Here is a 144,179-nt window from a genome sequence, read left to right as displayed (position 1 = left end):
GGCCTCTTAAATCACTGCCCATTCCCTTATTTCCACCCTAAGCTGTTTCAAATACTCTAATTACATTTCTCCTCTTACAACATAGGACACTCAGTGACACACAGCCGTCACCATTTTGGTCATATTCTCCCTGTACCGAATACCACTAATCCATTTTCTATACTCCCGCAACCTCAGGAAATCTCTTGCAGTCGCCTTTCTTTCGGCACTCGCGGAGTCACAAACAGGGCGCGCAAAATCTCGGACACCCCTGTATTATGTCACTTGCGGAAACACCGGCCAGTGCCCCTCACGGCAGGTAGTGCCTAACAAAGGGACAAACCAATCTGCCACCCTACTCCAGACTGCTCAGCGGAACGCGTCCGAGCATTTAGCAGCTCACTGCAACATTCAGTCTTTACCTGCGCATTACGAAGAACTTAGCCTCCTCTTCAACCAACTTATCTACCACGTAATCCTCTTATCCGAAACGTGGTTGAAACCACATATATCCTCTGCATCTATTCATCTCCCAGGGTACACATTTCTTAGGGCAGACAGATCAAAAAAGCGAGGTGGCGGGGTCGGCGCATATATACGAACAGATCTCAAAGCGAAAGTCTTATGTACGTCAAATCCTGCTGAAGAAAAAGAGGCTGAATTCATGTTCATTGAAATAAATATACAAAGTCGGAAATTCTTGACTGGCGTCGTGTACAAGCCGCCAAAAATAAGCTCAATGAGTTCCTTCCAGTCGGAATTACATTCACTTCAGTGTCAATACGAACATGTCATCGTAATGGGTGACTTGAACATAGACCTGCTAAGAGACACTCCCTCCGCAATAAACCTAAGAAGATTGTTTAGTTGCAATAGCATGAACATTCTTCCATTACAACCTACACACCATACAGCGCACAGTCATACTCTCATAGACGTGATCGCAACGAAACAGACTGACAAAGTAAGAGATGTTGGTCAATCATCATCCCCTGGCGTCTCAGCACATGATGTAATATTCCTGGCCTACTCTGTGCAGTCCCCAAGGATCAAATCGCGTTACATAACTTGTAGGAACATGAAACGTATTGACCTTGACGCCGATTGCTCAGAAATCTCATGGCATCAAATAATCAGAGAACCTACAATCGACGGCAAAATTAATGAACTTGGTGATAAACTCACTGCCCTCTATGACAAACATGCACCTGTGCGCACAGTCCGTGTAAGAAAATCTCCTGCTCCATGGCTGACAGCTGAATCACGTCAAATGATGACTAATAGGGATGCTGCCCACAGGTGTTTCAAGGTAGATCCGAAACCCGAGCGTTTCGAAGAATATAGAAAGCTACGGAACAGAGTGAAACAATGCATTCGCAATGCCCAAATCAGGCACGCTCGCTCCCTTGTATGCAGCGATCTGACACCCACGACTCTATGGAAGATTCTCCGTAGCTTGGGGGTCGGAAAGGCAAAATCGGAAACTACTTTTCATGTGTCGTCTAACGAATTAAATGAATTCTTCTCTGCACCTCTGAATACCAGCACGGCTGATAATTACCGTCCACAAGAATCCCCAAACAGGATAACTAACAACGATACCTTCCATCTGAAACATGTAACAACAAATACGGCAAGAAAAGCAATAATGAGAATCTCTTCTGATGCAATAGGCAACGACAGTATCGGTATAACGATGATTAAGAATGCTGCCGATATCTTAGTACCTGTCTTAACTGATATATTTAATTTTTCCCTCGTGAACGGAATATACCCCACTGCATGGAAAAGAAGCATAATTCGACCCATCCCTAAGATCGAAAACCCGCAACTGCCTAGTGATTACCGACCAATTAGCATACTGCCTGCTGTTTCCAAAGCACTGGAATATATTGTTCATGACCAAATCACTGAACACTTGCATGAATTCAGTCTATATGACAAATTTCAATCCGGTTTCCGTAAACATCACAGCACAAACACTGCTCTAATTAAAGTAACTGATGACCTGAAATATGCCATCGAAAATCGAAAGGCAACAATATTGACGCTACTGGACTTCAGCAAAGCTTTTGACACTGTTAACTTTGACATATTACTCAGAAAAATGCAACACCTTAATTTCTCTGATAGTGCAATGAGATGGCTTGAAAGCTACTTAAAAGGCAGACAGCAATGTGTTGTCTGCGCAAATGAAAAATCTTCCTGGAAACATGTTTCTTCGGGAGTGCCACAAGGATCAGTCTTAGGACCACTTTTGTTTTCTTTATATGTCAACGATATTTCGTCGGTTTTGTCCTCCTGTAAATATCATTTCTATGCCGACGACCTCCAGCCCTACCTAAGCGTTGGACCTGAAGACGTAAACACTGCAATCGCTCTGATGAATGATGATCTGTCTTCAGTAGTGACATGGGCGAAAAACCTGGGGCTTAAATTAAATGCAAAAAAGACGCAAGTAATCTTAATAGCCCATCAGAAATTAATAAGTTCAGATTTCCGCGAACGGCTACCTCCTATTCTGCTCGAAGGTACTCCAATACCATATCGGAAAACAGTGAAGAAGTTGGGTGTAACTTTGGACGAGCATCTCAACTGGGCAGAGAATACAGTCGCAGTGTGCCGAAAGACGTCTGCGTGTCTCTATGCTCTCAAAAAGTTTCGGAACATATTCCCACAGGACTTGAAACGCCAGCTCGTGCATGCACTCGTCCTACCGAACCTCCACTATTGGGATGTGATTCAACAAGGCATGAGTAGTGAAAACAAAAGACGGCTAGAGCTAACCATGAATGCCTGTGTGCGTTACACCTGCAACATTCGCCGATATGATCATGTTAGTGCTTCATACTCCGAGCTAGGGTGGCTGCGGCCGAACAAACTGCGTGACTACCACACCCTATGTCTACTTCACCGACTCCTCGTCGCGCAAGCACCCCAGTACCTAGCTTCAGAGATTAAAAACCTGTCATGCCATCATAATCGAAACACGAGGTCACTCTTATTTGGTATCCTAACTGTGCCCACTCACAAAACAAAAACTTTTGCAAACTCCTTCTCAGTTGCCGCTGTCCGCCTCTGGAACAAACTGCCCCTTACCTTGAGGAAAATTCAATCTCCTGTTGCTTTTAAGAAGAAGTTGAAGCATTTCCTACTATCATCCGCATAAAATTCTCCACAAAATTAATGTGCAAGGCCAATCCTCTGATCTGTCAAATAGCAAAGCTCGCGTCTCTTATCTTGCTCCTGAGATGCCTTCCTCTTCATCTATCTCTATTAGCCATGCCGTCTTCTTTTCCTTTATATTTTCCTTAATTATGTTTCATCATGTCTCTCTATTCTTCTTCTCCCTTCACCATGAGTCTCCCTCATACTCCCTGCTGCCAGCACTCCTATCTAAAATCTTTCTCTTCAATAATGTATTTTTCGAGGTGTACCTTTCTAATTGTTTATCTCACTTTTTGTATTAGATGTAGTTCAACATGCCTACTAAAACATATGACTGTAAAATAAGTAGAATGCCTGGTTAGATGTAAGAGAGGGTCTGATGGCCCTAATCTTGCCAGGTTAAATAAATAAATAAATAAATCATATTTTCAGCCTTACGTTTTCTTCCCTTTCTCATCTATTTCCAATCAAATCTAAACACAAGGTAAACTTGGGCAAACGATGTTTCTGGTGAAATTAAAGGTACAGATTATAGTGAATATAAATTTGCAGTAGTTACCATTCTTTTTTTACCGAATATTTTCTGTCTAAGTCGATGAGAAATCCAAATTTGCAATAACAGTTTATTAAAACCATATAGTTTTACACCAGTTGTTAGTTGTGTACAAGCTTTTAAGAAGAGATATATTCGAAAATCAGCTAAAGCAAGTAACTTACCTGCAGATAGAAAAATTGACAGCCATAAAAGTAGGATAGCATTTTTTATGACTGCCAGACAAGGTACACGAGCACAGTTTCTTCGGGTTAGAATACGAGACCCCAGCAGATTCTGCCCACCTCCAGCACTTCTGTGAACATGCCGAATCGCCAGATCGCACCATCCGGCTTTTTTGGACGCCGGCACGGGAGGTGATGTGTGGATGGTGGTCTATCAGGCCGCGGCCCAAGATGGCCGCCGCTGGCAGCGACAGCTGACAAATGAGGATCGGGCCCCGCGGCCATCTCGCACGCCAGACCACGGCTCGGTGCGTGTGGTGGACGGTCGCTCAGACACGTAAGACGCCTCCGGGCCCTGCCACCTGCATACGCCCACGCTAGAGAGTGCCCAGAATCTGTGCTGGGAGGGTACTACATGAGCAACCGGAGCAACAGTTTTGAGATTTCACGATAACTGATTCAGGGTAGACTTCTAAGAATTAGTATCCATTACATGTTATGCCTTCCTTCCAGTTGATACGGATTTGATATGTTTTTCTGTGTGGCGGGTCAGGATGCGAGACGCGGGTACCATTCGTGAAGATCTTTTTTCTCTGTGGGCGAGGAGGAGCACAGATGGTAGAGACAGAATAGGTAATTCTTTCTCTTTCTTACATCATTGTTTTCTGTTTCTTAGACTGGGCATACACATCTTTGATGATGTAGCGTAGCTGCGTGTGGTAAAAATGTTAAGACGAAACTGCAATTTAATCTTTTTCACTGTTAGATAAATCCGTTCCCTTATTATTACTTGAATGTGGAAACCTTAATTTGTTTATTTGTAATATCAACTGTGATGTGAAGAAGTGCTATTTAAATCACAGACATGTGAGCATAGAAATCGAAATCGAACGTACCATTTAAGAGTGATGTACACACTACGTTACACGCGACATATCTTCCGAAAGGCGAAAACCGAATTTCGGAAACCCTATTTCGCTGTCGTGTTTACATGCTAAGATCTGTAGCGGATTTGCTAGCCCCCTTAAATACGGCTCCTGGAAAGCAGGTGGCCGCCTGGTGTGGTCGAGCGGTTCTAGGTATTTCAGTGTGGAACCGCGCGACCGTTACGGTAGCAGGTTCGAATCCTTCCTCGGGCATGGATGTGTGTTATGTCCTTAGGTTAGATAGGTTTAAGTAGTTCTAAGTTCTAAGTGACTGATGACCTCATATGCTTAGTCCCATAGTGCTCAGAGCCACTTGAACCATTTGAAAGCAGCTGATATAGTTTATGATTTCGTCAGCACAATGGCTACTTATCGCCAATTAGACGAGATGTAAACAGCTTCAATACAATATTTATACTTTTACTTCACTGCACAAAAGCCACTGTATCCATATTACCTGAATTTTTTTTTTTTAGAAAAAAGACGAAACCTGATAGCCCAAGCACGTTTCAAAACCGGTTGCGTAGACATGGGGGCAAAAACTGATGGCCGAATCGGAAAACCAGCAATCAGAAACGGATTTTCAGAATCGATTTTGAAGTGTTTACATGACCGCCTAGAAGCCATATTGGAAAATCGGTTTCCGAAATGGGATTCAGGAGCCCCATGTAAACTGGGTGCATATGAGGGAGTTATCAGTGTGTGTGCGATAATATGGCGAGACGCGCGTTATTGATTTACGATCCACAAACTTGCCGAAACAGTGAATCAAGGAACTTAATGACTGGCGTCTGCAATTACCGTCGCCGTGTGTAACTAAAATTAAAGTTATGATTATGAGCAGAAATATCATACAGTTTGAGTATTGTTAAATGGACAGCGTTGCAATTGGTACTAACAGTGCTTACGCGAGTAGTCATTATAATTATTGTTGCCGTGAGAGTGAAACTGTTTGTACGTGAGACTGCTTCGCGAGAGAGAAGGCTTCATAAAACTGTTTTTGTCTTCTTAACGAACAGCCGAGAATTTGAGGCCGTAACTGTCGCGGTGAGCCGGCCACTGTGGCCGAACGGTTCTAGTCGCTTCAGTACGGACCCGCGCTGCTGCTACGGTCGCACGTTCGAATCCTGCCTCGGGCATGGATGTGTGTGATGCCCTTAGGCTAGTTAGGTTTAAGTATTTTCAAGTCTAGCGTACTGGTGACCTCAGATGTTAAGTCAAAAAATGGTTCAAATGGCTCTGAGCACTATGGGACTTAACATCTGAGGTCATCAGTCCCCTAGAACTTAGAACTACTTAAACCTAAGTATCCTAAGGACATCACACACATCCATGCCCGAGGCAGGATTCGAACCTGCGACCGTAGCAGTCGCGCGGTTCCGGACTGAGCGCCTAGAACCGCTCGGCCACCGCGGCAGGCGATGTTAAGTCAAATAGTACTTAGAGCCGTTTCACCATTTGTCGCGGTGAACATACTTACAGCTGTGAATCAGTAGCATGAACGATTTACTGACTTTGTATTCGCGATCATGATAGTCATATGCACCCGTGACGATCAGTGCAGCCGGCCGTGGTGGCCGTGCGGTTCTAGGCGCTTCAATCTGGCACTGCGAGACGGCTACGGTCGCAGGTTCGTATCCTGCGTCGGGCATGGATGTGTGTGATGTCCTTAGGTTAGTTAGGTTTAAGTAGTTCTAAGTTCTAGGGGATTGATGACCTCAGATGTTAAGTCCCATAGTGCTCAGAGCCATTTCAACCTGATCAGTGCATAAGGTATTTAAACGAGAACTAGGTGTGTATAACGAGTAATGAAGGTACACATGCTAAACCTGTGGATTATCGCTAACAGTTAGGTTTATTTATCCAGTGGACTGTTAAACGATACTGCAGAAGACTTTGCTGCCTAATCACTTCACCGCGGAAATTAGGCAAACGGAGTTGCTGTAATAACTTCATCTGCAATATCACAAGTTGTCGCCGTCCTCTCACAGGCGGGCACGCCTCTCCAACAACGAACGGATAACGTGTATGAGTGCATGGTTTCGAGGCGATTTGAATTAATAAAATTTTCTCGGGCTTCCAGTCACGTCAAGTGGTTAAAATCCCACGAGCTTTCGACAGAGCTCATCTCCTTCATTGTCAAGTGATAAGACTGTCTGCTGTGTCGCCGTGGCCGCGTCGGTATATAGCCACACTGCTGGCTGTGACGTCACTAATGCTCTCTTCCTCACCATGTATGATGATGTTTTCACCACGCGTCCGTAGCACCCGTTTTAACATAGCGGTGGCTGGGTCCCAGGCTGTGCTGAGCGGCAAGCCGCCGTCCTTGTTGATGGTGTTTTCAGAGGATTTTATTTCAATAGCTTCTCTTATGACGTTATCCAAAAACCCCGTCGTCCTCGTAACGTCAGATGTTTCGTCGAATAGAATTCGGTGTCCATTTTCTAAGGCGTGTTCTGCCACGGCTGATTTTTCTGGGTAGCGTAGGCGTCAGCACCTCTCGTGTTCCGTCCGGAGTTGCTCCACAGTACGTACTGTTTGGCCCACGTAGCAACAGCCACACTGAAATGGTATCTTGTACACTCCAGGCGTTCTAAGCCCTAGATCGTCCTACACAGGCCTCATGAGCTGTCGAATTGTTACTGGGGGCCTGAACAGGTGCACTACTGTGCGCTCTCCCAAGTTAAATACGAACAGAATTCCGCAGTTCAGACTGTAGATCGTTTGTTTCCTTACAAAACTATTTTTTATTCTTCACCTTTCCGTGTCTTTTGCTACTTGAATAAAATTGCGTGAAATAAGCTATTAAATATCAATGTAGCTATGTTGACCCACCATTATTTATAGTCAGTCCTAAGCGTTTTTCTTGTTTTTTAAAATACCTCTTCCTCTTAAACTAACACTGCTTGTTGCAGTTGCACGTATTTTGTGTGGCTTTTGGAGGGAAGTGTTACATACTTGTGTGCAGAGTTATTATCGAAGTGAGTTGGCATCCCTTAATGTTTGATATGGTTGCGCGTGTAAATCGCGGCGTCCGCCATTTGTTTCTGGGCATCGAATAGTAGAGTAAAAGCTGCTTGTTCGCTATTGTTCTTAGCTTCGCGGCGACGGAAAAACTGAATGCGGCAGCTGTCAAACCACGCTGACTATGTTAATATCGTACTTGGTGTCATGTTATCACACTTTTCACAAGTTATTACTTGGTTTTTGATGATTACAGGATACGTGAACAGATGAATATCTAATCTTACAGAGCCACGAGGAGTGGCGGCATGGATTGCGCGGCCCCTCCCGTCGGAAGTTCGAGTCCTCCCTCGTGCATGGATGTGTTTGTTGTTCGTAGCATAAGTTAGTTTAAGTAGTGTGAAAGTCTAGGGACCGATGACCTCAGCAGTTTCGTCCCTTAGGGAATCACACACATTTGAACAATTTAAATCTTACAGTGTTTACGGAATCAGTAATAGAACTGTGTCTGATTTACAAAAGTTACTGACCAAGATAAATCACGTTCTCTATAGTGTGGAAGCAAAACATTTTCTTCTGGGAAGGAAATAACCGGACAATAAATCAATTTGGATATTTGTAACAAAGCCTTGTAGAAATACACGATCTATATGCACGCGAAGTATACCGCTGAGAATCGCTATCTCCATTGCTCCCACCCCTCCCCACATCCTCTTTGTAGTACGTCCATGTTTCTAGGTATATTGCAATGGCATCGCTTCCACAACTCACATCATCTCTGTGACATCACCACCTACTTGTTGCCATATAATTGGCTTGATCCGCTAGTTAATGCCACGCAGTTAAACAGTTTACTTTCTTCCTAACAACTGATGATGCTGGCCAGGCAATGTATTATATTAATGTTTTATATCACTTCACGGTGGGAACAGGCTGAATAAGGTTATTCTGATGAGAGTGTTTGTACTGAGAGCTCAAATTAGATTTTACTTGATTGTTATGCATGTTCGGAACCGTGTGTGTTCTTGCTTTTAGTTTTCTCTGTTACTTCCCTGTGTTAGGAGGCGAGCACCGGAGGGGACGCGACACACTGCGTTTTCGTGGTGGGTCTGCACTTCCGCAAATACGGAGAGGGTCGTACATCAATGGGCGGTGCGACTGACCTCTGTCGAGTTTCGCCTATTGTATGGAGGACGAAACGACCTGCGAGCAGTCTTAGTGTCGCCACACCTTATGTGTTTACCATTCAAATTTGTCTGGAATGAAGACTGCTGGCACCAACTGACTGTATTCTCTTCATGACTCTGGGAATACTTGTGAACCGTGCCCCGCTGGGTGCGACTGTCTAGCGCCGGATGGTCGGTCGTCTTGGCATGCTGTTTACATAGACAGTCAAACGACAAGTTCAATCAGCACTGAAAGCTGATTCGTGGCTTTCCGAGGGTAGTGGGGAGCTGGACAACGTTGGCTTCGCTCTTGAATTGCGTTGCTGCAGGTATTAAGGACCTGATATTGGTCGGAATGGGAAGGTCTTGCGACTTTGTTGCACTTTTTCGGAACAGTTGTGGAGCGTGATTTCGGTCATACTCCAGATTCATTCAGCGACCTATGACCCATATTCTTACTCTGCGTTTCCGCACCACCGACAGGGCTACTTTAGGTGGTTTTGCTGTGTCTCTTCCTGGAGATACATTCTAGTGCATCCAGGAGTTTCCCTGCTTCGGCCACGGGAGCAGAACTTAAAGTCCTCAGATAACATTTGAGGCGACAGGTTGAGACAGAGTTGCTGCATAGCAGGTGTTGGCGCTTACATCATCAGAACCCTGCCTACCGACGAAGTGCTGCAGGTTTCAGGACTGGTAAAGTATTTTGCGGCTCCAGCGTTGTAGGACCTATCATTTTTATACTGAAGTCTTTAGCAGCTCGCTTTGCTACAAGTCCACCTTGTTTGTTTCCCAATGTGTTCCCATTTGAGCTGTAACTGCAAATCGTGATACTACGTTATAGTCGGGAGAATAAAATTTGATTCATTAGAACCTTCAGTCATTATCGTCAATCTATCACATCACAGAAAGTAGGGGCCCTTGTTTACGAGCGAATTCTATTTCTCATCATAGTTCAGTATACCCTATCCTTCAGCCTACTGTTTGTATTGACAATCAGGTACCTCTGTGTTCTGATTTATAATAAATCTCATTGCAATATTTAATCCGCATTCATTTTGTAGACAGATGCAGAAACCCATTTCCTGTGTTTTATTATGATAAAATTCCCCTTTTTTGAAATTATTGTGAGTGTGCACTCCTTATTTTACAGACCAGCAGGGCTCACCATCAGTTTCTTTCGTTACCATTGTGCACATAAATAATTAGGTAGTAGGTAAGGAGGGGGTCAACTGCATGTCTAATTCTCAAGCAGAATTCGCCAGAATTAAAGAGCTGCGAACTCTTCTCCACCCCGGCATCTCGGAATGTCACCACTTACGTAGCTACATAACCAACTCACCCACATCTCTCTCCAATGTCACCTACCGGTTTGGTCGAGTACTAAAATACCTTGTCAGTCAGAAAAGTTTCGAGACTGGATTAATAAAAATTGAGAAAAGTTAAGACCGTGCTGTTAATTCTTTGAGTTTTAACTGAGTACAATGGCGTAATGTATCCCGCAAAAACATTAAAATGAATGAAGTAAAATATATGGAAAGGGTAGATTGCTACTCAAGAAGTCGAGTCGCAGACAAGCAGAACAAAAAGACTTATAGGCAAGTACGCTTTCGGCCAAAAAGCTGGACACATGACCAGTCTCTGGCTGTCTTGGCAGTCTGGTGATAGCCAATCTATCGTTTTCTTAATGCTTTCATTATTTAATCCTGCATTTTCCATTGAATGGTAAAGTAAAATTTTTGAATATTTATTGTTTGAGAGGTGGGACACATCACATTCAAGAGAGTGGGAATATGTCAAGTTTAATACGAAGCTGCAGACTTTTGAGATTAATGATTAAATTAAACTTCCTGTTGCGTCAACAAAAAAACCAGTAATTTCATAGTTTACTGAAAGTCAGCCTTCCAAGTCGTCGCTGGAAAGCTGAGAAGTTTCGTCAGGCAGCACCGTAAAACTATTATATTTCAATGCAGTAAATGAGTTGTAAAAGACCTAAGTGTACCGTCAACAGCGTGCTGATGGCTCACGATTATCACGTCACCAAATCCTTCTCTTCCAATGGCTTAATCAGCTGAGACATGTATGCAAGAATTTTAAATAGTGTCAATAGAAGAAATTGACTATTTTGTGAGTAAAAAAATTTTAGCTCATTATGCTTATTAACTAAACCAAATCACATATTAATACATTATACAGAACTTTTCAGTCTGGCGCTCGGAAGACAAAAGGTAAACAATAGGAAGACTTACCTCATTTCGTTGGATTTGCAAAAGAAAAGATGAACGAAAATAGAACATAGATCTGTTTAATTTAACAGATAAAAGATTTAAAATAAACTTGAAGTGATCCGATCGCTGGCATTACAAGCATAGTAATTCCGTCTTGAATTACGAAGACCAAGTTGACAATAATCTGTTTTCGCCACTCAACTGCAGTTCATATAGAACTAAATTTTAGAATGAAACACGACACAGCATTTACACATGTATTAGTATAACATACAACAGACACATAGTTAGGGTTTCTGATAAAATAGGTTTTTTATATTACATTTGCTACAAAAGTGTCGTTTTCTTATCATGGAATTACAATAGATGCCTTGTACCATTGCTGCACGGTTCAGTTTTTATGTTGCTATGCCCGCTACAATTAGGTCATCTTATTTTGTTTGTGTTATAAATATGCTTTGGCCGCTATGCAGGCCTTTAAACCTTCTTCACGAAAACGACGTTGCACTGTTGAGACAGAGACTGGAACTCCTCGCATACTATTTAGTTTTTCGCCCTTAGACTTTATCCCTGTATATATATGAACTGATCTATGATGTTACTCAGGGTCTTCCAGATTGCGCGACACTTGCACTGGCACCAGATGTTTGATTTGGCAACGTCAAATTTTGTTGCTGTTGTTCTACTAAAATAGCCTTCCTGAAGCAGCGCTACAGTTACAGCGTGTTTTTTAACTCCAGTTTCTTGCTTCCGTCCTATCAGGAGCTAATACGGTATGAACCTGATCAGGCACGAGTATGCAAACACTCTGCTAGATGCACACTATGTACTGTAAACTAATGTGAACTGATAACTACATAGGCAGCTGAAGGAATGAGGCGTATTCGAACAGAACTGTCTTCGGTAAAGCCGTGTCAATGTTGTTATGGATCATCATATGCGCCCCTCTATGTGAACAACTAGTCAAATATGTAACAGAGTTGCTTTATTTTTACATGTTTACGATTGTTTGGATGCAGCTTTACTGTATGGTCAAATGATGATGGCGTTCTCTTGGGTAAAATATTCTTGAGTTAAAACAATCCTCTATTCGGATCTCCGGGCGGAGACTACTCAGGAAGACGTCGTCATCAGGATAAACAAAACTGGCGTTCTACGCATCAAAGCGTGCAATGTCGAATCGCTTGATAGGGCAGTTAGGTTAGAAAATTTAAAAAGGGAAATGGATAGTTTAAATTTAGATATAGTGCAAATTAATTAAGTTCGTTGGCAGGAGGAACAAGACTTCCGGTCAGGTGAATACGGTCCTGTAAATACAAAATCAAATAAGGGTACTGCAACAGCAGGTTTAATAATGAATAAACAAATAAGAGCTCGGATAAACTACTATGAACAGCATAGTGAACGCATTATTGTAGCCAAGATAGACACGAAGTTTTGTATACCAACTAGCTCCGCAAATGATGAAGAGACTGAAGAAATGTATGATTCGATAGAAGAAATTATTCAGATAACCAAGACAGAGAAGGAAACGTATCAGGTGAGTATGGATTGGGGGGAAGAAATGAAAGAGGAAACCGTGTGGTAGAATTTTGCACAGAGTATAACTTAATCATAGCTAACACTTGTTTCAAGAATCATGAAAGAAGGTTGTATACATGGAAGAACCGAGGAGATACTAGAAGGTATCAGATAGATTATATAATGGTAAGACAGAGATTCGGGAACCAGGTTTTAAATTGTAAGACATTTCCAGGGGCAGAAGTAGACTCTGACCACAATCTATTAGTTATGAACTGTAGATTAAAACTGAAGAAACTGCAAAAAGGAGGGGAATTGAGTAGATGGGACCTGGATAAACTGAAAGAACCAGAGGTTGTAGAGAGCTTCAGGGAGATGATATGGGACCGACTGACAAGAATGGGGGAAAGAAATACACTAGAAGAAGAATGGGTAGCTTTGAGAGACGAAATACTGAAGGCAGCAGAGGATCAAGTAGGTAAAAAGATGAGGACTAATACAAATCCTTGGGTAACAGAAGAGATATTGAATTTAATTGATGAAAGGAGAAAATATAAAACTGCAGTAAATGAAGCACGCAAAAGAAATACAAACGTCTCAAAAATGAGATCGACAGGAAGTGAAAAATGACTAAGCAGGGATGGCTAGAGGACAAATTAAGGATGTAGAGGCTTATCTCACTAGGGGTAAGATAGATAGCCTACAGGAAAATTAAAGAGACTTTTGGAGAAAAGAGATCACCTTGTATGAATATCAAGAACTCAAATGGAAACTCAGTTCTAAGAAAAGAAGGGAAAGCAGAAAGGTGGAAGGAGTATATACAGGCTCTATACAAGAGCGATGTTCTTGAGTACAATGTTATAGAAACGGAAGAGTATGTAGATGAAGATGAAATAGGAGATATGATACCTCGTGAAGAGTTTGACAGAGGATTGAAAGACCTAAGTCGGAACATGGCCTTGGGCGTAGAGAACATTCCATTAGAACTACTGACAGCCTTGGGAGAGCCATGCCTAACAAAACTCTACAGGCGAAAGACCCTCAGACTTCAAGAAGAATATAATAAAAAACTGGTAGAAGCCGACCTCAGTCTGGATTTCGTAGGAATGTTGGAACACGTGAGACAATGCTGACCCTACGACTTAACTTAGAAGATAGACTAAGGACAGGAAAACCTACGTTTGTAGCAGTTGTAGACTTAGAGAAAGCTTTTGACAATGTTAACTGGACTACTCTCTTTCAAATTCTGAAGGTGGCAGGGGTAAAATCCAGGGAGCGAAAGGCTATTTACAATTTGTACAGAAACCAGATGGCAGTTATAAGAGTCGAGGGGCATGAAAGGGAAGCAGTGTGGGGATGGGAGTGAGACAGGGTTGCAGCCTGTCCCCGATGTTATTCAATTTGTATATTGAGCAAGCAGTAAAGCAAACAAAAGAAAAATTCGGAATTCGAATTAAAATCCATGGAGAAGAAGTAAGAACTTTGAGATTCGCCGATGACAATGTAATTCTGTCAGAGACAGCAAAGGATCTGGAAGAGCAGCTGAACGCAATAGACCGCGTCTTGAAAGGAGATGAACATCAACAAAAACAAAACGAGAATAATGGAATTTATTCGAATTAAATAGGGTGATGCTGCAGGAATTAGATCAGGAAATGAGACGCTTAAAGTAGTAGATGAGGTTTGCTATTTGGGAAGCAAAATAAGTGATGATGGTCGAAGTAGAGAGGATAAAAATTTAGACTGGCTATGGCAAGGAAAACGTTTCTGAAGAAGAAAAATTTGTTAACATCGAGTTTAGATATAAGTGTCAGGAAGTCGTTTCTGAAAGTATTTGTATGGAGTGTAGTCATGTATGGAAGTCAAACATATACGATAAATAGTTTAGACAAGAAGCGAATAGAAGTTTTCGAACTGTGGTGGTACAGAAGAATGCTGAATATTATATGGGTAGATCACATAACTAATGAGGAGGTATTGAATAGAATTGGGGAGAAGAGGAGTTTGTGGCACAGCCTGACTAGAAGGAGGGGTCGGTTGTTATGGCATATTCTGAGGCGGCAATAAGGGATCATCAATTTAGTATTGGAGGGCAGGGTGGAGGGTAAAAATCGTCGAGGTAGACTAAGAGAGGAATACACTAAACAGATTGAGAAGAATGTAGGTTATGGTAGGTATTGGGAGATGAAGAACCTTGCACAGGATTGAGTAGCATGGAGAGCTGCATCAAACCAGTCTCTGGATTGAAGACCACAACAACAACATCAGTATTCTAAATAACTGTTATTTTTAACTGTTTTTTCCAGAAACATGGGTCCAAAGAAGTATCAACAATACTCACAAGAGTCTTTGATAGAGACCACTGATGCAGTGAACCATGCAATGCGACATTCTTCTGCTTCAAAAGAATTTGGGATTCCAAGAGTAACTTTGATGGGGAAACCTTAGGGGCAGGTCCCATTGCAAATGAAAATGGGAGTTTCTACAGCATTTTCAGCAGATAAGGAAAATTTACTTTCTGAATGGGTAATAATGATGGGGAAAAGAGGGTTCCCAGTTTAGAAAGAGACATTATTGTATTCTGCTAGAAAGTTGGCTGACGAATTAAAGCTTAAAGTAAAATGGTCTTTTCCCAGTAAGAAATGGCACAATGTCTTTATGCAAAGAAATTACTATTTAAGCTCTAGAATTTGCCAAAATTTAACTACAAACCGAAGAAATTTTGGTTTAAGGAGGTTCACAGTTATTTTGAGGAGAGGAGCCTAATTTCAGTGTTTGAGGACCCAAGTAGAAATTTAAATGGAGACGAAACGTCCTTCTTCCTCAATCCAAAGGGGAGAAAGGATCTGGCTGAGCGAGGATCGAAGACAGTGTATCAACGGGCTGGAAATGATGGAAAGGAGAACATCACAACACTCATTATGGGAAATGCTGTTAGAGAACTTGTTCCACCAATGACTGTATTTATGTAAATAGTTTTACCTGTTTATTAATTTTTGTATCTGTGTTCTCTAGAAAGCCTAATTTAAATTCTAAACATTTTCTTTCAGGTACACCAAAATACCAGCAGCCTTAGCCATAGCAGCACCAATGGAATGGGCCATTGGGCATTCAGAAAGTGGGTGGATGAACCATGAAAACTTCTATGAGTGTATTGCCAACATTTTCTGCCTGTAGTTATTAAAGAAAGGATTTCAGTTCCAAATTGTTTTGTTTTTGGACAGTCATACATCACACGTGTCACTGCCCCTGAGTCAGTTTTGTGCAGAGAAGGTCATTGAAATAGTGGCCCTATATCGAAATGCAACAAACATTATGCAGCCTATGGATGTTACGGGGTCCGTACTCTAAAAAAGTATTTGAAGAAAAAAGTGCAATAATGGTGCATGGAGCACAGACACATAAATAAACAAAACTTTGCACACGTGCTCAGTTCAGTTCTAGATGGTATGACACTCGACATCCTTCAGATTGGGTTCTGTAAATGTGGATTATTTCCCTGGAATGTAGAAGCTGTTGTAGTTCCAGAATTAGATGTAACGGAGCCACAAATGGCAACAACAACAACAACAGCAATCCCAGAGTCCCAGTTGAAAAAGCACTAGCTTGGCTCGAAGATCAAATTGGACTACAGAGACTACGAACTTTTGTGGAAAATAAGGGAGACTGGGCAGATTTACAGAAGATTTTCCCTTTACAACCTTTTGAAAAAAGTAAATCAACAAGCTATACAGGGTCTGTCTCAGCAAACAACCTCTCCAGTATCATCAACTGCACCACACGATGCCTTGCTGAGCTTGCCTCACGTTTCATCACCAGAACAACCTTCTCAACTTCAAGAAGTGGGAAATACAACATAGTGAGTGACACGTCTAGAACTTAGCACTCCACTAAATCCATAATGACAACAAATGAGCCCAAACCATCCATTAGTGCAGGATTTGTACCATTACCATTTAAAAAGCTTTGTTTTTGCCTAGTCATACTGCTTCAAATAGAGTAAAGAGAAAGAGAGAAAAAATTCAAACTGTTGTCACATCTCCTCAAATGATAACTTAATAAAATGGAGTTAATGAGAAAGAAAGGAAGAAGGCTAGAGAGGACAAGAAAATTATCCAACAAAAGAAGAGGGAAGAAAGACTAGCCAAGAAAGGAAAAAAGAAAGTGGTGGTGTCTGAGTCAGATACTTCAAATGAGAGTGAAGTTCCATTAATGGACAGTGACTGTGAATTGTATGAACAAGATTCATTAGAAAGTACCAGTGAAAAGAATGTGAAAGAAGGGGATTTTATCATTACAAAATTTGTTGGAGGAAAACGAAACCTGTCAACCTTCAGTTACCTTTGCGTTGTTCACGAGGCGTCAAAACATTTGATAAAAGTTATGGGACTGAAAAGTATTGATATAAGTAAGACAAGAGTTTGTAGCAAATGAAACTGATATTTACATTATCTCCCAAAATCAAAAAATGATGTTGTAGAGATGCCTGAAATGTCAGTGACAGGGGAAAGGATCAAATGTTTTCAAAAAGTCACTTAATCGAAAATAAAAGTAGGTCATACATAGATTTCTGTCATTCTTTTGCAATCATTAATTTTCAGCATTAAACTCCTTTCTGACTTTGCTGAATTTCAGTTTCTTTTACTCGTCTGTTTAAAGATAATCAAGAATTTGGTAAGGACTGTTAATTTTCAAGAACTATATCTGTATGCACTTCAGGAGATTTACACCTACTGTAAATGTTTGCAGTTAAACTTACATAAATACAAAAAGGTATTTGGTGTGACTAGCATTGCAGTTTTCTTTCCATCCCTGTCTAATTTTGGGGATATGGGATTTATGTTGACTATAAGGTGCCACAATGGTCAACTTCAAGAGCACAGCCATTTTAGGGTGTCTATTTTAGGTGCAATTGACGGGTTAACATTCCACTATTTTAGAAAAGTGTACAATTTCATTTTTACAAGACATACTATTTTAGGTGAAAGCTAAGACTCTGCAGTTCCAAACAATAATTTTAGAAGCCATAATTATTTAATAGCATGGCCATAATATTAAAAAGTAGGAAAAAATTATCTTAACATGTCGACTGTAGGTGCTCTTACCCTAGATGAATATGCAATGTGGATAAGGAATGAAAGAGGAAGTCACCTTGTAGAATTTTGTACAAAGCATACCTTAATCATAGTGAACACTTGGTGTAAGAATCATAAAAGAAGTCTGTTTACGTGAAAGAGGCTTGGAAACACTGGAAGGTTTTCGATCGATTATGAAATGGTAAGACAAAGATTTAGGAACCAGGTTTTAAACTGCAAGACATTTACAGGGGCAGGTGTGGACTCTGACCACAATTTATTGATTATGAACTGTATATTAAAACTGAAGAAACTGCAAAAAGGTAGGAGTTTAAGGAGATGGGATCTGGATAAAGTGAAAGAACCAGAGGTTATAAAGTGTTTCCGAGAGAGCTTTAGGAAAGATTGACAAGAGCAGGTGAAACAAATACAGCAGAAGAAGAATGGTTAGCTTTGAGAGATGAAATAATGAAGGCAACAAGAGATTGAATTTAATCGATGAAAGGAGAAAATATAAGAATGCAATAATTGAAGTAGGTGAAAGAAAATACGAACGTCTAAAAAATTAGTGCGGGAGGAAGTGCAAAATGGCCAAGCAGGAGTGGCTAGAGGCAAAATGTAAGGATGTATAACACTAGCGATAAGATAGATGCATCCTACAAGAAAATATAAGAGACCTTTGAAGAAAAGGTAACCATCTTTTTGAATATTAAGAGCTCATATGGAAAACCAGTCCTAAGTAAAGAAGGGAAAGCAGAAAGGTAGGAGGAGTATACTGATGGTCTATACAAGGGAGATGCACTTGAGGGCTATATTATGGGAATGGAAGAGGACTTAGAGGAAGAAGAGAAGGGAGATATGATGTTGCGTGAAGAATTTGACAGAACACTGAAAGACCTGAGTCTTAACAAGGCCCCCGGTGTAGCCAACATTCCATTAGAACTACTGATAGCCTTGGGAGAGCCAGCCATGACAAAAGTCTTCCATTAGGCGAGCAAGATGTATGAGACAGGCGAAATACTTGCAGACCTTAAGAACGATATAATAAACCCCATTCCAAAGAAAGTAGATGTTGACAAGTGTGAAAATTGCCAAACTATCTGATTAATAAGTCACAGCTGCAAAATACTAATACGAATCCTTTACAGAAGAATGGAATGACTCGTAGAAGCCGACATCGGGGAAGATCAGTTTAGATCCCGTAGAAATGTTGGAACACGCGAGACAATACTGACCCTAGGACTTATCTTAGCAGATAGATTAAGGAAAGGCAAACCTACGTTTCTAGCATTTGTTGGCTTAGAGTAAGCTTTTGACAATGTTGACTGGAATACTCTCTTTCAAATTCAAAAGATGTCAGGGTAAAACACAGGGAGCGAAAGGATATTTTCAATTTGTACAGAAACCAGATGGCAGTTATGAGAGTCGAGGGGCATGAAAGGGGGGCAGTGGTTGAGAAGGGAGTGAGACAGTGTTGTAGCCTATCCCCGACTTTATTCAATATGTTTATTGAGTAAGCAGTAAAGGAAACAAAAAAAAATTGGAGTAGGAATTAAAATCTATGGAGAAGAAATGAAATCTTTTTAAGTTTGCCGATGACATTGTAATTCTGTCAGACAGGAAAATGAAGTTCTGTCAGACAGGAAAATATCTGGAAGTGCACTTGACCGGAATGGACAGTGTCTTGAAAGCAAAACGTGGATAATGGAATGTAGTTGAATTAAATCAGATGATGCAGAAGGAATTAGATTAAGTAACGAGACACTTAAAGTAGCATGTGACTTTTGCTGTTTGGGCGGCAATATAACTGATGATGGGGTCGAAGTAGAGAGAATATGAAATGTAGAATGGCTACGGCAAGGAAATCGTTTCTTAAGAACAGAAGTTTGTTAACATCGAGCAAAGATTTAACTGTCGGGAAGACTTTGAGAAAAGTATTTGTATGGAGTGTTGCTATGTATGGAAGTGAAACATGGACGATAAGTGGTTTAGACAGGAAGACAATAGAAGCTTTCGAAATGTGGTGCTACAGAAGAATGATGAAGATTAAATGGGTAGACCACGTAACTAATGAGGAGGTAATGAATAGAATTGGAAAGAAGAGGAATTTGTGGCACAGCTTGACTAGAAGGGATTGGTTGGTAGGACCCATTCTGAGGCATTAAGTGATCACCAATTTAGTATTCGAGGAAAGTTTGGAGGGTAAAAATTGTAGAGGGAGACCAAGGGATGAATACGCTAAGCAGATTCAGAAGAATGTAGATTTCAGTAGTTCTCGGAGATGAAGAACTTGCATAGGATAGAGTAGCATGGGGAGATGCATCAGACTCTGGACTGAAGACCACAACAACAGCAATTGGTTCTGAGCACTATGGCACTTAACATCTGAGGTCATCAGTCCCATAGACTTAGAACTACTTAAGCCTAACTAACCTAAGGACATCATACACACACTTGCCGGAGGCAGGATTCGAACCTGCGACCGTATCAGCAGCGCCTTTCCGGACTGAAGAGCCTAGACCACAACGGCTGGCCACACAACAACAAGTTTTATTACTAGAATAGTGATATGACAGAATATTTAAAACTAAATCCCTGTTTTAACCAAAAATCTATAGTCATCGTAGGTGATGGAAAACTTTTGACCGATATGTACATTTTCAGTTGTTGTGTTAGAGAACTTAGCAGTTCATGCGTTTTCAGTTATTGTTTGGAGTTAGCGCATCATTATTGAAAGAGACAAAATGCATATAGAAGAACGTTGGTCTAAAATGAAAGTATGTGGAGGTTGAAACGTCCCCTTAGAACAATTTATACACGACTGTGCTTAATCTGACACACAATATTTTTTGCGCAACGCAATCTGACTTTCAATAATCCCTACAAATGAATGTCCCTGACTAACATTAACCTATACCTTTCACAAATCACTTACCTCACAAAAAATCTTCGTTACTCGAACTACTGCAATACAGCGAGCACCACTACTGCCAGCTAAATAAAAGATTCTAACTACGGAAGGCACTAACTACTGATAGGTATAGTTAGCAAATGAAAGGTTTTAATAGAGAATAAACAGTGTATTTACCTTAATAGTCAAAATATATATGATAGTTCATGACATCCAGTCTTACAAATTACAAAACTCCGCCATCTCTTTCCCCACGTCCACCACTGCTGGCGGCTCACCTATAACTGCGCAACGCTACGCGCTGTTAGCATCCAGCTGCCGCTGCTCAACGCTACAATGGCGAGTATTACAACAATGCCAACCATCCACAGACTGCACACGGCACAGCCAGTGATTTTCATACAGAGTGCTACGTGGCGGCGGCGTTACCAATAAAAAAACTTAAACAGCCTACTTACATAGCCCCCATGCTCCCCACAAAAAATTTTTACAAATTGTTGTTGGCAGTGGCCAATGCAGATTTGAAAAATTTTTTCATAATTACAATAACAAAGAAATGAAATGCACACACTTATCGATACAATGTTGGTCAAAAGCTAAAATTTTCTCACAGTCCATATAGACAGTCCTGATCATTCATCACAGTAAAAATGCAGTGTTTTTTTTTTTTTTCAAAGTCTGAGCAATAAAAGAAATTGCACTTGGATGTAGTGGATTTCTAAGCAGTTTTGAAGAAGTAGTGTTGTCCTTCCAACGAAAGGCAGTGCTGAGTCTTGACATGCAGACAGGTAATAGCCCACAGCAGAGTCAGTCGACATTGAAGACTATCGGTAGGTAGGTCATCACAGAGTAGACCCACTGTAGTCCTGGTAGAGATTACGGTATTGGTGGGCCACCAGAGGTGCAGACCCATTGCAGTCCTTATAGAAATAATGGTATCGGTGGGTCGTCAAAGGTGTAGACTCACTGTAGTCCTTGCAGAGATGGCCAGCAGCCATCTGTTTGACTGTGCAGGTGCACAATCACCATTGAAGAGTCTTGCGGATAATATAGCAAGTCCATAACCACCACTTGTGCACTCACAAAAATTGTTTTTGAAATGTTCTTACAACCAGCAATGCTGTTATCCAGTCCCTTACTGAATTATTAACACATGTGCAAACACTATCAGTCCCTACTTCTCACATATTGTCCATATACTATGACCAACAGAAACGTGTGCAGTGAAATGTAATTTACAAGTTACTTAATTTGATGAACTGATGTCAATTACAATTTTATAACATAAAAATGCAATAACAAAGATACAAAATACATCTTTAAAGAACATAACAATACAGATAACATTTGCAGTAGTATAGGCTTTACAAAAGAATCGAAATAGCAAATACATCAGTGTTACAAAAATTACGACATAATTACACACATAAAAGATCAGAATAAGTTTTGAAACATCAACTTCACACATGAGCATTAAAACAAAACACTATAAATAATGTCTGAACATATTTACAAAGAAAATGACATAGTATTTGAAAAATTCTACAACATAAATCTTATTAGCTAAACACATAAAGACAGGAAAAAGACAAATACACAAGGGTACATAAACACATAGAGGGATAATACGAAAGGAAAGGACAGGGTTTGTTTTACTGCAGTATTTTGCATAGAGATCTCCCTTAGTTCATCATTATTTCCGAAAAGTTCTATCTAAACCTGCTTTCTGTATTCTGTTCACATCCTCTTTCAAAAATAGTTTTTCTTCACTGTACACTACTTTTTTGGCCAAACCATTTTCTTAAAGCTTCTCAATGCTTTTCTTCCAATTCATCATAGTTAGTTTCTTATATAGTCTACCCCCTCTTAAGCTAACTTAAATCTACTGAGCTCAGATACTAAACTAAGGGACGACGCAATGCAGCAGCACAAAACGATTAACACAAACAGCAATGAATAAAAAATGCAAGTAAGCATAGCAAGCAGCAATAAATGTAATAACTTATACCTAAACATGACAAACCCACAAGCAGAAAAAATAGTACACTAAAGACAACAATGCAGATAGGGGAAAGTTATAATCACATCTTAATGACTATGTAATTAAAGTGGTGCACCACAACTTATTCTATTAAATAAATTACCAAGTACTTGAAAAGAAAATTATATATGCAGTTCCTGTTACTAGTCCCTTCTTATTGTTCTTTCCTTTCCAAGTGCTCCTTTTTTTTTTAAGAATGTGGATCATAAAATTATTATTTAACAGATCTGTTGACAGAAAGTTTTCATATTAGCAAATGCATTTACTTTTATTTTATAAAATCAATGATGCAACACAGCTGGAAAACAGATATCAAATGAAATAAGCAACTATGGACAAAGCATAAAAATATCATTCAATAGTCATGTGACATTTCATAAGTTAGTAGAATTCTCTCATCTCTCGTAGAAAGACGTTTGTTATAATCAGGTGTCAGATGTAAGTATCTTTCTCAGTAATGAGCGTGTCGTATTTGCGGTGCTTTCTACAAAGGAATGTCAATAGAGAGGATAATGGCCTTTTTCTTTTTACCTGTGCCTCTGAAAGGCACACACTAATTGCTTTCTTTTGTCAGGTGGTTGTCGCGCAGCTGGGTAACCACGACGCATTACGTGCAGGTGGTCACTTAACTGTCTTAACGAAATATTTACGACACCAGTTTCCGCTACAGTGGCAGTCTCATGTAAAAAATAACACAGGTCAAGAATTTACGTTACACATCTGTAGAAACAAAATTCTATTAATATAACAGTGTCCAAAAATTTTTGGCGGCCTCGTGATACATTCACGCGTATACACACATTTCATAACTCTTAAAGTACGATTCTTGGTTTCCAACATCCTTTTTCACAAACCAGAGTCCCTAACCACTACTCATTATTCCTTACCTTATTACACATATGTATATTCGTCGACACTTCTTCAATATGTCATCATAACAGAGACGTAGCATAACCAAATAACTCATATAGCATCAGCTTAAGCATACTTCAGCAGCATAATTCACATCGTCGACGTCATAATAACATCATAACACCATAGTCAAATTCTCAAAATCCCCGTAGCTTCCTCCAATAATTTCAAAACCTACAAAAAATTCTCTGCTCATGTCAAAAGTGTCATCTGCCTCAAACGTACTTTAAAAATCGTGATCCCATACCAACTATGTCATTCAAAGCTCTCATAGTATCACAATGGTTCCGAAAAAATATGAACAGTTCACAAAATACAACTTCGTAAGTGTGAAGTTATCCAATGGTGTAATTACGTAATTAACTGATGTAGTAAAGTAAATGTTTGTCTCTCTCAGTTAAATGATCAGATAGCTGTGTAATTTATGTGTTAGAGAAATATGGTACCGATGTGTAAAGTTGTATAAACAAATACCATATTAGCTAGGGCTCCTTGTGCTTGCCAAACACATGGTACACAATGTAAGCGTGTACCCCCCTGAGGATTAATGTAATTATATCCTCAGGTGTTACAGATTACAGCAATGGAATGAAATGTATCACGGAAAACTTTCTTTGTAATTCAAATATGTTGAAAAATAAATAGTTTAATGCGTGTCCTGTAGCGCTAAATGTGCGTCTTGCTGTAAGACAATCTCTGTGGAAGTGTCGTAGTTATTGTCCTCCGAAAGCTACGCTCTGCAGAAGTCAATGTACTTACCTCATGATAAATAAAAGTGAAATGCTTTGCGTATAGATATCGTATTACTACGCTTATTGCTGTGATGAAGTAAGTACTGTACTGTAACGTATTGTTGTGCTACAGAAAAGGCTGTCTCATTGTAGCTATACCACAAACGTTACTACTAAAACATGTTTTACTTTCCAGAATAATACAGAAAAACTGTGCAGATATAAAACAGATACACCGCAAAAGCAACAATGAAAATCATGTCACATATTAGTAGCGTCGTGATATAATCGTGTAGCTATCAAAGAAACCAAATGCTAAGTCATCTTTAATCTCACAGAAAGAACTTTAAATCCAGAATTTATTTTCAAGTAAACCAAAATGTTGCAATATAATCTCATTAGCATCACTGGTAACTGTTCTAAGTATGTCAGCCTTATAGTCGTTACGTAATCGTGCAACTAACAAGCAAGAATGTACACGCACAATAACACTGTGATGTTTGTTCACTATAACAATGCATTCGTAATTTCTGTTTAAAAATGTTCCCCAGGTTCTAGACTGGATAGTGAACTTCAAAACATTGTTGCATGTTAACAGTTTCTAAGTCAGACAAAGCATACTAATAACGTGAAGTGAAAAATTTTATGGCAAAGACAAAGCTAAAAAGCAGATTATCTTTCAATAAACGGTTTTACATGTGAAATGTGGTGTAAACCTTTACTCTTCCTAGTACTCAGTGTTTGAACTTGAAAGCAATTAGCAAGCGGTATACGTCGGTAAAGAATACTGGAATTTTTCTCAAGGTTAGCGTCTATGTTATTTTTCTCTGAGCCAGCCGGCGCACGCGGCTGCCTGCGGTACGGGTCATTGTCTGTCTCTTTGTTGGCGCGCGCCGTTATTGGGATTAGGAGACCTAACTTCTACCAATTCACCTTGCCGAGAGGGCCCTGCTCTGTTTGAATCCCGCCAGTTCAGATGCAATTCAGGACTGTCGTTACGATCATATCGTCTGTCGTCATGTCGGTAATTTCTGGAATTAATTTCTTGTCGGTCACGTGGTGGAGAATTTCTCCCTGAATCGTAACTGCGCGCTGAACTGTTGCGTCTGAAATTATTCTGTCTCCCTTAATAATAATAGTTCTGGTTACCATATTGTCTGCTTCTATGGTTGTCTCTGTGATAGTCATTACTATGGAAATGCGGTCTTTCTCTGTAACTATTACTCTGCCAGTGGTTGTCATACGGTGGTGTCTGTTTTGGTCACGATTTGCGTTGTACGAATAGCCTTGTCGTGTATTATTTCTGTCATCTCGGAATTGTGACAGGTGTGACCTGTAATTGTTGTGTTCCTGTTTTCGCGTTCGATTGTCAGTGTCAATTTCCAGTTCTTGTAACAGTCCGTGAAAAGCTTCAATGTCGTCTTTGCATCGTCCTGCTAACATAATCTGTCGTAAATGTTCAGGTAATTTGATTAAGCAAATGCGGATGAGTTCTGAGAGGCTGTATGGGTTTGAAAGATACTAATTCTTATGTAACATGTCTTCAAAATATTTGACAAGACTGGAAAATTCAGATTGTTCGAAATGCTTCATCATTATGATGCTATGTTTTACTCGGTCTTGTGTGGCTTGGAACCAATATGCTGAGAGGAAGGCATGGTAAAATTCTCCTTCACTGTGGCAATCGTGAATGACCGATCGCATTCTTACAGAAGGTTCATTCTCTAAATAGCCACACATAAATTTTAATCTGTGCTCTAGTGACCAGTTGGGAGGAAAACAATGAGAGAAATGATGGAGCCACGCTTGTGGAGGAATGTCGTTGCCAGAATTCTTAAATGTTTTGAATTTACGTGTACTAATGAACAGCTTATAGTCAAAATCATCGTGTCGGCGGGTCGCATATCGGTCATTGTTACGTCGTTTCGGCGGTTCCATCTCAAAATTCGGTGTACTTTGCCAATTACTTTCATGATTTCCGAAATGCCCTGTGTTATTATTTTGTGGTTGTTCTGTATTGCTATGTCCCTCTTCCCATACTGGGGCGCGAGTGTCCTCTGAAATATGTAATTCTTGTATTACTTGAGCCAACTGATCTTGTACTTCCCGCATTTCTCTTTTGTACTGTGTGTTGATTTGATTTTGATTCTGTTTGAATTTCCTAATTTGTTCATTCTCTTCAGTGTCAGTGAAGGCTACAGGTTTTGTGTCATTCAGATCATCATCTACCTTCGTAGATAAGTTAGTGAACTGATCTGAAAGTTCGGCTACTTTATCCGACAGTGAAATTATTTCCTCTGTATGTCTTTCTGAACCAATTTTCAGAGTATCTACTGTGTCCTTTAAGTTCGCTTGAGTTTTTGCAAGTTGCGTAACCGAATCGGTAGATGCAACTGAGTCAATTTTAGCTTGCAAGGTCTCATGATTTTCATGAACAATAGTTTGCAGTTCTTTTATGGCTGCTTCGTGATTCTGTAATGCATTTTCATGCCGCGAAAAAATAGGTTGGAAATGCTGACAAATTTGTGTTTTTACGTCATTACAGACTTTTTGACATTTCGATTCAATGTTATGTAACTCATTAGTTAAATCTTCACGTGTTTGTTCAAGCGTGGTGTCTAACTTTTGAAGCTTTTGTTCCATTGTGTCTAACTTTTGAAGCTTTTGCTGCGTTTGTCTCTGATTTTGTTCCATTGTGTCTAACTTTTGAAGATTTTGTTCCATTGTGTCTAACTTTTGAAGCTTTTGTCCCATTTGTTGCATTAATTGTAATAACAATGCACTGGTGTCTGAAACATGTTCCTTAGTCCTATTCGGCAATGCATTTGCACCGGCAATATTCGCAGTTTGAAAAACAGAAAATGTGTCTTGACTTATTTGAGAAAGCGGTGAGGACGCAAAACCTGAATCTACAGTATTTGCAATATTGTGTTCTGTCATTTCGGAATCCTGAGGCGAGCTGTTGCCGACTGATCGATCGATAATTGTTCCCTGTTCACTACTTGTTTCACTGTCTACACCATTGTTTGCAGCCCGCTCCATTTCCCTATGTACAATTACCAGATTACTACTTTGAACATTAGTTAATTCATTACATGGTGGCGCTAACACACTGCTTTCGTCTTCACTGTCATTTCTCAGTTTACTTTGGAGCCTAGTATTACGTTTTTCACACGGCATTATAGTCACAGTATTTCACACGACAACACAAAAAAGCACAATTTGAAGAGAAAAACAAGAAAACACATTAACATAACATTGAAAATAATATCTCGTTAATTGCAAGCGCAGCTGCGAAATACTTGGTGCAGATCTACATGCATGCACCAACTGTTTTACTGTACAACAATGAAAGACTGCAACTACGAAGGAAATTCTCTGTATGATTACGCCCTAGCAATAAACAAAAGCTACACTAATTACACAAACTACAAGAAAAAATCAGAAGATTCCAGTGAGGTATCCTTGGCTAAGGGTCGACATATGAAACGTCCCCTTAGAACAATTTATACACGACTGTGCTTAATCTGACACACAATATTTTTTGCGCAACGCAATCTGACTTTCAATAATCCCTACAAAAGAATGGCCCTGACTAACATTAACCTATACCTTTCACAAATCACTTACCTCACAAAAAATCTTCGTTACTCGAACTAATGCAATACAGCGAGCACCACTACTGCCAGCTAAATAAAAGATTCTAACTACGGAAGGCACTAACTACTGATAGGTATAGTTAGCAAATGAAAGATTTTAATAGAGAACAAACAGTGTATTTACCTTCATAGTCAAAATATATATGACAGTTCATGACATCCAGTCTTAGAAATTACAAAACTCCGCCATCTCTCTCCCCACGTCCACCACTGCTGGCGGCTCATCTCTAACTGCGCAACGCTACGCGGTATAAGCATCCAGCTGCCGCTGCCCAACACTACAATGGTGAGTATTACAACAATGCCAACCAGCCACAGACTGCACACGGCACAGCCAGTGATTTTCATACAGAGTGCTACGTGGCGGCGGCGTTACCAATAAAAAAACTTAAACAGCCTACTTACAAGGTGATCCATGCAAGATGTTTGCGGGAGGGAGGAAAGCTGTTCCCGCGTGAGTGCCATCCTGTTCTTAGCTGGGTACAATGTCTCCATACGATGTAACTCTTTGACTGTTTTCGGATTGCATCAGGTGCTCCGTACAGCATGGTATATAGTCCGAATATTGTATCAAAACAGACCGTAAGTGCATAGCCCAAAAAATGTTCTGGGCACTGTATCGTACTGTCCCATACATCATTCTACGCATTGGATCTGTTGTGTGGCGCTCTACTGTACCTCCAGGAATCTTGGCGTTGTACTATACAATCCAGGCATCCTGCAGTACCATCTCATCCGTGGGTGTGTCACTCACGCAGGGATGGAAGCCCTCCCGACGACTGGCATCGTAAATGGTTCACCTGTAGATACTTCAATTTCTGAGTAATCACATTCAGCACACATTTAGTCTCTTCTAATATTGATCGCTCCGTCCAACAACTTCGTTACTCGAACTACTGCAATACAGCGAGCGCCAATACTGCCAGCTAAATAAAAGATTCAAACTACGCAAGGCACTAACTACTGATAGGCATAGTTAGCAAATGAAAGATTTTAATACAGAACAAACAATGTATTTACCTAAACTGACACATAATATTTTTAGCGCAACGCAGTCTGACTTTTAATAATCCCTACAAAAAAATGGCCCTGACTAGCAATAACCTATACCTTTCATGAATCACTTACCTCACAAAAATCTTCGTTACTCGAACTACTGCAATACAGCGAGCGCCAATACTGTCAGCTAAATAAAAGATTCAAACTACGGAAGGCACTAACTACTGATAGGCATAGTTAGCAAATGAAAGATTTTAATACAGAACAAACAATGTATTTACCTTAAGAGTCATAATATATATATCAGTTCATGACATCCAGTCTTACAAATTTACTCTCTCTGATGGACACACGTCCAGATCATCCGCTCTCAAAACTCCGCCATCTCTCTCCCCACATCCACCACTGCTGGCGGCTCACCTCCGACTGCACAACGCTACACGTTGTTAATAGCCAGCTGCCCAACACTACAATAGCGATTATTGCAACATTGCCAACCAGCCACAGACTGCCCACAGCACAGCCAGCGATTTTCATACAGGACGCTGCATGGCGTTACCAATATAAAAATCTAAACAGCCTACTTACATTCTGCTGGCATAGCCCAGTAACGTCAAATTTTGTCGCACTGTGCTAAGGGATACATTCGTCCTATATCCAACATTGATTTCTGTGGTTATTTCACGCATTGTTGCTGGTCTGTTAGTAATGACAGCTCTACAAAAACGCAGCTGCTCTCTCGATCGCTAGGCGGAGGCCGCCGGCCACAGCGTAGTCAGTGGTAAGAGGTAATGCTTGAAATTTGGAAGTCTCGACACACTCTTGGCACTGCGGATCACGGAATCATTGAATACCCTAACGATTTCCGAAATGGTAATGTCCCATGTGTTTACATCCAACTAGCATTCCACGTTATAAGTCTATTAATTCTGGCCGTGTGGCCATAATGACATCGGAAACCATTCCACATGGATCACCTGAGTATAAATGATAGTTCCGCTAATGCACTGCTCTTTTGTACCTTCTAGGCGATACTACCGCCATCTGTACACGTGCTTATTGCTATCCTTTGATTTTGTTCCTCATTGCTAATAGAAGTAGCAGTGCATGCCAGTTGATTACATGCACGAATTGCGGCAAAATATCTGGAGCGCTATACTGCTGCAGCTCTATGAAACCCACTACACCTACAGGCTACTAAGTAGTCATTCTCATTATCAAAAACTGTCGGTAAATCTCTATGTTTTCGGGTTTCAGAAGAAACGATGAAATACTGTGGGTGATGGTCTCAAGTCCAAAATCATCTTCTAGTACCGTCGGTGTTTAACGACGTCGTGTCGCTATAATTCACGTTAAAAAAAATCGGGTACCGTTACTGTAACGAGGGCAAAACGAAAGTGAGCTTCTGTATGAGTACTTATTTCTCCTGTCTCCGAAGTCCTAATTTTAGATCCGAAACGTTCTACTGCCTGTCACAACTAAACGTCATAGGAATGTCATAGGAATGTTTTGTGGTGGGAATGGCGGTGAGTCACAGTAGGGCGACGTATCACTCACTGCTGCTGCTCGGCTGGCTTACGGAGACTGCCAATGTCGACAGTCGTCGGCTGCCAGCACTTTGGACCAGATTCATTCATAGATCCACTATGCGTAACAGTGGTATCTAAAGTTAGTTAGATGCTTGAGGCTTCTGTTTACCTGTAGTCTTTGGAGCACGTCGATAGGAAGTACTGTGGTCTAGTGTCTGACATTGGTGACAGTTTTTTTCATGTTTAAATGCATGGATGAGAAGCGTACGGACCATTACGCCCATAAGAACTCGTTGCTCCGTCACACGCAGTCACCGTGTTCCTGACGATTATGTTTTACCATCCCGATTTTTACAAAGGTGTTTTGTTCTCAATGGGTTTGATATATGACTGGAGAATATGACTTCTCACATTTGCACCATAACATTTTTCTCCTCTATGTAAAAAAAACCGTCATACTTTAATTTTTAAATGAATTTTAAACATAGTACCTCCTTTTTTTGCTTCTGATCCAATTGCAAAAGTTCTCCGAGAGGATAGGTGTGCTTGAATTCATGATGTTGCTTGCAGAACGTCTGTGTAGTCTAATGATTATTTTGAGTCTTCCGCCATATTTCAACAAGAGTAACACCATAAGTGTGCTTTTTGCATTCTTTTTAATTTTTCCACCATTTTAACTTGCGTCATATGGACTGTGACTATGGCGCAGTTGCAAACAACATACTAGTGGTGTAAATGGGATATGCTAATCTATAATTCAAGTTAGGCTATTAAATTAAAATATGCGTCTTGCTGCTCAACCCAGCGACAACAGGTGACAGGTCGCTGTGGTGGGGCCACTCTGGCGAGTCGGGTTCTGGTTGTGGGAATGGCATGGGTGGCTTGCCTGTACTTGACCAGATGTGAGACGCATGGGTGTGTGGAAGACTGAGGGACCGTTTCCTAGTGCAGTTTTTGTATGAATATATAAATAAAATCTCCTATCCTATTCCATCCCAGCTCAGGTGCCACTTGTTTAAGTGTAGCACAGGTAGACTTAAACTTGAATAAGTTAGACACAAACTTAGGGTGACAATTGTTTAAACTGTGATGTCAGACGGGATGGTGGGAGTTGTTGAAACTTAACACAGCTGAATTTTAGCTTGGGGCAAGCAGTACATGCCTTCATGGGAAAATCCAGTGCTGATCTTCAATTCTATACTCAGAACAAGTCATCTGAAAACCAACACTGGTTTAAACAGCCAGCCCTGCTGGTCCCTTTGCATCTGAGTGAATAATAATTTTCTATATTCATGGAGAATACACGATTGTATCTCTTATGTGGTTTGTGATGTTGCTGACAGAAGGTCACCTAGAAATAGCAGGCAGGTTCAGGCTGGTTACTTCTCAAAGTCATTATCCATTGTTCTCATATCTTCACGTCGCCAATATTTGTCCGTGAATGGAAAGGTAGCCATCTTGTATCACCATCCTGGATTCTCACGTCGTACAGACTGTCATACTATGCCTACGTCGTCATCTTGAATTCTGACATCATAAAGACTGACCTAGTGTGTCCAGATCGCCATCCTGGAATCTGATGTCAGCCTCCACAGTGACATAATATGAGTAACACAACTGGTCTATTTTCAGTTTCACACCGTTTTTCGAATTTCATAACATTTTGAATTTCCCACCAATTGGCCTTTGTCAGTGGTGTAGAAATCCGACAGCACATCATAGTGGAAGGGGGCAGGAGAAGAAAGAAAATACATCAACATTGCAAGACATCATCAATGATATCACAGGGGAAGGAATTGTTATACTTCTCTCAATAATCTAATTTAAATCTGTCCTTAAGTACACTACAGTAATAATGGAAAATTCCACCCATAATTTCAAAACGTTTTCTGGAGAAATAGCTTCAAAAATTATATCTAAAGGTCTCTCCATTCTGTTAGGCTCCTTAATTCGAAAGAAGAAATACTTGCGTAGATGCAAATCATATGCTAATATCCTGTCCTTATATTCGGTATAATTTTTCCTGATGCTTTTGATACCTCTCCGAAATTTATGGTTCCTTTCTGCGAGAACAAAGCTCTAACATTAACATACACTTCTGACCGTGGGAATATTATTCATATTGGCAGACAATTGTCCGCCCTGCCTTCTCTCTTTCCAGGCTTAACCAGTTTTCCCAATAAAAGCTTCCTAGGGTTTTGACGTCTATGTGTTGCACAATGTTATTCACAAACTGACGAAACGTTTCGAATTCTGATCAAAGACAAAAGGAAACAAAAGTAACCAATTCGAAAAATCGAAGTCTCAGTTTTGGAAGTAACGCGTTCGGCAGCGTCAAGTATAAAAACATGTTTGAACACAGTTAACCTCAAGTGCGAGATTTTGTTTGAGCAGTTACGGCTGCCAGACTAAACTTCACTGGCACTCACATTATTAAAGAAACTGTGGAAATCAGAATGCGAGTAAGCAAGTTTGTTAGAGGTACTGCCCACACAATTATCAATGCGTAGAATCGAGATTTAATAGTGAGAAATTACTACGAGTATGTATCATGTAATACGTCGTGATCGTCCCATGACAGTGTCAAAGATATCGTTGTTGGTGCCGATGTAGTCTCTTGGTCGGAGGCGCCAACCATTGTAACTATTATACCTGAGGAATTTCGTACCCTCTTCCACATATGACAACATCTCAACAGCATCGTTTTTAATAAACATCTGATGTAATACACTGAGGTGACGAAAGTCATGGGATACCTCCTAATATCGTGCCTGACCTTTCGTCCGGCTAGCACAGCAGCTCGACGTACCATGCACTCAACAAGTCGTTGGAAGCCCCTGCAGAAATATTGAGCCATTCTGTCTCTATGGCCGTCCGTAGCCGTGAAAGTATTGCCGGTGCAGGATTTTGTGCATGAAAGGAACTCTCGATTATGTCCCATAAATGTTCGACGGGATTCCCGTGGACCGATCTGGGTGGCCAGTCAATCGCAAGTACTGTACAGGATGTTCTTAAAGCCACACACGAACAGCTGTGGTCCGGTGATATGGCGCACAGGATGTTCTTAAAGCCACACACGAACAGCTGTGGTCCGGTGACATGGCGCACTATCATCGATAAAATTTCTATCTTTGTTTGGGGACATGAATCCCTTAAACAGTTGCAAATAGTCTCCATGTAATAAGGACCCAGTCCACTCCATATAAACACACACCGTCCGCAGCTCGTGGTCGTGCGGTAGCGTTCTCGCTTCTCGCGCCCAGGTTCCCGGGTTCGATTCCCGGCGGGGTCTGGGATTTTCTCTGCCTCGTGATGACTGGTTGTTGTGTGATGTCCTTAGGTTAGTTAGATTTAAGTAGTTCTAAGTTCTAGGGGACTGATGACCATAGATGTTAAGTCTCATAGTGCTCAGAGCCATAAACACACACCACTCCAATATGGAACATCACCGCTAGCACACTGCCTTGTTGACAACTTGGGTCCATGGCTTCACGAAGTATGGCTATACTCGAACCCTACTATCAGCTCTTACCAAATGATTCATCTACCCAGACCATAGTTTTCCAGTCGTCTAGTGTCCAACTAATATCTTCACAAGCCCAGGAAAGGCGCTGCAGGCGATGTAGTGCTGTTAGCAACTCTCTTCGGCTGCCAGCTGCCACAGCATACTAACACCATATTTCGCTCCATTATCCTAACGCATACGTTCGTCGTACGTCCCACATTGATTTCTGTGGTAATATCATAAAGTATTGCTTGTCTGTTAGCACCGACATGCCGCCGATCTCGATCGTTAAGACCGTTGGCCCGTGGTGAGAAGTAATGCCTGAAATTTGGTATTCTCGGCACACACTTGACACTGTGAATATCAGAATATGAAATTTCCGAGATGTAATGCCCCACACGTCTAGCTCCAACTATCATTCCGCGTTAAAAGTCTGTTAATTCCCGTCGTGCGGCCGTAATCACGCCAGAAACCGTTCCACATGATTCGCCTGAGTACCAGCGACTGTCCGACAATGTGCTGCTCTTTTAAACTTGGTATAAGCGATACTACAGCCATTTGTATATGCGCATATCGCTATCGTATGGCTTTTGTTACCTCAGTGTATATTGAACTGTATTAAAAATCATTAAGAAGTTTGCTGATTCTCTCTTCAACCTTTATTTCAAGAAACCAGTGCAATACAGTGCGATGGCTTAAGAAAAAACTACTGAGTTATAACTGCCACCTCTTAGGTTTTGTTTACAGGCGAGAATACGTAAACGGTACAAGACACGTAATATATAAATTTACTGAAAGTCGTGGATGACCAGAATGAGCAATTTCGTTAAATTGTATCAGGTACAGAATGAGGTCACAAGGGGGTGAGAATGGCCAGTGGCTTGGGCTCCCCAGCGCTTCCCGTTTCCGAGACGACCGTGGCAGACTTCTCCGTGAGAACCTCTTGGCCCTGCCTGCTCGCCGTCAGATCCACCTCTCTCGTGGTGGCATCTTTCACCTCTTGTTCGCGCTCCGCCGGAACTTCCGTTGGTTGCTCCTTCTCCTCACTTTCCTCTTCTCTCGCCACCCCCTTCGGGACCCACGTTGCATAGCGCATCGAAACTACGGTGTTCCGTGGGTGCATTAGCCGACCGCGCCGGTCGAGGCGAATTTTGCGGTACTTAATACCCACTGGTGTGGGCGTCCCTTGGTACAGCACCTGCGAAAAGAAGGAAGTCTCTGTATGAATGCTTCTTTCACGAAATTGGCGTTACAGCAATGAAATCTAAATCCTGTAAATGCGTTTCATTTTCCCCCACTTTTGCTGAACTGGCATTCAGTTTACAGTGTCATCATAGGACGTCAGGTTTTAAGACAAAACCTGCTAATAGATAAATGATGCTATAACATCAACGAATGCTTCAAAAATTTTCTGTCTCTTAGGTGCAGAACGAAAACGATACGAACATTTTAAGATTTCGTTGAAAGTCTTGTCGTTCCAAAGATGATGAGAAACACCGCTACTTAACAAGAATAAAATCACTTTCAGATGAAGACCATAAAGCCATGCGAGGTACAAAGTTGAGAAAAAGTTCTAGAAGTGATACTTTATTCAGGAAAGCTGCAAAAGATGGAGAAAAAATAATACCAATGGAACTTGCTAAATTACCGAGTTATAATGGTAGACATATGGATTCCAGAGTTACAGCAGTCGTCAGTGGGATGGGTTGTTTTGGGGGGAAGAGACCAAACTGCAAGGTCATAGGTCTCATCGGATTAGGGAAGGATGGGGAAGAAAGTCGGCCGTGCCCTTTCAAAGGAACCATCCCGGCATGTACCTGGGGCGATTTAGGGAAATCACGGGAAACCTAAATCAGGATGGCCGGACGCGAGATTGTACCGTCGTCCTCCCGAATGCGGTCCTCAGTGGGTTATAACTAGTTGATTACGTCAGTGATAGATGCGGTAATACATAAGTGATCATTACTAAATTCAATTTTATGTATACAGGATGTTACAAAAAGGTACGGCCAAACTTTCAGGAAACATTTCTCACACACAAATAAAGAAAAGATGCTATGTGGACATGTGTCAGGAAAGGCTTAATTTCCATGTTAGAGCTCATTTTAGTTTCGTCCACCTACGCTCAATGGAGCACTTTATCATGATTTCATACGGGATACTCAACCTGTGCTGCAAAAACATGTGCCTCTACAAGTACGGCACAACATGTGGTTCATGCACGATGGAGCTCCTGCACATTTCAGTCGAAGTGTTCGTACGCTTCTCAACAACAGATGCGGTGACCGATGGATTGGTAGAGGCGGACCAATTCCATGGCCTCCACGCTCTCCTGACCTCAACCCTCTTGATTTTCATTTGTGGGGGCATTTGAAAGCTCTTGTCTACTCAACCCCGGTACCAAATGTAGAGACTCTTCGTGCTCGTATTGCGGACGGCAGTGATACAATACGCCATTCACCAGGGCTGCATCAGCGCATCTGGGATTCCATGTGACGGAGGGTGGATGCATGTATCCTCGCTAACGGAGGACATTTTGAACATTTCCTGTAACAAAGTGTTTGAAGCCACGCTGGGACGTTCTGTTGCTGTGTGTTTCCATTCCATTATTAATGTGATTTGAGGAGAAGTAATAAAACGAGCTCTTACATGGAAAGTAAGCGTTTCCGGACACATGTCTACATAACATACTTTCTTTCTTTGTGTTCGAGGAATGTTTCCTGGAAGTTTGGCCGTACCTTATTGTAACACCCTTTTATAAGAACATAGGAATGTTTCCCTTGTACTAGAGAGCTGCAGAGGAAATAAACAGTACGGGAAGACAAAGAATGGAATATATCCAACAAATAACTGACGACGTTGGGTGCAAATGCTACTGTGAGGTGAAGAGGTTGACACAGGAGACAAATGTATGGCAGGCCACATCAAACCACCCAGAAGAACGGAGAATGCAAACAGTGCACACATGAGCTCATTCCGTATTTTTTCACTTCATCGTCTATAGAAACGAAAGCTGCATTTAACGGAGGAAACTTTTTGTGGCAGTGGCTGTATATAGAACTATTTTTATTTATGGAATGTCTGCTGAAGAAGACAATTCTCAAAACTTGAACAATGATTTAATCAATCTGTTTCACAAGAAAGGACGCAGATAAGACAAAGGAACTGCGAATGCGTTTCACATACAACTGGAAACTCTATATCTACATTCAGCAGTCGCTCCTGAATACCTGATGACGGACAGATTCCGAAACTCATTATATGATCAATAAAGTCATTTATGGTCTGATATTTGACTTTTATTATAACGGCCCAGTCGGTCTGAGCGCAGACCTACTGATTACTGTAATAATGGTAGGCTGCCTTCTGTATGACTTTATGTACGTTTATATTATAAAGAAACTGTTTATCTGTCAGCCTGCTCTCCATTAAAAGCCAAATATTCACTAAAGTTACTGTGAACCGAAAAGAAGACTTTCAAAGACGAGAGATTAACTAACTTTACTTTTTCATGTTCTAAGATCAGAGTTTCTCAGCCCAAAATTGTGCTACATCACATGCTTCAAGTCATTCCTGCCATAGTTCGTCGAGAATACATTTCCTGGCGCAACTAAGACCAGCCAGGAGTTGCTCAGTGTTCCAATATTCGCCACAACTCCGTTTGTTGTCATATTCATCAACAAGGCATTAGTTACTAAGGTCTGTCTTCACTAGTGCTACGCTCTTTCTGGCGCTATACGGGGCACTCCCAATTCTCGGTCTAAAATATCCACAGCTGTAGATCAGGGTAGACGTTTTGAGGCTACATGAGTTCTTTGTTCAAGAATCGCTTGCGGCATTTAAGTCTTCCAGGCCTCAGATAGTTCCAAATAAGTAATGGCGTTAATTAGAGATATACATATTTGAAAACCGGGGGCCACTAAATAAGACCGCTTTGTATAGTTTATGGAGAGATGAGGGCTTCAAATAGCCAGTAATTAATCAGCATTGTAACGTATCTGCAACCAATATGTACCGTACCTACAACCAATATTGCCTATGTTCGTCTGTGAAAATACACTTGATAAGCAACCTACCTATCAGTAAACGTAATGTAACCTGCATAACACTGTTTGCGTGTTGTATGAGTGTCAGTTTCACTGTCATTTAAGCCCTCAGCAGATCGTTACATGAAAAACGTAAAACTAACATTTGGATATGTTATGACTGTGTATTTGAATATGGAAAACTACAGGAACAATTGAACCTGAAGAATGAATACCTAACCTATCTGACTGCGTTTTTGAACAAGAAATTATATGTGATACAGAGCCTGACTTGTGCAATGAATTTACTGGATTTGAGTACATGACGTATTGTGGTGTGTCAGAGTCTCTGTTTCGACCATAAATTTTTGCCCTCACCTCTTTAGATGACTGCCTTTCTCCAAGTGGTTCACAGCAATTAGCAGCAGCATGCAACAACGGCAGCTAAAGCTTCTTGTTACTAAGAATAAATTTTATAAAAAGGAGGTTCTTTGGGTCCTGTTAATTACTAAATAACTTGTGAGGGTTTCAGAAACCACTGAAACACAATAACAATAATAACATAGGTATCACTAATGGATGAGTTATAGATTAACAAATTATTTGAATTTCAAAGTTACATTAACATTTAATAAGCTCAGAATATTTATTAATTAGATGTGGAGAACAATTATTTGAAGCATAAGGAGGCTTCTTTAACTGACAAGCAAAACAGGGGATTATTGCAAACTCGGACTAACAATCAGCAGCCTAAGCCTGCAATTGCACTTTACGCTATGCTTTGAATTCCGTCTACAAGCTTAGTTAAGCCTCGTACAGGGGGTTTCAAAAATGACCGGTAGATTTGAAACGGCAATAAAAACTAAACGAGCAGCGATAGAAATACACCGTTTGTTGCAATATGCTTGGGACAACAGTACATTTTCAGGCAGACAAACTTTCGAAATTACAGTAGTTACTATTTTCAACTACAGATGGCGCTACATGTGATGTGAAAGATATAGAAGACAACGCAGTCTGTATGTGCGCCATTCTGTACGTCGTCTTTCTGCTGTAAGCGTGTGCTGTTCACAACGTGCAAGTGTGCTGTGGACAACATGGTTTATTCCTTAGAACAGAGGATTTTTCTGGTGTTGGAATTCCTCCCCCTAGAACACAGTGTTGTTGCAACAAGACGAAGTTTTCAACGGAGGTTTAATGTAACCAAAGGACCGAAAAGCGATACAATAAAGGATCTGTTTGAAAAATTTCAACGGTCTGGGAACGTGACGGATGAACGTGCTGGAAAGGTAGGGCGACTGCATATGGCGACCACAGAGGGCAACGCGCAGCTAGTGCAGCAGGTGATCCAACAGCGGCCTCGGGTTTCCGTTCGCCATGTTGCAGCTGCAGTCCAAATGACACCAACGTCCATGTATCGTCTCATGCGACAGAGTTTACACCTCTGTCCATACAAAATTCAAATGCGGCAAACCCTCAGCGCCGCTACTATTGCAGCACGAGAGACATTCGCTAACGATATAGTGCACAGGATTGATGACGGCGATATGCATGTGGGCAGCATTTGGTTTACTGACGAAGCTTATTTTTACCTGGACGGCTTCGTCAATAAACAGAACTGGCGCATATGGGGAACCGAAAAGCCCCATGTTGCAGTCCCATCGTCCCTACATCCTCAAAAAGTACTGGTCTGGGCCGCCATTTCTTCCAAAGGAATCATTGGGCCATTTTTCAGATCCAAAACGATTACTGCATCACGCTATCTGGACATTCTTCGTGAATTTGTGGCGGTACCAACTGCCTTAGACGACACTGCGAACATCTCGTGGTTTATGCAAGATGGTGCCCGGCCACATCGCACGACATTACCTCGTCCACTCTCGCAGGCAGAGCTCGTCTCCCAACAATGCTTAGAATCGCGCTCCATTGTTTCGCCCTCAGATCGATAGTTGAGTGCTTACACAATACAAAGAATAGCATTAATGTAACTATATTGTTTTCAATGTAATGGAGAGTTCTAACACACTTCTTACAGCATGTTGAATTTAAGCTTAATTTGACCTTTTGATATATAGATCTGGACAACAGCGAAAAAGCATGTTCTGCCGTGGAAAAGGATGGTGAGTGGGGTATGGTTTTCAGAACCTTTCGTCGAGATGCTCAGCTGCTGCCGACTAATTTCACTAGCATGTTATTTCTTGCTGCGACTTTATGATGCGTTTTCTCATAGTGGTGCTTGTACAGCAGTGATCGGTTCAGTAAGACACGCACATATGTTGATTTATCTGAAATCCAAAGTGATACCATTTCAGGTTACATTCCGTATACGCCTTGCCAGTTTTGAGCGAAAATGGAAGGCGCTGTGTCCTTGGAGGATTTAGTTTGAGGGAATTTTGCTGGTAGTACTATGACAGGAGGGTTAGAGCATGTTCCAGTTTTTTTTTCTACCTCCTCAAAGGCTTTTCTTGTGCTATGATGGCCATATTCTAGTCGTACAGAAAGTGACTGGAGCAGTTTGTCGTTGATAAACAGGTCGGATAGGAGGGGAGCTGGAACACTACCCTGGATGACCCCATTTTTCTACAATAGCCGTCGGCTCTTTCTGCCCTCCAGCGTCACAGTTCATTGGCTTCTGTAGCAGGGATTCGGTGACTTTTACAAGTTGGTAACCTGGAAGTGTGTCAGACAATATTCTTTATTTGCGATTCATGGGTCACTGTGTCGTATGCAGAGCTTAACCAAGGCTAGTCCAGTTATTTGTTTATTTTGATATCCTTCCTGGCTTGGCTGGTGCAGGATTTTTCCTGGTCTGAAACCGGCATGTTACCGCAGGAGCTTTGAACTCGCGATGACTGCTAAGCTGTTCAGAGTCAATCGTTCTTAAAGATTGTGTCTGTAACACAAAGAGAATATCGGGCAATAGTTCTTCATCGGTCTGCGTCTGTCCCTGGCTTTAACAGTGCTACCGACTTGGTTTTTCTACAAAACTGTGAGACTTTCCAAATTTTGAGGCAGTGATTTGTAAGGTCCACGATACACCGTTTGGCTCCAACTCCAAACTATCTTACTGTCCCACACATACGTCATCTACCCCAGCAACTTTTTCCATTTTTTATTGAGTTCAGTCCAAGGTTGAGTTCTTTTAAGGCAAATGGCACAACAAAGATATTAGGTGCTTTCTGTTGACATGTATTGATTTTGAACTTTTATAGGATTTTTCATTTAGGAGAAGTGGGTAGACAACATAGGTGGGTGATACTTTTTACGGTTGTTTGACTCCCTCACTACTACAATTGAGTTTCTGACTAAGTTAGAGGCCGTTTTACTGCACCAGGTTGTCCTTCCAAGACTTCAATCCACTTCCACTGTCTTTCTTCCTCTGATTTACCTGTGAGGCCTGTGATAAAATATTGACTGTAGCCTCCCAGAATATGCATCTCTGAAATGTTTTGGAGAATTTCTACGGATATTTTGTAGTTGTCTCGTAACGGATTCAGTTTACTTAATTTTTCGTCAAAATTTTCAATAAACTCCAGCCTCCTGGCCTTTTTAAGTTCCAGTTGGCTGGTCGTTGTCGTACAGGTTGAATAGGAGGGGATCCGGGACACTGCCCTGGATAACCCCATTTTTTTTACAGCAGGCATCGGTAGAGCACGTTTGCACTGGACAAACAGTTGTCAGGGTTGTAAACGTGCTTCCACATTTTTCTACCAAAGGTGCATCGTAAATCTTCCCATTGTTCCTATTGTAGTCGTTGTCATCCGCTTCTTTGTAGCTCTATCTTGCTCTGTGATAATTAAAGTGAATTTCAGTCTGTTATAGAATTTTGCGTTACTGTCTGACTGATCTCCCCTCAGGCGATTAGTACATAAATGACATGGTGAAGGTGCTACATTCGATTGTCAGTAGCTCGGTATTGTTGCATTTGCACCTGCCTGTCGATACTTTGTGAAGATTGCGTTGCAATATACTATGGTGTGGAGTTCGCATGGCTAAACGCAGTCACTCAATTTCTGCTCTCGTTTCTCCTTTGTGGCGGAGCGTTTTTCCGAGCGAGGTGGCGCAGTGGTTAGCACACTGCATTCGCATTCGGAAGGGCGACGCTTCAAACCCGCGTGTGGCCATTCCGATTTAGGTTTTCGTGATTTCCCTAAATCACTTGAGGCAAATGCCGGGATGGTTCCTTTGACGAAGTGCATAGCCGATTTCCTTCCCCATTCTTGCCTAATAAGAGCTTCGGCTCCGTCTTTAATGACCTCGTTGTCGACGGGGCGTAACCTCCTCCTCACTCATCCTCGGTGCGTTTTATGGAGGCACAGTACGTCTCATTTGTGTCTGCAGCAGAGCTCTGACAGTACTTGTAGTTTATTCTCGGTAATTCTCTCATTTCTTTTTTTTTATTTATTTCTGGCTGTGGAGGGACAAGGAAGCAGTCTCCATACTGGAGGAAACAGGAATTTCGGCCTCTCCTGGAAACATTGCGATAAAAAGCAAGGGTCAATCCCGCTTTAGAAGAGGATATAGCTCAATGAACCGAATGCATGTCATGCAAAACAATACCGGTAAAAAGTGAGTTAATTTGCACCTCGAGATAACACTGGCCAAGTCTAAGCATTAGCAAGTACATTTTAGGATTTTACGCTCTATGTAGCCTCCCTTTTTTTAATGTTACTCTTTTTCATCGTTAACAACCTAGGACTTGGATGTCGTGAGTTAAGGTTTCAGATAAATTACGATCGATCATCTACGATTTTCTGTAGACGCTAACCTCTGAAAAATATCACTGCACTCTAGAGGAAAACTAATACCACGGTTCAGCCGTCATTTTGTGTTAAGACTTTGGCCAGACAGGCTTAACCTTGTAAGGGACTGTTGATTTTTCCAGTTGGGACTGGGGACTGATCTGTGTTGAAGATATGCTGAGACAATGACGAAAAGAAATACTGTTTTACACCCATAAATTTAATAAACGAAATTATTGGTTGACAACGCTGTTTGCCAATGACCACATTTTTACAGCTGACGTGAGGATACAACCGTTCTATACAAGAAATATAACAACCACGTTCTACAACTTAAAATTTCGATCGAAAAACTGAAATTCATGACGTTTAAAAGTGAAGATACGGTCACAAGAAAAACAGGAATAAATGAAAACAGAGAAAATCAATGAATTCGACTTCACAAACGAAAAATACTTCCAGAAAAGAATTAAAGTACATTTAATAAGCAATGAGAAAAAAAACCTAATAAGGTTATCAAAAAATGGCTTTACCATTGGCATTAGTGGCAGTAAGACCTGGACAATAAAATAACAACTGGAAATGAACAAGAATGTAAGACGAGGAAATGAGATTTTCAAAAATGACAGCTTATTTTAGACAATCTGATAAGGAATTTAACAATCAGACAAGAACTAAGACTCATAAGCATAAATGAATAGGTGGTGGTGTATAGAGATAAATGGAGAAATAATGTCACAGGAATCAATCGAAGAAGAATGCCGATAATGAATTATCGACCAATAGGGAAAATGACAATAAGTATACCCAGAAAAATGTGGAGAATCAAAATGAAATAGCTATAGGGGTTACGGCGAAGAGGCAGCGCATGAACGCCAGTCGGACACGGCAGAGAAGACATGGCTGTGAAGTCGCCAATTGCACAATGACAGCCCTCCACCCAAGACACCATGATAGCGGCAGCCGCTACGTGGAGAGGACATAAGCGCCGCGTTCTACTGGTCGCAACCCACTTCGATAACAACGTTAGCGACTTCGTTAGCCGATGCATCGTAGCCTCTATCATTAGCAATCTCTATGTAGCACAGACTTGTGTTTGTCTCTTCTGAAGAATACTGATTATTTTGCATGTAGCCCTTTGCTTGCGGCACATCATCAAAGTTAGGTACACTACTGGCCATTAAAATTGGTACACCAAGAAGAAATGCAGATGATGAACGGGTATTCATTGGACAAATATATTTATTATACTAGAACTGACATGTGATTACATTTTCCCTCAATTTGAGTGCATAGATCCTGAGAAATCAGTACCCAGAACAACCACCTCTGGCCGTAATAAGGGCCCTGATACGCCTGGGTACTGAGTCAAACAGAGCTTGGATGGCGTGTTCAGGTACAGCTGCCCTTGCAGGCTAGGACAGCACTCGAACATTTTCTCTATCCAGAAAGGCCCATACAGGACCTGCAACATGCGGTCATGCGTTATCCTGCTGAAATGTATAGTTTCGCAGGGATAGAATGAAGGATAGAGCAACGGGTCGTAACACACCTGAAAAGTAACGTGCACTGTTCAAAGTGCCGTCAGTGCGAACAAGAGGTGAACGAGACGTGTAACCAATGGCACCCAATACCATCATGCCAGATGATACGCCAGTATGGCGATGACCAATACACGCTTCCAATGTGCGTTCACCGCGATGTCGCCAAACATGGATGCGATCATCATGTTGTTGTAAAACAGAACCTCGATTCGTCGTTGAGTACACCATCGCAAGCGCTCCTGTCTGTGATGCAGCGTGAAGGGTATCCGCGGCCATGGTCTAAGAGCTGATAGTCCATGCTGCAGCAAACGTCGTCGGTCTTTTCGTGCAGATGGTTGTTGTCTTGCAAAAATCCTCATCTGTTGACTGAGCGATCGAGACATGGCTGCACGATCCGTTACAGCCATGCGGATAAGATGCCTGTCATGTCGACTGCTAGTGATACGTGGCCGTTGGGATGCAGCACGGCGTTCTGTCTTACCCTCCTCAACCCACCCATTCCATATTCTGATAAGTCATTGGATCAACGTGAGCAGCAATGTCGCAATACGACAAACCGCAATCGCGATAGGCCACAATCCGACCTGTATCAAAGTCGGAAAAGTGATGGTACGCATTTCTCCTCCTTACACGAGGCATCACAACAACGTTTCACCAGGCAGCGCCGGTCAACTGCTGTTTGTGTATGAGAAATCGCTTGGAAACTTTCCTCATCTCAGCACGTTGTAGGTGTCGCCATCGGCGCCAATCTTGTGTGAATGCTCTGAAAATCATTTGGATATCATAGCATCTTCTTCCTGTTGGTTAAATTTCGCGCCTGTAGTACGTCATTTTTGTGGTGTAGCAATTTTAATGGCCAGTAGTGTATTTGTTCTTGTTATAAAAATCTCATTAATACGTGTAGTTCTGGGCGCTTTAGTCCAGAACCGCGCTGCTGCTACGGTCGCGGGTTCGATTCCTGCCTCGGGCATGAATGTGTGTGATCTCCTTAGGATAGTTAGGTTTAAGAAGTTCTAAGTTCTAGGGGACTGATGACCTCAGAAGGTAAGTCCCATAGCGCTCAGAGCCATTTGAATACAAGTAGTTTGTTTGTCTACGGAACCAAGTATGCAGGATTCCTAGTCACAAAAATAGGTAATAGAGGTAACAAGAGACCGTAGCAGTAAAGGGCCTCTACTTGAGGAAAGAGGAAGGATAACTCATGACAAATGTTTATTTGACAAGTACGCATAACAGTTGTGTTTATGTATGACGTGTTTAAGTACGTATGCAAGCACGTATTTTAATGTCTTTACGTATAGCTGATTGCTATATATTTCACGTACTTGGTGCAGCTGAGAACAGTTATGTATTTGACATTGGGGAACCTTCTTTAAACTGTATATAATGTTACACAGTAATTATTTCGCCTCGTAACGTTTCGTATAATTTTTATCCATGTGTAGATGACTTGAATATGGACGCTTGACCGAAACTAGGTGTCTCAGAATACTTACTAATTACCGTAGCTGTTGATGATTTCACGATGCCGTTCTTTAAAGAATGGAGGGATGAACAGAGGCGTCTTGCGTTCATTGATGAGAGCTAATTCTTTTCCGAAATGGAAGTCTCTGGAAAGACAGGGACAACAGCACGACTAAAGCTAAATGAAGGTTATAGAAATAATTATAAACGCGTGAAATCTGTGATAACTTCAGATTTTAAAAGCGGCTACCCGTCTATCGGCAGAAATGCACTGCATCAGCATTATAAAGGAATTCGGACACGTTAATTAAACAGCCAAAGTAATTAAAGGAACTTAAATACAACATCGAAAGAAAATTTACGGAGAAACTGTCAAATCCATTTGAAACAGCGTCGGATGTGGCAAAAGATGATGGTTCCCCACCTCTGCTTCTCAACTTATCATCGGAGACGGTCGTCAGACAATTGAGGAAATCCCTCAATACTAAAGCAGTTCAACTAGGAAGAAATCAAAATTAAATCACCATAGGTCGTCGGGGTTTTTCAGACGACATAGCGTTTGTTATTAATCACTGGATAGTCCCACAGAACAAATTGGAGATGTGCAGAAACAAGCAGCCAAAATACGACTACAATAGAATTTAAAAAAAAAAAGAAAAACAGAGTTCATGAAAACTATTAAAAAGAACATCAAAATCTTAAAATTTATGACAGTGCAGTACCTAAAATAAATTATTTTTAAACACTTAGGTGGATGGATAGCCACCTGTATAAGAGAAAAGATGGCAATAGGAAACAAAATACATACGACAGAGTGATGAAAAATAATGCTTCCCATATTTTTATGTAAAAGCTCTTAAAGTTTTAGAACAAAGTTATTCTTCATGCCTACATGTTTTCAGCCCCTTGACGCTAGTCGGCTCCGAAGTATAGCGTGTAAAATTGTGTTGTGTAGCCTTGCGTTTATTGTCATCGATCATGCTCCATACAGTCCCGACATGGTCCCATCAGATTTTCATCTGTTTCCAAAATTTAAAGAACATGTTTGAGACCTTAACTTTCATCACGATGAAGCGGTGCAAGCGAAGTTGAGGTTGTGGCTCGCTCAGTCAATAAAGTCAAGCATTCTAAAGTAACTGTATCAAAAATTGGTCTCTCGTTGGGAGAAATGTGTTCGTCGCCAGAAATAAAGCATTAGACATGAAGAATACAGATGTAGAACGTTAATAACGTTTCTTTTTTTTTAAGGTTTAAGAGTATTATGAATATTTCACTCGTAAAATGGCAAGAGCATTCCATACGACAAAAAGCACATATAACAATTCCTTTTGTGTCGGTAAATAAAACTAACAACAATATTCTATCGTAAAGTGTTAAGGATGAGATACAGTATGCAAAAGAAACACTTAAAACGATCAAATTTGTGGAACTTGAAAAACTGGAACAAGTTGATAGAAGAACCTTAAGGAAATTACAGTGACCTAAAAGTATTAGCAATGCCAAGTACAAACTTAGATGAAACTAATAAGTCTATTTGAAAATGGACAAGATAACAGAAGTAATGAGAAAAAGAAAACTAAAGTTCTGAGCTCACATAACGAATGGATAATAACAGATTAGCCAAGCGACCTTTCAACTTCCACACGACTGAGTGAAAGTGACAAAGATAAGAAAGACATTGGAGTTAAAACAGGTCTGACTGATGACTTAAACAACTTTTTTAGGTTAGTACATAAGTCCGTAGCTTTTTTTGTTTTGTATATCGGTATTTCGGTAGCTATGGGTTTACTTATCGATTGTCATTTTTTGTTTGTAGTTCACTGTTGCGATCTGAGTTTACGTACTATCACTCTGTCATTGGGATATAGAGAGTGGAGCTGCGATTGCCGTGTGAAGAAATCGGAACATATGCGACATACTTCTGTTTAGACGTGTGAGGCAGCCAGAAACATTTCACCGTGTATGGAGATAATGTCATTCGACAGAGCACGGTAAGAAAATGATTTTCTCGTCTTTAAGGAGGGTCGTTTTGACATTAGTGACTCTCCACTTTCAGGACGACATTTGCAATTTTATGAAAGTCGTTTAGACGCATTAATCCACAATTACTCACGTCAGTGTACTCGAGAACTGGGAAATGTGATGAACCGTGATCAGTCCGCCATTGTGTGTTATTTGCATCCAAAAGGGAATGTCGTAAAATCTGTCGAATGAGTAGCGCATGCTTTAACCCAGAATGACAAACACTTCTACCGCATGCTTTAACCCAGAATGACAAACACTTCTCCACACGGAACTCCATTTTATAGCGTCCATAGCTCCATTCACTATGTACAAATGACAAAGTGACAGTATATAAAATCGGAAAGCAACAGGAAACTACAAACAGAAAATGACAATCGACAATTACACCCATACCTACCGTATTTGCATTTCTGATCATCAACTGGCTCGTGAACAACGCCGAACATTCCTGTCCTGTGTCATTACTGGTGACGAGAAATGATTACACACTACTGGCCATTAAAATTGCTACACCACGAAGATGACGTGATACAGACGCGAAATTCAAGCGACAGGAAGAAGATGCTGTGATATCCAAATGATTAGCTTTTCAGAGCATTCACACAAGGTTGGCACCGGTGGTGACACCTACAACGTGCTGACATGAGGAACGTTTACAACCGATTTCTCATACACAAACAGCAGTTGACCGGCTGGTGAAACGTTGTTGTGATGCCTCGTGTAAGGAATAGAAATGTGTACAATCACTTTTCCGACTTTGATAAAGGTCGGATTGTAGCCTATTTCGATTGCGGTTTATCGTATCGCGACATTGCTGCTCGCGTTGGTCCAGATCCAATGACTGTTAGCAGAATATGGAATCGGTGCGTTCAGGAGAGTAATACAGAACGCCGTGCTGGATCCCAACGGCCTCGTATCATTAGCAGACGAGATGACAGGCATCTTATCCGCATGGCTGTAACGGATCGTGCAGCCACGTCTCGATCCCTGAGTCAACAGATGGGAACGTTTGCAAGACAACAACCATTTGCACGAACAGTTCGATGACCTTTGCAGCAGCATAGACTATCAGCTTGGAGACCATGGCCGCGGTTACTCTTGACGCTGCATCACAGACATGAGCTCCTGCGACGGTGTACTCAACGACGAACCTGGGTGCACAAATGGCAAAACGTCTTTTTTTGGATGAATCCAGGTTCTGTTTACAGTATCATGATCGTCGCATCTGAGTTTGGCGACATCGTGGTGAACGCTCATTGGAAGCATGTATTCGTCATCGTCATACTGGCGTATCACCCGGAGTGAGGGTATGGGGTGCCATTGGTTACACGTCTCTGTCACCTCTTGTTCACAGTGACGCCACTTTGAACAGTGGACGTTACATTTCAGATGTGTTATGACCCGTGGCTCTACCCTTCATTCCATCCCGGCGATACCCTACATTTCAGCAGGATAATGCACGACCACAAGTTGCAGGTCCTGTACGGGCCTTTCTGGATACAGAAAACGTTCGACTGCTGACCTGGCCAGCACATTCTCCAGATCCCTCACCAACTGAAAGCGTATGGTCAATGGTGGCTCGTCACAATACGCCAGTCACTACTCTTGATGAACTGTGGTATCGTGTTGAAGCTGCATGGGCATCTGTACCTGTACATGCCATCCAAGGTCTGTTTGACTCAATGCCCTGGTGTATCAAGGCCGTTATTACTGCCAGAGGTGGTTGTTCCAGGTACTGATTTCTCACAATCTATGAACCCAAATCGCGGGAAAATATAATCACATGTCAGTTCTACTATAATATATTTATCCAATGAATACCCGTTTATCATCTGTATTTCTTCTTGGTTTAGCAATTTTAATGGCCAGTAATGTATTAAGTAGATCAGTAGCCCCTGGCGACACGTACCCTCTCGCGGTCCCTGATGCTGATGCGCATCTCGACCTCGGCGGCGGCCAGCGTCCTGGTGACGAGGTAGACGGTGGAGGCGCCCCTTAGCGCCGCCTTCTTGAAGGAGAGCAGCCCGCGGCCGGGCACAGTGAGACAGCGCAGCGACAGGTCCCGCAGCAGGAGGCATAGGCTGTCGCGGCCCGTGCCGGGGTCCCTCACCACCACCTCCACCGTCACCGGGCGTTCCACCGGCAGCGGCGCAGGCTTCTGCAACACGCCCACCATCTGCACTCACTCCGAGCGAGATGGTGCAGTGGTTAGCACACTGGACTCGCATTCTGGAGGACGACGGTCCATCCTGATTTAGGTTTTCTGCGATTTGCCTAAGTAACTTCAGTCAAATGCCGGGATGGTTCCTTTGAAAGGACACGACCGACTTCCTTCCCGCATCGATGGGACCGATGACCACGCTGTTTGGTCCTCTCCCCAAACCAACGAAGCAACCAACCATCCATCAGAACTCACATGACAGTATCTAGCTTCGACGGTTCCACCGCCCACGCAGGTTGTATGACTGGTCCAAAAGCTACTGTAGACAAGGACGTCCGCCAAAATTTATACTATAAGGAGCAAGATTCTAAAGCTGCCCTCTTCGATAGCAAAAAGCTGGAGAGAACTGTAACGTTACGCTTACGTAGGAGATCTAGTAAGCCAAACAGTAAGAAGTAATTGTTGTACGGCTAAACGCTAGTGGAACCAGGGCTTAGGACCTGCCGTAGCAGTTCCGGTTAGGTGAACAGTATGGTTGAGTCCAGGTACAAAGTCAAGCAACGTGGCAGAGATGGGTAAATTCCAAAGCTGGGAATCTGGATGGCTATTGCTCACATGGCCTTTGCGCAGAAGATGCAACAAAAATGGCAGGGCGCCCGACAAGCTGAAAGATGGCCTCTTACAGCTCTTTGAGAAACTATAATGATTTACAGTCAGGCGTTAAATCAAATCTGAATGCATCTGCGATCTCAGAAAAATAAGGCGCATTCAATGGTGCAACTGTGATATCACGTATTGATACAAGCGTACTGGCATTACACAATTGGACAGCCAGTTTCCATCTGGCGCCTACGTAGCCACGCCTCCAGCAGCTCTGTACCACCAGCACACACTGCCGTGAGCGAAATAGGACAGTTGGCGGCAGCCACCTGCCCGACTTGCACGTGGAAACTCATCACTACGACACCTTCACTTGTGCTTACTTTACGGAGCCTCATCCTATTTGGCGCTGTGGTAGCTGATCTCTGTCTCCTGCTGCTTTGTCTGTAATGAGTCTTTGTACATTTGGAGAAATACAAGTTAAGTAAATCTTCGGTTTCTTGTGTTAACTTGTTCACTAACCATTTCTCTTCTGTCCAGTTTCCCTACGGCGACAGTTGCTGCACAACTCTGTGGCTCACCACTCCTTACCATTGTGTACGAAGTCGTCCACAACAACAACATTTTCAATATTTTTAGAACTGCAGAAGTTTATATTTGACAGTGAATAAACTTTTTCTCAACGAACCTCTTAATTAACAACTTTTAACACTTCATGTGATTTGAAAATAAGATTTCTCAGATGGTAGCATTGCACACCGCTATCATCCTTGAAAGCTACACACCTGTATCTGTTTTATTTATTGATTTATAATGTCTCTTATATATTTTTCATTATGAAAACTTTGGCAGAACATCGCAACTACCACAATTACACAGCAAATGATTACAACATGAGTACCTCATATTTTGTCATAAGTGGGTTTTTATTAAATGAAATGTTTTCTATTCTGTCTGTAGCTTTATTTAAATGTTGATTGCAAGTAAGATTAAAAAGCTATGCTAATTTACAAATGGCCAGTTGCATGTGTTAGCAGGCACCCCAATTGAAAAAGAGAACCAAAAGACGCTCTGATCAAGAAGGCATAAATAATTATTTAAACAAAATTTAACGACAATTCTTTCCCATTTAAAATGTGCGCACTTGCACAAGAATGATGACTTATTCATTTATGAACAAACCTTTATTTGTAATTATTGTGAATAATCTGAGTGTGACTGAATATTATTAGCACTTCTTATTGTAGCATATTACTTTAGTCCAGCAAGTGGTCAGTAAAACTAAACTCAACTCTGCCCAAACAGTCTATGAAGGCCAAAAGGTGCCGTATCATCCTCAGCCCACAAGCGTCACTGTATGCAGATATGGAGAGGCACACTAGTCTGCCGGTCGTATGTCAAAATGGTTCAAATGGCTGAGCAAAATGGTTCAAATGGCTCTGAGCACTATGGGACTTAACTTCTGAGGTCATCACTCCCTAGAACGTGTTGTTGTTGTGGTCTTCAGTCCTGAGACTGGTTTGATGCAGCTCTCCATGCTACTCTATCATGTGCAAGGTTCTTCAACTCTCAGTACTTACTGCAGCCTACATCCTTCTGACTCTGCTTAGTGTATTCTTCTCTTGGTCTCCCTCTACTATTTTTACCCTCCACGCTGCACTTCAATTCTAAATTGGTGATCCCTCGATGTCTCAGAACATGTCCTACCAACCGATCCCTTCTTCTAGTCAAGTTGTGCCACAAGCTCCTCTTCTCCCCAATTCTATTCAGTACCTCCTCATTAGTTATGTGATCTACACATCTAATCTTCAGCATACTTCTGTAGCACCACATTACGAAAGATTCTATTCTCTTCTTGTCTAAACTATTTATCGTCCACGTTTAACTTCCATACATGGCTACACTCCATACAAATAGTTCAGAAACGACTTCCTGACATTTAAATATATACTCGATGTTAACAAATTTTTCTTCGGCAGAAACGCTTTCCTTGCCATTGCCAGTCTACATTTTATATCCTCTCTACTTCGACCATCATCAGTTATTTTGTTCTCCAAACAGCAAAACTCCTTTACTACTTTAAGTGTCTCATATCCTAATCTAATTTCCTCAGCATCACCCGACTTAGTTCCATTATCCTCGTTTTGCTTTTGTTGATGTTCATCTTATACCTTCTTTTCAAGACACTGTGCATTCCGTTCAACTGCTCTTCCAAGTCCTTTGCTGTCTCTGAAAGAATTACAATGTCATCGGCGAACCTCAAAGTTTTTATTTCTTCTCCATGGATTTTAACACCTACTCCGAACTTTTCTGTTGTTTCCTTTATTGCTTGATCAATATACAGATTGAATAATATCGGGGATAGGCTACAACCCTGTATCACTCCCTTCCCAATCACTGCTTCGCTTTCATGTTCCTCGACTCTTATAACTGCCATCTGCTTTCTGTATAAATTGTAAATAGCCTTTCCCTCCCTGAATTTTACCCCTGCCACCTGCAGAATTTGAAAGAGAGTATTCCAATCAACGTTGTCAAAAGCTTTCTCTAAGTGCCGGCTGCGGTGGTTTCGCGGTTCTAGGCGCGCAGTCCGGAACCGTGCGACTGCTACGGTCGCAGGTTCGAATCCTGCCTCGGGCATGGATGTGTGTGATGTCCTTAGGTTAGTTAAGTTTAAGTAGTTCTAAGTTCTAGGGGACTGATGACCACAGCAGTTGAGTCCCATAGTGCTCAGAGCCATTTGAACCATTTTTCTCTACAAAAGCTATAAACGTAGGTTTGTCTTTCCTTAATCTTTCTTCTAAGGTAAGTCGTAAGGTCAGTATACCCTCACGTGTTCCAACATTTCTACGGAATCCAAATTGATGATCCCCGAGGTTGGCCTCTATCAGTTTTTCCATTCGTCTGTACAGAATTCGCGTTAGTATTTTCCCTAGAACTTAGAACTACTGAAACCTAACTAACTTAAGAACATCGCACACATCCATGCCCGAGGCAGGATTCGAACCTGCGACCGTAACGGTCGCGCGGTTCCAGACTGTAGAGCCTAGAACCGCTCGGCCACTCGGGCCGACGCCGTATGTCAGTTTATGAGAGCCGAACCACTACTTTTCAGTCAAGAAGTTCCTCAGTTCGCCTCACAAGGGCTGAGTGCACCCCGCTTGCCCACAGCGCACGGCCGACGGGATGGTTACCCATTCCGACGGCGTTTAACTTCGGTGATTTGACAATAAATGGTGTTACCACTGCGAAAAGGCCGTTGGTGGGAAGTGGTCAAGCTGAATCAAACTATTTCTGTAAAGTTGACGGAGGATGTATTTTTGGTGGGAACGATTTTCAGCCTGTGGAAAAGCAGACAGTAGTGGAAAACTGGGAGTCAAGTGGAGACTGGGCCTTTTCGAGTGAACTGCTCAAGTGAGCGATTCTCACACCCTGATGCTCATTCTGGAAGAACAGGGACCTGACTCTGGTAACATGTGTGATTCAATTGTGTGGGTGTTCGATTCTGGGTGGTGAACGGCTGCTACAGTACTTTAATTTCTGGAGGGACTTTGTATTTCAAGAGGTCTGAATGTGCTTCCGAGTAGGACTCTTAACGTCTTCCGCTTGCACTACTGAACTGACGAAAGGCAGAGTATGAGTTACTGTTCTTTGTATCATGGGTGATGATGTACAAATCACCATGTTGAACTCTGAATTATTTTGAGCTGGTGAATCTTCCGTGCATTGTGGTCACAAAAAGACGTACTTTTCATGAATTTTTTATGACTGTTTAGTTTGAGGGTTTTGCTAACGTTCTTGCGTTCCTCTCATCGTAACTTGAATGTATTTTACAACAATATTTCTGTCTGTATTATACATCATTATCGTAGGACAACTTTCTGTTTATCTGAGATGTCCTTTCTGGAATAAACAGTATTTAACATAATTCTCTGTCACCTACATCAATTCCAGGCGTTAGAATGGAACCCTTGTATTAAATTTCTCATTTAATTTTTATTTTGTATTTCTGTGTATTTTATTAACTCGCAATTCTAGCCTATGCATACACTATTTGACTACAGAATCACAGCTACAGATTATTATTTGCAGCGAATTTGTTATGGGGCATGAAAGCAGATGTACGCTGCTCGACGCAGACTAATAGCACCTACACCACATTTAACCATGTCTGTAAAGAGATTATTTCCGTTTGAGACAATAAAAATACTTAAATCATCTTATCAGACTCAGTAACTTGTTTCCTAATTAGCATCTCTGTTCTTGTTATGGAAAAGGACAGCCATTTAGCTTGGAGTCTTCCTAAAAAAATTTTGCTTGTATGATTTTGCGGAACGCAGGTTTAGTCCAAATAAACCACTGGCCTTTTATTTGTTTGTATGCTACAAATGCACGGTGCGCAAAACTGCACCTCTTGGGGAGCCAATATCCCTTCATTCCATGCGACATTTGTCCGTTGTTACATTTCCTGAACTTAATACTGTTCACAACAGCCTTGTCACTATAAAGTCGTCCCTTGACTAAACCAGACCCATTGTAGTCTGTACGACCACCCGTCATCAGTATGACACAGTACGCGGCCGATCCCCTGTCCGCGATTCCGTAGGACCGGAGAAGCGGTAAGTTGTGCTTTTACCTTGAGGTTCCCATAACAAATTAGCCTTTGTCTCCTCTTCCTTTCAGAAATATAGAGTTATGTCGGGTTGTTAATTACTGCGTTACAATGTGTACAACACGTTGGCCAAGATTACGTAGCTAATTCCAAAGCTTCAACTTTCCTTCCCCTCTGTTTCAGCTCCATTACACTATATTCACATGCCATTAGACAAGAGAGTGTATCATCTTCAGCATCATCACATTTCCCGCCTATCTGTTATCATTTCACTGAGAACTCACAGTTACGTAGAGATTGAAAGATTAGCATTAGAACAGGAAAAGCTGGAGGATAACATCCAATCAAGTGAAACTAACTGGTATGTTGCAAGAAGATTCGAGAAACATCTGCGCACCCAGATCTGAAGAACCGACGATGTCATTACAAAACGCGGTCACTACTTGCACTTGCGTGGGAGCAGTGACGCAGTGAGTGTGTAAGGGGGGAGGGCGTGGGACGATGGTGAGAGAGAGAAGGGTGGGCTGCCAGAAACCCCTTATACTAAAGGCGACATGCGCGGCGCCTCGTGGAAGATGTGTGTAGCAGGGGTGTAAAGACATTGTAATACCACGGGCCGCAAGCTCCTCACTGTGATCATGTAAAGGATTGCGAGAAAGAAAAAGTTATTTGTTAGACAAATATTCACTAAAACAAATATGTTTTACAAGGAAAGGAAAGAAAGCTGAGCAAAAAAAAAATTATGAGAACGAACGTGAGGGGTCGGCCCCATCTGACCAATAGCGGGCCGCGATGTGTGTGTGTGTGTGTGTGTGTGTGTGTGTGTGTGTGTGTGTGTGTGCATCTCTGCTGTATGACGACGAGAGCTACCGACGCCTGTGAGCACGTTCATTTACAACTTATACAATCAGTAAACCCACTATTCTTTAAAGAATCTAACTCATGTATAAAACAGCTTTAAAGTCTGATTACTTTACAGACGAGTTGACGTTATATATATTTGACTTTAAGAATGTAAGCGGAGGAAGGTTTATAGAAGGTTTGAAACTATATTAAAAGTTTCCTCTAAGTTACTACGTACTTAAAATCTCGAAATATGCGTGAATTAATCATGCTAAAATTTCTCTTCCACTTATGAGTATATGAATGAGTAAACGTGTTGGCCCTCCTCTCCTTTTCGTTACTCTTGCATTGCTTCATGTTGTATGATGTTATTCTGGGTAAAATCATGTTTCACTTACGTATAGTAGGAGAGGTCTCTCTATTTGTGTTTGTGCACTTTCTGTTTGAGGTATTCGTTGGGCTACAGCCGGCTTTAGGTCGCAACAGCCGATGTCGTGACGTCAGAGCACGTGCAGAGAGACCACATACCCAGAAGAATGCTGTAGAAGAGAACATCGAGCATGGATATATATTTTTAAACAGTGTCTTGTCTAATGTCTCTATATCAGCGGGGCCCAACCTTTTGAGATGACCTCGTCCGCACTGGAAGAGGCCGTACATAATATACTTAACACCATTAACAACAACTGCTTGGAAACAAACGGAAAAGGAAACCGGGATGGACCAATGAGAGAATATTATCATGTGGCGGGCGTTTCAGATCGCAAATACTCTATTTATGATAACTTTACACAGACAAAATTTTATCGACTTCCTTTTTTACTTAATCGTATAATAGATGCTCACTTCTTGGGCCGCAATGACAATTGCTTTGGGCCACATGTGGCCCACGGGCTGCGGGCTCGACAATCCTAGTGTCAAATGAGAGACCGAGCGAGGTAGCGCAATGATTAGCACAATGGACCCACATTTGGGAGGACGACGGTTCAAACCCGCGTCCGGTTGTCCTGATTTAGGTTCTCCACGATTTCCGTAAATCACCACAAGCAAATGCTGTGGTAGTACTTTTGAAAGGGAACATCGGATTTCCTTACCCATCCTTCCCTAATCCGAAGGGATCGATAACCTCGCTCTTTGGTACTCCTACCCCCCCACCCCCCTTAAATCAATTAAACAATAATTTTAAAATGAGGACACCAGCTGCAAAAATGTCAGGCTGACGAATTTTCTGACACAAAACATTTTGCTGAAACACTTTGGAGTACGCACCTATTACAGACGTCACTTGGGATGTTCTATTTCTAGCTATGAGTCCATCATATCATACGCAAAGATCAGTTCAGGTTCAAGATCTCCTATACAGATTTCATCAATTGTAAGAATCTTTTTCAGAAACTGTTTTCCACTTACTTGATAACGTTGAAGCTATTCTTCTGCAATTCTTTGCGACATGCTTTCTGATATTCACTCAAATTATGCGAAACCATCTGGCAGCAACTTTTCTCATCTTTAACTTTTCAGTTAGGATTCTGTAACTGAAGCGACAGACATCATAGCCTCATATGTAAGTTCCTCACATGTTTTTCGTTAGTCCTCTCTCAAATTGTCATTAACAATAAACTGAGAGGTATAGTCTCTTAGAATGGCCTTCCACTTCTTGAGTTATCCTCAGTGCTTACTCGACCTTCACAGAGACGAGCAGCCCACCGTGATACTGTGCTACGAGCCACTACATTATTCCCATACTGGTCTTTCAAACGACTCGATTTTGATGTAGGTTCAAATGGCTCTAAGCACTATGGGAGTTAACATCTGATGTTATCAGCCCCCTATAAGTTAGAACTACTTAAACCTAACAAACCTAAGGATATCAGACACATACATGCCGGGGGCAGGATTCGAACCTGCGACCGTAGCAGCAGCGCGGTTCCGGACTGAAGCGCTAAGAACCGCTCGGCCACAACGGTCGGCTTTGATGTAGGAAGACTGGTTATTGTGCGTAATCTGACTTGACTCGGATTCAGCTACTATTTTAAAACTGAATTATTCGCGTACCAGCAAACACACACGACCGCCACGCCTGAAGTGTCGCTCACAACTGATACAAATTTCGGCTTCACTACACCACTGTAGTGGTTGCGCAAGCACTGTGTGCAGAACTGTCGAAATGGCCCTCGGACATAATTGTTTGTACTAGGAGCGATGAGACAGATGCACTATTAAAAATAACCAGCATTTTGTTTCGAATTTGTTACGTTTAGCCGCGCGGGATTAGCCGAGCGGTCTTGGGCGCTGCAGTCATGGACTGTGCGGCTGATGGCGGCGGATGTTCTAGTCCTCCTTCGGGCATGGGTATTTGTGTTTGTCCTTAGGATAACTTAGGTTAAGTAGCGTGTAAACTTATGGACTGATGATGTGGTGTCATCGCCAGACACCACACTTGCTAGGTGGTAGCCTTTAAATCGGCCGCGGTTCGGTAGTATACGTCGGACCCGCGTGTCGCCACTATCAGTGATTGCAGACCGAGCGCCGCCACACGGCAGGTCTAGAGACACTTCCTAGCACTCGCCCCAGTTGTACAGCCGACTTTGCTAGCGATGGTTCACTGACTTCTACGCTCTCATTTGCCGAGACGATAGTTAGCATAGCCTTCAGCTACGTTATTTGCTACGACCTAGCAAGGCGCCATTATCTGTTGCTATTGATACTGTGAATCATGTAATGTCAAGAGCGACGTTCGTCATTAATGGATTAAAGTTAAGTATTCCACCAGGTACGTCCGTTTTTCTCAATTCTAATTCCCTTGTCATGTTCCAGACCTCACGCCAGTCTGCGTGAGCGGAGCCGCGTGCATTTCGGCCTCCTTTAGTTATACGGGTTGGCTCTCCTGCCAAACACAGCAGATTACCTTAGCAGTTAAGTTCCATAACATTTCACACACATTTCAACATTTTTAGTTACGGTTAACATTAACTTTATCTTGTAACTCTTCCATTTAGTCCGTACTTGCATTGAAAAACAACAATATCAGAAATGGAGTCCGCCTTGATCCAAAACACCTTGTTATTCGTTTATTTCTTTATTTTTAAAACTAGTTTCGGCGACAAATGTCACCATCGTCAGTGGGTATTTTAATCTTATTTATTGTTTGTTACAGCATGTTTTTGAGAATTTTGGGACATATTTTCTGTGCGCTATTTTTTGTGGCCGTTTTCACTCAGCGAACGTCGTGTCATCTGCAAGTTCGTTGGATTCTATGTAACTGATTCTATACACAGAAAAAAAACTTTCGCACTTTATTTATGATCAAGAATATTACGCCATTATGTCATCTTGCTGTTCGCGTGAGTGAACAGCAAGATGGCGTAATCCTCCCTTTTCATAATTGTTAAAAAATGTAGGTCATCTACGAGGGAAGTACCGTACAAAATGTTTAAGTTTTACACTAGAGCGACAAAAATCATGGCGTACCTCCTGATGTCGTGTCGGACCTCCTTTTGCACGGCTTAGTGCAGAAACTCGACGTTGCATAAACGCAATAAGTCGTCGGAAGGCCGCAGCAGAGATAAGAGCTACGTTGCCGCTATAGCCACCCGTAACTGGGAGAGAGTTGCCGGTGAAGGATGTTGTGCACGAACTGACCTCTCGATTACGTTCCAGAAATGTTCGATGGAAATCATTTCGGGCGATACGGGTAGCCGAATAATGCGCTCTAAATGTCCAGAATGTTCTTCAAACCAGTCGCGGACAACTGTGGCTCAGTGACATGGCGCATTGTCATCCATAAAAATTCTATAATGGTTCGGGAACATGATGTGGCATCAACGTTCGATACCACACTTGTTAGGGGTTGGACTTATCGACCGCGGTCCGTAGTAGTATCGCTGGAGTCGCGAGTCGAGACTAGCGCCGCTCCGCGGCTCGCAACAAGTCTCTAGCGTGCGTTCGGCCACTCTTGCTCGGGATGGACTGTGCAAAGGTTGGGAATCTGTACGGGCGCTGATAACCGCGCAGTTGAGCACCCCACAACCCAAATATCATCATCATCATAATCATCATCTTGCTCGGGACGTCAAGTAAGAAAGTAGTATAGCCTTCAGCTGATAAGAAGCAACCTCTTACAAGACGCCTATGTGATGCCTCTATAGCTCTCTGTTTGCAATTATATTCCTCCGGACTATGAAGCCTCCTGTACCACCAGTTAAGTACAATATATTATTTTTTACCAACGACGTCTAATTATTTTAGTCGTTGTACACCCAGACCATGCAGCCAGTTCCTTATCGACTTCACTGACAAACCTGCTGTATATGCAAAGAAAAGGTCTAAATGCTTCTATTCAGCACTGGCCACCAGTCATTCACATTGGCGACGATTCGTTCGTCGTCATCGTAACACGTGATACCAGCTTGCACAGTGTCTTGTTGACATCTTTGGTCGACGGGTTCCTGGGTCTGTGCCACACTCATATCCTACAAGATATTACCAACAGTAATCAGTAGTCATCTGACAAGGTCACGGTTTTTCATTTGCCTATGGTTCAACCGAAATGGTCACGAGCCCAGGAGAGGTGCTGCAGGCGATTTCGTTCTGTTAGTAAAGTCACTCGCGTCCGTCATCTGCTGCATTGCTCATTCCGCTGAATTTTGCCACACCGGTCTAACTGACATCTTCGTCGTACGTCACACATTGATTTCTGCGGTTATTTTACTCTACGCAAACGCCCCTGCTCTCGGTCGTTATGTGAAGGCCGTCGCCCACTGGGTTTTCCGTGGAGAGAGGTAATGGCTGAAATTTGGTACCGTCGGCAGACTGCTGACAATGTGGATCTCGGAATATTGTATATCCTACATATTTCGGAAACGGAATGTCCCGTGCATCTAGCTGTAACTACCATTCCGTAAATTCCCGTCCTGTGCCCATAATCACGACGGAAACCTTTTCACATAGATCACCTGAGTATAAATGACAGCTTCGCCATTATACTGCCCTAATTTATACTTTGACTACTCGATATAACCGCCAGCTGCATATGTGCATATCGCTATCCAAAGACTATCGTCCCCTCAGTTTATTCTTGAGTAATGGTAAACAATCTGGAATCCATGCCAAGTCGGACGAATAGAAAAGAGAGAGGGGGTGGGGGACCCATCAATAAGCCCCTTGTTGCGCCACGAGATCGTTTGGTATGCGCGACAATATAACAGATACGTTCAGTAAACTACGGCGACAGATGCTACAAGAAAAGCACTGCACTTCGCGAAAAGGTTTACTGCTGAAATTCCGAGAGTTTACGCTCCATGATGAATCGCACAACGTATTAATTTCTCCCAACAACTAGAAAACAGAGAAACTAAAACTCTTGCGGCGGGTTGCCAGTAGTCGCTTTTGCCGCGCACCTTTCGCAGACAGGGCAGGGAATACGAGAAAAGATGGTGGCACACTTATTTACAAACATATCTGTAAAGACGTTTAAGGTGACCCGTGTTGTAATTTATTCATATGTAAGGCACCTTTTATAAGAAACAGGCAACGGTTTTGCCGCAGTTGATACACCGGCTCCCGTCAGATCACCACAGTTAAGCGCTGTCGGACGTGGCCGGCACTTGGATGGGTGACCATCCGGGCCGCCATGCACTGTTGCCATTTTTCGGGGTGCAGTCAGCCTCGTGATGCCATCTGAGGAGCTACGTGACCGAATAGTAGCGGCTCCGATCGAAGAAGATCACGATAACAACCGGGAGAGCGGTGTGCTGACCGCATGCCCCTCCTATCTGCATCCTCATCTGAGGATGACACGGCGGTCGGATGGTCGCGATGGGCCACTTGTGGCCTGAAAACGGAGTGATTTTTTTTATGAGAAACTAACGGAAATAAAAGTTAGTATAAAACATGGGTTGTAGGTTACATACTTCTAACCACTTTAACAGGATTTCTAAAACTGTTGACAGTTTTGGACTATAGTCATTTTTGTAAGAAAAAGGGCATCAAAATAAGAAACTGTCTACTTTTTTCTATGTCTATTAGCCTATAGCTTCTATGAGATTCACAAAATAGGAAAAGCCCCTGTGCTGAAATACGCATAGTTCTCATTTTAGAGTATCCTGTAACTTCGAACAAATTCTGGTGTGTAGAAGCTGGAAAAAGCAATTTATTCTTCCGAAATACGACTTACGGGGAACAGCCATTGATATTGGCAGTGCATCCTAGCTCCATAACATGGTTTCTTTGCATCCTCTTCCACGTCATCTTCCTAAGTCCTTTTTCCTGCTCAACTGTCTTGTCTTGCCCTTGTTGAAATCTAACAGTTCTCTCTGATACCCTAACTATTACTTAACCTAAACTTAACATTCGTTTCACTACGAAACGACCAACCGTTTGTACCAGACTTTTCACGAATTCACACCTGCCACTGCATCAAAGACACCAAATACACTGTCTTAATTTACACAAACGCTGTCTTGGGAATTCTGGCCCAAATTACGCTGTCGATGACTCGTTGGGACGCGGCCGTGAACACATTTCTTCAACAGTCTTACATCTCATGAATCTCTGAAACTTTCTTTCAAGAGCTGGTTCGTGAATAAATTTCTCACCGCTTTGTTCTGATGTATTTCCTTCGTGGGGGACATCCGGTATGAATGGATTTATCGTCTGTCGAAGAGAGGTGAAACAAAGCTGCTCGTACAGCTTGATATCTTCTCCGCTATTCACATTTTGCCCAGCGGCCGTGCCATAATAATTTTGGATCCTGTGAGTCTATTCTTACCACCTACTGCTCTGCCATCTTGCAGTTCCTTTCCCTTGAATGCAGTTTTCAGCTGTCACTACTAGTACGTTGTTGTACGTGACCTATGCACTCCGGAGTAGTTACATTTTCTCAATTTAGCTTCTCTTCCTCAACTGCTTTGATAGCTTTACAATCCCTGTCTCCTAAATAACTGACGAACCTTACCTTCTGGATCGGCTCACATTAACGGAAAATAGTCGCACCCGAAGAAGGTTTTGTTTAAATGAACGAATGAACCAGGAATAGGGCAATAATAGATACAATGATAAGCCAAACCATTATGACCACCGTCCACCGCGAGGTTGGATATAGCCTGGTGACGTTGCGGGCACGTGACCCGCTATAGAAAGTATGTTAAGTACAGCAGAGACGGATGGGGTACCACCTTAGGGAAGATATGGGTTGCAAATGGGGAAATCCACTGAGATCAGCGACGTTGTCAAAGGACAGATTATTATTATGCAAATTCTGTGAACGAGTATCTCGAAAATAGCGAAGCTGGTCGAATGTTCACTTGCCACTGTCAAGAGCATCTACGGAATCAGGTAGGGCAGCGAAACTACCAGTAGGCGCTAAATCATTGAACGCTCACAACTCTTCACAAAACGGAGGGTTCGAAGGCTTCTCTGGTCTGTGAAGCAGAGTAGATGGTGATCTGTGGCATCTCTACGGAAAGACCAAATGCTGGTGCACGGACAAGTGTTTCGGAGGACGCCTCATCGACCATCGGTGAACATGGAGCACCGCACCAGACTACAACTACACGTTCACATGTTGAACCAACGACATCGACAGTTATGATTGGAGTGGGCACGGGTCATTGAGACACGACCATCTATCAATGGAGACATGTCTGTTCTTGGGGTGAAACACACTTTTGCTACACTAGGTCGATGTTCGTCTCCACAAACGTGCAACGCGCCACGTGTAAGCGGGCTGTTTATGTGTTTGTATGTTGGCAGCGCTATGTAGCGCTCTGCATTACTAACTCTGACAGCGCTCTGTAAGAGACTCTTGTGGCTGGTCCCACTAACAGTTGGAACTTAACAATCAGCAGTGATGGCACCTGGAGGTGAACAGCCAGCAGTGATGAAAGTTGGGTGTGAGTAGTCAGCGGTGATGGAGTTTAGAAGTTAATAGTTAGCTGTATTGCAGTATTAGTGCGAGCGGACGGTTTAAATGCAAATCCGTCATTGAAATTTATTAGTGATTATTATATAATTTTTGAACTGGTTGCCACATTCTTAAGGTAAATACATTGTTTGGTCTGCAACAAAATCCTCCCTTTGCGGACCACATGCCTTATTTGTAGTTAGAGCCTTCAGTAGTTAGAATCTTTAATTTAGCTTGCTGTATTTGCTCTTGCTGTATTGCAGTAGTTCGTTTAATGAGGATTTTTGTGAGGTAATTGACTTATGAAATGTATGGGTTATTGTTAGGATTTCTTCCAATTCAGGGCCATTCTTTTGTATTAATTATCTGAAGTCAGGTTATCAATTTTAAATCAGTCAGATCACCCTTGAATATTGTGAGTAATTAATGAATAGGAAAAGTTTGAGTTCTGTTTGTCAGGGTAAATTCCGTGGGTCAGTGCTGAAATGATAAAGAATAACAAAGAGACGGTATAGTCAATTTCAGTCAGTAATGTAAGGAAACATTTTATTAAGAAGTTTCACACGGGCCCATGCTCATGGGAGCAGAATTATGCTACGGAAGACATTCCCCAGCCCTTGCATATGACCTGTGGTAGTAATTGAAGACACGCTGACAGCTGCAAACCACCTGCATACCGTCATGCTTGATTTCTTCCCAGACAGGGATGTCATCTTTCAGCAGTCTAACTATCCGTATCTCGGAGTCAGAATCAATAATAGTGGTTTGAGGAACATTAAAGTGAACTCACGTTGACGCCACGGCGACCAAATTCGCCTGATGTAAATCCTATGGAACCCATCTGGGACGCTATAGGGCGCCATCACCCCGTGCGGGAATCCGAGGCCCGTTATTTTGTCGAATTACGTGACCGGTGGGTATAACAAATACCTCCTCAAAGTTACCAACAAACTGTAGGACCCGCGGTAACGCAGGATCTCTGAGGTTTTCAGCTCCATTAACGGATGAACAAGCTACTAAGCAGGTGGTCATATGTTCAGTTTATCAGTGTATGCACTATATACACCAGTGGCCATTAAAACTGCTACACCAAGAAGAAATGCAGATGATAAAGGGGTATTCATTGGACAAATATATTATGCTAGAACTGACATGTGATTACATTTTCACGCAATTTGGGTGCATAGATCCTGAGAAATCAGTACCTAGAACAACCACCTCTGGCCGTAATAAGGGCCTTGATACGCCTGGGCATTGAGTCAAACAGAGCTTGGATGAGGTGTACAGGTAGAGCTGCCCATGCAGCTTCAACAGGATACCACAGTTCATCTAGAGTAGTGACTGGCGTATAGTGACGAGTCAGTTGCACGGCCACCATTAACCAGATGTTTTCAGCTGGTGAGAGATCTGGAGAATGTGCTGGCCAGGGCAGCAGTCGAACATTTTCTGTATCCAGAAAGGCCCGTACAGGACCTGCAACTTGTGGTCGTGCATTATCCTGCTGAAATGTAGGGGATCGCAGGGATCGAATGAGGGGTAGAGCCGCGAGTTTTAACACACCTCAAATGTAACGTCCACTGTTCAATGTGCCGTCAATGCGAACAAGAGGTGACCGAGACGAGTAACCAATGGCACCCCATAGCATCACACCCGGTGATACGCCAGTTCCGGCTGGTCCCGGCGGAAGTTCCAGTCCTCCCTCGGGCATGGGTGTGTGTGTATGTCCTTAGGATAATTTATGTTAAGTAGTGTGTAGGCTTAGGGACTGATGACTTTAGCAGTTAAGTCCCATAAGATTTCACACACTTTGGAACATTTTTGATACGCCAGTATGGCGACGACGAATACACGCTTCCAATGTGCTTTCACCGTGATGTCGCCGAACACGGGTGCGGCCATCATGATGCTGTAAACAGAACCTGGATTCATCCGAAAAAACAACGTTTTGCCTCTCGTGCACCCACGTTCGTCGTTGAGTACACCATCGCAGGCGCTCCTGTCTGTGATGCAGCGTCAAGGATAACCGCAGCCGTGGTCTCGGATCTGTTACAGCCATGCGGATAAGATGCCTGTAATCTTGACTGCTAGTGATACGAGACCGTTCGGATCCAGCACGGCGTTCCGTATTACACTCCTGAACCCACTGATTCCATATTCTGCTAATAAGTCATTGGCTCTCGATCAACGCGAGCAGCATTGTCACGATACGATAAACCGCAATCGCGATAGGCTACAATCCAACCTTTACCAAGTCGGAAACGTGATAGTACCCATTTCTCCTCCTTACACAAGGCATCACAACAACGTTTCACTAGGCAACGCCGATCAACGGCTGTTTGTGTATGAGAAATCGGCTGGAAATTTTCCTCATGTCAGCACGTTGTAGGTGTCGCTACCGGCGCCAACCTTTTATGAATGTTCTGAAAAGCTAATCATTTGCTTATCACAGCATCTTCTTCCTGTCGGTTAAATTTATCGTCTGTAGTAAGTCATCGTCGTGGTGTAGCAATTTTAATGGCCAGTAGTGTAGCACTGAAAAGGGGGTTTCGGTAGATTGAGATCCATGAGAAAACAAACATTGAAAAATTATTGATCTCGGATAGTTCATAGTCCATTAAGCAGATTCAAAAGGATGTAGGCTGTAGTAGGTACTGGGAGATGAACAAGCTTGCAAAGGATAAAGTAGCACTGAGAGCTGAATCAAACCAGTCTCAGGACTGATGACCACAACAACAACAACAACAACATAGTCCATTAATCTAAAATGAGGTGAGAGCGGGTGAGACTTACGCGGGCAGCAGCGTCGCACCAAGGGACGTCGGTGTAGGCCTCGTCCAGTACGTCGGCGATGTTGCCGATCTCCTGGTAGGTGCGCCTGCGGCGGCCGCGGCCGCCCGTCTGCGACGTCTTCACGAAGACGGAGCCCACGTTGAAACCGGCGTCGACGCCGGCGTCGTTGGACTCGGCGGCGGCGTCGGTGGCCAGCGGCAGCTTGGGCACGGCCGTCAGCTTCTCCTCGCAGAGCAACGAGTCGAGATATCCCCGCAGCACCAACCACGCCGTCTCCGCGTGGCGCGCAGACATGTCGCCCAGCGGGCGGTACGCCCGCAGCTCCACCGCGGCGCGAGACTGCCGCTTCCTCATCAAGGAGAAGGTGATGGGCCCCTTCTGCACTTGGGTGTCGTCGCCCCACATGTCACCTGACAAGCGAGTGGGCGAATTTCCACCAGAAGTTGACAAACATATGCAACACAATGCCAAATCACTTGGAACCTTTATCTTCGAGCTAAATATATTAACCAAGAAGAACAAAGATTCCTTCGGATAGACGTTCCATTTTCAGTGGCTTGTCCTTGTCACCACAGGCTCTCTCGGAAACGCCTTTTCAGCATCGCAGTTAAAGGTGTGTGTGTATATAATTTTATGGGTAACTTTCTTGTTTTTTGGAAGTCTTAAGAAGCGCATATAATCTGTATAGTTACGCACGCGCTGCCTCGTCAGAGACGCTGCGATGTCAGGGGACTAGTAAGGTCATATTTGCTGTGCGAAGGTGCGTGGATGCTATGTTTTGATCGCGAGGAGAGGAGAAAAGTAGTTCTAACGTGGTATCACGGACCCGCGCGGGATTAGACGAGCAGTCTAGGCGCTGCAATCATGGACTGTGCGGCTGATCCCGGCGGAGGTTCGACTCCTCCCTCGGGCAAGAGTGTGTGCGTTTGTCCTTAGCATAATTTAGGTTAAGTAAGGGGTAAGCTTAGGGACAGATGACCTTAGCAGTTAAGTCCGATAAGATTTCACGCGTATTTCGTGGTATCGTGGCAGTGAACTTGTGCAGGAAGCAATAAGTGCTTTTGGGAATCATTTTATTGATCTCATGGAAGATATTATTATCACAAAAGGAATATTATCATTATGCACTGAATGAGAAGGATTTACTAAGATAGATACTATTTTGAGAATATTGGGATTTAAGATAACGAACGAACATATTTTACTTTATTGCAGCGGCAGCTAGTTAAGCATTCTTGGTTTAACACACACTTCAAAATCAGGAATTTATTGCTATTTTTATAAAGTTGTGCCACATTCAGTGTTAACGGATTTGAAAAAACGAAAAGAATTCAATCATTAGTATGAGGACGTCTCTGTTACAATATTTTTTAATGTTGAGTTACATTTTTGTATTTATCCAGAGCTAATCTTACTTAACTGTAATTTGCAACGAAATATTTCCTTATAGCTCGCTAAGCCTTCAGTGGCAAAATTTTGTAAATGGAATGGTATCAAGAAATTTCTTTGAGATGAATTTCTTATAATACAATTTCTTCAGGAGAAACTCAGATTATCCCTCGTCATAATCGAGCTCTCATTACCTGATGAACATTGTTTTTTATGAGAGATAAATTTTATAAGAATCAAATTTGTATTGCATGTATTTAAGATGTCGCATTACACTACCGCGATTCTCTGCAACCAGAAGCAGCTCAAAAACTTATACACGTTTTTTCTTCCTTTCCTACGAGAGTAGTCGCACGGTGTTTTCCACTGCGACACGGGTAAGGCAAATATAGGAGAGAAGGGTTTTCAATTTCACAAGGTCAGTTAACAGCGTTGACTTTAATTATTCTCATTTAAGTTCACATTCAATTATTCTAATGTAATACATAGTATTGGTTCAGACAGGGAGTATTTCATTTATTTTCTCGCCGTCAGATTCGCTTCTCATGAATTAGATCTTAACTGTAAACGTGACGTTGCTTATGCATATATGTCTTTTTTATTAATGAAATTTTTTGCTATGCAACAGATTACATTAAAAAAGAGAATATCCATTAGAAGAAGACAATGCAGATGTAAGGCAAACAAGTGCACTTCCATATAATCTTCTTTATCTTTTATTTATTGACAACTTTCAGCAGTTGTACACAAAGTTGATGAGACGATTCTCAGAGCTGGTATCGCCATCATTGTTTAACAGCACAAAATATTTCAGTGTAAACTCCACTCATGGAGTAGGCTTACGCCTACTCTCAATGGCCGATGCTGCCTATTAGGGGCGATCTATTATCGTGGGACATACGATCAGAATGTCGACAATTGTTCTAACCTTTATTGCCAGTAGACGAATCCTGATAATGCCGCTACATCTATATTCAAGCAGCTCTCCATCTGGCTTCTTGAGGCTGATTGGACGTCATTAATCGCCCCACTGCAGAAAAATAGGACGAGGTGACGGGAATCGAAACTGAGTCTTTCTACACCGAAGACACCGATGCTAATAATTAGACTGCGGAGGTGGCATCATAAAAGGTTGAATTATGGCCATTCACATGTGCCTACTATGTAAAGAAATATACTCTATAGTGGCTAAATATGTTTCATCATACTTGTGTTATCATCAGTGGGTGCTTTTATTCAGGCCTGTAAAGTAAAACACATTTTAAGTAACGACTGATGGCCTGATATTTATTGCGATAATCACTTAGGTCTTTAGAATGTTAGATTATATAGGGCCTCTTTTTGATATTATATAGCTTGCCATCAGCACCGAAATGATTTATTATAACATTGGTTGGTGAATTAACAAAACACTCATTATTATTTCTTTATTTCTGTGTCTCGGTTGCACTGACAATTTGAGTTAAAAGTTACTAGTTTCAAACGAGTCTGTTCATTTTCGAACCATTGCCTTAGCGTATGTCGATGTTATTCTGCACAGCTAACATTTATGGATGAATTTAATCCTGGCACGGGACTTGAGTGTACATCATTCAACGGCTGAGAGGCACGTATTTGTGGATTTACATCATTGTGTTGGTATAAGGATCAGCAACTGTATTCAATCTGATTTTTACTTTACTATTCTGTCTCAGCTGCACAGACAATCCGGGTTACAGGTGACTAATTCTGAAGAGCTTTTGTCTGTAGCACGTATGATAACATCAGCATATAGTTTAATAATAACGAAACTAGTACGTTCTGTACTTTTAAATACCATAATGAGATACATAATCATTTTTGAGGGGACCCAATTTAATTAAATAACATATTCAGAACACATTAGTGCATTGTTAGAATGATAACTGGTGCGTGAATGGAATTTCCAGCAGATTTCTCATCAAAAAGCTTGGTATTTTTTTTTTTTTTTTGCAAAGAGATACATACATATAAGTGTACTTTTTCTCTTAACCAATATTACGCCTTTAAAAATGACCAGACAAAAAGTTCTAGTGTCTGCCATTACGTAGGGCATGAGATATGAGGGTATTGAGGGTATCTTAACAATATCTTTGAACATATTCTGAATAATTACGTATACATGGAAAGTGAATTAACAAATTCCTTAGTGGTCAAAAGCTTGTGCTTCAATGAAGAGTTTGTTCAAGGGAATTCATAAAACTAATGTACTGGAGTGCAATAAGAGCATAAGCAGGATCCCACTGGATGTATAAATTCATCGTCCAAGCATCACCCCAAAATCCAATGTACATAGAAAGCAGTGAGTTCGGCGATCCAGAGTAGCTGCTGAAATACCACAGCGAGGAAAGGAGGGCTGACCGGTCTGATAAACGAGGGCAAATGCGCACATACACCCAGAGATAGCACCGTTGCTGCTGGCATGGGCCAGTTAATGGCGCTGCTGTAGGAGCTAGCTAACACAACCTGTCGTGCTGCCACTGTCTCCCGTGTTCCTAGAACCGGAGAGAACCATATGTATCATTTCTCAACGGCATTTTTGGTCGGTATGCCACATCATCCGTATCACTTAATGAAAATTAATAACCGATATATCATTGTCAATATTTCGTTCACCACTACTGACGAAAAGTAAACAAATAATTAGAGTTATTGTATTTACTAAAAAGCTTTATTTTCAAAAAGTTATGGATTTTCGCTATCATCTGCATATTCTGTTCTCCTGCCGATATGCCTGCGTCAAGGCAACATTTCAGGATGCACTTGCGGAAGGTTTTCAGAGACAACACACGCCAACCGATGCATGCAGCCTCACACAACCAGAATTGCACAATGTTTTTAAATATCGTGGCAAATCTCGTCAACAGTTCAGTCAGCCGACCCCTGCTGTGATCTTCGCGCAACAGACAACAGAACCCTTGGACGCAGAAGAAGAACGTACGAACGACAAGTCATGACGAGAAGCTACACGAAGAACAGAAGCCAATAGCTGTTTAAGTCTTACATGCAGTAAGAAATAAGATACCCAACTGTTACTTCACTGGCGGACCCGGAGGCTTTCGGTACAATATCTTTCTACAAAACATTTTGTCACATTTTACGAGGCGAAAACAAGTTTGTTTTCAATAATTACATGGACAGGCATTGCTGACAGTCCCCTACCAGGGACCCGTTTTTCAAACTCCCTGGACCCGTCGTGAACATATCGGTCATTTTTTGTCAAGTTTCAATTCCGTCGAGGTCGTTGGGAGGGCTGTGGTAGCTCCCAGTCTAGGATCTCATCTTCAGGATCAACTGCGGCACGTTCTTCAACTTTCTCGTCCTGGAACATATCTACAATATCTTCGTCATCCTCGTCGAGCTCAATTACTGTGTCGTTCTAGCAAGATAAGCCACAACAGTGTTAGCACATAGAGGAGCAGTTCAGTCCGGATTTGCGACATCCACACATTGCTGTACATCCTGCTATGCAGAAAACCACCTTCATCTTTAGCAGCAGGTGTGGTGCCTCATCTTTCGCCATCATCAATGGCAAAAAGCCTGGTAAGTTTTCCTCCAGCCCCATTGGCATGGATCTGTTGTCGTCCACAGCCAAGATTGCACTTGACGGTAGGATCACAATGAGTGCCCCCTTGCTGCGTACGATGTTAGAGATAGCCTTCCAAGTTTAAAATATTTTCTCTGGGCAGACATTTCAAAAGCTCGTGCATGAGATCGCCCAAAGTCGTGCAGTTACAATTCCGATACAGTGCTAACATCAGCTATTCCCCTGTCTGAGCTATTACGTATTGAGAGACTGAGCGTTTAACAAATTCAGCAGCTTGCTCTTTGAGGTGTGGTTGTTGTTCGAAAACATTTAGTAATTTCCCTTTTCATTAGCCATAAAAGGAGATGTGGTATCACACCCTGTAAAGGCGTGGTTGGAAAGGGTAAATGCAGTATCGAAATTGAAAAAAATTACTGGATTTTCCTCTTCCCGGTTTACGGAAGTGCAAGATACTGTTTTTGTTTCCTCGGCCCGTTAAAAGTACGAGTACGATTGCCACACTGTCAGACTCAGCAACTTGGAAAACAGCTGTCTCCACAATTAATGAATCCGCATCTCCTTCTGCCTATAGCAGCTAAATAGCTCCATTTCCCAATGAGCATCAAAATCAAGCGGTTCTTGTTGCTCTCATTTACGAGAGACCCTTCCTGTGCGACTGTAACATTTGTGCCTTTATCGAAAATGATATTTGATGAAGAACTTGGTATATTTAAACGACGAGATCTTTCAGAAGAGTTTGTTCCCCAATGCAAAACATCACCTGAGTAGCCAACGAATACAAACTTGATTCCGGATCCGTGGAGATTTCTGAAATAGATTTATGTTTCATATAGATGCGGCAGACACCCTTATGGGGCAGGTGACCACCATCCACTGCAAAGCTTCTTATTTTGGGTACATCATTCTGTTGGAGAGGTGTGAATGCACTATAGAGAGATAATTTTGTACCCTTATAGAGACCGTCTTCTGTGAATAACGACATGAGGAAAGTTCAAATGAGAAACAGAACTCTCAAGTCTTTATCAGACTGCTTGATAACACACAGACTGTGAAACAATGTTAATGGGTTTCTGGTAGGAATCCTCTTCATCTCTATACTGAGAGCCGTAGTGCAGGACGCAAGTGTAATAATCTTGAGGTTGCGTTGAAATGAGACCTTTTTAAAGTTCTTTGCTTTAATTCTGGCGATCCCTTAATTCCTTCTACTATTGCACCATGACAATTTACTGATTCGTCAACAATTACTCCACTGTTTATTGACATAAGCACATTACAGTATGAAAAAGTTGGATGTTTTACCAGCCACTCATTCAGTTGGTCACTGTCTGTTGCATTTCGATCTCTGGTAAAATCTTAAATACACACGTTCCTCGCCTATTTATGATGATGTATCACAAAATTCTTCACTTTTTTGACAAATGACCAGTAAGGATGCCATCCCCAAAGCTCACTTTGTGAGTACAGAACCTGCAATTCCATTTCAGTGTATTAAACAGCCTTTCTATTTCATTGTCTTCATTAAGGTTTACGGTGTCGTTATATCAGACCACACACCGCACCAAAATTTATCACTTCGCCTAATGGTGAAGCACCATTCAGTTGTAAAATTGTTGATTCAGCAGCTTCCATTCTGTCTTCCGTTATGAGAAACTGTTGTAAGTAAATGTGAGAACTTTTAGCATACACGTAAAGACCAGCAGCACGAAAGTATGGTAGCATTTTCATAGTCACGTTTAAGTGCTGCTTCCAGTTTCTAGCAGGTTCAGCTTCGATTAACTGTTTTGTGAGTGTAACCATGGCTTTCAATCATATGAGCGCTTAAAAGGGCGTTTCCAATGGAAAACTAGATGCTTTTGTAAGATGAAATTTCATGCTCTACAACTTTGATAAATTGCCATTTTTCATTCGGGGTAGCCATTTTTGAGTTTCACACGGTGGAGCCGACTTTTTTTGCCAAGCTGGTACAAATGATCGAATTATGACAACTGATTGCGGACAAAGGGCTGCAACTATCTTCGTCATTTAAGCAGGTCAATCGAAGCAATATTTAATGCTCTATCATTACGCTAATGACAATATTTTCAGCAATATGCATGGTTTCCGAGTAGTAGGCGAAAATCTGAAGTCCGCAGCTCGTGGTCGTGCGGTAGCGTTCTCGCTTCCCACGACCGGGTTCCCGGGTTCGATTCCCGGCGAGGTCAGGGATTTTCTCTGCCTCGTGATGGCTGGGTGTTGTGTGATGTCCTTAGGTTAGTTAGATTTACGTAGTTCTAGGTTCTAGGGGACTGATGACTATAGATATTAAGTCCCATAGTGGTCATAGCCATTTGAACCATTTGAAAATCTGAAAAAGTGCGAAAATTTAGGACTTTTCTGCCACGGTTTTGGAGGTCAAAAACCTGGATTCTGAGTACTCTCAATTACACTGAAGACCCAAAGAAACTGGTACACCTGCCTAATATCGTGTAAGGCCCCCGCGAGCACGCAGAAGTGACGCAACACCATGTGGCATGGACTGGACTAACGTCTGAAGTAGTGTTGGAGGGAACTGACGCCATGAATCCTGCAGGGCTGTCCATAAATCAGTAAGAGTACACGGGGGGTGGAGATTTCGTCTGTACAACACGTTGCAAGACATCCCAGATATGCTCAATAATGTTCATGTCCGGGAAGTTTGGTGGCCAGAGGAAGTGTTTAACTCAGAACAGTGTTTCTGGGCCACTCTGTAGCAATTCTGGACGCATGGGGTGGCGCATTGTCCTACTGGAATTGCCCAACTCCTTCGGAATGCACAATGGACAAGAATGGAAACAGGTGGCCAGATAGGATGCTTATGTACATCTCACCTTCAGAGTCGTATCTAGACGTATCAGGGGGTCTCATATCACACCAACTGCACACACCTCACACAATTACAGAGTCTCCATCATCTTGGAAAGTTCCCTGGTGACATGCACTGGCCATGGATTCGTGAGGTTCTCTCTATACCCGTACACGTCCATTAGCTCGATACAATTTGAAACGGGACTCGTCAACGCCACCATGTTTCCAGTCATCAACAGTACAACGTCCGCGTTGACGGGCCCAGGCGAGCGTAAAGCTCTCTGTGTTGCAGTCATCAAGCGTACACGAGTGGGTATGCCGCTCCGAAAGCCCATATCGTTGATGCTTCCTTTAATGGTTCACACGGTAACACTTGTTGGTGGCCCAGCATTGAAATCTGCAGCAATTTGCGGAAAGGTTGCACTTCTGTCACGTTGAACGATTCTCTTCAGTAGTCGTTGGTCCCGTTCTTGCAGGATATTTTTCCGGCCGCAGCGATGTCGGAATTTGATGTTTTATTAGATTCCTAATATTCACGGTACACTCGTGAAATGGTCGTACGGAAAAATCCCAACTTCATCGCTACCTCAGAGATACTGTGACCCATCGCTCCTGCGCCGACTGTAACACCACGTTGAAACTCACTTAAATCTCGATAACTTGCCATTATAGTAGTAGTAACCGATCTAACAACTGCTCCAGACACTTGTTTTTTATAGGCGTTGCTGACCGCATCGCCGTATTCTGCCTGTTTGCGTATGTCAATACGCATGCATACATCAGTTTCTATGGCGCTTCAGATGAAAAAATAAAATATTCGATCCCATTTTTTGCAACCAAAAGGCCTTTTTTGTGACGCCGTTACTTGGCTACTATGCCAGTGGCAGTCAACCTGGTCCCTACCACCAACTAGTGGATTTTCCTGCTGTAATGGTGGGCAGTAGGCGGCAGTGATTTTAAAAACATGTTCATTAGATTTTCAAAAACAAAATTGACAAAATATATGGTAGGAAATTGTTGTTATAGGTTTTGTAAGTAGGCTGTTTAGGTTTTTTTTTATTGGTAACGCCGCCGCCACGTAGCGCTCTGTATGAAAATCACTGGCTGTGCCGTGTGCAGTCTGTGGCTGGTTTGCATTGTTGTCTGCCATTGTAGTGTTGGGCAGCTGGATGTTAACAGCGCGTAGCGTTGTGCAGTTGGAGGTGAGCCGCCGACAGTGGTGGACGTGGGGAGAGAGATGGCGGAGTTTTGAAATTTGTAATAAGACTGGATGTCATGAACTGCTATATAAATTTTGACTATTAAGGTAAATACATTGTTTGTTCTGTATTAAAATCTTTCATTTGCTAACTATGCCTATCAGTACTTAGTGCCTTCAGTAGTTTGAATCTTTTATTTAGCTGGCAGTAGTGGCGCTCGCTGTATTGCAGTAGCTTGAGAAACGAAGATTTTTGTGAGGTAAGTGATTTGTGAAACGTATAGATTAATGTTAGTCAGGGCCATTATTTCGTAGGGATTTTTGAAAGTCAGATTGCGTTGCGCTAAAAATATTGTGTGTCAGTTAAGCACAGTCTTGTATAATTTTTCTAAGGGGCCGTTTCAGTTTAACTTGCTGTAAATCTGCTCTAAAAATTTTGTAAAGGTTACTTCGTTATTTTACAATTCCCTATTACTGTGGAACCAGTGGACGGTTAGAAAATATGGCGCTAGGTGATCCCTGGTCTGTACTGTAGTTTCTCACCGGGCATCCGTTGTATTGCAGCAAAGCGCCAATGCTAGTCTGGAAATATTTTTACGAAGAGGCCTAGCAATGAAGTTGAGTTCTTCATTTGCTTTAAGAGATTAAAGATTTGTCAATGAAGTAATGAAAAAGGGAGGAAATTATGGTGACTGTAATAAATTCAATACCTAACAAATCCTTCGCATTATACACTAAAAACAGGAAGCAGCTGATTTGCTGCCCGTGTCCGCATAATATTCCTTTACCTGCTTGTAGACCTTGAAAACTGATAAATTAACATTAAACACTCACTTCTTCAACCACAGTTTATATCCGTTAGCACTGACAATTGGTAATGCCTAAGTATTGCTACGATCCCCAATACAACATGACTGTTGAGCAAAGTTTCAAAATATTACAATCAGCCGGAGAACACCCGGTGACTTTTTGTAGTATTCGATCACTTATCACTTTTCGAGAAAAACAGTGAACGCTGGACGGCCTGAGATTTCTTTATTTGCCTATTTGATTTAACATTTTAATTCTATGTACCGCGGTTTGCCCTGCTTGCCCCGGCGGAGGTTCGAGTCCTCCCTCTGGAATGGGTGGGTGTGTAGTCCTCAGCGTAAGTTAGTGTAAGTTAGATTAACACCTTTTTTCCTAAACTGTTTCACAGAGGAAGACAGCACTGCAGTTCCTTCTCTAAATCCTCGCACAAACCAAAAAATTGCTGACATCGAAATAAGTGTACAAGGAACAGAAAACAACGGAAATCACTCAACAGAGGAAAGTCCACTGAACCTGACGGGATACCAATTCGATTCTACACGGAGTACGCGAAAGAACTTCTAACAGCCGTGTACCGCAAGCCTCTAGACGAACGGAAGGTTCCAAATGATTGGAAAAGAGCACAGGTAGTCCTAGTCTTTAAGGAGGGTCGTCGAGCAGATGCGCAAAACTATAGACCTATTTCTCTGACATCGATCTGTTGTAGAATTTTAGAACATGTCATTTCTGGAAACCCAGAATCTACTTTGTAGGAATCAACATAGATTCCGGAAACAGCGATCGTATGAGACCCAACTCGCTTTACTTGTTCATGAGACCCAGAAAATATTAGATACAGGCTCCCAGGTAGATGCCATTTTCCTTGACTTCCAGAAGGCGTTCGATACAGTTCCGCACAATCGACTGATAAACAAAGTAAGAGCCTACGGAATATCAGACCAGCTGGACTGAAGAGTTTTTAGCAATCAGAACACAGCATGTTATTCTCAATGGAGAGACGTCTATAGACGTAAAGTAACCTCTGGCGTGACACAGGGGAGTGTTATGGGACCATTGCTTTTCACAATGGTCCCAGCTATCTTGTCCACCCAAAATATCTCTGGAAAAATAACAGCTATTGGAAAACGACTTTCACCGGTATCAATGTAGGGCTGGGGCCCATGAATGTACATATTTGGAAACATTCTAAAACGAAAGCATATGTGTTCTTTAACACAAACTTACGTTTTTTTAAATGGACCTCCTATATTTTTTCTTCATAAATACATATCATGACAAAGCACATACACAATGGCGTTGATTGCATCGCAATGTTCCCATTACGTCCCGAGATATTAAGACGCGATGTTGACGCTTGAAACACCCAACATGCGCTGCTAGCGCACGTACTGAGACTCAGGCGTGAACCTCATGCTGCCTGTAATCGCAATGTGATTGACATGTGTAATCACACCTCCATACTTATCAATAGGTCCGAAACGAATAATACGGTCTGCTGCCATCAACTCTCATAAGCACATAATGGTTTCCCTCTGGCACGTTTTACGTATCTGCGTACACAATATGAACCAGTACCGATCGGTGTACACGCGCCAGGTTGTCTTATTTAACCTGGACACCCAAAATAAGGTTTATCTAATGCGTTGTATGACCCATTGTGCCTGTCGCACAGGGCCTGGCTCTACCTAGTCAAGTGTCCAACGTAGTTCCCACTAATGCCACAGTTACCACTTCGTCTTGTCTATGATTTGCGACCCATGCAAACTTCTGTACTCCACCACCCTCCGAACATCTTATTTGTTGTTGCTTTGGCGTGCAGTACACTGCTTGCCAGTGTAGTCGTGCATCAGAGTAATCTAGTGACGGCACGGAGGTAGTACACATTTTGAATAAACGTTGTGTTGTGGAACTTATACTGTACAGTATAATGTACACACATTAAGATATGGTATAAATGCTGCTGATCTATGGAGAATGCACGTTGACGGGAAATATGTTATGAGATTGCGTGTTTGTTGATAGTACTGTTAGTGAACATTATGATTATTAAGTTAATATGTCTGTTTTCTACCCTACGCTACATACCTCTACTGTACCCTGTTGTAGGTGGACGAAATGCTGTTCAGGCAGAACCACTGTACAGAAGACAATTCCCTGACAAGCCATCGCCTTAGCGCCGGATGTTTGGTCGTCTCACATCTCGTCTACGTGAAACGGAAAGCTTAAATCCAAGACCTCGACATCGTCCTAGAACACGCACAGATGAACGTGCTGAACTTCCTGTGCTCGCTACCATAGCTGTGAATCCTCAAATCAGCACACGTCAAATTGAACGTGAAGTTGGTGTGTCGAAATCAAGTACACAGCGTATTCTTAAACGTCATAAATTTCATCCTTACCATGTTCATTTACACCAGGATCTTTATGGAAATGACTTCCGCAATAAGGTAACATTTTGTCGGTGGGCGCAGCAAAAACTTCTGACTAATCCAAATTTTTTTGCAGATGTTCTCTTTACCAAAAAGGCATCATTCTCCAACAAAGGAATTGTCAATATGAGGAATATGCTTTATTGGTCCGCAGACAATCCAAAATGGCTCCGTCAGGTACAGCATCAACGTCCGTGGAAAGTTAATGTTTGGTGTGGGATTATTGGAGATACCATTATCGGACCTTTCATTCTAAATGGCAGACAATACTCCAGATTTATAGGACACAATCTTCCTGTTCTCTTGGACACCGTACCTCTGAACCGGAGAATGGTCATGTGGTATCAGCATGACGGATGCCCTGCACATAACGCCTTACGAGCACGATGGCTTCTGAACCGTAAGTTCCCTGGTAGGTGGATTGGACGCGGTGGCCCAGTTAGGTGGCCTGCCCGATCTCCGGACCTTACACCGCTGGATTATTTTCTTTGGGGCGCAGTGAAGGACGCTGTTTACCAACATGAACCAACAACACCAGAGGACATGAAGCAACGCATTATTCATGCTTGTACAGTCATCAAAGAGGAAACAGTAGCACAAAGTAGGGCATCCTTCATCTGCAGAGTGACCCTATGTATGCAAGCCAATGGGCATCACTTTGAGCATGAGATGTGAAGGCTATGTTTAGTATGTAGTGCTGGTATCACAGTGGAAGTTTCTACAAAGTGCCATTTTACCCAGTGATGTTAAGAAACATTTGTTTGCAACAGTTTGTCGTTTAACGCATTAGATATACATAACATTGATAATTATGTGATAATAAAACTAATTGGTTAAATATGTTTACATTCGTCTTCTATGTCCTACCTGAACTTCCTAAAACGAAACATTTTTACCTAAACAACGGTAAAGCTTTTAGTCCACTTGCTCGTTTTATTAAACTCATCAACATAAATTTTACTATTACGAGTGAATGATTAACTGTCACTTGCGCTACATCTACAGTAAAGTAAAGTTTTAACGTTGAACGGCATTACCTTTTTAGTAACGGATTAACGATAAGCGAAGTTAACTTTGTGACTAACGTTGCGGTACACAGATATGTTACAGAACCGCATCACCCCTAGCGTATGGGATTAATACCTGCTGGAATGTACGACGTTACTGCAGGATGGCAGCAGACCGTATTATTCGTTTCGGACCTCTTGATAAGTATGGAAGTGTGATTACGCATGTCAATCACATCGCGATTACGGGCAGCATGAGGTTCACGACTGAGCCTCAGGACGTGCGCTAGCAGCGCATGTCGGGTGTTTCAAGCGTCAACTTCGCGTTTTAATATCTCCGGATGTAATGGGAATATTGCGATGCAATCAACGCCATTGTGTATGTGCTTTGTCATCATATGGATTTCTGAAGAAAAAACATAGGAGGTCCATTTAAAAAAAACATAAGATTGTGTTAGAAACACACATGCTTTCGTTTTAGAATGTTTCCAAATATGTACATTCATGGGCCCAAGCCCTACATTGATACCGGTGAAAGTCGTTTTCCAATAGCTGTTATTGTTCCAGAGATATTTTGGGTGGACAAGATAGCTGGGACACCCATATAAAAATGACCTAGTAGATAGTGTCGGAAATTCCATGTTGCTTTTCGCGGATGATGCTATAGGATACAGAGAAGTTGCAGCATAAGAAAATTGCAGTGAAATTCAGAAAGATCTGCAGCGGATGGGCACTTAGTGTAGGGAGTGGCAACTGACCCTTGACATAGACGAATGAAACGTATTGCGAATACATAGTTAAAAGGTTCCTTTATTGTATGATTATATGATAGCGGAACAAACACTGGTAGCAGTTACATCTGTAAAATATCTGGGAGTATGCGAGCGGAACGATTTGAAGTGGAATGATCATATAAAATTAATTGTTGGCAAGGCGGGTGTCAGGTTGAGATTCATTGGGAGAGTCCTTAGAAAATATAGTCCATCAACAAAGGAGGTGGCTTAAGAAACACTCGTTCGACCTATACTTGAGTATTGCTCATCAGTGTGAGACCCGTGCCAGGTCGGATTGACAGAGGAGATAGAGAATATCCAAAGAAGAGCGGCGCGTTTCATCACAGGGTTATTTGGTATGCGTGATAGCATTGCGGAGATGTTTAACAAACTCGTGTGGCAGACTCTGCAAGATAGGCGCTCTGCTTGGCGGTGTAGCTTGCTGTCCAGGTTTCGAGAGGGTGCATTTCTGGATGAGGTATCGTATATATTGACTCCCACTACTTATATCTCCCGAGGAGATCACGAATTTAAAATTAGAGAGATTCGAGCGCACATAGGCTTTCCGGCAGTCGTTCCTCCCGCGAACCATACGCGACTGCAACAGGAAACGGAGGTAATGACAGTGGCACGTAAAGTGCCCTCCGCCACACACCGTTGTGTGGCTTACCGAGTATAAATGTAGATGTAGATGAAGTAGTGTGTAAGCCTAGGGACGGATGAACTCGGCAGTTTGGTCCCATAGGAGCTTACCACAAATTTCCAGAATTTCTATCTATCTTGTAACTTTGCTCGATTTTTATGTATATTACAGGAAATAACATGAATAAAAAACAGGAAACCGGTTATTCTGAGCGGTTTTAACAATCAGATTACTCTGGCGTGTAAACAAACTGATATAACCGAAACCGGGTTTTTCAGTGATAACAGACATGCTTTTTTTTCCCTCAACCTGCAGCCATTCTTAGGTAACAGCGCGTCGTTCCTCCTTTCGCGCGAGGGAGCCAAATCTCTTAGCGGAGCAAGTCGCCTGGCATCTGCGGCTGCATTGTTCCGCCAGCTTCCGAACGGCGCTTGATTAAAAGTGGGATTGTGTAACGCGCTGTGGCAGCTGCGTCCGCCGCGAAAACAATGAGCATTGTTGTCAGGGGCAACGGGGAAGTGTCGGCCGGCGGCCGGGGCCACTTCCTGTTCATTAATCAAAAGCAGCCGGAGCGCGCTACATTTTAAATCGTTAACACAGACAATACGCCGCGCCGTGCGGAGCCGTTGTGGCAAACGGAATAATTCCGGCCTCCTCGCCGTGACAGCCCAGATTGTGATTTATTACTCTTTTCGCTGATTCCTCCGTCTGCTGAAAATGGATGGATAAACAAATAAAAAGTTGATCGTATCAGTCATACATTTGGACAGGTGGAACGAACAACAGATAAAGCAACAGTCTGATATTCCGAATTTCCAGAAGTTGACTATAATAAACCAGATTCCTGCTACTGAATCTGGAGTGCTATAGTCGACTAATGTTTTCAGTAGTGCTTATCAGTATTTACAAGCAGTGCTTTGGTTCTGAAAATAAAGTTTGAGGGTACTTCGACAATGGATATAATGGATCAAAAATTACTTATAACTGAACCATGGGATTTTAGTCACGACGTCATCAACATTTCGAATTACAAAAAAATGGTATCGGGCTCTTCAGTTGACTTTACGCAAAGAAACCATTTCTTCTTTCCTGGAACCACCTGAAGATGACACAGATACTGTATTGCAAGGCTGTGCAATGTTCATGCCTTGTTTATTTCTTTCTACGCCTGAACTCCCTACTTCTTTGCAAATTCTGTGGTGTCACCGCTAGGTGGTAGCCTTTAAATCGGCCGCGGTCCGGTAGTATACGTCGGACCCGCGTGTCGCCACTATCAGTGATTGTAGACCGAGCGCCGCCACACGGCAGGTCTAGAGAGACTTTCCTAGCACTCGCCCCAGTTGTACAGCCGACTTTGCTAGCGATGGTTCACTGACTTCTAGCCTCTCATTTGCCGAGACGATAGTTAGCATAGCCTTCAGCTACGTTATTTGCTACGACCTAGCAAGGCGCCAGTATCCGTACTATTGATATTGTAAATCATGTACCATAAAGAGCGACGTTCTCCATTAATGGATTAAGGTTAAGTATTCCACCAGCTACGTCCGTTTTTCTCAATTCTAATTCCCTTGTCATGTTCCAGACCTCACGCCAGCCTGCGTGAGCTAAAACGCGTGCATTTCGGCCTCCTTTAGGTATACGGGTTGGCTCTCCTGCCAAACATAACAAATTCTGCAGCCAAGTTTTTTGTTTGAAACAATCAACCAGTCATTTTTATCAGAAAATGCGATTTCTTGTTCCATAGACGAACATTCTGGACGATCATTTAATTTTCTATCATGCACATGTTCGTTCACTGCATTTTCACACGAAAGTACAGTGCTCAGGTTTACAGTTTCACTTTCGTCATCCACATCCTGGCTTTTCACTCGCACACGAATTATTGAGAGTTTTTGGTTTCTTAGATGCAGGAGAACAAGTAAAATAGTTGGTTTTCTGCTAATCTCTCACCTCCAACTTAACTTACAAGTTGCAACGAAAGACAGGACGCACTGTAAAACTTCGCACAACCGACAAGAACGAAACAGCACGCGCAAACGAATGAAGAACTACAAAACAAAGATGGCAATGAATCGTGAAGGATCATGGTAGCGGGACAGTAGAGACATCTATCGGTAGCTCGGCGTTTGAGCGTACGCATCTCCGTTTAGCACTACCATTGTCCACTATTAGCGGGCGACGGCACTACATGCTTGTCGAACTGGCTGCCAGTGATTCAGCTGTCGAGAACGGTTGCCGCAGCTTAGAAATGCTTGAAGTAGTCAATGACATCTCTTTTCCCACCAAAAACTGCAATGGTATCGTTCGTATTGCAGTTACCAACACTAAAAAATGTCGTAAAAATTGACGTCCGCGAAATAAATCTTTGGCATTCTTCAAAGTTCTCAACATCGTAAAAAATTTATTTTGTCGACGAAAACGTTTAGGAGTACGCATCCCCCAGCGTTCCCCCAGAAAAACAGCACTGTTTAGAAGGCAGATATCAAGACTAAAGGTAAAAAAAAAGACTAGATATCAGTTATGTGTTGTAAAATTTATTCACAGAAATTGCCTTTCAATCCCCTGTGAAACCAACTTTATTCTCAAAATACTTAGAATGACATTACTAAAGCCATTCACATATACCGATGTCAGTAGTTTCTCGTATACAAGGTGTAAAAGAGCAGTACATTGGTGAAACTGTCATTTGTACTCAGATGATTCATGTGAAAAGATTTCCCAGATTATTATGACTGCGCGACAGGAATTAATGAACTCTGAACTCCGTTCGCTGTTAGAGCTAGATGCCTAGAACATCTCATTTCGGAAATCGTTAGGCAGTTCAATATTTAGAGATCCACAGTGTCAAGAGTGAAGCAACACCAAATTTCAGGCATTACCCCTCACCACAGACAATGCAGTGGCCGATGGCTTTCACTTAACGACCGAGAACACTGGCGTTTGTGTGTCGGTGCTAACAGACCAGCAACACTGTGAGAGATAACCGCAGAAATCAATGCGGGACGTACAACAAACGTATCCATCAGGACAGTTCGGCGATATTTGACGTTAGTGGGCTTAGGCAGCAGATGACAGACGGGAGTTCCTTTGCTAACAGCACGACATCGTCTGCAGCGCCTCTCCTGGACTCGTGACGATATCATTTGGACCCTAGACGACTGGAAAACAGTGGCTGGTTAGATGAGTAAGAATTTCAGTTGGTAAGAGCTGATGCTAGGATTAGAGTGTTACGCAGACCCAACGACGCCAGAGACCTAAATTTGTCAACAAGGCACTGTGCACGCTGGTGGTGGTTCTGTAATTATGTGGGCTGTGTTTACATGGAATGTACAGGGTCGTCGCCAACTGAACTGGTCATTCACTGGAAACAATTATGTTCGATACTCGGAGACTATTTGTAGCTTTTCATGCTCTTCATGTTCCTGAACAACGATGGGATTTTTATGGAGACAGTGCACCATGTCATTGGGCACAGTTGTTCGTGATTGGTTTGAAGAACATTCTGGACAACTCGAACGAATGATTGGCCACTGAGATCGTGCGCCATGAATCCAATCGAAGATTTGTGGGACATAATCGAGAAGTCAGTTCGTGCACAAAATCCTACATCGGCAACGCTTTGGCAATTATGACAGCTATAGAGTAGTCATGGCTCAATATTTCTGAAGGGGACTTCCAACGACTTATTGATTCCACGTCACGTCGAGCTGGTGCCTTACACAGGGCAAAAGGAGGTGGAACACGATATTATCACATGACTTTTGTCAGCTCACTGTATTCTACTAAGCCTCAAAATTTTTTCAACAGCTCTGCAGATAGCTCGAACTCTATTCAGTCAAGAAGAACTGAAGATTTCGACATTTTAGTGCGAGAGTACTATTTCATGCTTAATAGGAAGAGAGCTACTGAATACAAGACGAAGGCTGTACGTTTGTACGTTGTGTTTGGCGCCAATCCTAGGTTAAGCGTTGATCATCCGTATGTCTCCCTGAATTTCACAACAGTTTCTGGCCTTGCGACTACCCTACTTGCAACAGCTTCATCCGAGACAACCTCACGGAGCCCCCGACATTATCTCTCACATAATTCATGCATACAGTAATGGGTCTATGACACATCCTTGGGGATATTAAGGCTCTTGCGAGACCCTTTATCTGCTGAAAATAACGGTTCTCCTTCAACCAACCGACCAGGTGGCAAATGAAGACTGGTTGCAGGTGACTTAAACAGCTCTATGACACATCCTTGGGGATATTAAGGCTCTTGCGAGACCCTTTATCTGCTGAACATAACGGTTCTCCTTCAACCAACCGACCAGGTGGCAAATGAAGACTGGATGCAGGTGACTTAAAGAGCGAACGTTAACTTTTCTTTATTGTAATGTTTCCAGCCAAGCTTTTTTGATTATAATGATCAAGTCTGCCCGAGCTTTGGCTGCACACAAAAGCTTGTGGAAGAAGGTAATAGTTCTTGTCACAGGTAAAACTGAGTTGCTAATGTCAAACTTTTACTAACACATTTGTAAGATTAATTCATTAAATTACAAACCGACGTATTTCCATCGAGAACCAATATTCTTGTTTAGGTAAACCACCCTAGGCCAGTTTCGGTTATATAGCCACTTCCAAGTTTACAGAACCATAACTATGTCTGTGAAATCGAAAACCACAATCGGAGCAACTAATTTAATTACAGGTCGAGGCTAAGAAGTGATATCGTTACCGAGAAGGTACTAAGGATGATCTGTTTGATAATGTGTTGCTTGTGTGTAAATGTTCAGAACCTATGGATAAATATCATTATATATCGGTCTTACGAAATAGCGTCTGGAAATTTAATACTAATGAAACCGGCAACGTTTCGCAATTGCTAAATATGTTTGGAAATTGGATATACGTCCTAAGCTTCTTTCTCCCCGCTCTCTGTCCCTCTTCTCCTCCCCCCTCACTTTTTGCATCTCCTCCTCCTCCACCCTATCTCTGTCCATCAACTTCCCCCGCTCCCTGTACATCGTTATCCCACTCTCTCTCTATCCACCTCCTACTCCTCCTTATCTTTCTGTCTATGTCCTCCTCGTCCTTCTTTACATCCATTTTCTCCCTTATCGTCTGTCCATCACCCTCTCCCCCTCTCTTTCAACTTATTCTAAACGTAATCTTGATTGGAAATAGATGTCAAAATGAATGGGCAAATCAGTTGAAATCATTAGTACGCGACATATGAGAGAGACCTTTCCAGTTGCTGGACCTGTGAGGATAGTAGCTATAATAACAGTATTTCACATGGTTTTAATCTACGAACAGGTAGGATTATGAAGTTATCGGTAAACACAACTTTCCTGTTTTCTGCTAAAACCGGCGCTTTTCCACAATAAAGCGTAACATGTTATTTCTCGCATTTGGTTTAATAGAAAATATTGTCTAACATGCAAATATACAGTGGCTGAGGCTGTGCATTGTCAATCGGTCAGGAAGTCTTGTTAGTCGAGAAAGGCTTCATCCAACCGAATCTTACCCTGTATATGCGTGAACTGAAACAAAACTGATTCAGCGAGGTTATGAGTCTTTTGTTTCATTTCGGAGTACTGAAATAAAACAATTTTAGGAAGTTCATGAATTTGCCGCCCGGTTAGCCGTGCGGTCTAACGCACGGCTTTCCGGGCGGGAAAGAGCGCCTGGTCCCCGGCAAGAATCCTCCTGGCGGATTTGTGTCGAGGTCCGGTGAACCGGCCAGTCTGTGGATGGTTTTTAGGCGGTTTTCCATCTGCCTCGGCGAATGCGGGCTGGTTCCCCTTATTCCGCCTCAGTTACACTATGTCGGCGATTGCTGCGCAGACAAGTCCGTACGCCTACAACCACCATTACTCTACCACGCAAACATAGGGGTTACACTCGTCTGGTGTGAGACGTTCCCTGGGGTTGTGGACCTCTGCGGCTGCGGCGAGGTCGGAGCCTCTCCGTCGTTTCTACGTCCCCGGTTAACATACAATACAAGTTAATGAATTTTCTTAAATGAGATAATTTGGAATTCATTGCTTTGGAAATAATTTGTTGGTGTTTCTAAAGCGTTCATCGCAAGGCTTGATGATGAATAATTCTTTTTGTCTTTCCGTCCTAAGAGAACGCGGGTAGCTATGATGGTTTACCGACTCTTGAGCATGCTACGTACGATTGCCCATGGGACAAACGCGGCAGTTCAAGGTTTATTCGGTTCTAGGCGCGCAGTCCGGAACCGTGCGACTGCTACGGTCGCAGGTTCGAATCCTGCCTCGGGCATGGATGTGTGTGATGTCCTTAGGTTAGTTGGGTGTAAGTAGTTCTAAATTCTAGGGGACTAATGACCACAGCAGTTGAGTCCCATAGTGCTCAGAGCCAATTGAACCTTTTTTTTTTTTTTCAAGGTTTATTCCACACACATCTAACGACTGGCCTTGAGATTTATTAATCTCCATTGCGAATGCAATAGGAGATGGACACGCTTACATTGAAACGGTAAGTCGGTTGGAATCGGTGCTAGTCTTGAATCAGAACATAATCGCCTTTGAACTTTCCTGTGATTATCATTGCTTCAATCACGTTGCTCATCAGCTCTTTAACAGCGAATCTTGTTACATTGAATAGTTTCAGTTGGTTCAGGTAGCGTAACAGGATTATCACCGAGCCTACCATGAGCTACAAATTGTGCGGTGGGATTCCTGGCAAACCCAACGAATTCAGCCGCCTGTTTTGAGACGTTCTAAATTATTTTGTGCTAAGCTCCAACAGAGGGAGTCGAACTCGATTGCATCCGTTGTTCTGGAGTCATAATCAATCACGTTGGAAAATTTCTCTTTCGATTTACCTCCAAATGCTGTGTATGCTGTTCCTCGGTCTCATTGACTCGACGATCATGGGTTGGCTTGCGTTGCTCGTACGCCGTCCGATATATCGACGCCTTACTGCTGGCATTTTTTTCGAAGAAAGAAACCAAGAACTGAAATCAATTGAATCTTTGCACACACAAAATTACTGGGAACTGGCATCAATTCAGTCTTTGAAACACACTAAAGTTACTACCACTGCCGATAACACACTAAAGTAATCGCTTTCAGTTGTATCCTTTCCACAAAATATTCAATGCAGAATTTGTTGCTGTTATGAAAACAGGTGACAGTAAAATTATCAAACTGAACGACACTTTCTTTATGAAAACTTGTGACAAGAGAAATGTCAAAACGACCGTCATACTTTTTTCGTTGAGATTTTGGTACAAATACCATCCAGTCTTCCAAACTTTCAGGGCGATTTTCCAAAAATTTTCTTTCGTACTAACCTTGACCTGACAATTACGAACACAACAGTAATCAGCCAAATCGGTCGAGCCGTTCTCAAGTGATGATCCACCATACTTGCGACAACAGATTTTTACTTCTATATTACGCTGTCTTCTCTTTGCTTTTCACCACAACAGGAACTTGGCTTATCTCGTTTTTCGTAGTCATCACTACAGGCAACAATTTTCCGAAGGAGCAATAAGGGAAGATACATTTTCTGCGAAAACTCCCATATATTAAGCATTTTCCTTCTTGAATTTTTTGTAATTTTAGCCATTAGCGTCACAAGAAATCTAAAGCCAGCTGACGTGACACAATTATAACGTTCTTTCGCATTTATTACCCAAGGGAAGACTTAAAACATATGCATAGAAGTGCAATCTGCGTCGGACCTTGCGCTGTAAACGGCATTATTTCTGCTCTTTTATGCACATAAGTGGAATTAAACGTAATACGAACAAGATTAAATCGCTTAAACGTTTAGTTTCATTTCTTCTGAAATTACATTTGGCTGAAATTGTGTTTAGTTTGGATAAAAATAGATGAGAAATATCATGTATAATATTGATGAGTAATAGTAGGTGTTATCAGAACATCAATAATCACAATACTGAAAGAAAAACTTCAGTAACAGAATGTGCTGTGTATACGCATAACGGAATTGACAGTGTCTTGAAACGAAAATATAAGCTGAACATCAACAAAAGCAAAACGAGGATAATGGAATGTAGTCGAATTAAGTCTGGTGATGCTGAGGGAATTAGATAGGAAATGAGACACTAAAGTAGTAAATGAGTTTTGCTATTTGGGGAGCAAAATAACTGATGATGGTCGAAGTAGAGAGGGTATAAAATGTAGACTGACAATGGTAAGGAAAGTGTTTCTGAAGAAGAGAAATTTGTTAACATCGAGTATACATTTAAGTCGAGTATAGATTTACGTGTCAGGAAGTCATTTCTGAAAGTATTTGTATAGAGTGTAGCCATGTATGGAAGTGAAACATGTACGATAAATAGTTTAGACAAAAAAAGAATAGAAGCTTTCGAAATGTGGTGCTACAGAAGAATGCTGAAGATTAGGTGGGTAGATCACCTAACTTATGAGGAGGTATTGAATAGAATTGGGGAGAAGAGGAGTTTGTGGCACAACTTGACTAGAGGAAGGGATCGGTTAGTAGGACATGTTCTGAGACATCAGGAGATCACAAATTTAGCATTGGAGGTCAGTGTCGAGGGTAAAAATCGTAGAGGGAGACCAAGAGATGAGTACACTAAGCAGATTCAGAAGGATGTAGGTTGCAGTAAGTACTGGTAGATGAAGAAGCTTGCACAGGATAGAGTAGCATGGAGAGCTGCATCAAACCAGTCTCAGGACTGAAGACCACAACATCAACAACAATACGCATAATCGTTAGTAACAAAATTTATCAGTTTTTACTGTGAATTACTGCACGGGGGTAGAATTTATGTTAATTCTCAATTCCAAAACTCACTGTAACACTTTTCTTAATAATCACATGCGAAAAGAAATGTAAATACAATGTTACAGATTTCATTTGTACGGTTGCATCTGAGTGACTGATAAAACGACAACTGTTGCACTATTATTAAGTTAACTGTAAAAATAACTATACAGCCACATATGTTTTGTTATTGTAATAGGTCTATCGACTGATAAAACTATACTCTGTTCATCATAAGAATAAACCTGATGTAAACATTACGCCATCTATTCTTCCGCGTTTGCTTGAATCTCATTGGATTTGGTTTCAAGTGGAGCAGAAGCCAAGTTGTGACAAGTACAGTCAACTATGATCATAAGATACGTTTTATGCTGTATTATAGGCACACAGACTGAACGATAATATGTGGGACAACAGCTTTACCGGCGCATTAAACTTGGACAGCACTGGCCAACCAGTGGTCCAACTAACCTGCCATGGTGTGAGCAGTTGCAGTTCAGACTTAAAAAGAGACGGGGAAAGAAACACTATAGCTTCCAATGTCATTTAATTTTTAAAAAGAATGAAATAGTATTCAATGAAACTGTAGCACAAAAAAATGTTCAATTGTGTGTGAAATCTTATGGGACTTAACTGCTAAGGTCATCAGTCCCAAAGCTTACACACTACTTAACCTAAATGATCCTAAGGACAAACACACACACCCATGCCCTAGGGAGGGCTCGAACCTCCGCCGGCACTAGCCCCCCAGTGCATGACTGCAGCGCCCAAGACCGCTCGGCTAATCCCGCGCAGCTCCAGTACTACCACGCGCTACTTAGGTGACCAGACGTAAAGCATAAAATGGTCTCGTTCTCTCTCATTATAATCACAAACAAGAGTGCTGAAAAGTCCTAACTTAAACACAGCGTAATTTTTCTGAGCGAGCCATGTTTGATTGAAAAGTATACTGCGGGGTTTACACATTACTGTTGAATACTGAAGACAGCGAAGGTATTAATTAGTCAGACGTCTGATAATGTCTTAGCTCCTTCCTTATCCGAATCCTAAAAATACATTTCAGTGCTGGAACTATTATCTACTATTTTGATAATGGCAGAATCCACAAAGCCACCCAGGCGCCGCATTTGCTCCTCTTCTTTCATGACGTGTCATTCTATATACCGCCAACGTTCGGCATATCTGTGATATAAAACAATGGACGTGGTCCAAATAAAGAGTACTTAGTTTTCATACTTGCCTAAAAATTAAAATGTTTTATTAATTAAAGCAACCTTTGTTAACAGTCTTTCATCAAATATCGATAATTGAGAATTTATATTTGAAATGAAAACAGGAAATTCGCGTGCAGTATGTAATTAAAAACAAAAAGACGTGCATTCGTAAAAAATGATGAATTTTACAATTACGAAATGTAGATAATTCAAATTGAATGAGAAAAAAATGGACGCAAGCGGGACTTAAACCAGCAGACCATGTGCTGCAATAAGTCATTCTGCTATTATATAACGATTCCACTGCACACCAACATGCAATTACGTTGCAACTGTATCTAATAAAATCCCTCACAAAACTTCTCACCTATGTACAATTATGATAGATATTAAGAACAACCTATTTCTCGGCACTTTTTAACCATGTTCCACACGCTTTTCACTACTGAACAGGAAGCAGCCTCAGTCATTTTCATACTGCGTGTTAACAGCGCGACAATCAGAGCACAACAATGCAGAGACTGTGACTATACAGGATTTTTTAAATAAAAACTACTTAAGCAACGATTTTAATTAAGATAAACGTTGGTGGCTATTAATACATTAAATATCTTTAAGTTTCATTTAACGTAACTTAGTAATAATATATGTAATAAAAGAGCAGGACCTACTTCCAAGAGCCTAACAACACTAACGTATGTTTGCTACGGCTTCTGACCAGGAAACGCGTTTGTGTTTCTTTACATCAGGTTTATTCTTATGATGAACGGAATATAGTACAGCGTGAGAAAAAAGGCAACTGTCCGTTCACTTCACACCGCGCCAGTAACAGGGCTCAACCTTAACTTAGTGTGGCTGGTTTCAACGATGAGCACGGAAGAGGTAGTGACGGATATGATGAACGTAAAAAACAAGAAGCGAGGTGTCATTACGTAACAGTCTTGAAGCCGACGTCCGCCATTTTAAGTAGCTCAAAAAATTTTGTTCACCGCATTCATACCTCCACGGTTCACTGCGGTGATACTTCTACGTAACGTCACTCTGACATGAAATTGTGACGTGCCCTCCCAGTTTCAACCGTGCTGGGTGCTTTGTGTGGAGATGCAGTTGTTTCATCAAAGTGCCAGGTTGGGTTGATTGTTGATGTGCTAATCAATCCGATCGTAGTCTAAAGTTTGAAGGAATCACATTTTATTCGTAAGTGGAACCGTTTAAGCAGTACCTTCGTGAATTATGGTCGCACTGCCTCCTATTATTGTAGTCGTTTCATTTATGTCGTTTGAGTAAAGTTTTGCCATTCTTTACTCGATTCCTGTTCTTTCTCTTCTTTCCTGTGTTTTTCATTGCCTTCCAAATCGCTAACGCTCCTACAGAGTGTTTCAAAAATGACCGGTATATTTGAAACGGCAATACAAACTAAACGAGCAGCGATAGAAATACACCGTTTGTTGTAATATGCTTGGGACAACAGTACATTTTCAGGCAGACAAACTTTCGAAATTACAGTAGTTACAATTGTCAACAACAGATGGCGCTGCGGTCTGGGAAACTATAGTACGATATTTTCCACATATCCACCATGCGTAGCAATAATATGGCGTAGTCTCTGAATGAAATTACCCGAAACCTTTGACTACGTGTCTGGCGGAATGGCTTCACATGCAGATGAGATGTACTGCTTCAGTTCAATTGTTTCTGGATTCTAGCGGTACGCCTGGTCTTTCAAGTGTCCCCACAGAAAGAAGTCACAGGGGGTTCATGTCTGGCGAACAGGGAGGCCAATCCACGCCGCCTCCTGTATGTTTCGGATAGCCCAAAGCAATCACAACACGATCATCGAAATATTCATTCAGGAAATTAAAGGCGTCGGCCGAGCGATGTCTCCGGGCACCATCTTGCATAAACCACGAGGTGTTTGCAGTGTAGTCTAAGGCAGTTTGTACCGCCACAAATTCACGAAGAATGTCCAGATAGCGTGATGCAGTAATCGTTTCGGGTCTGAAAAATGGGCCAATGATTCCTTTGGAAGAAATGGCGGTCCACACCAGTACTTTTTGAGGATGCAGGGACGATAGGACTGCAACATGGGGCTTTTCGGTTCCCCATATGCGCCAGTTCTGTTTATTGACGAAGCCGTCCAGGTAAAAATAAGCTTCGTCAGTATTTAGTGTTGTGTTTCTCTATAGCGTTATTGGTTTCTCTACTTTTAATGTAGAGGTTTTCGATGATTCGTTATATATATATATATATATATATATATATATATATATATCCGCTTCTATGTATTCCTGATTCACACATTTCGCTAACTTTGTATCCCATTCCCGACTTGAGATATATAAAGTAAACAAAATTTCAGCGACAAAGTTTCGGATTTTATTCAATGATATTTTCTAAGTGTTAGGAACCCGTGGTCTCCGTGGCCTCGTTACAGACTACTAACTTAATTATGATTTGTTCAGTTTTTGTCAGATTCTCTTTTGTTTCTGTGAAAATAGTTCCAAAACAGTGAAATGACCTGTAATATGTAGTCACCAAAACGTGCCTCAAAAGGCGCAGAGTAATGCAGCAACTCACAGACAGATGTACAAGGACAATGGTGTGGCTGCTTTGGCTGCGAGAACAACGTAGCATTGAGTCGTTGTGTCATTCTTCCACTGTATTCAACAAACCCATACGTCCTCGTCAGTGAACAAATCCATACCGCAGTGTATCACTGATTACATACAATTAACACTGAAAGAAAAAGAAACCTATGTCAACGGAGCCAGTACCGAATGCAAGCTTGACGGCACAGAGCATAGTGGACACTACTGCTGTGAACACAGTCATGAAGAGAACAAGTACGCTTCCAACCAATATTCACAGTGAATACCTTCGACATTTGAATTGTTGTACAAATATTTTCAGCGCAATTAAGATACCGTCAGGTGGCTTGCGGAGTATGGATGTAGATACTACGCTAAACTGGGATAGAATATTCAACGAAATGGACTTGCTTTAGCCTTTAACGAACTAACGGAGACCGCGTGTCCCTTAAAGCAAAATAACATGAAAATAGACTTTAACAATCTCCAAAACTTTTTCTGTCAAATTCAGTTCATCCTTTGAGAAAATTTATTTGTCGATACTAGCTTCGATTTCTTCATGCTAAATGTGTTTCTTTTCATTAATTTTCTTTTTATTAATTTTTATTAATCTCGTTCTGGAACACGTGAGGCAATACTGACCCTACGACGTATCTTAGAAAATAGACTAAGAAAAGGCAAACCTACGTTCCTACCATTTGTAGATTCAGAGAAAGCTTTTGACAATGTTGATTCGAATACTCTCTTTCAAATTCTGAAGGTGGCAGGGGTAAAATACAGGGAGCGAAAGGCTATTTACAATTTGTACAGAAAGCAGATGGCAGTTATAAGAGTCGAGGAACATGAAAGGGAAGCAGTGGTTGGGAAGGGAGTGAGACAGGGTTGTAGCCTTTCCCCGACGCTATTCAATCTGTATATCGAGCAAGCACTAAAGGAAACAAAAGAAAAGTTCGGAGTAGGTATTGAAATCCATGGAGAGGAAATAAAAACTTTGAGGTTCTCCGATGACATTGTAATTCTGTCAGAGACAGCAAAGGACTTGGACAGTGTCTTGAAAGGAGGTTATAAGAACATCAACAAAAGCAAAATGAGGATAATGGAATGTAGTCGAACTAAGTCGGGTGATGCTGAGGGAATTAGATTACGATATGAAACACTTAAAGTAGTAAAGGAGTTTTGCTGTTTGGGGAACCAAATAACTGATGATGGTCGAAGTAGAGAGGATATAAAATGTAGACTGGCAATGGCAAGGAAAGCGTTTCTGAAGAAGAGAAATTTGTAGACATCGGGTATAGATTTAAGTGTCAGGAAGTCGCTTCTGAGAGTATTTGTATGGAGTGTGGCCATGTATGGAAGTGAAACGTGGACGATAAATAGTTTAGACAAAAGAAATAGAAGCTTTCGAAATGTGGTGCTACAGAAGAATGTTGAAGATTAGGTGGGTAGATCATATAACTAATGAGGAGGTATTGAACAGAATTGGGGAGAAGAGGGGTTTGTGGCACATCTTGACAAGAAGGGACCGATTGGTAGGACATGTTCTGAGGCATCAAGGGATCACCAATTTAGTACTGGAGAGTAACGTGGAGGGTAAAAATCGTGGAGGGAGACCAAGAGATGAATACACCAAGCAAATTCAGAAGGATGTAGGCTGCAGTAGGTACTGGGAGATGAAGAAGCTTGCACAGGATAGAGTAGCATGGAGAGCTGAATCAAACCAGTCTCAGGACAGAAGACCACACCACCCCAAATCTCGTTCTCTGAATCGTCGCCTCCAGCCCACCCGTATAGATTTTCTTACGATACGCGATTCATCGATTAGTTTTGTTTCTGGCATACTTGTCTTTTATGTGTCAGTAACTGAGTACCACGATTGTTATTCCAGGGAATATATTCTAATGAAGAAAACTGTTTCGTTCTCGTTTGAAAATAGGGAAACCTTATTTCCACCCGAACAGCCAAAGGAAATGAGGAAAAATAAAATGATGTAGCCGAACGTTAGAGTTTTATGTCGACTGTAGCTGTTGCTTTGAGTGGTTTGTGTCACAGAAGAGTTTCACTGGCAGCAACGTAAGCTGTGGTGTTACGTTGCAACTCAACCATAACCACGGAAATCGTGACGTATGTCACTTGCACAACAGGTCGACTTGTACTCGCCGATCGACATACATCACGAAAGTTCGGCATAAGCGTGATGTCATTCCCTGTGTCAAGGGGTCAACGAGATATAAGGGCCCTGCAACGAACAATTGGCCTAACTCTAGTCGGCTTATCAGCCACACTTCGCCAATGCTCGGCTCTCTGCAGGGCTCACGGCAAAGCAACATGTAATTGAAAAAGTAACCACTAACAGTCTTAAATTTCTCCTCTACTATCGAGAGCTAACAAGCATGTAAACAAACAGGCAAAAATTATTAAACTCGTCTGTAAAATATTTACTCGTCCCCGCCGGAAACGACTTTTAGCACACCGTGGTTCAGGTCGAAAAAAACCGATTTTCCGTTTTCATCTTATTTCGATAGATTAAGGTTTTATTTAAGTACTCTGAAAATTATTTTGCTGAAAAATTTGTTTTTCGAGCATTTAAAGAGCATATTCCTACCACGTGTGTTTATGTGCCACGCCCACTTTTCTGTCACCCAGTTTTCTGGATATTTTTTAGATCTCTATGTCCCCTACATTGCACGTTAGGGACCTTTTCTTTACTCTCGAGTGTGTTGGCTATCCTTGGAATGCAACGGTCGGTATTCTTTTGTTTCTGCTGTTTGTAAACAACACACATTCAAACACGCGGCTAGTTTTGTTCAAGTGTGATTGCAAGTAGTTGTTACAGAAATTTTGTAGGTATACTATGGGCAGGCAATTAGGAGAAATAAAGAAGATCTGGAGGCAATAAAGAGAGATGTTTGGGCCATATTCTTCCATAAGTTCTCTACTGATGATAAGCCATGTCATGGATTGTGTCCATCAGGAGAAAATTCTTGGTCCAAATACAACAGGGCTGAGGCTACTGGAGAATCTTATTCTCACCAACATTCTCTTCCTGCTGCTGTTATTACAGCAATTAAACCTATTTTCAGAGACTTGGTGCATCCTGAGCTTCTAAGGAAATGTCTGCATGGGCAGACACGGAACCCAAATGACTGTTCCAACAGCTTAATTTGGAACCTTCTTCCTAAAACTGTATTTGTAGGCATGCACACAATGAAACTAGGAGTTCATGATGCTGTTATTACATTTAATTGTGGTAATATTGCAAAGTTTTGGGTACTGAAAAAGCTGGGAATTAATCCTGGTGAAAATATTATCACTGGGCTGCAACATTGCGATGAAATGAGGATAGCCGATGCAGTCAGTTCTGCATCTAAAATGACAAAGAAAGCAAGACAAACATCCAGGAAGGTGAAAAAGAAGCTGGAAGATCTGTTAGAGTCCAAAGAAGAGCCATCAAATGCAGCAGGATAGTTTTAATTAACTGTAAGTAACATATTTCAAAAGTTTTTTCTTTAAAGTCAATTTCCCGCAAACTGAAATTTTCAGTGCATATCCCCCATTATATCAGAAACTATCATAGATAAATGAATGAAATTTTCAGAGACACTGCATAACATAAAAAGCCACCTTTGGTACTACATTCATTAATATTCCCCCTTCAGGAAGTTAACAAAAAAATATTTTCTGCAGAAAAAACTTAATATTTTTTGTTGATAAATTTTAAAAAGTATTTCATAAAAACTATCAAATGGATAAAGTAGATTTTAGTACAGTTGACTCTATTAGCATCATGTAACACACAGTAAAAATATTAAGGTCCTGCATCAAATAGGTTTTCCAGAAATGGGTCAAATACTTGCCTAAATTAACATGGGTTAGATAGACAGGGTGTGGTCCCCTTACGACAGACCGGCAGTGTCGCGTGCCGTGACGTACGCTCCACTGCCTGAGGCCCCGATAAAGAAAGGACGTGGCGCGTACGTCACAACACGCGACACTGCAGGTTTTACCAGTGCCAGGAGCCGTCTCCGGTGAGAAGCGAGCAGTTACTTCAAATGTGTTTTATAATTATTGTCTGCGTGCTTAAATGCATGCATGTCCTCGATAGCACCCGACACTATTAATACCTTCCGTGGATACCTTTTCAATTAAATATTGGTTCTCCGTGTGCCCTACAAGGAAACGACGGTTTGCAGATTGTGGCGTACAAGCCGTCTAGTGTGACATCACATGTTCGTTGCAAGGCCCCGATGTGGTCGTCCGAGCGGAAACAAGGTCTCCTTTCAAAAGCCGGAAAAGATATGAAATTAGCAGACGCCATGTTCTTTATATACTGTGAACGAAGTCGGTATCAACATTACGTTCCTAATCATAAAGTGGATATAATACATCATACAATGTAGGCTTTCACGGCCGATATTGTGTACACTTAAAACTTCCGGGCTAATAGGTCGTGGTTGATGTATAAAGCTCTTCCCTGACGTTTCGTCTCCGACTGCGGGAGCCATCCTCCGAAGTAAATCGGCGAACTGCAAAGAGAACTCGAGGAAGCTCTGATTATTTAGGCAGTGCAGACGGCGCCACTGTTCATCACGTGGCGCCGGCTGTGATACTGTCTCGTAATGCCAACATTCTCGACAAAGTAATCTATCATCACGCTTCCGGTGCAACGTGACATCCAAATATTATCCTGCGACAGGAACTTTGGACCATAAGGTGTACAGAAAAGCCACGCATACTGATAGTTATAGGCATAAAGATTCTAACCACGCTAGACAAAAAAGAGGTGTAATAAAAATCTTGGTAGACAGGGCGTACAAAATTTGTTCAAATGGTTCAAATGGCTCTAAGCACTATGGGACTATGGGACTTAACATCTGAGGTCATCACTCCCTTAGAACGTAGAACTACTTAAACCTAACTAACTAAGGACATCACACACATCCATGCCCGAGGGAGGATTCGAACCTGCGATCGTAGCGGTCGCGCGGTTCCAGATTGAAGTGCCTAGAACCGCTCGGCCACATCGGCCGGCAGAAAATTTGTGAAACTGTTTACTGAAAAGATGAGATTGAACATCTACGGTCGACTCTCGTGTAGAATAGCTGTTCTAGCAAGGAGACAGATCGAGCACTTCGCTCTAGGCAGGGAATCAGGAGCCACGACAAACAACAGCCGCCCAACGGCAAGGTTTTTATTCTGTTCTCTAGTATGGTTACAGATTGCGTTAGGAAATTGTTAAGCAAATATGGGTTGGAAACTATCTTCAGATCCACCAAGAAAATAAAAGAATATTTAAGATCGTCAAAAGATGCACGACATCCTTTGGCTACACTGGGGTATTATAAATTCCTTTTGTTGTGGACAGGTTTACATCGGTACAACAAAGAGAAATGTTAACACCCGTCTTGTTGAACACAACACGAATTCTCAGCTTGGCCACACTGATAAATCAGCCGTAGCTGAACATGTTTACCAGGAAGGTAATCATGAAATAAATCGGCGAGACAAGCGTCATATCAGAAACATCGAATTCTATGTGCGCACGTATACAGAAGCTATCTAGATTGATAAACACCGTAATAATTTTAACAGGAAAAGACGAAGGTGTTAAACTGGATAAAATTTGGATGTCAGTGTTGCACCGGAAGCGTGACGATCGACTACTTTCAATTGAGAATTTTGGCATTACAAGAGACAGTCTCATAGCCGACGGCACGTGATGAACAGAGGCACTGTCTATATTATAATCAGTGCTTACTCGAGGTCTCTTTGTAGTTCGCCGCTTTACCTCGGAAGATGTCTCCCGCAGTCGGAGACGAAACGTCAGGGGAGAGTCTTATACATCGACCACGGGCTATCAGCCCGGAAGTTTTAAGTGAAAGGACATAATACAGTTATTTCAGTATCCTTTTTTCTCCGATTCCTCTAATTTCAAGGCGAAGGACTGCTTTTTCGTTCTGAATAGCCTTTTACGAATAATTTAGTTCCGGACACGCTCTTGACAAAGAATGCACCAATGTGCGATGCAAAGCTGTAGCTTAGGATATACGAATACTCAAGAGTTTGTTGTATGCTACCTTTTATTTAGCTATTCATATTCGATAAAATACAGTCCACTTACATATTAGAACATTATTGGTAGCAAAAAAAATAATTTTATTTTCATTGTGTTTTTTGACTATGTTGCTTGAGCCGAGATGTTTCCATTTGTTAAGCTAGCATTAACTGAAAAGTGAGAAAATACGGGAGAAGAATATTTACAATCCTTGGATTAATTTACTGTCTCTGTCTTCGACAGCATCTGCATTTAAAGGGGCTTTACATGACGCACTGGAGCGTAAGGCTTGTTTCCTTTCATCACGAAAAATTCCGCACGATTGAACGAGTGCGTACTCACAAGTGATGCCTCCGAATTTTTTATGAGGAAACATTTAAAACTTTTCAAATAAAACACACGTTATTAATATTCTACGTCTTTATTCTTCATGTATACATATTTACAGCCTTTGCTGCTAGAGAACTACCAACTGCAAAGTGCAACGTGGCGATGTGTAACGTTGCTACTCGTACGCCGGTGTGTCAGAATGTGTGCTACACTCTGGTTTCGATTTCAAAAAAATCGTCCACACGTGGTGCACCTTCTGCTTCAGCATAACAGTACCAGATCACACAAGAGTGTAGCGACAATTGCAACAATCCCACGCCTTGGATTGACTGTCATTGATCATCCTCCATCAGCAGTAAACCATGTCAGTATCTTCTGTAAAATTTTCCGGAGATAAAATAGTCCCCCAATCGGATCTCCGGGTGGGGACTGCAAAAGATATAGACAACGTGAAGGAAATGAATCCCAATTTTAACATAGCCACTTGGAATGTGAGAACACTGTTTCAGTGTAGCAAGCTAGAAAATGTAAAACTTGAAATGGAGCGACTGGAAATCGATATCCTGGGCATATCGGAGATGAGATGGCCCCAACCAGGTGATTTCTGGTCTGGAGAATACAGAGTCATTCACACCGGAACTGACCAAGATAGACCGGGAATGGGAGGAGTTGGAATAATTTTGAGGAAAAACTATGGCTCACGTGTCAAGGGATATGTGCAATATAGCTCTCGAATAATACTAGTCAAACTTGAAACTAAACCAAAGGACACTGTGATAATACAAATATACATGCCAACATCCAAAGAAGAAGATGCAGTCATTGACGAAATATACGAAGAAATAAGTGATGCGATGAGAAATGTTAAGGGAGATGAAAATCTGATTGCCATGGGGGACTGGAACGCGATTGTGGGTGAAGACCCGGAGGAAGGAATTGTTGGCAAATATGGACTTGGAAGAAGAAATGAAAGAGGTGATCGACTGATCGAGTTCTGCTCAAAGCACCAATTAGTTGTTGCAAACACACTTTTCCAACACCACAAACGAAGAAGATATATAATGGAAGGCCCCTGGAGACCTGAGGAGACAACAGATTGACTACATTCTAGTGAAAGCACGTTTTAGGAACGAGATAAAAGATTGCAGGAGCTATCCATCTGCAGACATAGGCAGTGATCATAACCTGGTCATGATGAAAAGTTCACTGAGATTCAAACGTTTGAAGAAGAAGCCAGTAAAACTTAAATGGGAACTAGAAAAACTGAAAACTGAGGGACTGGCAAAGTACTATGCTCATGAAACAGACAACCTAATTAAAAATTTTCAACATGGTGGAGTAAATGAAGACTGGAATCAGATTAAATCTGGTATATACAAAGCAGCAGAAAAGATAGTTGGAAGAACTGAACCCAAAAACAAGAGGAAATGGATTACAGCAGATATTATTGAGCTTATAGAAAACAGAAGATTATACAAAAATGCAACTGAGGAACAAGGAAAAGCTGAATACAGAAGACTAAGGAATTTAGTTAATAGAGAAACTAGGAAAGCAAAAGAAAATTTTCTTGGAGAAATGTGCAGGAAAGTAGAAGAAAATATGCAAAACGGAAGAACTGATTTAGCCTACAGAACAGCAAATCAATTTTTTTTAACAAACGTAAAACAGTACTCTCAGGCACAATACAAAATAAAGAGGGGAAAATGCTGTTTGGTGAAGACATGCTGAAGAGATGGAAAGAATACATAGAGGAGTTGTATGCTGGAACACCTCTTTCGGAGGAAGTAATAGGAAGAGAAGAGGAAGTAGACGAAGATGACAAGGGAGATGACATTCTGCAAGAAGAATTTGACAGAGCTCTAAAAGAACTACAGGACAACAAAGCAACGGGTATTGATGACATCCCTGCAGAACTAATAAAGAATGCTGGTGACGGCATGAAAATGATGCTGCTTAAACTTATTAGGTCCATCTATAACACAGGCGAGATACCGACAGACTTCCAGAAATGTATCATTGTTCCTATACCAAAGAAGGCAGCAGCTACAAAATGTGAACAGCACCGAACTCTTAGCCTAATATCACATGCATCAAAAATTCTCATAAAAATCGTTCTGAAGAGAATTGAAGAGAAGGTGGAGGATATGCTGAGTGAAGATCAGTTTGGTTTCAGAAGGGGATTGGGAACAAGAGAGGCGATTCTGGCACTAAGACTCATTATCGATAAGCAATTACAGAAAAATAAACCAACTTATATTGCCTTTATAGACATGGAAAGGCATTTGATAACGTTATCTGGCAAGAGATGTTCAGAGTGCTGAGGAAAATTGGAATAAAGTACAAAGACATCCGCGTGATACTCAGTTTCTATAAGAATGAGGTGGCAGTGATTAGGAACTGTCACCAGGAACAACAAGCAAATATTAGAAAAGGGGTAAGACAAGGATGTGCTCTCTCTCCTCTTATATTCAATGCTTACATCCAGGAAGCTATAGACCAAGTTCGAGAAACTACTGAGGTGGGGATCAAAATTAATGGGCAGAAGATAGACATGGTACGTTATGCAGATGATATTGCTATAGTCACGGAGACAGAAGAAGATCTAGAGGAAGTCCTCAGAACAACGGAAAAAATTCTATACAATCAGTATGGAATAAGAATAAACAAGAAAAAGACTAAAGTGATGGTATGCAGTACAGGAGCAGAATATGAACCTCCGAGAATTAGAATTGGAAGAGAGGAGCTGGAAGCGATACAGGAATTTACTTACCTGGGAAGCAAAATCACAAGGGATGGTAGAAGCCGGAAAGAAATTGCGACCAGAATACAAAAGGCCAAAATTGCATTTAATCGGAGAAGGAACTTACTCACCAGCAACAACATCAGTGTGAAAATAAGGAAACGCATCATGAAAGGTTTCGTTTGGAGTGTGGCCCTATATGGATGTGAAACTTGGACAGTTGGAAGAGCAGAGAGAAGACGGCTAGAGGCCCTGGAGATGTGGTGCTATAGAAGGATGATGAAGATCAGCTGGACAGACAAAGTAACATATGAAGAGGTGCTTAGAAGAGTACAGGAAACCAGATCTCTATGGAGGCACATCCAAACAAGAAGAGACAAACTTGAAGGGCACATCCTACGACACAACAATATCATTGGAACAATAGCAGAAGGAGTTATTGAGGGAAGGAATCGGCGGGGGCGACCAAGGATATCATACATGCAACAGATCATGAATGACGTTGGATGTAACACATATGTGGAAATGAAGAGGAAAGCAGACAGAAGAGAGGAATGGCGCTCTGCTGCAAACCAACCTCAGGGTTGAACACTAAAAGAAGAAAACAGTCCCAGCTTGGCCCAATCCTATTTTCATCTGTTTCCAAAACTTTAAGAACACCTTCGAGGGTCATCCTTTTAATAATGACGAAGCGATGCAACCAGAGGTGAGATTGTGGATTCGTCAGCAAAGTAAGAGTCTAGAGTGAAGGTATCAAAAAACTCGGCTCTCGTTGGGAGAAATGCGTTCGTCGTCAGGGTGACTGTTGGAAATAAATATCTATAGATGAAGAATAAAGATATTGAATGTTTTATTTAAAAAGCTTTAACCATTTTTATGCGAAAAATTCAGAGGCATTATTTTTTTCAGCACGTCCTCCCACTATGGTGGCTGTGAGACAATTTCAAGCTGGGGAGTCGCTTTACTGAAGGAAATAAACAAATCTTTAGTTGGCATCATGTCTTCATTTTACAGAAAAATTACTGTTTAATAATTTTCACTTTATGTTGCCTGAAAGTGAACTTTTTTGGTAACAAAAACTCGTTCCGAGTCCTTTTGGGTTTTTACCAACTAGACATCGCCCTTTAACCAGTGAGGTAAGGGAAATGTCAGTGGCGCGAATTTGTGTTATATTTCTTTACATCGTTGTATCTTGTTATTTTTTTGCCAATGTTGTGTATCATTGTTTCCACTTCAGCCTGCCCCGTCGGAGGTTCGAGTCCTCCCTCGGGCAGGGGTGTGTGTGTGTTATCCTTAGCGTAAGTTAAAGTTAGATTAAATTGTGTAAGTCTAGGGACCGACGACCTCAGCAGTTTGGTCCCGTAGGGACTTACCATAAATTTACAAATTCCACTTCATCTGTAAGTTTCACTTTTTAATTACTAGGTGAAATCTTTTTGCGATAACCGCTTCGACTTGTTTGAGTGTGTGTCGCGTTGTCCACTTGAGATTTATAGTAAATGCTACTTTGCAATAATAGCTTTTCTTTTCTTAAGGTAATCAAGTGTTTCATCGGTCATATCTCTGCCTCCACTACAGCTGTATGGTTTTTTAAGGTAATCAGGTCGTTTTGTATCCAGCAAATGTTTGACTGATTAGTCTCTCCTAAGCTTCGTTGGAGGAAGTCGTCTTATTTCTTATTCATCCACAAAATTAACTTTATAAAAACGGTTTCATTTATGACTCAAAATATAGCCAAATATGACGTTTTAGTCAGCATGCAGCGGTCTGTATACCACAGAGTAGCAAAATATAAGATCAAACAGGAATTGTTATATGTCGTAGGTAAAACGCTGTTGTTTACCTTTTGTATTATAATCAAATTTCAATATTTCATGTATCTGTCATGTTTTTATGCATCTGTTTACTACTAACAGCAGTGGTGAAAAATAACAGTCGCTGTTAACGGATAAAAATTGAAGCATTTTAAAGGAGGAATAGAGGAAGACATTCCATAACGAAGTCACATGACGCTAGAGGAGACATATGTTGTCGACAAAAATGTGGATTTTTCTCACTACATAGCTTTTCCTGCTGCATGCCCTCTATCAGAGATCACCACCACTACACAGTCAATGTGTGTGTTAAACTACATATATACACAGACCATGCACTCCATGGAGGTAAAAAAAGGAAGGAGATCGCACTATAGACGTACGCTATACATTGTTTTGAAGCCAGAGTGGGCGGCGTCTGCTGCCATTTTAAGTAGCTTAAAACATTAGCAGACTGCTAGTTACGATTGTTTCTTGTTCATTATTTCTGTAATGTGCAGCAAAAGCTTTTTTAAATACTAAAAGTTACGGTGCTGACATAAATAACAGTGTCAGAAAGGCAATTCGAGCGTTTTTCTGTTCTGAAGTCCGTATTTGCTTCTGTAATACGACACATTTGGCCTCGTTAATGTAACCTGTTTTTTGTTTGTTTGTTGATACATTTCGAATAGCCAAGAAGAGAAGGAAGTGATGTGCAAAGCATGCTTTAGTAATTCGTTCAACTCCACTTTGTTATATGGGATAGCAAATGCAATTGGAACTCAAACTAACGCTTGTTTACTTACTAGTACTGCTTTTTGTTAGTCACATTTTCAGCTTTCATCTCGTATATACAACATTTTTAAGTACACGTTCGCAAAAAAAACTTAGCTACGTGTTTTTCTTAGCCCACAAACTTGTGCAATGAGGAAGGAAGCAAGGCATGCTATCGTCAACGAAGTGAACTATTATTGAAATGTCAGAGAAACAGAACTGCATAAAAGTATACCTCCATGCTGAATATTGTTCTTGTTGCATTAGATTGTCAGTGCATTATTTTCGCTGTAGTTCACACTTCTTCCCACCTTAAAATATTACCACGATCGTTGACTGCCTAGAGTACGATCGTGGTATCATGTGAGGAGCCGCCAGCACCAGCCAGAGAAGACCAAAAAAATCTGAGGATGGCATTAACATAAGCCGAAACCGGTCATAATAAACAAATGTTATTGCGATCTCGACTGTTGTTTTAACAAAACATCGTTCGTCTGAACTGTTAAAAATTGTCGAGATGTATTTTTGAAAACTGTCGTGGGTCGTTTATCCTTATAATTTTCTGTTCCGTTACGTTTAATAGCAAAGTGATGGTATAGAAGTTGCATGTACACTACTCGTTACATTTCAAGACTTTCTAGAGTATCACGATGAACTTCTTTGCGTTATGTGTAAAAACTGCTGTTTATTAAACCCCCTTTACAACGGAGCGAAAGGACGCGAATACAAGCATCGAATGCGGATTCGCAGACAATCCGCCACTGTTCACCACAGTTCTTTTAAACTAGGGGGAACGGAAGAGAAAAAGAGATATCCAACTCAGGCTATGAACGATGCATTATTGTGTTTTTACGCTAATAGTCGGAAGACAGGATTGAACACTATATCAGTGAAGCCTGTCATGGTCAGAGGGAGAGATGGGGGTTTTAATGTGGTTCATTAAATACAAATTTTTAAAAGTAAAAGCTTTTATTTCCTAGATCGCAAGTTACGGTTGCTATGCAGCCATCTTCAAATCGTCCAAATTATGAGAAGGCGGTGAATAAGCATAGGAAAGCATCGTTAGCTGTAGACTTGCAACAACACGCATCCATAAGTGCCAAAACGCTTCTAAAGTCAGCTGAGGACCAAATGTAAGAAGCAGAACACTTCATTATCGACGACCAACATAACCTGTAGAAACGATAGCATTTACGCTCCTAATATTAGCAATCAGGGACATTTGCCGTTAGCGATTGTTTCTAACATCAGTATCTGCTTTTTATCTAACAGTTTCCCAACTTGCGAAACTCTTCTTAGATTTTATTACAACACGTGTAAGAAAGATAATGTCAATAAAATATGGTTAACGAAATGTGAAATCTTATAGGCTATTTATAAAATCTGCTGCTCAGGATGTTCAAACTTACAGGACTTGTAGAGGCAAATAAGTACATAATACGTCGAATAGGAAATCTTTCGTTTCCCTTCTACGATGTCTCAGTCCAGATATTTAACTTACACGCTAGTGGTTGAGGAATTGACGCGATACAATTATTAGGTAACCATTCGAAAGGAAACATAACGAAACTTCTATTTATCACTTAAGCACATTTGGCCGCGCTGTTCTAGCGGTTCAAGCACTCAGTCCGGAACCGCGCGACTGCTACGGTCGCAGGTTCGAATCCTGCCTCGGGCATGAATGTGTGTGATGTCCTTAGTTAGGTTTAAGTCGTTCTAAGTTCAAGGGGACTGATGACCACAGATGTTGAGTCCCATAGTGCTCAGAGCCACTTGAGCACATTTGTGTATATTAACACTTAAAATTACGATCTGTACGTACAGAATCAATATGCTGGGGTCTTTTTTTGTTTTGGAACAATTTAGTTGAATAATGTTCAAATGTTTGTAACAGGAAGTTCAGAATACACACTACAATTTCTTAGGGAGAAAATAGCGTTATCGCGGATAAACGATTTATATTTATACCGTTTTCGATAAAAATCTGTGACGTAATAGTGATACATCAGTCATGTAATAAAAGCTATCACGAAAGTACGCAACGAGAATGATCATACCGTATTTTGCTATTTTTAATTTAAATCAAGCTAATAGATAAATATCTCCATTTGCTTTACTTTCAAGTAAATTTAATTTGTTTTTCCTTTTTATTAATAAAAATCACAAAGCTTGTATTTATTCACTCCGTTCCCGCCTTATGCAAATATCTAAACAATCTATCGTGCTTCTCACGTCCCCAGCCAAGGTCGATGAGTACGTCGGCAATTTTTTACTAGTCGTATTTCGTTTCGTTCGGGATTCGTGTTGTATCTCTTGAATTCCAAAATAACGATTACATTGTCCTCGGACCAGTCCGTAACTCAAGCAACTTACGTCTACACAAAAAAAGTGAAGAAGACAGCATGCGGAAGCTTTATCAACTGCTAGCGCCGTAGCGGAAAGGACACGAACTTCCTTTGATGGTTTGCGATAACTCTTGGAACGTGAGAAAACACAAGCGAAAGCGAGTCGAACATGACCGAACGCCATTGGCTCATGTGTGCCTAGCGTTCACATCAGAGAGAATCTCGTACGCTGTTCCACATTTGTGTGCGTTCACTTTGGTGTAGAGAGGACTTTACGAAGCAGATTTCACAAACAACTGCTGACGTCTTGATAAATGATGTTATGCTGCTTGTGTCAAAACTAAACACACGTGAAATATTCAGAAAACAGAATAAAAAAACACTCGTTCAAAGCCAGTCAACGTTCACTGCGTTTGCGTGGGTTACATCGTGTACTTTACACAGTGCCAGCTTAAGTTTAATATGAACTGCAGTGCCTATTCAGCAATATGTACTTACGTACTTGAAGTAATTAATTGCCGCATAACAAGTGAACATAATGTCTAATATAATATTTACTCATTAAGATGAGCATTAACAATTACTATAGTCGGGATAGCGTGAAAAGCTCCCTGACAGGTAGTAGCTCTATTGCCAGCTTTCAACTGTACAGTGCTAACGGCTGCTGGCGAAATCAGTGGCCTTCTACACAGCTGTGACAACTCTGTGGCGCTACCATAGAGACTTTTTCAAAATGGAGTTCCATTATTGGTGGCTGCATGTCCGTGAAGCTGCCGGACCCAGCCCAATGCAACTGTCAGTGATCAATTTACGCTGACTCAGGTATACGCACTTAGGTTTTTGAACCACTGTGTGAAAAACATAATAAATATTATGCCAGAGAGAAAAACCATCTTACACAGGAGACCTTAATTACCTCCATTCACAAAAAAAGAAAAAAACAATTTTTAGAAAAGTGAGTATTTCTGTATCACCTTATGTTTTCCGTCGCTTTCCAATAAAATAAGTCTTATCACGCAGGCGTAGCTACGCAATAATGGTCTAGGCAGCCATATTGTAGAGGTGAGTGATTTCTCTTCCTTAATTCGGGTAAAAGCGGATTTAAGTTGCGTGCTACATTTGGTAACTTTATGCTCGGTGAATGAAGAGAAGTGAATACGACGAATGATGAGTTGGATAATTAGACAAGGCAGAACCAATGAGAAAATAGTCTTCGCTATACGTCGTCATAATGTGGAGTACACGATGTTACGTGGCGGCCTAATGGAATATACTGTGCATACTGTTGTCATGTAAAATAGAATGTGTCTTAAATTCAAACTACACTTTTAGGTCCGTAACTATCCATAAACTCCCAGACGACATTTCGAAATTACTTCACAAAGTTTTCGAAACAATCATTGGGCTACGCTACAGATCAATTTGTTACCACAGCCAGTTACTTACATCCTCATTCGTAGGCTTCGCCAACTCTCAGGGAAACTGTAACATTTCAACATAACCTAGACTTCCCCCCACGCTAGAGATCAGAGCTTTACCACAACCACATTTTCCTCCATTCACAGTCGTTGGCTTCCTCAACTCACAACCAAACTGTAACATTAGGATAGGAAACAATATTCCAAGAAATCCTGCGACACTTCGAAAAACAAACAGTACCAAAAAATAAGTTATATAAACCAGCAACCAACTTCATAATCGATAATAACCAGATCAATAATCGTCAGACTCTTGCAATCCATAACGAAAATAAAAATAATCAATTCGTATCTTCCTCTAAAACAAGTCATTACAATCAGCGTTTGTCGTTGGCTTCTGTATCCTATCACTGGATAGGCTACAACCAACGAAAACGGGTAATTTCCAATAATGTTTGCCTATCGAAGCCTCGGGCTCCAAACGATAGATATCGCACGTGCGATCCTAAATCGATCCCGCGAATGTGGTGGCGGCCGTTACAGTGTTTATAGCTGTCACTACAGCAACGAAAAAATAAAAGCGTTGACTAAAATACATGTAATTACAAAGGAAATGACTAACCTCACTCGTCACCGACGTTGTTGTCATGAGAAAGTTCCTTTGACATGTGTGCTACGAGAAGCATTCCCGTTATGCCATAACTAGGGTAGACTCTATGTCACACAAAAATACGGTTAGTGTGTCACATGTGTCAACTTTTCCTTGCAACTGCAATTTATGGAAATACTCATTCTGAGCTGGTCCCTTTCTCCTCGACGCCCTTCTCTTTTAATGGGAGATTTCACTGATCTCCACGGCCGCTCGGTGTTCTGCTGTTCTGCGTGTTCACACTTCGATCATCGCAAGACACGAACTCGTCGGGCAGTATAAAATGCTTATCAAACCGACTAAAGTCACCTTGTCTCTGGAGAACACTATTACCATAACGTAGTAATGTACTTCGTGGATTCTCTGCCTGTACCACCGAATATCTAAATATGTTTGATTTTTTTTTATTTATTTGTTGTTCCGCGGGACCAAATTAAGGAGCAGTCTCCATGGTTATGGAACGAGTCAATACATGAAATTATAACACGATAGTAGAAACAGATAAAATGAAATACAAGAAACGTATTCAGGCGACAATTCGAAAGTTTAAATAAAGAAAATCAACAACGCAACACTGGAATTTGCTTAATTTTTCAGCCCTTTCAAGAGCTCCTCGACAGAATAGAAGGAGTGAGTCATGAGGAAACTCTTCAGTTTAGACTTAAAAGCGTTTGGGCTACTGCAAGGATTTTTGTGGTAGCTTATTGAAAATGGATGCGGCAGAATAGTGCACTCCTTTCTACACAAGAGTCAAGGAAGTGCATTCCACGTGCGGATTTCATTTCTGTCTAGCATTAACTGAGTGAAAGCGTCTAACTCTTGGGAATAAGCTAATATTGCTAACAACAAACAATATTAAAGAAAATATATAGTATGAGAGCAATGTCAGAATTCCCAGACTATTGAATAGGGGTCGACAAGAGGTTCTCGAACTTACACCACATGTAGCTCGAACAGCCCGTTTTTCAGCCAAACATACCCTTTTTGAATCAGAAGAATTACCCAAAAAATAATACCATATGACATAAGCGTATGAAAATATGCGAGGTAGACTACTTTTCATGTTGAAATGTCAGTTATTTCAGACTCTGTTCTAATGGTAAATAAAGCAGCATTTAGTTTCTGGACAAGATCCTGAACATGGGCTTTCCACAACAGCTTACTCTCTATCCGAACTTGAACTGTTATGTCTCGCTTATAATATGCCCATTCTGTCTGATCAAAATATCAGTTCTTGTTGAATTGTGAGTTAGAAACTGTAAAAACTGGGTCTTACTGTGATTTAGCATCAAATTATTATCCACAAGTCACGAACTTATTTCATGAACTACATTATGTGATAATGTTTCAATATTACACACAGATCCTTCACTACCAAGCTGGTGTCATCAGGAAACATAAATATTTTTGATATATATATATATATATATATATATATATATATATATATATATATATATATATATATGACTAGTCCATTTCACCAACTTAACTTTGTCGACTTATCTGTACACTGTTGTTCGTCACTATACATAACACACTTCTCTGGAAAATCTGTAATAGTTGCACTCGATATTGATTGATAAGTCAGTTTCCGATGCTGTTGCTTGCAGGGTTATGCTGGTCTGGATCGATAATTTTTCATGGTCAAACCATGTACTCTTCCTGATAGTCGTTCGATTACCACAGTTATCATAGTGAAATTGTAAAAGTATTTCACTATCAGAACTCTTCTTGCGAACCTTTCTAGTCGTTTCCCCAACGCAGTTATCCGGTATTAGTCCATATTTCCGATAAAACTTCAAAGAATTTTCTGCATTACATAAGCTTCGGATTAGATTCTTCCTCGCGAGGCAATCGGCCGAAGAAACGTCTACGACACCAACATCCCAACTCACTACCGACATAAATCGTATAGGTTTCTGCATCAGCTCATAAATGATTTATCTAAATCCCTGCCACCACAGTCGCGTGATTGATTTAGAATCGAACGTTCGATATCTGTCGTTTGACGCCCTCGGGTTCGATACGCAAACATTCTTGAAAGTTACCCGGAAACGCACTGCCAACAGCACTACACAGAGGAAGAACCGCAGACGCCACAAATGCACTTTAAACCTCGGTTCGAACCCATGATTTTTTTGAGTTGATTCTGCTTTTCTATAAGCACAGCACGCATCCAGGCTAAGTAAGCTCATGGACTAGATAATCGTTTCAGTGTCAGTTAGGCGTAAAGCGTATAGAAAAGAGTTAAAATTTTAAGACTGACAGACTGATAGATTTCGACACATAACTCAATATATAGACCCAATCGTTAGTCATGGTCAGACTAAAGAGGCAAAGGACATTTATGCAAAAGGAAATGAGATAAATGTGTCGGCTCTGCATCTATGAAGGTTGTCATGTATCTCACCTTTCTGCTAAGAATTTAACCCCTCCGTTATAAAGTTTACGGGTCAGTTCTAGTGTCCGATAGCACCCGTCGGTTTTGAACAATGACGTCATGTGTGATGTTATTTTGCCAGCCGGAGTGGACAGACCGGTTCTAGGCGCTTCAGCCTGAAACAGCGCGACCGCTACGGTCGCAGGTTCGAATCCTGCCTCGGGCATGGAGTTGTGTGATGTTCTCAGATTTAAGTAGTTCTAAGTTCTAGGGGACTTATGAACTCAGATGTTAAGTCCCATAGTGCTCAGAGCCATTTGAACCATTTTTTGTGATGTTATTTTGTTTGTGCCGCAGATTGCTGTCGATGAAGATTAAACGATTTCTCTGGATTTCCGCGTTTCATGCGTCCATTAAAAATTCGATGTAGATTGTTTTGTTTTCATCTAGTAATTTGTTTTCGGCATCTTTTGTCAATGAAAGTAGTCGTGATTTATAAGTAGTCGTGATTTATGAGGTCTTGATTCCTCACGCTGTTCGTTATGGATGAGTTAGTTGCTTTTACTGCGAAAATTCTGCTTTAGAAAATGAGTGACCGTAAATCAACTATAAAATTTTTGCAATCATTGAGCGTCATTGTTGAATTTTGCAAGTGTCTGTGGAAATTATATGATTTTGATAGAAGGTTGCGTTATCACGAACTTCCGACGAATACATGTGGAGGCGCATAAAAAATAACATATGAAGATCCATACACAGTGGAAAGTGGTTCGAAAAATCGAAGCTGAATGTGGTAGTAATTGCTATGAATATGCCTGCAAATCTGTTATGCATGAAGCAGGGGTCTCGTGTGGCACTGTAGTCGACTGGTTCTAGTTTTGTAGAGATGTCTGCGTGGAATTTATGAAGTATAGGGGGCGATTAGGGGTCGGGGGGGGGGGGGGGGGAAGGGGTTATAGTTGAAATAGATGAGTCACATTTTGGAAAGAGAAAGTACGAACTGTAGTTCACTAACAAGGTAATTTTTAAGTACGTTTCTGATATGTTATAATATTTTTGCGCAACAAACAGTAATATTGGAATCGGTAACTAGAAATGATTTCCCACGTGGGTTGCTTCTAGTTACCGATTCCAACTATTCGACTGTTCATTATTTATATCGCTCTTGCAGTACGTAGGGAAAATATAATACATATGCACTTTAATTGCTCTCGTGTTCTTATTTATTTCAGACATCTTCAGTACGTTTAAATGAAATTCGCGCGTAAATAATAGTTGCGTTAAATGTATTATTTTATGGCATGCTACATTCGTATAAGAGTATGATCCGTTCCATTTATAGATTGTCCATTATAGCATCTTTGCTTAATGTACGACGTCATTGGTCAAGGCCGACGAATGGTATCGGACACCAGAATTTATCCAAGGATATCTAAGGACTATCTATAAATGGAACGGATCATACTCGTAAACAAACGAATGTAGCATGCCCTTTATCGCGACTATTATTTACGTGCTAATTTGATTTAAACTAGTTGAAGATGACTGAAATAAATAAGAACACGAAAGCAATTACGAGTGCATATGTATATATTTCCCACACGTACTGCAAAAACTATATAAATAATGAACCGTCGAATAGTAGGAATCGGTAACTAGAAGCAACCTATGTAGGTGGTCATTTCTAGTTACCGATTCCAATATTACTGTTTGTTGCGCAGAAATCTTATAACATATCAGAAACGTGCTTAAAAATTTGTCTTGTGTGTGAACTACAGAATACGAGTAGACTTTCAGAAAATGAAAATCTTTACACACATTACTGCACACACAAAGAAATAAAACGTAAAAATGACCAAACCTTGCAACCGATACTACACGAAAGTCACACCAGCTGCAGTAGCTCCTAGTAACACTCAGTAAAATCGACCCACCAGGAGTGACTAAAAATAAGAGAAGTGTAGCAGAAATATCGAAAAGAAAAACGTGAAAGTGGCTACATAAAAAGAAACTTACCGCATTCGAAATTCCAAAGGAGTCAAAGATCGAGGCTGACGAGAACGAAATAAGGACACAACAGGAAATAATAATGTTAGAAGCTCAAACTGTAACGAAAGAAGCAAAATCTAGAATAACAAATGAAACAAATAATAAGAAGCACAAACTGCCAGGCACGAAATCAGTTCTTCCCTTATCACCCGCCCTCAATCAGCCGCAAAATTTTAAAATAATAAAAAAACTGAAACCACGAGTCAATCACATATTCTTCAGGAAAAGAGATAGCAATACGCCTCGGCCCACCATTGTAACCAGAAAATATTAAAACGACAGAAAAACCTCCCTCCAGAGAAACCAAAAAAGTAGGACTGGCACAATACCGTAACATAAAAAAAGCAACGTAAAACCATAAAAATTATCAGACCCACCAACACCTTACAAAACGAGGCTTGTACATTTTGCTGACTACTTTAATAAATGCAAGAGATAAACAATAAGCTTTAGGAATACTCTTCCTCAAACAGCATTCATCTAAATGGCCTTGCAACTCTGAAATCCTTCAAAGATTCCCCGTCCGACAACAGATTTTACAGCTCCCCTATACCCCTCGATGGTATTAGTACATGCCCCCGTTTTATAATCCTTATACTGAATATTGTGATTCACGACCAAATGATGATAACTCCTTTCACCCAACCGCTTCTACGAAGCAAAGCCATCCGACATGACTACAGAACCTTCTTCCACATATTCTTCTACTATAGATGTCAAGACTTCCTTTGTCCGATTTGGTACAACCCTAAATACAGCATCAGCACAATCTCCTTCAGAAACTACTACTCGAAAACCCAAATCCCAACAACCTCGTGGCTCCTTTGCTACTTCCTCTTTCCGAAATGTGACTGATCTACTTCAACTATAACTCTTATCCCCCCCCCCCCCCCCATCCCCCAATTGACCCGCCATATAAATTCCCCGCAGACTTCTTTACAAAACGAGAACAAGTGGACTACATTGCCACACGAAACCCCTTCTTAGCGCATGACAGATTTGCAAGAATATTCAAAAATAGTAGGTTGGCATGACAATTACTTCTAAATTCAGCCTCGATCTTTCGAACAACGTTCCCCTGCCTATGGATATCCCTATGTTATTTTTTGTGCACCTGCACATGTATTCGTCGGAAGTTCGTGATAACGTAACCTTCGTCAAAACCATATAATTTCCACAGACACTGCACTTGCAAAATTCAGCATTGACGCCCAATGATTGCAAAAATTTCACAGTTGATTTCTGGTCAAACATTTTCTGAAGCAGAATTTTCGCATTAATAACTGACTCATCCATAACGAACAGCGTGAGGAATCAAGACCTTATAAATCACTACTACTAATAAATCACGACTACTTTCATTAAGAAATTACGAAATGAAAGCAAAACTATCTACATTGAATTTTTAATATCCGCGCGTAACGAGCAAATCCAGAGAAATCATTTAACCTTCGTCGGCAGCAGTTGGAGGCACAAACAAAATAACATCACACATTACGTCATTACTCAAAGCTGAGGAGTGGGATAAGACACTAGAACTGACCCCGATTATTGGCAAGTCTGTTAACAAAGCAACACGCAATCTCGGTCGACAATACAATGGCGCAAGTTAGTAAAAATTCACTCTAGGCCAGATACAGACACAGAAAATGCTAAATAAAAATCATGTGTCACTTTGTAACTCGTAATACTTGTTTGGTAATTGCAAATACGACGAGTTCTAAAAACGTTCTAAAATGTATACAACTTTATGTGAATGCTGTGCTTTAAAACTACGCCATAAACTTTAGCACTTAACGCTGAACAGTATTATCGTTTTCACTTCATTTTCAATAACCGTTAATTTTCTACCATTAAATTTGGCGATGCGCTTCCGTAGTAACAGCCAGCACCGATCCGTGGGATGTGCTACTGCGATAAACCACCTCTGATTTCTCAATAAGAGCAACGTAACGCATTGTCGTTCGCTGTTACAGCACACGACCCTGTATTCGCTGTCGCAAAGAAGTGCAGAAAGCCCGAAAATATGTTATTTGATTTCCTGTGGAGAAAAAGCGGCATTAACAGACCTTTATTTTCGCATTCAATGGATGCTGTTATGGCATCTGATTAGAGCTGCTTCCGTTGACGATATACAGTTACGGCCAGAATCCTATGTCAGGTCTTCCACAACGATGAACGAATCAAATAATCGCGCACATCCGATTCATTTGCTAATAAATGGGTTGCATTTTTCAGATCCACAGCAACAAGCGTGAACCATTCATTTAAATCCATGTACCCTTAACAGGACGGTAAAACACGCGAGTTAGTAACTAAGGAAGAAAAACAAAAGGGCAGATAACACACAAAAAATAATCCAGAGTCGCAAAACTGCCCAGTGAAGGAGGATTAAAAACAATGATCAAATGAGCACATACCCAGTGCATGAAATCGGTGATAGCATGTGAACTGTGACCTCACAATTTCATATTTCAAACTATTGCAGAAACACATAGCAATGATCTAATTGACAGTTACGAAATGATTGGTTTTTAAATACACAAGCTTTAACACAGGCGCAAATCAGTAGTAATCCGTGTGACACTCCAAACAATTCCGCAATACATTGTTAGAACACAATTTTTTTCCGGTCTACCTGGCACAAATCCAACAGCAAATACTTTTTTCTAACTGATTAGAGAAAAAGAATATAAGATCCTAATCGTTCAAACGATGAATTTATGTATTAAATTTAGGCCCAAACGTTAAAGGTACGTAATGAGAAAGGAACATACGTACTGATTATATTCCCCGCTTGCCCAATGCTGATTGAAGCCTCAAATGATGGCCAGCTCATTGAAATTAATTGAGTACCCTTGTATCATGCAACGAAACAAGACCAAAACAACTGAAAAACATAACCAGCAATATATTAACAAAGAGTCTGCATCACACGAACTACATTGACTCTTTGCAAGGAGTTTATTATACCTTCATCACTCTTTGCTTCCTGTGGGGCTGTCTTTGACTTTCCTCTTAAGTGCGCAGTGCTCGTTTCACAACAATTCCCGCACACGTGGAATATTAACAGCTGCATGATCGTATATCTGCTTTATGATAGGGAAGAATATTAATATTATTGCATTATTATTATATTAAGAATATGAATATTATTCGATTCAGTCGCAGCAATTTAAGCTGTCCTTTTATGTTCCTGCCTAACCGTCTAACCACACACGCAGAAGTCACTACATATTCGGAAATAATGAGACAAGTATGTCTGTGAGAAGAAAAAATAAAATTTTACTGCAGTTCGTTTTAGTCGCAGCATGTAGAGCCTCTAAGGTTCCAGCCTAACCACACACTCTAATTTCACCACGTATTCGGAAATAGAGTGCCAAATATTTGTGAAAAGGTAGAATACGAATTTTATTGCTGTTTCAGTCACAGCAATTAAAGTTGTACTGTTAGGTTCCTGCCTAACCACGATCTCGGAATACTCCACACATTCGTTAATAAACAGAGAAATATTTGTGACAAGGGAGAAAGTGAATGTTAAAGTTGCTCGTTTCACTAGCCACTCATAGGCGGCACATTTCGGAAATATTTGTGAGAGGAAAGAACATAAATTTTATAGTTGTCCGTTTCAGTGGCAGGAATTTAAGCTGACCTTTTAGATTGCTGCCTAACCAGGTACTCGGAAATCGCTAAATAGGTATTTCATCCCTCGTTCTTATATCAGGTTGAATGTAAATAACATCCATAATGGTAGATACATACTTGTATTACATTCATAAGGAAATAACAGAGCAAGTTAACATCGATAACATAAGAGAAATTGCAGGCAGTGGGATGCGAATCAACAACTTCCTTCTCCAGAAACCACGACTCTATCACTTAACGATGTTTAACTCCGGTCTTGATTATCATTTTTTCTTGATGCGTTATTAATTGATATGTAATGATAATGATGATGTGTTTGTGATAAATTTCCAATGCTCCGTTACACTGAAACGGCGTACAACAAATTATAAAACAAATGTGTTTCATTCTTAATTTGTAAATTATTGACGATAATAATACACTTCGCAGAAGAGCGCTCTTATATAAAGGCATTAAGCGATGATAAATCATTACTTGACATTTTATTATAGCAATTATTATAAAAATCATTCCAAGAATGACGTGCTTTAGTAAATCTTCGATACGCGCACATTAAAGCTTGTGAGATGCCCGTATCGAATGCTGACAAAAGTCGATATGCGATCAAGCGTTCGTCAGTGTTGCTTACGGCTTCAAAATGACATCAGTTTGCACGAATTGTGAAACGAGCGTTTTCCCTCTTAAGAAGCTTGCTCTTTTTGCTTTTTCTTAAGATGTGGTTATTTCCAACTCGTTTCTGTAGTTTTACTGGCTTTTTATTTTGCGATTAAATAATTACAGAGTATTTACATTTGAATATTAGTTAAGTGATTTCACGTCTCATGATTATTAGGTAATTACACTATACCGGGTGCATGGCAGCGTCGAATTAGCGTAATATAAACACTACCCTCGTCGATTGTTGGATTTTTTCTTCGTAATGGACTAAAATATTCCACACTGACATGAATACACGGCGAGATATTGTACAGTGCATGGCGGAACTTACACTCAACCAATACCACAAAAAAATGGCTCTGAGTATTATGGGACTGAACATCTGAGGTCATCAGTCCCCTACAACTTATAACTACTTAACCCCTAACTAACCTAAGGACATCACACACATCCATGTCCGAGGCAGGATTCGAACCTGCGACCGTAGTGGTCGCGTGGTTCCTCTCTGAAGCGCCTAGAACCGCTCGGCTACATCGGCCGGCGGACCAATATCACAGCTTTCCTTAATATGCTATTCGCGAACTCAGCAGAAGAAAAAAAAGACTGTCTCTATGCCTCTGTACATGTCCAAATATTTCTTATCTTATTCCCGTGATCCGTATGCGAAATATATAACCGCGACTACTTAATGTGGGTTCTTCCTCAACAGGGCGTCGGTATGTACCCAAGGTGAGGTACAACCAGGAGACCTATCTGTGGAGGGGGCGGACGAAACTATGGTTCCTGAAGAGGGAAAGCAGCCTTGTCAGTAGTTGCAGGGGCAACAATCTGGTTAGTTGCCTGATCTGGCCTTGTAACAGTAGCCAACTTCGCCTAGCTGCTCTGGTACTGGAAAAAGCTGAAATAAGGGATAACTATAGTAGTAACTTTTCCCCCAAGGGCCTCCAGGTCTACTGTGCGGCTTGTGATAATGGTATCCTCGGAAGTAGTTCAGTCCCTTATTCCGATCACTGGGCGAGGACTACGAAGGAGGATGCTGTCATCAGGAAAAACAAAACTGGCATCTATGGGTAAAAGCGTGGATGATTCGATCCCTTAATTGGGTAGGTAATTTAGTGGAATTAGGACGGGAGTTGGATAGCTTGACCTTAGTTGTAGTGGGAAACATAGTGAAATGTGGTGACAAGAAGAAGACAGGTCTTCAGTTCAAGACAGTACAGGATTATCAAACAAAATCAGATAGAGATAATGCAGCAGTAAATCTAAAACAGCATGAACCACATACCTTGATGTTGGTGGGGAGATTTGCGTGCCTCAGTGTCACAGACAGCCAAACCGTTGGTACAACCACAGCGGAGGGGTATCTGTTGAGAGGCCAGACAAACATTTTGTTCCTGAAGAGGGGCAGCAGTCTCTTCAGTAGTTGCAGGGGCAACAGTCTGCATGACTGACTGATCTGGCCTAGTAACATCAACCAAAACGGCCCTGCTTTGCTGGTACTGCGAATGGCTGAAAGCCAGGGGAAACTACAGCCTTCGACGTCCTCTTGGGTAAAATATTCCAGAGGTAAAATACTCCCCCATTCGGATCTCCGGGCTGGGAGTGCTCAGTAAGACGTTGTTATCATGAGAAAGGAAACAGCCATTCTATGGATCGGACCCGGAAATGGATAGGCTACAGTTAGAAATAGTGGAAATTAGTCAAGTTCGGTGGCAAGAGGAATACATCTGATCAGGTGAATAAAGGGTTATAAATACAAAATCAGATAGGGCCAATGCAGGTGTTGGTTTAGTAATGAATAAAAAAGTAGGAACGCTGATAAGGTACTATTAACAGCATAGTGAACGCATTAGTGTAGCCAAGATAGATGCGAAGCCAACGCCGCCCACCGTAGTACAAGTTTATATGCCGACTAGCTTCACAGATGATGAAGATATTGAAGAAATGTATGACGCGATAAAAAAAAAAATTCAGATAGTTAAACTCCGGGAGACGAAAATTTAATAGACATGGGGGACTGGAATTCGATAGTAGGAAAAGGAAGAGAAGTAAAAGTAGTAGGTGAATATGAACTGGCGGTAAGGAATGAGAGAGGAAGCCGCCTGGTAGAATTTTGCACAGAGAATAACGTAATCACAGCTAACACTTGGTTTAAGAATCATGAAAGAAAGTTGTATACGTGGAAGAGGCCTGGAGACACTAGGAGGTTTCAGATAGATTGTATAATGGTTAGACAGAGATTTACGAACCAGGTTTTAAATTGTAAGACATTTCCAGGGGCAGATGTGGACTTTGACCACAATTTCTTGGTTATGAACTACAGACCAAAACTGAAGAAACTGCAGAAAGCTAGTAATTTAAAGAGATGCGACGTGGATAAACTGAAGGAATCAGAAGTTATAGAGAGTTTCAGAGAGAGCATTAGGCAACGATTGACAAGAACAGGAGAAAGAAATGCAGTAGTAGAAAAATTGGGTAACTTTGAGAGATGGAATAGTGAAGGCAGCAGAGGATCAAGTAGGTAAAAGGGCGAGGGCTAGTAGAAATCATTGGGTAACAGAAGAGATACTGAATTTAATCGATGAAAGGAGAAAATATAAAAAATGCAGTAAATGAAGCAGGCGAAAAGGAATACAAACGTCTCAAAAATGAGATCGACAATAAGTGCAAAATAGCTAAGCAGTGATGGCTACAGGACAAATGCAAGAATGTCGAGGCATATGTCACTAGGGGTAAGATAGATACTGCCTACAGAAAAATTAAATAGACCTTTGGAGAAAAGAGAACCACCTGTACGGATAATAAGAGCTCAGATGGAAAACCAGTCCTAAGCAAAAAAGGGAAAGTAGAAAGGAGTATATAGCGGGTTTATACAAGGGCAATGTACTTGAGCGCAATATTATAGAAATGGAAGAGAACGTAGATGAAGATCAATTGACAGATATGATACTGCGTGAAGAATTTGACAGAACACTGAAAGACCTAAGTCGAAGCAAGGCTCCGAGAATATACAACATCCCATTACAACAACTCATAGCCTCGGAAGAGTCAGCCATGACAAAACTCTACCATCTGGTGAGCAACATGTATGACACAGGAGAAATACCCTCAAACTTCACGAAGGATATAATAATTCTAGTCCCAAGGGAAGAAGGTGCTGACAAGTGTGAAAATTACTCAACTATCAGTTTAATAAGTCACGGTTGCAAAATACTAACACGAGTTCTTTACAGACTAATGGAAAAGTTGGTAGATGCTGACCTCAGGGAAGATCAGTTTGGGTTCTGTAGAAATGTTGAAACGCGAGGCAATACTGACCCTAGGACTTATCTTAGAAGATAGATTAAGGATAGGCAAACCTACGTTTCTAGTATTTGTAGACTTAGAGGAAGCTTTTGACGATGTTGACTGGAATACTCTTTTTCAAATTCTGAAGGTGGCAGTGGTAAAATACAGGGAGCGAAATGCTATTTACAATTTGTATAGAAACCAGATAGCATGTATAAGAGTCGAGGGGCAAGCAGTAAAGGAATCAAAAGAAAAATTAGGAGCAGGAATTAAAATCCACGGAAAACATGGCGATGACATTGTAATTTTGTCAGAGACATTGTAATTCTGTCAGAGACAGCAAAGGACTTGGAAGAGCAGTTGCACGGAATGGACAGGGTCTTGAAATGAGGATACAAGATGAACATCAACAAAATCAAAACGAGGAGAAAGGAATATTGTCGAATTAAATCAGGTGATGCTGAAGGCATTAGACGAGGAAATGATACACTTAAAGTAGTAGATGAGTTTTGCTGTTTGGGGAGCAAAACAACTGATGATGGTCGAAGTAGGGAGGATATAAAATGTAAACCTGATGTGGCATGGAAAGCGTTTCTGAAGAAGAGAAATGTGTTAACATCGAGTACAGATTTAAGTGTTAGAAAGTCATTTCTGAAAGTATTTTTATGGAGTATAGCCATGTATGAACGTGAAAATTGGACGATAACTAGTTTAGACAAGGATCTTCCGAAATGTGGTGGTACAAAAGAATGCTAAAGATTAGATGGGTAGATCACGTAACTAATGAGGAGGTACTGAGTAGAAATAGGGGGGGGGGGTTGGGGGAGAGGAATTTGTCGCACAAGTTGACTAGAAGGGATCGGTTGATAGGGCACGTTCTGAGGCATCAAGGGATCATCAGTTTAGTACTGGAGGGAAGCGTGGACAGTAAAAGTCTTAGAGGGAGACCAAGAGGTGAATACACTATGTACATTCAGATGGATGCAAGTTGCAATAGTTACTTGGAGATGAAGAATCGTCCACAGGATAGAGTAGCATGGAGAGCTGCATCCAAACAGTCTCTGGACTGAATACCACAACAACCACAACACGGCTAAACATGTATAAGACAATAGGGATGCGGATGATGAAGAGACGAAAGGTGTGTATGATGAGATAAAGAAATTAAGTAGATAGTTAAGCAAGACGAAAATTTAATTGTGATGGAGGAGTAAAATTCAATAGTAGGATAAACAAAAGAAGAAAAGTAGCAGTGGAATGTGGACTGAGGGAAAGGTGTGACAGAAGAAGCCTTCTTTTAAAGTTTTGCACAGAACGTAATTTATTCATTGCTAACGCTTGGCTTAGGAATTGTGTAAGGAATAAATCTTTAAGTTTTTCCAGCGTGATGACTGTTTCAAGATGATTCATCTGAAGATGGCAAAATGGCTTGAGCCGAAATATCGTGACACGATGCCGACGTCATCTGGCTACAAGCTCCAAACTTCATGGGATAATCACGTAAGATGGTTGTTACGTGGAAGAGACTTCGTGACAGTTGAAGGCTTCAGATTCTTTACATAATGAAGAGAAAGGTTTCGAAGCCAGATACATTAAGACATTTCCATTGGCAGATGTGGACTATGAGCGTAATGTTTTGAGCAGATTGCTAAAATCCACGCTTTTAAGGAGGTGAGATATGTATAAACTGAGACAAGCAGAAGCTGTTGAGACTTTCAAACAGACCATTAAATAAATAACGACTGACAAAAAACTGAAAGGAATACAGCAGAGGACGCATGAGGAGCCTCGAGAGATGAAATAATGAAGACAGAACACGTTAAAAAAGATGAAAAGATAAGATGTAGTAGAAATACTTAGAAAACGCAGAAGATGGCTAGTTCAACTGACGAAGGAGAAAATATAGCACCGCAGCAAATGAAGCAGGTCAAAGGAGAATACAGAAGTCTAAAAATAAGATTGACAAAAAATGCAAAATGGTTAAGCAGGAATATCAAGAGGGGAAATGCAACTATGAAGAAGTAAACATAACTAGGGGAAAAATTGGTACCCCCTGCATGATAATTAAAGAGATCTTTGGAACAAAGAAGCACGTATATGAATATCAATAGCTCAGATGGAAAGCCCGTACTAAACTAAGGAGAGAAATCTAAATGGTAAAAGGAATATATAGAGGGGCTGTAAGAGGGAAATTAACATGAAGACAGTATAGCATAAAGGGGAAGAGGAAGAAGAGGAAGATGAGAGTAACTTTACAGCCTTCTGAAACAAGGACCCTGTAATAGACGTTGTCTCTCAGAATTATTGTGATCCTAGGAAGATCCATCAGTTATAAAACTCTTCCATCTACCATTCAAAATATAGACACAGGTTAGATGTTCTCGTAGTTCAAAGAGAATGTAATAATTTCAGTTCCCAAGAACAAAAGGTTCCGATAGGTGTGAATATTACCAAACCTTCAGTTTATTAACTCATGGCTGTAAAATAACGACACGACTATTTACAGGAGAATTTAAATCAACTAGACGCCGACCTCGGGATGGAATAGTTTCAGTTCTAAAGAAATTTACGAATGCGTGAGGCAATACTTAACCCCACGAACTATCTTAGAAGATATGTTGAAGACCCGAAAATCTACGTATATAGCATTGTAGTATAAGAGAAGGTTTCTGGAAATTTTGACTGGAACACGCACTTTGAAATTATGACAGCAATAGGAATAAAATACAGGGAGCGAAAAGTTATTTACCTCTTGTACAGAAACCAGACCGCAGTTGTAATAGTCGAAGAACGTGAAGGGGTAGCGCTGGTTGAGAAGTTGGTGAGACAGGAGTGTAGCCTACTTCCTATGTAATTTAATCTGTATAATGAACAAGCAGTAACCAACGAAACGGAATTCAAGTCCAGGATGCAGAGATAATAATTCTGCGTCTTGCTGATGACATTTCAGTTTCCTCGGAACCGCCAAATGGTTTAGAAGAGCAGCTGAACGGAACGGAGATCGCCTTGAAAAGACGTTGCAAGATCCATATCAACGAAGAAAAACAAGTGTAATTCAATGTAGCAAAACTAAATCAGGCGATGCTGAGGCAACAAGATTAGGAAATTAGACACTGAAAGTAGCAGAGTGTTTTTTTTATTTTTTTATTTGGGCAGCCAAAGTAGAGAGGATTTATAACGCAGAACGGCTATAGCAAGAAAACAGTTTCTGTAAAAGAAGAATTCATGAATATTTAATACTAGTTGTAGGGGAGGGGTTCCTGAAGGTATTTGTCTGGATTGCAGGTTTGTACAGATATGAATGTTTGCCCATAACCAGTTTAGACAAGAACAGAACAGAACCTCTTCAAATTTGGTGCTGTAGAAGAATTCTGAAGATTTGATGTGTAGATCGAATGACTAATGGGGAAGAACTGAATATAATTGGTGAAAAGAAACTGATGCCACAACTTGACAAATATGAAGGATCGGTTGATAGGAAGCGCAACCTCAGGCATCAAGGAGTCTCAACTTTGGTACTGGATGGATGTTGTTATTGTTGTTGTTGTGGTATTCAGCCCCAAGACTGGTTTGATGCAGATCTCCGTTCTAATTTATCCTGTACAAGGCTTTTCACTCCCAGTAACTACTGCAACCTACATCCATCTGGATCTACTTCCCTCCAGTACTAAAAGGATGATCCCTTATATCTAAGAATATAAGGCAGTTTGTGACCCAAATTTCTTCCTCCCCAGGTCTATGCAGTGCCTCCACATCTACCCATCTGATTTTCAGCATTATTTTGTAGCACCATATTTAGGAAGCTTATATTTTCTTCTTGTCTGAACTGTTTATCGTCCATGTTTCACTTCTATACAAGGATACAATACAGACAAATACACTGAAGAGCCATTGAAACTGGTATAGGCATGCGTATTCGAATGCAGAGGTATGTAAACTGGCAGAATACGGCGCTGCGCTCGACAAAAAAGTGTCTGGCGCAAGTGGTAGATAGGTTGCTGCTGCTACAATGGAAGGTTATGAAGATTTAAGTGAGTTTGAACGTGGTGCCACGGCCGACGCATTAGCGATGAGACATTGCATCTCCGAGGTAGCGACGAAGTGGAGATTTTCTCGTACGACCATTTCACGAGTGTACTGTGAATATCAGGCATCCGGCAAAGCATCAAATCTCCGACATCGCTGCGACCGGAAGAAACATCCTGCAAGAACTGGACCAACGACAACTAAAGAGAATCGTTCAACGTGACAGAAGTGCAACCCTTCCGCAAATTTCTGCAGATTTCAGTGCTGGGTCACCACCAAGTGTCAGCGTGCGAACCATTCAACGAAGCATCATCGATATAGGATTTCGGAGCCAAAGGCCAACTCGTGTACCCTTGATGACAGCACAACACAAAACTTTACGCCTAGCCTGGGCCCGTCAACACCGACAATGGACTGTTTATGATTGGAAACATGTTAACTGGTCGGACGAGTCTTGTTTCAAATTGTATCGAGTGGATGGACGTGTACGGGTATGGAGACAACCTCATGAGTCCATGGACCTTGCATGTCAGCAGGGGACTGTTCAAGCTGGTGGAGGCTCTTTAATGGTACGGGGCGTGTGCTGTTGCAGTGATATGAGAGTCCTGCTACTTCTAGGTACGACTCTCACAGGCGACACGTAGCTAAGCATCCTGTCTGATCACCTGCATCCATTCATATCCATTATGCATTCTGACGGACTTGGGCAATTCCAGCAGGACAATGCGGCACCCCACGCGTCTAGAATTACTACAGACTGTCTCCAGGAGCACTCTTCTTAGTTTAAACACTTCCGCTGGCCACTAAACACCCCAGACATGGACATTATTGAGCATATATGGGATGCCTTGCAACGTTCTGTTCAGAAGAGATCTCTAACCCTCGTACTCTTACGGACACACCTGCTGGATTCACGCTGTCGATTCCCTCCAAGCACTACTTCAGATATTAGCGGAGTCCATGTTACGCTGTGTTGCAGCACTTGTGCGTGGTTTCTGGGGTAATAAACAATATTAGCCAGATGTACCAGTTTCTTTGGCTCTTTAGTGTACCATCAAAAACGACTTCGTGACACTTGCACCTATATTCCATGTTAACAAAATTCTCTCCTTCAGAAACCATTTTCTTGTCCTTGCCCGTCCACATTCTACGTCCTCTCTACTGTGTCCATTATCAGTCATTTTGCTGCCGAAATATCAAAATTCATCTACTGCTTTTAAGTTCTCGTTCCCCAAACTAATTTCCTTCGCATTACCTGATTTAATTCGATTACATTCCATCGTCCTCCTTTTGCTTTTGTTAATGTTCATCTTGTGTACTCCTTTCAAGACATGGTCAATTCACTTCACTGGTCATCCAGATCCTTTGCTATCTCTTAACACAATCGTAATGTCACAGGCTACACTCAAAGTTTTGGTTTCTTCTCCCTGAACTTTAATTCCTACTCCAATTTTTTCTTTGGTTTACCTTAGAGCTTGCACGATGCATAGCTTGAATAACACTGAGGATAGGTTACAACCCTGTCTTACTCTCTTCTCAACTGCTCCTTCCCTTTCATGTCCCTGATTCTTTCCACTATTCTCCGGTTTCTGATCAAGCTATAAACAGCCCTTCACTCCATGCTTCCTTCAGTATGGAAGGAGGTATGACATATAAAATCTTAGAGAGAGAGAAGAGGATAAGAACAGTAAGCAGATTCAGTTATAGGGTGAGGCAACCGTATTAGGCGGTACACCTACCTTGGTGAGATATTTAATCGCTTCTCTCGTTAACTTACGAGTGGCGAAAATAATTCGCAACACCGATCGTAGAGGCACAGAATGGCTTCTTTGTATTGCTCACAATTCTGGCAAATGTGAAAGGTTAGCGTGCGGTATTGTAGCAGTAATTTCACTTTTTTGTGAGTAAATTTATACTTTATTTCATTTATTAAGTATATACTGATGCAAAGAGAATCGGTCAAATGTATTCCATTGTCAAAATCTTACGAAAACCTTAAAGAAGTATATTTTTTACCTACTTTATAGTTACTCTTTGTATCAGCCTAGAATTTTCGTGAAAAAATAAGGTGTCTTAAACATGTTTATGAAGTGATCTTATAGGCATAAATTGAAAATATCGTAATTTATGTTTAAGTTGTTGTCTATAGTTTCCAATGCATTGATATGTTAGTACCTGCATAGAACGAAACTTTTTTTTAGTAAAAATACTTTCATACAGCGTATTTCCAGATTAGGTGGTACCCCCAACTTAGGTATGACTGATTCATTTTATCGTTTAGTTCAAGGTTGAAACGATGAATAGCAATCGAAAAATATGATATCACTGGAACGAGATACAAACTATCGTCCCTCCAGCTCTAGAGAATGCTGGAGTGGCTCAGCAAAATCATAAGAGAATGGGGTGCCCTGGAGCTCTTCAAAAAGGTTTCTTACAGAAAATCAAAATATTGTTGGGGCTGTCGGTCTGAAGAAAATAGGATACCCATTCGCCTTAGAGTCACAATTAAAACAGAAATTATTGAAGTACATAATTTCAGTGCAAAAGATGGGTTTGGACAAACAAGTGACGGCGGTTGCATCAGAAGTGGCAGATGCAACTGATCGTGAGAACTTATTTTTAATAGTGAAAAGAAAACTGCCAACAAGAAATAGTCGTTCAGTTACAAACAACGATATGGTCTGGCTTTGAGAGTGCCAGAAAATTTGTCCGCATACCAGCCTTACATATCTTATCCCATTATGACAGACGATTATTCTGACAAAATTGCAGAATTTCAGATACTATTAAGAAATTAGGCTTGTATCTTCTAAGCAAGGTGGAAGATCATTTGTGGACTGTTGATGAAACCGGATAGATGTTTTTCGTCAAGTCCAATAAAGTGATAAGTAAGTTTGGAAATAAGTTCGGATATAGACGTACCTAAGCAAAACGGGGAAAACTATGACTTTGGTAGGCTATGTTTGCGCTAATGGCAGTTGGATACTACCAATTCTAATTTTCGAATGTTTCCGGTGGAATGAATATTATTTGAAGGACTGTCCACCGAACACGCAGGTTCGTCTATTTGAAAATGGGTGGATCATTAAAGAACTGTTTTTGGAATGATTTCTATTTTTTCTTGAATCTAACAGGACAAGACATGCGCTATTGCTGATAGATTCACTTGGAGCACATACACTGATCAGCCAGAACATTGCGACCAACTGCCTAACAGCTGGTATGTCTACCTTTGGCACAGATAAAGCGTCGATGAGGCCTTGGTAGATTTCAGCAAATCACCTATTTCCCGTAATTCCGGGGAGGGGGCGATGTGCTCTGACGCTACGTCCAATCACATCCCAGAGGTGTTCGATCAGGTTCAGGTCTTGCGAGTTGGGGACCATCACATCAACTGCTACAAGCCACTGTGTCCCTCGAACATCTCCATCACGCTCCTGGCCTGTGAAATGGCGCATTATCTTGGTGAAAAATGTCATTGCTGTCGGGAAACATGATCTTCTTGATGGGGTGAACGTGTTCTGCAACGCTTCTTGGCCGTCACGGTGCCTTGCAGGAGCTTCAGTGGACACATGGATGCCCATTTGAATGTTCCGTAGAGCATAATGCAGCCGCTGCCAGCTTTTCTGCGTCCCGTTGTACAATTGTCAAGGATCTATTGCCCTGGAAGAATACGGATTCGCGCCCTCCCATCGGCCATCGGCGTGATGAAGAAGGTATCGGGATTCATCAGACCCTGCAATGTTCTGTCACTGTGCCAACGTCCAGTGTCGAAAATCACATGGCCATTTCAGGCCTAGTGTCGCGGTGTTGGCATACGCATTGGTCGTTGGCTGTGGAGTCCCCTCGGTAAGTATGTTCGGTGCACAGTGTGGTCAGACAAACTTGTATTTTGCCCAGCATTAAAGTCTGATTTTAGTTCCGACACAGTTCGCTGCCTGTACTGGTTTACCAGTCTGCCCAGACTACGACGTCCGATATCTGTAATGAAGGGTTGACCGCCCAACCCAAGGACGTCTGGTCGTGGTGGTTTCGCCACTTCTTGAAGATACCAGCCCCAGCTCTCCTCGAAAACCCGAACACTCGTGCAGTTTCCGAAATGCTCGTGACAAGCCTCCCTGACGTCAGAATCTGCCCTCGGTCAAACTCAGGTAGCTCATTGATACTACGTACATGCATCGTACGTGTGTCTGACTAGCAGTCATTCTTCGCCAGATCAAGCTTCTATCGCCTAGACGGGGCTATATCGATAGCATGTCGGTGGTCATAATGTTCTGGCTGATCAGTGTATTTCTCCACAAGTGCTTGAGCACTCAAGTCAAAATTATATATATATATATATATATACACTTACATTCCCTTCTCACAGAAAGCACTTGTTCTAACCTCTGGACGTCGGCATTCACAAGACGGTTAAGAGTGCTTAGAGAGATGAACTGCACTATTACACTATTATACAGGGTGATCCATTGATCATGACCGGGCCAAATATCTCACAAAATTAGCGTCTAACGAAAAAACTACAAAGAACGAAACTTGTCTAGCTTGAAGGGGGAAACCAGATGGCGCTATGGTTGGCCCGCTAGATGGCGCTGCCATAAGTCGCACGGATATCAACTGCGTTTGTGAAATAGGAACCTCCATTTTTATTACATATTCGTGTAGTAGTTAAGAAACTATGAATGTTTTAGTTGGGCCACTTTTTTCGCTTTGTGATAGATGCCGCTGTGATAGTCATGGGAGTTCGCGGGCAGATGCTATTGAATGCCACAAACTCCAGCAACAGTTGATAACATCCTAAGAAAACCAGCAGGAAATCTATGAAGCAACATTACAAGAGGATGGACTGTTGATCCATAGGCTAGGATATGAACCAAGGACACGGACGTGTGGCACATATGGAGACCAACAATCAACAGTCGAAAGAGAAGAAAATGGAAAGAAATGGGCGCAACACTCATTCTGCCTCACTCCCTGCCATGAATTCTACCAAAGCGACTCTGCAGTAGAACACATTTACATGTGTGCCTCTGCAATTTCACTATGAGTGAGATGATACTGATTAGAGAGGACTGATTACTCTTTCAGTATTTGTCGTTAAATTAATGGTACTCAGTTATTTTTCTTTAATTAATGTTAACTTGGAACCTGAACAATTTACTTGGTATTTGAACTGATGTTATTTTATAAAGGTTTTTTTCTTATAAATATGTAGTTTTTGGTAACTTTCTTGATTCATTATGCTCCTTTTGATTGTGTAATAAAAATGATCAAAGATATATAAATAATTTTGTCGTATTTATAACTTATGTTAATGTATCACCAAACTAAGAATCAATGTCACGAAATTAGCTACCCTTATTATCAAGTTAGGTACAATTGTACGGTTTTCATTTAAATATCCTCAGCTCCACCAAAACGAAATCTAACCCTATGAAATTGCAGTTATTGTGACGTAGACATATAAACATAACTCGCCTAATCATTTTCGGCAGAAATATATGGCTAATCAAGTAATTATTTGTAGAGTTAATGGTTTTATTGCCAAATTAGGTAACTTTACCCTACACGTACGTGGCGTGCAACAGTTATGCAAAGATAAACAGGACTGTACAACGTCGACTAGCGTAGAGAGTTGCACCACATTAATCTTTGATCTGAGGACCAAAACAACAACAACAACTTGTTTTCGTACTTACTTGATATGGACTCCAAACGCTGGAATAGTAGCCTAGAATCCGTTGCACCTGTGTGTTATATTCAATTTTCTTTGCGTTTTTCCAGGACTATTCCAACGAATCCATGTCTTTTATTCGCCTTCCGTAAGAACGATTTTACCTGATCGTCCGATTTCGTATCGCTTCTGGTGTTACCCCTTAATGACGTTTTGCCATTCGTGCACCCAGGTTCGTCGCTGAGTACACCATCGCAGGCGCTCCTGTCTGTGATGCAGCGTCAAGGGTAACCGCAGACATGGTCTCTGAGCTCATAGTCCATGCTGCTGCAAACGTCGTCGAACTGTTCGTGCAGATGGTTGTTGTCTTGCAAACGTCCCCATGTGTTGACTAAGAGATCGAGACGTGGCTGCACGATCCGTTACAGCCATGCGGATTAGATGCCTGTCATCTCGACTGCTAGTGATACGAGGCCGTTGGGATCCGGCACGGCGTTCCGTATTACCCTCCTGAACCCACCGATTCCATATTCTGCTAACAGTCATTGGATCTCGACCAACGCGAGCAGCAATGTCGCGATACGATAAACCGCAATCGCGATAGGCTTCAGTCTGTCATTTATCAAAGTCGGAAACGTGATGGTACGCATTTCTCCTCCTTACACGTTTCACCAGGCAACGCCGATCAACTGCTGTTTGTGTATGAGAAATCGGTTGTAAACTTTCCTCATGTCAGCACGTTGTAGGTGTCGCCACCGGCGCCAAGCTTGTGCGAATGCTCTGAAAAGATACTCATTTGCATATCACAGCATCTAATTCCTGTCGGTTAAATTTCGCGACAGTAGCACATCTTCCTGGTGTAGAAATTTTAATGGCCAGTAGTGTATTTCTGCCACAAATAGATCATAACGCTAAATATAAATACGAGGTCTTGTATGATCCGACGTTTGCGAACGCAAGCACCCTCCTCCATGCTCTAGCTGACTCACCACCTCAAAGTTTCCACCTCACACTAAATATACCTAGTGGGAAAGTAAAGCCTTCCGATCACACACACTTGCGACCGCGAAGTACGCCCCTTCTGCCGCCTGCAGGCGTGCCAGGAGCTGCGGCGGCGTCCGCCGAGAGAGGACTACAGACCCGCACAAACGTCGTCCATGTCGGCAGCTGCGCTGCTGTCTCCCGGTATTCACACGACGTCCGTAACACACGCTCAGACGCAGCAGAGACTGTCACCATTACCGCCCAGCCATCAGCAGATCAGTTTACATACGGGGAGTAAACGTCCAGCACAAACGTTCTCCATATTGAATCTTCTCAATTTCAGGTTGAAGTAACTGAATACTCGCAACACGCGCTTCTGCTTCTGCCACCGTTTCTTTTGTGTGTGTGTGTGTGTGTGTGCGCGCGCGCACGCGCTTGTGTGTGTGTGTGTGTGTGTGTGTGTGTGTGTGTGTGTGTGTGTGTGGGCTGAAGAGATCGTCTTTGATGACTTATTCTTCCAGGATGGGATGTAAGGATAAAAAGAAAACACTTAATTTATTACACATTCATTTAGACTTGGGCACTCAAGGGGTCCTTTAGCCTGTTGTCTTTGGTCATGTCTATCTGCTATGGAGGGTGAGATGTGTCTAGGCTGTTATGTGTGACTGCTTCCTCGTGTTATGGCAGATTACCTAAGGGGGTTGAAACGTTATTGACTTCGGTACTCGATACTTGTGCCATCTTGCAGAGTTTACCGTTCCTACCGATTCTAATTGTCGAACTTTGTCCGTAAGGGTATCGATTTTGTCAAAAACTCGTAGATCCTTGTCATGGACCTCCTCTTATATTGTGGTCTAGTGGAGTGCGGTGCGGATGTCGACCTTTCTTGTCCATAATGGAGCTCCTGTGATCCATCGATAGCAAATTTTTTGCAGCGTTTGGAGTTTGTTGTAGTTGGACACGCACATAGTTCCCCACTAGGTGGAGCCATTCTGCCGCCGTTCAACCAGCATACTGGTTAATTCACTGTTCAGTAACCCAGAGGGCGCGGAAAGAGAAGCCGCCAGGACTTGACCCCATGGCTGGGGGCAAGAGCCGACTAGCCCTGGTCAAGCCCCTGTGAACGCCGCAGGTGGGCCTCACCAACCCATAACAAACTGCGAGACAAGCACGATCAAATTGGGCATAGCTCCCTAACTGCATTTCCACCTCTGACTTGGACGACCCTATTTTAAAATATCCACCTTACCCAACCGTAGACAGAGATGTTGTTGTCCATACACCTCAAATATCTCATGTAATATGTACATCCCTCTCTTTTACACAAGTTATTCTCGAAGACAGAAGGAATTTAGACGCGTTTTCAAATCACTAAAGTACCGTTACCTGTTGTGAAAATTCCATACAACAGTATGGTATAGACTATATTTCCTCTAATAGTCCCTCATCAGGTAAAAAAAAAAAATGTTCTTATCACCGAAATGTCTGTTACGTCTTGCATCACAGGACTAGTGTTAAATTCATCTTAGTCCCATCACCTCTGTCACAAAATTCCTCCTCACTTTCGACCTCTCTTAAGGTAGACCAATGCCTTGATACCTACAAAGTGTCTTAAAGGACCCAAATAGCAGCGACAGAGCCGCCCAGTAGCACGTCACTGATACCAGACTGATTGACTGACTTATTAATCATGAGGCTCCCTTTGCACGGCGAGTAATTTTTTTTTTTCCTGCAGTCGGAATATACTCGTCAGGTAACTGTTACAGACGCTTCTGTGATGTCTCTGGGGCGTCCTCACATGACAGATAGTCGATTTTCCCGATACCAAGATGGGTGGTAACCGTCATCAAATAGCTGAAGATATCCAACGTTAATTACGTTCAGTCTGTCGGTAGCCTTGTCACGATGGTAGAGGTAAGTCACTTACAGTTCCAGTATAGTGCTCCCATTCTATCCTGCTGAGACCTGTCGGTCTAAGGGTTGAAGTGGGATGTTCTATTCTCTACTCCACCCTTCGGAAAGCCTCCAACCCTGCCCTGTTACTGCCACCGGGTCGCATGTGAACCGCTGCCACCACCGCCAACAGGTCGCAAACCTGTGCCTGCACATCAAGCCTGTACCACTCCCGTCGAGGAGCCACTGTTCGCCATGCCAGACTGCTGTTAAAGATTCCAGATATGCAAAAGGTTTCCTATCCTTCTCAGCAGGACTAGATGCTTAAATATCACTGGGGCATATACCAAGATGTTGAACAACATGCTTCCTCTCCTCCCACCTGCAAACCGAATGGTCCTGAGATTTCGAAATATGCCAGAAATGCTGACCCAGGGAGAAAACAAAATACTTTTATGCTGACCACTTCATTCCAAAAGTGTATGAGCTGAATACAGCCCTGTGGAAGTATTTACTATCAGCTCCCTCATTATTAGTGGATGCATGCTTCAAGAAATCAAACCGAAATTCCTGGAGGGGAGGTAATGTTCATTTGGAGGAATACTACTGAGAAAATTTAGAGAACCGACATTTGAAGCTGACTGTAGAAGGATTTTACAGCCGACAACACACACTTCATCTAAGGGCCATAAAACGAGAGACGAGAAATTAGCTCTCATAAGGACGCATACAGTCCTTTTTTCCCTCTCTCTGTTTTCGACTGGAATAGGAAAGGAAATGACTAGTACGAGTATAGTCGCATAGGATACCCCCCACCACGCACCTGAAAGTGGCTTGCGAAGTATGCATATGGACGTAGATGTAAATTCAATCTACATATTCAGATGTTAATTTATCCATTTGTATGCACACAAAACTCACGGAAGAATGTTGTCCCTCATTTATCGAGAAAACGAAAGATTGAACTTCTGCTGCTAATTGTCTCTTGGAAAAAAGACTTCGTATTAGTCCCTAATCTTCTCAGCGAAGTCGCTTCGTGAGACGTATGTGGTACTAACATGTTTGCCAATGACAGTTTGAAGAAGCGGTATAGGGCTCACCTCTCAAATTCCCCTTTAGGCAGAGTATACTGTCACGAATCTTCGGTCTTTGATACGTAGGATTTGAATCCACCTGATTTCGACGAGTAAGAAATCTCCCCCGCCAAGGCACAAAACCCCCCTAATTCTTTCGAAATCCCATCATGTTTTGACAGAACTGTTCCGTTACTTAGAAGGCTGTCTAGTCCTCCGACCATCACTGCCTAGCTATCATAACGAGAGAAACAGCACACTAACGTACAGGGGGAGAGTCACGACCATGCTAAGTACACGTGGACTGCGCAAAACAATTCAGAAACATAACACCTACAATTCACTGATGTTGAGTCATTGTCTATGAAGATCTCCTTGTAAGTATCCTAAACTTCTTTATCGTATTCCTATGATTACTGTGTTACAAATACGATAGTGTAATGATGTCAGGGTCTTCGTTAATAGCATAGCGTTTTGTGAGAAATACATCACCTTTTTTCAAATGGAGCATACCTCCATAATAAGAATCTAACAGTATCATAGAGCTTCCAATATACTAACCATTGAATCGTTTTCGTTTACATTGGTGCAACGGTCTCATACCTCCACACATAATTCAGAACTACTGCAAGAGTGGGTTGGGGTGGGGGGATTCGCGACCTTATCACAGCATCATTTTTAGCACCATGCACTGTTTCATGGCATACTGAGCATGATACGGGTTTCCGTCTAGAGCAGGTTATATCAACATAGATAGCACAAATATCCATAGTACTAGTTATTTATTTAGAAGCAAATGGAGTACCTGCATGCTTATCCAACTATCAAAAGCCAATTAGCGAACAAGTATAAGCCATACCAAACCAGTTTCACTGTTCCTTCCAGTAACATCAGTCGTCTTAGTACCTCTTACAGCGCAATCTATATTGCAGCGCAACAGTCTCTAGGTGATATACCGACGGGATTTGTGGTCACTCGTCTCCTACTCTGTTACATATTAGTGGATAGATCAACCCCCTTTAAAAATCCAAGTAGATAAATTTGAGCCTGACATATTCTTCTGCTTCACCGACTTGTCAGTTCTTAGCGTATGTATTGCTTCCCTTAAATTCCTGCAAATGAATCCAAACTCGATGTATGCATTCTACTTCAGCTCAATATAGACGCTTACTGCTAGGCATTTTATGGCAGTTAACGCTTCCCATAACTGTGTAAAGGTTTTCTGGTCCTTTTAATGTGCAATAGATTTAGTTTTGTTCAGGTCAACTACCAACCCCACCACATGTGAGTACATCACCTACGAACATCCCACATCTCGAACACATACTCTACAAGCAACTGCAGAGTGCATGGTGGAAGGTACATCGCGCCAGTATTATCGATTATACTTCCATTTCACTCTCATTCGCTTATTGAGGAAGAAATTGCCCATACACTTCCATACATACCCTAATCCACCCCTATGTTTCCGAGAGAAATACCTCATCCTTGCCAGAGATTTTTTTTGGTCACATATTCGAATTGACAATGACCTCAAAGCTATAATGGAAACTGAGAATGTATAATGAGATACGAAAGTGGGGCTTGTTCACATAGTTGGCAAAGCTGCGCGGCTAACTGACTAACATATCTAGGGGCAGTTGGCAGCTAAGTACATGTCTGTCTTGGCATACCTGTCTTCAACAGCAGCAGTGTTAGTGCATCAATACTCATTCTGCTTGGGGTTGCTCCATTAAAATTAACAACTCGAGAGTCATTACAGGGTGTATTTCTAAAGCGACAAAGCTTTGTGAACACACATGATCTGCAGGAAGTGGTATGTGCTGCAGTGGAGCGTGAGTAGATCTGTGGTAATTTTTGGCTTAAGATAATGTCGGCACTGAGATGGAGATGTGCTGTACGTGTTTTGAGTCACTCAGTCATTCTGGGATCTATAAAAGTTCATTGAAAGAAGGTATACCTACTCCAACAGGTTATGTATGCAATAAATATGGAATTGAAAAAATACAAAAAACAATTAATTGGAAAAATTTGATTTTACTCATCGTAATAGAAAGTAGAGTTAATGCTGTCTTACAACAGTCACATTAATTCGTAGTTTCATACCTGGTAGGTACATGACAGATATCTGACGAGAGAGCTCACTGTACAAGTGTGGTTTAGGTGTGTGATCCATTTTCCATATCAAAAAGCAGTAAATGCATACGTGAAGAAATGGACTTTGGCCAGTTGGAGAAGCAGAATTTAACCGATCTACAGCTCTGAAGGTGGTTTTGTCTGTTTCTTGATTCTTTTTTACGTCATGCATCTATAAACAAGAAAGCACCACATTCCTGGTGTTTTTTTTTTCTTTTATTTCTTTCAAACTTTATCAGTAATTAAAAGACTGTTAGTTTCCTGGTGTTGATAGAGTGAAATTACCTTCTTAGGGTTTCATTAAAGATTCTATGATTATAACCCTATGCTTAAGCAACAACACAGGTGTTCCCAGAAGCAGCTTACTAAATCTTGTACTATGGACATTTCTCATTTAGCTGAATATATGTTATTCCAACTGTTTCATGTGACCATTATACTTAACATACAATGAATGCTCTTAATTTTTTAAACAGCAGTCTGTGGTACATTATAAATATACATTTTGTGATTTTATAATGAAATATAGAATGTGCACAGCAACTAATTTAGTTTAGGGAACATGTATTAGTTTATTCCTCAAAGAAATTTCCCCACTGTACCTTTAGAGACCTGAAACTGATTCATGTGTGACTGCAATAGACTAATTTTTATTTTATGTGTTTAGTGCATTGGAGTAAATACAAATCTCCAAATCAATTTTCCCTCTGCAGCGAAGTGTGCATTGATTTCAAACTTCCTGGAGGCCTTGACTGGTACTGCTGGAAATGACGCTGTAAGGGTGCGTCGCAACTTGTGCTTGGGTAACAAGGTCGGTACAGCATTTTCCTGCGAAAGGCAAAGACCTCAGGCTCGAGTCAAGATCTGACACACATATACATTAATTGTCTCTAAATGACACATGTATAATAGATGCAACTAAGAAAATGTGAAATGGAAATAACTTACGTTGCATAGTAGGGACTACAGTAGAGACTGGTCAGGTAAGTTGTCACTTGGCTCAAGTACTATGATCACTACTACAAACAAACTCCACCAGAGAAAATCTTGAAGGCCAAATGGTACTAACCGACTGCCGTGTCACCCCAAAAAGCACGCGTCACAGTGTGGTTATATGGAGGGGCATGTTGTCAGGATTTCCTTCCTGCAAGCGTTGTCACGTTTCGTAATCGAAGTCGCTACTTCTCAATCAACTGTCTCCTCAGTCGGCATCACAAGGGCTGAGTGCATCCCACTGGCCACCAGCACTCGACAGGTCTGGGCAGTCACACTTCCAAGTGACCAAGCCAAACCCGACAGTGCTTAACATCGATGATTTGATGATCACTGTGGCAAGACCAGTGGCATAAGCGCTATAATAGTGTGTAGAAAGTCAGCATTCCTTTCCGAAAACAGTGGTTTCCTTTCTTTTCAACTCTTTTCATTTTCCCCCTGAGACCGTGACACAGTTATGAGAGGAGAGTGCAGTACTAAAGGGGTTAATAGTGAGCTCATGAAATTGCTCCTAAGCTGAATTATATACAAACTGCAGAGTGAATCAGAACTTCATCGATAAACGTTCGGGAGTTTTTCAGGTATACTTGCTGAGTATTTTGCTGTAAGATGCCCATGGTCTCTGGCAGCTCGTTGTAGAGTAGTAATGTCATTACGACTTATTCTTATTCAACTTGTTACTGCAGTCACCCATGTTTCTGTGAACTTATATTCACAACAGTGGAGAAGCCTTTAATATGAAATAACCAAAATGTACAACACATGACACAGGGTAGTGCAACACTCGTTGGAGGAAACAATGTACTGTGATGTGGGAACAACTTAATATAGCGTTGTTGTGCTGCTCTTCCACAGCGGTGAGTGAGCCTACACATGAGACCGGAAAACTCCTTATCAGTAAGCCTATCCACCTAGTAGCAGTGTATCACAATGTACAATTAGCATTGCCCGAAAGAAACAATCACAGACAGAAATGAGCATTACTGAACGCAGACCTGAGCTCAACGAGGTAAGTAACTCATTACTGTTGTCAACAGCAGGTAGCGTGAGTGAATGAAAAACAAGAGCACAGCACACAGTCTGCACCGGATACGGTGTCCGACGCCTAGTGACCAGCTTTCGTCTGAAGCACTGGGCGAGTTCATTCTTTTATTTGGAAGTGGAGGCCGACATCGTTTGCGAGCTTTCGGCCAATTGGCGTCGCCCTGTGATAACAGAATAGAGGAGCACTCCTGCAGTCTTTCTCAAATCACTTTACAGAAACTATTCAGTAAAAAAATGACTTTTACATTACTTATAGGTTTGTGTGTCCACTTCATGATGACATGACATGCAGAACATTTCGTTAATCGTTGTAATTATTTTGATATTTGCATTGAAGTAAGACACTGTGTGAAATTCGAAAAAGTGTGGAATGAGAGTAGGGGTCACTATGTTGTTGCGTTTGGTGCATATTACATAATGTGTTGCTGTGTATGAAATTTAGCTAATATATTGAATTATTTCTTAGGCTTGGGTGGAGGTCTCTATCTGTCACCAATTTTGAGAAAACCAGCGATAATGTTGCAATGAAATGTCTCTAACATTTCTCATATTTCGTAAACAGTTTGAGATATCGAAATGAGATTTTGATAAATGACAGCATGCAAAGACAAGAGGATTTTGTCGTATGATTATTACGCAAAACTTCATTAGCTGTTGGCTTATTCCACTACCTGCAGCGTTATACAAGGAAAGAATGTAATTTTTAAATGTCATCGATAGTTAGCGAAGCAAGAAATGTTGTGGGTTCCGGAGCAACATAAGTGAAGACATTACACGTTTATTTTTGCATCAAGGATGTGGTTTTCATAAGCTATTAACTTACTTTTCATTAATTCCTCATTTAATAAATTCAGTGAAGCACCGTTACAAAATTCTCTTACAGTTGCGTCCGCACAATATGTTAGTGAGTTGACATTTTGTAAACTCCGCTCTGTTTTCGCGAAACAAGCAAATTTAAACATGGTAACAAGTGAAATGTAGCTTTTAATAAAAATTCCCCATGCATGTATGAAAGTTTCAAATGGTTAACAGATCAGGCGAAAATAAATCTATGCTTTAGTAGCGGAATTATTTCTACATGCTAACCAAATTATAGGTAACAGTACATTTTTTGGATAGCATCATGCAAGTGTGTTCGTGGAGGGGTTCAAGTTAACACATGCAAAAAATGAGAGCATAGGCTTCAGTTTAGAATGGCACATGCCTCCATCCCTCGACATTTCCCCTACAGAATGCTGACCACCTGCCATCATCCCCTACCGGTACTGCTCTCCCCATGACTATTGTGCATCTACTGGCCACGTTATTCTGTCTGCACTCTGAATTTCCACTCCTGGGCACTACTTTCAGTAGAACACGTACATAAAACTAAGTGGGGCTAGAAACCAAACGAATGCAACAACTCACTAATGAGTCACCAGAGACTGCAGGTCCCTCTTACCAACATTCCTGAACAACTTCTGAAAATTTGTCAGTGGAGTTCAGTATCACGATGTATATTATTGAACAGCTAACCCAGAGCACGATCACAATTCCCAGTTACAGATTCTGCGTCCAGGGTCAGTAAAAATTAAATTTGTAATATTTCATACATTTATTGACTCAACTTCAACATGTCGAATGCTGCCACTGTCTACCCATTAAGAGGTATAACCTGATGTTAAAGTTTTAAAGAAGTAAGACAACTATTACAGTCAGAAAGTGTATACACGTCGTCAAACCGTGTAACACACAGTGAACAAAAATACCGAGACTATATTCAACCAGTATTTGATGATGAGAGCACTTTGCAGCTGCCAACAAATTTTAAACATAATTTCAATCTATCATATTGGAGTTTTGAGCTCCATTCCCGGACTTGTAAAAGATAATAATGAATAAGTACTCCCTACGCCACCTTCACAAATTTGTACCGATGTCCACAGGTCAGCCAAACTACACAAAAACACCTTTGGCACACAAGAACAAACTTATCACATTTCATGACTGCCCAGCTGCTACAAGGACAAAAACGGACATAAGCCACGATTTTTATCTGACCATACATTTTATAGATTGGGTTATAAACAAAAACTGAATTCAGACGATATTATAACAAGCATCTCGTTTCCCAATGACATGGTCTACTAATTTAGATCCGTGGCTGATTTCGGTTGACAGTTACGGGACATATACAACGTAAAATAAAAGGTAAAAAGAATACGTAATTCAAACAACAACCAAATCCAATGTAACCTATTTTCTAACCTAAATACAATATGCAAGTATGTATTAAAGAAAAATAAAAGAAAAAACCAACTGAGAATGCCACTTATGTGGTAAAACGTGTTTGGGTGTTAAGAGAATAATTGTTTGCAAAAATGCCTAACCATCCTTAATTTATTACAATTTTAAACCTTTCCGAAACTGCTTCTCGCCTTCACACTTACATCAAACATTTAACAGCGTAATTAAACTGTAAAGAATGAGACGTTTTAATCTGTTTCACGAATGGGAGTTTTATTCTTTAAAGAATCGGGATTTACTGGTGCCTCCTAATCAACCAAATCTTGCTTTATATACCTATATTACATTTGCGATTTAGGGACAGGTTGTTCGTTTTTCTCCTCAAAATATATTTCGAACCCAAATTCTCGAATACAGTTTCATTCCTCCACCTCAATGTACTTTACTGTATCCTCAGTTAAATTTTAGCGACTATGCCGGCATGAAACTTTGGCCTAGAGTATTATCTTCGTCCAGTACATTTCGTTTCTGCTCGACGTTATACAATATCATATCAAGGTCATAGTCTACGGCCATTATTTGTCATCGCTTATGCCGACTAATTATTAATGATCGTTCTGAAGATTGGTCGGTAGCGTTTCTCCACGCTACTCGTTTCTCTGATTTCGTCTTCATCTCTTCACAACTCTTACATTCACCGAGTTCGCTACTATGATCCATGTAAGCATTCTGTTACTATCTTTCCGTACTACTGTTATTGTAGCAATGCACCGTTTTTACACCGATAAATTCGTCGTATAGATACGATTAGTATGAATGTCCAAACATACGTTTTCACGTTTCTGGGAAGAATCTCCTTATTTGTTAGATTTTCAGTCAACTGTAACTTCATCGTTCGTCCGTAACACCAACACTCACAGAGTCGTACACAGCACCACATCTTCGAGAACACTCCCTTATTTCTTGGATTGAGCATAACTATGTAGTAATTATGCTTTTGTACGCCAATCCTTTGTGATCTTATATTACCTCCACAGTTCATTTACGAATACGCAATGTCAAGATAAAAACACCTTGATTTTAGTTGATAAAACATTTAAACGTAACCAATGTACAGTATTTATTACTGAAAAAAAAGAGAAACGTTAACAGAAAATCTCAGACTCTTCTGTCGGTGTTAAACTAAGAGTTAGGATATAGTAATCTAGTTTTAATCTAGCTCGTGAAACTGGTAAGGTTTTGCAGTGATATTCAGTTATTTCGACGGTAGTTGGCATTAAACCAAGTTGCAGAATACAGTCATACGAATAACCTGATAATATTAGCAGCTAATCATAACAACATTAAGAAGAAGTTAGCAGTTCGCACATGCACAATTGTCGCTAATATTTTGGGAAATTTTCCTTGAAGTATGCATTCAGCAGCGCTTTATGTAGTGCGGATCAAAGTAAATTCCAAACAATTGGCGAACATCACTTAGTCTATCTCTGTTCTTTAGGATAGCGTTTACTCGTCAGCTCCGTCTTTTGTTACATATGAGAGAATTCTTTCTTGGATCCGACTCCAGTATATGATGCCCTCACTCGTCTCGTTACCTACAGCTGTGTGCCTGTGAACTTCTAAGAGAGACTTACTACTGGAAGTGTCACTTCAATTTAAACCAGCGGCAACAGTCTTCATCCCTGGCTTTCTACCACGTCTGCTCATCCAACCTGGCACCCACTCCACCTACCCCTTCTTCACAACCTTCCTCCCCTCTCTTCTGGAACGCTCCAGCAGAATCTCAAAGCTAAATAAGAGACTACAGGGGCCCCTCTCCTTAACAACCTCCAATTGAGTTTCTTCATGACGGCAAGCCACTGCACCGCCCTTTTAAGGTTAATTAACTCACGGGCGCCGGCGTTAAAGCCTCGGTAATCACTCTATGGAACGGACAGCGACATTAATTACGCGCCGTCATAGTCCATCGGTGCCAGTCAAAGGTTCCTGAATCCTGAAGGCAGCGGTTCTTCCAAGTTAAACCAATTTGCATCTTGTTCGATGTTAAGTCCTCAGCCGGC

General features: G+C 41.5%; 1 protein-coding gene across 2 annotated transcripts; it reads right to left on the bottom strand.

The window, feature by feature from the left end:
• Positions 1-34,660: 34,660 nt before the first annotated feature.
• Positions 34,661-117,436, bottom strand: LOC126267522 (uncharacterized). Of its 2 annotated transcripts, none has more exons than XM_049972824.1 (4): positions 117,262-117,436; positions 66,735-67,144; positions 49,738-49,986; positions 34,661-35,226 (listed from the first exon to the last, which is right to left on the bottom strand). In XM_049972824.1, exons 1-4 carry the CDS (start codon positions 117,317-117,319, stop codon positions 34,882-34,884), a joined length of 1,062 nt encoding a protein of 353 aa, XP_049828781.1. In that variant the 5' UTR covers positions 117,320-117,436; the 3' UTR covers positions 34,661-34,881. The 2 variants fall into 2 exon arrangements, with proteins under 2 accessions (XP_049828781.1, XP_049828782.1); XM_049972825.1 differs by having other exon boundaries at positions 34,681-35,226; positions 49,738-49,983; positions 117,262-117,350.
• Between the last annotated feature and the right edge of the window lie 26,743 nt (positions 117,437-144,179).

The sequence above is a fragment of the Schistocerca gregaria genome, chromosome 4, assembly GCF_023897955.1.
Source record: "Schistocerca gregaria isolate iqSchGreg1 chromosome 4, iqSchGreg1.2, whole genome shotgun sequence".
Taxonomy (NCBI): Eukaryota; Metazoa; Arthropoda; class Insecta; order Orthoptera; family Acrididae; genus Schistocerca; species Schistocerca gregaria.
Note: the sequence above shows the minus strand (reverse complement) of the source record. Positions and strands in the feature narration are given on the sequence as shown.

Coding starts and splice junctions, on each gene's coding strand:
- LOC126267522 (XM_049972824.1), bottom strand. CDS start 117,319: ATGAGCTGGCCATCATTTGAGGCTTCAATCAGCATTGGGCAAGCGGGG. Junction 67,145..117,261: donor GCAAGCGGGGAATATAATCA/GTACGTATGTTC, acceptor CTCGCTTGTCAG/GTGACATGTGGGGCGACGAC. Junction 35,227..49,737: donor GCATCAGGGACCGCGAGAGG/GTACGTGTCGCC, acceptor TTCTTTTCGCAG/GTGCTGTACCAAGGGACGCC.